Source organism: Citrus sinensis, chromosome 4 (assembly GCF_022201045.2).
Source record: "Citrus sinensis cultivar Valencia sweet orange chromosome 4, DVS_A1.0, whole genome shotgun sequence".
In the NCBI taxonomy this organism is placed as follows: domain Eukaryota; kingdom Viridiplantae; phylum Streptophyta; class Magnoliopsida; order Sapindales; family Rutaceae; genus Citrus; species Citrus sinensis.
Genome location: NC_068559.1, coordinates 8,629,757 through 8,773,935, shown reverse-complemented (window position 1 = coordinate 8,773,935; position 144,179 = coordinate 8,629,757). Strand labels below are relative to the sequence as shown.

Here is a 144,179-nt window from a genome sequence, read left to right as displayed (position 1 = left end):
GCCAAAGGACGCAGGCAATGGCAGTTATCGACACGTACTGCGATTCCAGAGGTTTCGGACTTGAAACCCACGAAGCAACAGTTATGGCATCCACAACGGAAGACCCTACTTAGTGATGAATGTGGGAGAGTGAGATTGAGCACCTAGGTAAGCTATAAAAGGGACTTTCAATGATGTAAAAAAGGTTAGACACTTAAACTAAAAAATTGACCTAAAAGAATTCTTGGGGCATTTCTATTTGAAACCTTGGGAAAATTCTAAGAGATTTCAACATTTTAGAAATTATTACAGAGCCATGAGATCAGTGGCAAAGGTTTTTCAAAGTAAGCCTAGATTGCTAACTTGGGCGTCGGAGGGTTTATGCCGGGAAAACCTCCGGCGTTCTCTGACTAGTTCTTGTGTGTGCAGGGGTTCACGAAGGAGAAGCGACAAGCCTTATAATCTTGCTCGTCTCAAAAGAGCAGCGTGAAGTTATCCTCAATTAACTACAAATTCAAGTGTTGAGGAGAGATTCTGGTCGCGAACGAGCAGACTCAAAATCTTGTATCAATAATACGTATTTTGATAACTTTTTATTGTCATCAACCTTTGATTACTATTAAATGACAAAGGTAATTAATCGTTATAATAAATGTCAAATAAAGATATTTGACACGAAAATACTTTACGCTTTTAAATTGTCAAATATACTTTTATTAATAGTTTAAAACTATTAAATATATTCTATTTTCTTGTAGTGGACCCATTGCCATCCCTACTTAAGAGACATTTATTGCTCTTGAATTGGTAATAGATAAAAAGACTGATAAAATTGCTTCTCTATACAATACAAGAAAAGATGATGAATAGATTTGTTCATCTTGATGGGTTTTCCATGAAGCTAAACCCCAATGAATCATCACCACTAGGGGCATCGACCTGCAAACTAATATTTGAGAGGTATGCCGCATATTTTGGATAATAACTATAACTCAAATAACAACTGGTAAAGAAAACAAAAATCTTGAAAGTGTAGAGACGTAGGGTGCGTTTGGGATTGAACTTGAAAACTATGTTAATACGTTTTTTCACTTATATCATAGAAAATCTATTATATCTTTAATAATTTTATCAAAATGATTATTTAAAATTTATATTTATTATAAATTATTAACTTTTGTTTCATAATTGTAACTTTTTTTCTGTAGCAGTTGTAATTTAAAAGTGATAGTACCTCAATTCCAAATAGGACCATAATCAATTAAATATTACCTATTAGCTCCAACCCACTCTAATAAATACATAAATTTATAACACAGAGAAACATAAATTGGTTTCTGTGGATGCCAATTGATCTTGAACTTGCATTCTACACGCTTGAAAATGCCATTATGCTTGAGAAAATGATTATTAATACTAACAATCCAACTCGACTGTGATCCTCTTGGGAGTCTGAGGATCGATGATCAGCTTAAAATAGTTGCTAGTGTCTGGAGAACGTCCCCAAATTTATTATATGTTTTTAGGACTCCCATCTTCTTGAATTTCAAATAATTAAACAAATTGTGGGCATTTGTCATCTTTTATAGCATCAACTTATCGGTTGAAGTCAATTTTCAACATCTAAGCTCTAACATTGCAATATGTTCAATATATTGACATAAATTTTGGTCACTACCAATATTGAGAGTTCAAAGAAGCAAATGAACCTTTGATGTATAAGCACTTTTGAAGGACATGGGCGGGTCACACCTATCGGGTCTTCCATCAACCGGAAGTAACTACGTACTACTTGGTAGTTACCAAGTCTTGAACACCTAGGGAGCAGTTATGTTTTTAAAAGGAGAAGGTAATATGAAGTTAATAATTTCATTATAAGAAACTTCCTTGGCTCTCTCCTTTTTTTATGACTATTTACACAAAGCAGAAGCAGAGACAGGACGATGATAGCCCTTTAGAATGGAATCATTTTAGCCTATTTTTTGTTCTTACGCTGTGACAAGAGGGGAGCTTTTGGCTTTGCCGTAATTGTGTTCCGATCAGAAAAATAGTAATTTAATTCTATAGACGATCATAATTTTGCTTCCTTTCGGTGTGCAAGTAAGTATATTAATTGTTGCAATTAATTTTAACCTGCCTATTATTTATCAACAGCCTCAAAGGTAGTAGAGCAGCGGCACAGAATCCTGCATGCATGCTCTGTACATACAGAATGTGCTAAGAAGACTAAAGTGCCTTCAGTAAACCCAAGGGGACAGAAAATGTTCACAAAGTTCTATGTTTACGTCAATGGGTATCAAACTGTTGAAGCAAACTTGGATCAATTCAGATCCAATCAACCCCAGAATCAATCTATTAATGATAAACTGTTAACCCTTAATCAATATTAGACAAACAGAAGCAAGAAAAGAAACAAATCGTGAAATAGAATTAAATATTAAACCCACAGCAATAATCAGATCCATAACACACGCAACAAAGACTCGACACAGACCAACTTTGTTCGTGAACAAAGAACAAGCTTCAGAATCTAGATTACAAGGTCCTTTTACAACGTTTACAACAAGCTTTTATATGCTCACAAATAGTAAAAAGCTTTTACAAAAAAATGATAGGTAAATAAATAGTAAAAGGTTTTACAAAGAAATGAACAAGCGATACAAATCACCCGCTATGCAGCTTTTTTAAGCCTCCGTCGTTTAAAGTCCAAGCCATTATAACTAGCTCCACGTCAGCAAGGAAATATCAGACTTTCGCGCAAAATGAAATTTAATCAAAATCGATCCAAAACGGTCATTTCTTTATTTATTATTAGGTTAATGCTGCTTCACTTTTTTTTTTAAAGATTTGATTATTTCATTTTTTAATTGATGATGATTACGATGATAATCAAAATAATAATAATCATACAAAAGATAATAATAAAATGATGATGACAATAATAATACTAAAAATAATAATAATAATAATGGGAAAATGAGATACCTTTATGATATTTTTTAAATAAGTCCAAATATCTCCCTCTGGTTATAATAATGTTAATTTCATTGATCATTTTACTAATATACTTTAATTTTATTGATCATTTTATTAATATACCTTTTGTTTTTATGTTAGCAATGGAGCGTAAATATTTTTTGGAATATCAATTAAGTAAAATGACTTATATACACCTGCTGACTTCGATGTAATACTACTGTTTTTGCACGATTTTCAAAAAAGTCCAAATCAGACTTGTTCGCGTTTTTCACTTGATCCTTCCGATTTTTTATTTTCTTTCTTGTATGGGAATCTGTCTTTAAAGTACTTGATTGCGTTCTTAATGTGTCTTTGAATCAAATTTCGATTTAGGATGTCTCCTTTAGTTTTTATTTGATTTTCAGGATATCCTTTTATTGAACATACTACTACTATACATAACCTTCAATATGTCATCTTTGTTGGAAAAATATGCTCTTAAAAAACATATGTGTTTATTTAATTGTAATAAATAATTTTTCTAATTAATAAAATAAATAAAGTATTTTATTCAAGTATCTTAATTACATTAATATTTTGAGTAAAATCCATTTAATTATATTAAATGTATTTATGTAATCACCCTGTAGATTCACAGAAAACATAAAAATAAGATATCTTATGATTAAATAAATTAAATTCGCAGTTGATAAATAAAGTTGAGCACTTTATTAAGGTATGACTGTAATAAATTTATTGAATGATTTGTCTTAATCATGTATGAATTTATTAATGTAGTACGGCTACATTGAATAAGATCACATATGAGATTTAATTAACTTTGTAATAACTGTCAGACTTATTAAATCTCATAGGCATTGATTTTACTGTAATCTTAATCTTGAGTTAGTTATGATTTCATGATTGTAATTGATATTCCATTTGAGTTGCAAATGGACACGACACACGCTTGTAATCAAGATTACCTGGTATCTTGGTGGAAGCAATTATGAGTATTGGAGTAATAGATTAACAATATAAAATTTATACAACAAATCTCTTGATGGGTTTTCGGCACTTGATCTTAGAATTTTCTGGTCAGAGTGTGTCAAAATATTTAATATGTTGAAAATGATCATTAGAGAAAACTAGTAAGTATCAAGGAACAAAATGTAATTAAATTAATTGGACAGTTGAGATATCGATTTAATTAACAATGTGGTACAAAAAAATATGCAGTAAAGAAATCAATGTGGCATGGGTCGAATTATTATTTGAAAACACTGTTCTAGATAGTATACAATTATGGAGGTCAATTCTAATATTTTAGTGGAGTAGATTTGAAATTAAATAATTGGTCTAGTTTAATTACAAGTCTAATTATTGTAGCCACTGTTGTGTGGACCCATATGATCCCCGAGTTAGCTCATTTAATTGACTGCACCGTTATTGGATTGATAAGTAAGATAACTAGTTATTTGGATTAAAAGCCTAAATATATTATTTAGTGAGAGGCTTCATTTAATATACTTGTGTGTAAGGGGCCTTGTGTTATTTTATAAGGTGGGCCCCTATAACACAAAAACAAGTAACGCCACTCTTGATGTTATTGTTTTTTAATTTAAATCAAATGTGATTTAATATAATTAAAAAATTAATAAATATAGAGCCTAGGGTTTCCATCAAATAAAGATATAAAAGAGTTTATTTTCTCTAAAAGAAAGTAGAACCCACATTATACAGATGAGAGAAAAAAAAAATTTCTCTCTAATTTTGAGAGGAATATTTTCTCTTACTAGTTGCTTTTAGCGGTGATAAAGGCTCCCACACATCAAGTGCAAATCAATCTTGAGTCATAACCTGGAAGATCATTGGTGGCGGATCGTGAACTAACAAGATTGATGGTGACGGATCGTGATCAAACCGGAGTGGTGGTGATGGATCGTGATCTGGAAGCCTAGATTAATTCAGTAAAAAAGTCAAGTCGGATTATCAAGGTATGATTTTCTAGATTACGAATTTCTATGTATTGTATGAGATCGGTCCTAAATTGTTTTATAGAAAAACCGATTTTTTAACCAACAAGATTCACTATTTTGTCCCTAACAGCATTGTCAACAGTAATGCAAGTAATTTTTAACTTATTAAGAGCTTATTTGGTATTACTTTTGAAAGGCTTAGGAGTGATTTTGAAAAGTTAAAATTAATTACAATAATCTAAAATTATCCTTATTAATTGGAATATAAATTAATTATTTTAAAGAGATTATTATTATTATTATTATTACTACTACTACCACTACTACTATTACTACTACTACTACTACCATTCTTATTATTAATATTTTATAAATTAATAATATACAATATTTATTTTACGTATCAATTATTATATATATACAACAAAAAATATTTTAAATACGTAGTTATAGATATGTAAATAAATTTTATTCAATATTATGTATAATTCAGTTATTTACATTTTTACAATAATTTAACAATAAGATTTATTAAACAAATATATACGACTTCTTTTAAAACTCACAACACTTTTTAAAATAAATTTTACTAAATATTTAACTGATTCTCTTCATAACTAATTATTTCTATAATACAACTAACAACAATTATTTTAAAAACTACGGCATTATCAGACTGGCTATAAATAGCTTTCTTTTGCCATCAAGGTAAAAAATAAAATTAATTAATAATTGAGAAATTAATGACAAATCAAACTAGGTAGTTTTCAACAAATTTTCGAAGATTAATTTCTAAGATATTTACATAACTGTATTACAACTAACTACGAAAAATATGCCCGTTCTAATCATTACACACACTTTACACTTTTACAATTGATGTGCCAATTATTCTTACAATCGATGTGCCAATTATTCTAAGTAAATTATTTAGTGAGGGGTTTTCTTACGATACCAAACATCACATCAACTTATTTACAAAGATAGTTATTTGAAAATTTGGACTAAAATAGATTACTAAGGAAGGAACCCAATAGTGACAAATTTTGAAGTAGAATTTTTTTTTTTCCTCTTAACTTTTCGCGCATGGTTGTCCCGTTGTGTAGATGAAAAGTCTTCTTTTTCATCAATCACCAAAGTCAAAGTGGAACAATGATTTTACGCGCATTTGAAAGTCCAAGTGGACAGTGGACCCGAGATCTTCACCACTTATTGATTATCCAAAACCAAACTCATTCTTGATTAGGCAATTATGATTATAATATACACTGATAATAAGACAAAATGTGGATAAAAAACAACATCAGTCTGTGTCAGTTTATTCACTTAATTGAAAATATTGTAAACTAGTATCGGTTTATCGTTGTTTCGTCACCTCTATGGCATTTCAAATATAATTGAAGAGTTGCACCGTTTGCATCCATCCAAAAATTTCTCATAACTCATTTTCTTTATTTTCTGTATTTGAATAATTAAAAATAATATAATATTGTTATAACTTCTCCATTACTGATAAGAATAACCTTAATGAAAGATCCACATAAAATCCGGGTACTTCAATCTTCTTTATAATTCCTTAAACTCCATTTTAAAGTCTCTTTTTACTCTTGTTCAGATACATTTTTATCTTTTATTTTATTTTATTTTATTTTTTCTCGATACTCACTTAATCTCTTACTCTTTGTTAAACAAACTCTTATAGTTATTATTATTTGTTTCTCATGAAAAAGGGTTCATTAATATCATATGCCTTCGCTTGCAGGATTATTTTCTTCTCAATTTAAAACTCTTAACATATAAATTTTAGAAACATATAGGGGTATATGATACATGCGCATCAAAAGTTGTCAAAAAAAATACATAATACACGTAGTGGCAGACTCAGAAATTTTATCTAGGGGGGACTTAGTAAAATACAATTAAAAAAAATTCACTAACAAATGTGTATATCAGTTGGCATGGGGCTGTTTTAACTTAATCAAGGTACTCGGTTCGAGATTTAAGAATGCAACTACGTTAAATATTTGTTGGGAGAATTTTACCGTCCTAATGATCCTACCTGGCTCGAATCTGAATTAATCGGACTCAATGTGATCTTTAAATATCAGATGATTTAGTATACCCAAAAAAAAAAATTCAAACAAAAACAAGTGCCAAATTATTGAACTTCATTGAATTAATAATTTTCAATACATTTACGACTATTCTCGACTCATTTTCAGTTTTTAAAGAATTACATACCATAATAATTTCATTGTCAACTTAATCAACAATTTCAAATTTTGTTGTTTTCATGCAATGACTTAAATTAGAATAATTATTTGAGGCAAAAAAAAAAGGTTACCATAAATAGTAAGAAATTTAGTTGATCAAATAACTCTATTTCAATTAGTCGTGTTTAATTCATATGAGAAAATCTTAACACTTCCTTTGTTTTTTATTCGAATGTGATAAAAAGACCGTGCAATTTTATTTTTGAAAGAGTGATGAAACCAGTTGGCTAATTAAAAAGCTAAAAACCAATGACTTTTTCCTTGATATTTTTAAAAATTTAAAATTATAAGATGACAATTATGTCAATCAATTAAATCATCACTTAAACACTCCTTTCAAGTCTAGTACATATATAACAAACTAAAAAATGAGCCAAACATATAAAATATTTTCAAAGGAAATTTTGAAAGTCTGGAAGAAACTTTAAATTTTTAAATGGACCAATTATAATATATTCAAATAAATTTCAAAACTCAGAAGGGGCTTCAGCCCCTCCTGGGTCTACACTAGGTCCGCCCATGAATACATGTGAATGTAAAGAACTTTTAGGGAAAAAAGTTGTTTATCTATTTATCGTGGATTTAATTAGACATAATTTTGTCTTTGCATGTAATTTTAATGAAGATTAAATCTGTAAAATACCAAAAGAGAATTTAATCACGAGGTTTTTTGAAGGGCTGTCAATATTCCAACTCATAATCAAAATAAACATAACCTAAATACCCTTTTTGCAGTTTAATCACAAAAATATTCACTCTAAATATTTGATCTTCCAAATTTTTTTATTCTGCCTCCCTTCCTGATCCAAACCAATCCAAGCCTGTAAAGAGTCAGGTTGAGTTGGGTTGATTCGGTCAATTTGATTAAAATTAATATTCTTTGAAACCGATAATAAAATAATGAAAAAAAATCCAATAATGTAAACTATGCATGCATGCATTGATTGTTGTAATAAAATACGATCAACTCAAAATTAGAAAGAAACTGGAATTAAAATTTTCATCTTTTAATTTCATGTGATTTTAGTACAATTACGAAAATAAACTTGAAAACTCAAAATCAAATCCAAATAAATTTCCCTTATCAGTTTATTTGACTATAATATAAATAAAATTAATTAAAACACAAATTTTAAAGTTATAAGTTAAAAGTTCATTGATCATTTTGTTTCTTAAAAGGCACAATAAATTATTTTAAAAACTGTAAAAAATAATTCACCATTTCGTGAGATTCCACCTCATATAAAGTTAATCTTTTCAAAAAAATTTTAGAATATGTATTTTACTCATATCAATTTTGTATGTCTAAGTGAATGAAGAAATATGTTATTCTAAAAAAAAAGAAATATGTTAAAAATAAATAAATAAATTATTAAACTATTAATTGTCAAAGGAATCTTCGTTTGTTCTTCCCGTGACTCATTCATCCCACTGCCACCGAACATACCTAGGAAGCGAGTCAACTGACAGAACAAGTGGATTACATCAGACAAGTCAATTGCAATAGGTCCAGTTAATTTACCAACCCCTGGGGTTCACTGCTGTTGAGAAAGCACCCAAAAAAGAAAATAATTGAAACGTTCATTTCGTGGAAATAGCTATTGATTGATTAAATTATCTTTTGCTTAACTACTAATTATTTCTTTAATCATTGTGATGTTACCTTTCACAAAAGAAAAAAAAAATCATTGTGGTGTTAGTTTCAAGATAAAATATGCTATAATACAATCATTATGGTTTTTATTCGATTACAATATTCTACTATGACTTAACTTTTTTTTAAAATAATTTTACTGATACTATAATTAAAAATCTATGGTGACCTGTGTTGATACAGTGGTTTGAAGTTCTAAAATCTGCTCCAACATTATAAAAGCATACTCCCAAATCATAAGAAAATTGTATATTAAAAGTTTGGTCCACTAAGAATTAGTAATCTATATAATGAAAAATTTTAGAATAATTTGATTTTTGCGGTTTCATGTCAATTATATGATAAATAAATAATACTATGATAATATACTTGTGTTTATGTTAAAAACCAAATATTTAAATAGTGATTATATAAAATTCAACTATATATGTTACACACACATTAATTGATTATATTATCGTTAACGTATTTTAATATTTTTCTTAAATAATTGGTTGTCAAAGACTTCATCAATTCTTTATATATATAAATAGTAGCAGAAAGTCTACCGTACAATTACTAATCCAGAAAAATTCTCTCAAACAAAAAAAAGTACTACGTACGTACCCCCCAGCCAAAATCATACTGCATTCCAACTCATCTCCCACAAACTTCTCAATTTCTAGGCTCTAGCTGTGATCTACTCGAGGCTTTTTGTAGCCGGCTTTGCTTACTTCTCCACACAGTTTTGACTAAATGTCAGTATAAATATATCTCACTTATCACATCTACAAAATCACAACGGGCTCTACAGTTTCTATTGCTACCTAGCTAATAATTTGAATTCATACAGTACATTAAAGATTATAATGGAGGGTGCTTTTGCAGTACTAGTACTTTTTGTTGCCATGGCTGTGACATCAGTTCATTGCCAAGCAGGGACTCGTGTTGGATTTTATTCAAGGTCATGTCCTCGAGCTGAGTCCATAGTTAGGTCTACGGTTCAGGCTCATTTCAGGTCTGATCCCACAATTGCTCCTGGGTTACTGAGGATGCATTTTCATGACTGTTTTGTCCACGGTTGTGATGCTTCCATTCTCACTAATGGCCCCAACACTGAGAAAACTGCACCACCCAATCGTCTGTTGAGAGGATATGATGTAATTGATGATGCCAAATCCCAGATTGAGGCTGCATGTCCTGGCATCGTCTCTTGCGCTGACATTCTTGCCCTCGCCGCCCGTGATTCTGTCGTCGTGGTAACAATAATTCTCCACTCTCATCATCATTATTGTTAATAGTTGCCTTAAATACTATTGTTGGGCTTTACTTATCCGCTTAAAATTTTAAGTCAAATAATTTTTGTAAACAATATCAGAGCCAAATTCTCAAGTTTGATTCACTTTACGTACAAACTAACATATTTTGTTGGACATGCATTGCAGACAAGAGGAATAAGTTGGCAAGTGCCCACAGGACGCAGAGATGGCAGGATATCATTGGCATCCGATACTGCCAATCTTCCAGGTTTCACCGAGTCTGTTGAAGCGCAAAAGCAAAAGTTTCTTGACAAGGGTTTGAACACTCAGGATCTTGTTACTCTTGTTGGTAAGCACCAAATCAAATTAACTCATTTATATAGTGATTATCAAGTGCGGGCACCCATAACTTATAAAGCATGGATTTGAACCGATGGACATTTTTCTACGACCTCATAGTTCAAATCCGTACTTTATAAGATAGAAGAACTAATAAATAAAAAATTCCTTTATGATCTGAGCTACTAAATTAAATTTATATGGATGATTGGTGGTTAAAAAATTTAACTTTTACCTCTATTTGTTACCAGGAGCACATACAATCGGTACTACAGCTTGCCAAATATTTAAGTACAGACTTTATAACTTCACTACAACAACAGCAACAGGAGCTGATCCAACCATAGACGCTACGTTCATTCCTCAACTCCGAGCACTCTGTCCGGAGAACGGTGACGGAGCAAGGCGCGTTGCACTTGACACCGGTAGCCCTAATAGATTCGACACGTCCTTCTTCTCGAATTTGAGAAACGGGCGGGGAGTGCTAGAGTCTGATCAGAAGCTATGGAGTGATGCTTCTACTAAAGCGGTCGTGCAAAGGTTCTTGGGTGTGAGAGGATTGCTAGGGCTGACCTTCAATGTGGAGTTTGGAAGATCCATGGTTAAAATGAGTAACATTGGCGTCAAGACTGGCACTGATGGTGAAATTCGCAAAATATGTTCCGCAATTAACTAAAAACTACGTAGTTCGGTAATTTAATCATTTGTCGTTGGCTTGTATTTAAAAAAAAAGTTTCATTTTCCGTTGAATAGATTTCAAGCTGGCTAGGTATATAGATTGACTTTTGCGGATTGGTGGAAATGTAATTTGATCTTTTGTGGAAATAATTAACTATTGCGCTGCTCTTTTTCTCTCATTGTGGCTTATGTATGAAGATGTTGTCTTCAATTTGAATTTGTGTAACTAACGTAATAATGAATGAAAGTAAAACGTACTGTTTGGGGGGAAAAGCAAAAAATTGCTTAAAGTTAAATGACAGAAAATAATTATTTGGCAGCGGAGAAAGTTAAATAAAATGAGCTGAATCTGAAATTGCAACTTTATTCAACGTGCTTCTAGAATAAATCTGTACATTTAACAAGTTAAACATACTCACACACACACACATACAAATGCAGCAACTCAGCTAATTTTAACAAAAAATTAATTAATCACAATTTGCTTAACAAACTATCACGCGTACAAACAGCCACATAACCATCTGGTACCAGCTGGAAGTACAAGTCATCAATTTGTAACTGACTGTAGAAACTGTTGTGATCCTTTGCTTTGTTGGTTACTTTGCTGACATTGTTGTGATTCTCTGTTATACTGCATAAGTAAGCTTCCTTAACATCCCCTCTCAAGCTTAAGGGTCTACTAACGAGATTGAGGTTGGACACGAGGTAGCTGAATTTTGGAAGTGACAAAAGCTTTTGTGAGGATGTCAACAACCTGACCACTAATTGCTGCCCAAGCACTTTATCTCCAATATAGTGAATGTCTAGTTCAATGGATTTGGATGAATGAAATTTGATTATCACTCCAAAGCATTGGTGTTGGCAGCTTAACAGTGTTGAGCTCAGAGAATAGAGATTCCAGCCATGAAATTTTAGAAACTTGCTGAGGGTAAAGCTCTCTACTCACTCTTAGCGCTGGACTTAGCTACTACAGCCTGACATTTAGTTATTATTAATATTAAATGCAATAAGCTCCAATAGACTTTCTATCATCAGCATCACATGCTCAATTAGCTTTTGAGTAACCAGTCAAACCTATAACTTCAAGCTCTCATTCCATCAAAACTATTCACACTAACTGGGGTGGAGAATTCAAAACCTTTTTTTCTTTACTTATTGCCTTTGGGATACATTTCAGACATCCTTGCTCATATATCCATCATCAAAATGGAAAATTGAGAGAAAATACAGACATATAGTTGACGATGGCTTAATCTTACTAGCACATGCACGTCTGCTTCTAAAGTTCTGGTAGAATGCATTCCACACTATTGTTTATTTGACAAATAGACTTTCCACTCTTGTTTGAATAACATTTCTCCATTTCAAAAGCTTTTTAAACAAAAACTAGGTTATTTGCTTCTTAAAACTTTTGCATGTGCTTGTTACCTTCTCTCAGACCATGTAATAGACATAAGTTTGATTTCAAAATTGGTAGACATATATTCATTGGTTACAGCTCTCATCATAGGGGTTATCAATGCCTTCATTCCTTAGGAATGGTTTAAATTTCAAATCATGTTAGCTTCTATGAACATTATTTTCCTTATGTCTTTTGTTTATATTTTTCTTCAATTTCTATAAATTATCAGTCATATTCATCTTGTGATTCTGTTTTAGAGTCATATGTTCCTTCTTTTGTTCATTTTCCAATTCCTTTGGCAACACCTCTAATAAATGTTTATGCCATCTAATAACCTAACACAAATCATCACTCTCTAATAAATTCAGTTTCTCATTACTCTTCTACTTTATCCTCACATCCTTCACAATCATATACTTTCCAATCACATACGCAATTAAACACCACATAATTCCCATCTCATCTACTACCTCAACCTCTACTTGCTGGTCATCTAATGGAGACTAGATCCAAAATAGGTAATTTTAAACCCGGAACCTATTTGTCAGTACTAATGTCATAGCCCTCAGAACTTACTTCAGTTCTTTGAGTGTTGTCAGATCCTATGCGGTTTAAAGCTATGTAAAAAGAGTTTCAAGCTCTTTAACTAATCAAACTTAGGATTTAGTCTTGCTTATTACTCTTGTCAAAATAGTTGGAAATAAAAGGGTTTTTAGAATCAAATACAACTCTGGTGGCTCTATTTCGAGATACAAAGTCATGCTTGTTGCCAAGAAGTTTTATCAAATCCATGGGGTTGATTACATTGAAATCTTTAATCCAGTGGTTAAAGCCTTAACAGTTATGGTGCGTTTACTTCATGAAAATGGGAATGGGCTGGGAATGGGAATAAGCTGGAATGAGAATGAGATTTCAATGTTTACTTGACAAAAATAAATGGGAATGAGAATGTGCTAGAGCGTCATTAATGTGTTTATTTGGCAAAATAAATGGGAATGAGAATCAATTTATCAAAATATCCATAGTATTAACAATTAATAAAAATAATTAATTTATCATTATTAACAATATTATCATTATTATTGCTGTTGTTGTTGTTGTTGTTGTTGTTGTTATTATTATTATTAAAATTAATATTATCATTATTAACATTTATTATTAATATTATTATTATTATATTTTATTAACTTTATTATTTTAGTTACTATTAATTATTGTTATTATTATATTTTATTAAGTTTATTATTTTAGTTATTATTAATTACTATTAATATTATCATTATTAACATTTATTATTATTATTAAATTTTATTAACTTTATTATTTTAGTTACTATTAATTATTGTTATTATTATTTTTATTAATATTATCATTATTAACATTCATTATTATTATTATTATTTTAATTAATATCATTTTTATAATAATAGTTATACATGTATCTAGAAAATGAAAATTACATTATTATTTTTATTATTAAATTTTATTATTTTAGTTATTATTAATTATTATTATTTTTATTTTTATTAATAATATAATAATAACAACAACAACAACAACAATAATGATAATATTGTTAATAATGATAAATTAATTATTTTTATTAATTATTATTTTTATCATTATTTTATTGTTAATAATGATAATAATAATAATAATAATAACTAAACTAATAAAGTTAATAAAATTTAATAATAATAATTATTATTATTATTAATGAAATTTAAAATAATAAAATTAATTGTGATTTGAATGAGGGTAATTTGGGAAATATGAAAAAAGTAGAGGGATACAAAAGTAAACATATATTCTATTCTCATTCCCTCATTTTCATAACCCCCACGGGAATGAGATTCCCATTTCTTATTTCCAAATTGTGTGGGACCCACACATTTTATTCTCATTCCCAAATTACATTTTGTCAAGTAAACACACTACTAGAAAAATAGGCTTTACTGACACTAAATTAGTGTCAGTAATTACTTTTCCTGACACTTGTTAATTGTGTCAGTAATGCTCCAGCCAGAACACACTGACACTAATTTTTAGTGTCAGCGATTTTTGTGTTAGTAATTCATGTCATTATGGTATCACTAAAATAATGACACGATAGCATTAGTATTTAATGATACTATTTAGATGTCAGTAATTTATGAGACTACAGTATCAAGAGCACACTGACTCAATAACTTCAAAAATTATTACTGTCATTTTAAACATTTAGTGTCAGTATTTAGTGATGTTATGATTCTTTTGGTTAATAGTATACTTTGATTTTAATTATATTTTCCTATTTGTTTTACAACTGAAAGAAAACTCAAAATATATTAAATATACAAAATCTCACAACACAATTGCATAAGAAACATCTCAAATACATCACTTAAATTCATATAATTCAACTACATCATTGTTTGGAAAAGAAAAATATAAGTACTAAATTAAGTCTTGACAAGCTCTTAACAACCAAGTACTAAGTTAAGATTCAACAAATATTAACCAACAGAAAGAAGCACATAATGTCATTGAACATCCACAAGCAGCTTCATTTTTCTTTTCCCACCTACAAGTACATAAAATCAATTAGTACACCACAAAAAATAATTCTTGGATTTTTGGGAGAAAAAACAATCAGGCCAATTTCAGTGTTCAAAGAGACTAACAAAGAATGGGGCAAAAACAATACATAGCTCTCTTAGTGCAAGCTAATTGTAATAGGTAGTATTGTGAAGAATATTTATCTGCTAAGAATTGAATTTGAGTGGATTTTCCTACAGATCTATAAACAACTAAACTTAAGAAGAATACAAAAATAAAAAATAAAAAATCCTAAGGATTAAGAAAGATAAATGGAGATTTATTAGTATACATCCAAAATTAGAAACTCATTAAACAATCCAGGGGTAAAAATTGAGGAATAAGAATATATGCTGCGTTTACTTTTTGGATTGGAGTGGGAATCTTTGGATTAGGAGTGTGGAGTGGGAGTGAGAGTAGGGTGTTTACTTAGACTAAATAAAAGTATGGATTGTCAATCAGAATCCTAATTATTTGTTTACTTTGTCTTGGATTGGGAATAAATTGATTTAAATTACAATTTTATCCTTATGTACAGAATTATAATTTGTAATTAAAAAATTAATAAAAAATATATTTGGAAAATAAAATAAATATTTTATTATATTTATAAATTAATAATAATTACTAATATTCTTAATTATGTAAATCATAATTTTTTATTAATTTTAATTTAAATTATGTGAATAAAAATTATTAATAATAGCAACACAAATGAAATATTATTATTGATAATATAGTACAAAATTAATATTTTTTTAGAATAAAATATTTATTATTATTAAATAATTAATTAATATTTATTAAAATTAATGTTTAATATTATTAATTTAAATATAATATTTATTTATTTTTATTTTATTAAATTTAATAAAATAAAAATGATATAATTATTATTTTTAATAAATATGATATTATTTATTTTATTAAATATTATTTATTTATTTTATTTTTATAAGGATAAAATGGGAAGAGGGGGGAGTGGGAATCCCACTCTCCACTCCAAAATTAAGTGGGACCCACGGATTCCCACTCCCACTCCCCCCTTTTTTAAGGTAAGTAAACACTGGAGTGGGAGGAATCCACACTCCACACTCCCACTCCAGAAAGTAAACACTACCATAGCGTATCTCAGGATAAGACCAAAGACATAATAACAGAAACATTTGAGGCAAACCACTACAAAGTTTTTACATAATAACCCAAAGCAAAGCAAACCATTATAAAATTTTTACATAATAACCTAGAAACAAAACAGACGAAAATTGGGCAAGTCCATATCCCAAACCTCTGTTAGGAAAAATGCGTTCAGCAGACTCATGGCTCCAACAATAGAAATTAACCCGCACACAATGAAACAAATTAATTGATATAAAAAACAGTCAAAGACAAAGCCAACTAAGAAGATTAACTAATTTGGAGATTGAATTACATAGTTATTTTTACAAAAATATAGCATAAGCCCATTGTACATCATAGTAAGCAACTGCAAAAATGCCTAGAGGCAAATTCATAAAGGAATAGTAGATAGAAGAAAAAAAAGACGAGGAAATAAACAGCATGAAACAAACAAATCACCTAACACATCATGGGAATTGACTTGTTAACGTTAAAGAGCAAAATAAAACTTGGCACCTTCATCCGAACAAGAACAGACGCTTACCCCTTACAGAGAATGGCTTAGGTTTTTCGTTAGAGTTTGAGGCTGATTTATAAGAATATGAAGAAGAAATGATTGTGGAAGTTTGATAGTGATCAAGGATTGAGTATTGGGCTTAAAATACAAATTGGCAGTGAGGGCTAGTTTTCGATCATAATGTTGAGAGACCACTAATCCCCAATACTTGTACCGTCTCATATAAAAATCCACATTTAATAAACATGAACTAAATCCAGTGTATTGAGTGTTATTATTTAATGGAACATAAAATCTCTGGGTCAAATAATTCTAAAGTTAAACCAACAATAATCCCAAAAGCTAAAGTTGATAAGAAAGGCCCAACAGTATACTTCTATCACACAAAATTTGAAGATAGAAAAAAGAAGGGCCTTTTTTTTTTTTAATTGAAACTGAAAAAAGATTCAGTATTAACAATTCAATAATTTTAACACTGAAAACTTGGTGTTTATATATCCGAATATAATTAAGCCAAAAATTTTAATTTATCACTAAATAGGAAAACAACTAAATAAGCTGCATAGTTTTATTTTCCAATAAATGCTTATAATATTTATACCTATCCTTCATTATTTATTTATTTTTTATAGGAAACAGAGAAATTAGTATTAATAAGAACAATAATTACAAAATGTCAAAAAGGAGTCCACAAAAAAAAGGCTATTGAAGTATCACACACCAAGAGAAGAATAAATAGAAAAATAGAAAACACTGAGGCATTCAAACCCTCAACAATAAACTCAACATATCAACTTTAAACAAATAGATTCTTGGCTGTTCTTAGTGACATTAAGAAACAAATCAAAAGAAGGAAACTCCCCAGAAGAACTATAATAAGTGAGAAGACATATTGTAATTCTATCATCAAAGAAAGATAAGCTTAATCATTTTTAATTTTTTTCTCAAATATCCAGTAGTACCTTAAGGTAATAGGACAAGATCGCTGAAGTTGTCATGAAGAGTGTAAAGCACTAAATAACAAAAATTATGCTAATAAATAAAACTCAATTTATTTTCTCCCTCAATCAATTGCTTTGAGCTTACTATGAATTCAACTATGAATTTGAGGAAAAAATATAGACCGCAGTTTGCCAACTTCTTGTTCATGAGATTCAGCCGCAGTAAATGCAAACCTCCATTTCTCGTCAAGCATTGTTAACCTCTACGACAAATTGAAGGTAAGAAGATGAACAAAATAAGTGTAATGTGCAGGAAAAAAAATGAAGTCTATGGGTACAACAACACTTCAAGATTTTTCAAGTTCTAGTTCATTTAAATAGACATTCCTTGAGCTTCAGCAGCAAAGAAAGTACATTATAGCAACAATTTCAATTCATTTCAATCTTTAGAATTTTTTATTTTAAAAAAATAAATTCCTTCAAACTAGTGAAAGGAAAATAAAAGTGTGTTTACAGAAGAAAAATTATGGAATGAATTAATGACCATGCAAGTGAGGAAACACATAAATTTCTGAATAAGAGCGAAACTAACCGTGCAAATGAACAAAGAAAATGTAAGTCTTCAAGTGCTACAACAAGCAAAACTACCTAAAAACAAGCATTTTCTTCTTGAATTAAAGACAAATCATGAACTTTGTGCAATCTCAAAACATTCAGACAAGCATGAACTTAGTTAATTCATATCATAGTCATTGTCTCTATTAAAAATCTTCCAACTGAAAAAAATAAAAAAAATAAACATGTTGGTTTCTATAACATAATTTCCTATCTTTACATGAAACAGAGCAATAAATAACACGTAATAATTATGAAATACACAGCCATTCAATCTATATAATATAGAAATATAGGAAAAAAAAGAAAAAAATTCAAATTACAATTAAATAAACAAAAAATAGATATGGAAAAGAAATCCCACCAAGACTGCACTACTGGGAGAATTTCTCAACATCTGCAACAACCCAGAAAATTAAAATTAACAAAAAACCCCAATAATCATAAGCTAAAATAAAACAAATCTATTAATTAATTTGACAAAGAAAATAAAATATTAAGCCATTACTAGCAGTTAAAGCCTTAATCAAGGCAACCTGTTTGCCCTTAAAGTCATTGAAAATCTCCTTCACAGGTCTACGTATAAGGTGTGGTATCCCTTCCATAGCAAGAAAATTAACTAATTTCTCAATAATTTTATTCAAATTCAAGAAAATGGGTTTTGAATATTGAACAAAAAAAAGAGAAATTTGACCATAAAAAGAAAAAAAATTGATGAAAGAAGCCTCGATTACGGTTTTGGTCCGTTTTTCAATTTGGGAAAAAAAAGGAAAAAGGGAATAAAAGCCTCACTTAGGGTTTTAGCTTTATATCATCTATTTGAGTTAAATGAACGAATTTGTGAATGGACAGAAAAAAAAGGAAAGAGATCGAGAAGAGAAAAAGGAAAGAGAAAGAGAAAGAGAAAGGCAAGAGACAGTTTTGGGTTTGAGTTTGGGTTAGAGATTTGTGTGTGTAAAAGATAGGGAGACGGGGACAATTGCTAAGTTTGGGATATGTTTTACTTTCGTTTTACATGTTTTAAATTCTTAATTTAGTACCTGCAGTGTCGAACCACTTGAACGGAAGTGACAGTGGCAACGGCGTGGGGGTGGGCGCAGCCGTGGGGGTTGGGCGCGGCCGTGGACGTGGGCGTTTGGGCCTTGTCATTCTGCATCTTTCACAATAGAGAAGAAGAAGTCAAGAAAGGCAAGGATATTACGCAGCAGCTGCGGCATGGGCTCTATTGCACAATGGAAAAGGGGAATTAGGGTTTGGTTTTTTATATGTTAATATTTTATATAACATTATAATTCTAACTCAATTTTATGGGGTCCAGTGGTTTGCAATCTAAACGTAAAAGTTTTGAGTTTTAGAAGTCGCAGGTTCGAGTTAAAATCAAAACAAATTTTAATGATTTTTTTTAGATCTCTGATGCTGAAGTATCAGTGATCTCTAATATTTAATTTACTGATACATTAGTATTAATAATTTGTGACATCTATTTGTTAAAAGCGGAAATGGTGCATAGTTAGGTAATTACTGACACTTTTTTCAAAGTGTTAGAAACAAAGTGTCAGTAAAAGTCATTTTTGTAGTAGTGACATGAGTTTCATTCTCATTCCTTCATTCTCATTTCTTGTTCCATGAAGTAAACACACCATTAGAGTAATACTCAGCTTGGTAGTGTTAAAACAATGGGTGATTAAGCAGGTGGATATCAACAATGCTTTTCTTAATGGCATATTAGTTGAAAACTATATATGGCACAACCTAACGCCTTTGTAGATCCTAGTACTAGAGCTCGGTTTAAAGGTTCAAACTTGCAATGCTCTCTCAATGGCACTTTTAGAATTCCAAACCAAATAGCTCTCTCTTCTACAAATGGACTAATGGCCATTTGGTTGTAATTTTGGATTGTGTAGATGATATAATAATCACTAGTTCTAGGTTAAAAGACTTTAGGGAACTTCATTATTTTCTGGGAATTGAAGTCAATAAGTCTGCAAATAGGTTTCACTTGTTATAAGCCCAATATAATGCTGATATTTTGGCCAAAAAAGACATGATCAACTGCAGGCCAGTGCGTACACCTAGGTCTACAAGCCATTTTCTCACTAATGACTCAAGTGATGTCATTGATAATGTGTCTTAACACAAACGTATTATAGCAGCCTTGTAATATGTCACACTTACAAGGCCTGAAATATCTTCTTAGTAAACAAGCTCAGTCAAGTTTTGTCCAGCCAAGAATTCAACACTAGGAAGCTTGCAAGAGGTTGTTAAGGCATTTGAAAGGCACCATACACTTTGGAGTGCAATTCTACACCAATGGAATTATGCAAATACATTGTTTCATGAACTCAGATTGGGCTTGTAATCGAGATGATAGGAAGTCAGTGGCTGATTTTACAATCTATCTAGGTCCCAACTTGGTTTCATGGTCATCCAAGAAGCAATCTGTAGTTTCTAGATCAAGCTCTAGCTCATGCTACTTCATAAGTTGTTTGGATACAATCTTTACTTGGTGAGTTACGCATCCAACTAAGTACAGTACCAATGATATGGTGTGACAATCTAATAGCCATTGTTTTAGCTTATTATCCAGTGTACCATGCTAAACTAAGCATGTTGAGCTGGATATACATTTGATCAAACATAAAGTTGCTGCCAAGAGAATATAAGTTTGCTTTGTGCCAAGTGAGGATCAGACAACTAGTATTCCAAATAAGCCTCTCACTTTCAAGCAATCTCATTACTTGCGTAGCAAGCTAGATGTTCATCTTGGACATTTCGGCTTAAGAGGGCTTGTTAGTGATTCAAGTGTTACAAACAAAGCAAAGCACACTGGTATCATGTGACTGGAGTAGAAAAGCTCACAGAGCTGACTTGGCAAAATTAAATACATAACTTGGCTGATATTAAGCAAAATGCTCGTATGTATAACTAATCAGCATCAATCATTTGGCTATATAAATATGTACATTGTATTCATTTTAGTTAGTTAATAAAAGAATATTCTACAAATTTCTACTCAGAACTTTCTCTCAATTTGCTTGTGTTTTCTTACTTCCCAAATAATATTGTTCAAGTTTCTTGCAGCAATTCTCAAAACTTACTCTCTTTTTTATTTGAACATGGTTGTTTTACCTTTAATTCCGGTCTCAATCGTACTGGGGACGGACCACTCATAATATGACCAGAGAGGAAAAAGACATAAAGATTTCATTTCCTTCATCAACAATCAATTAATTATGTTCCTCCACGATTTATCTTTTGACGATCTCAATTGCTTGAAATTTTGATATTCGTGGAACCATGAAATGCAAATAATATTTCATTGATAAATGCAAAAAAAAAAATGATGTTGAGGCTTTCTTATAGAGAAAGCAATAGAAAAAATTAATAACATAACTTCGTTTGGGAACAAATATAAGAAATCAGAGCCCTTATAATGTCACATTGATACTCCAAATTCTTAGTCTTTTGGCGAAGAGATGAAGCTCTTTTTGGTGCCACTTTCAATTGATTTCCTACAGATTCAGCCTCTTCGAAAGCAAGCGAAGCTTGAACTTGCAATGCAGGGTAGTTTCCAGATTCTAAGTGAGTACCAGCATTGTAAAGAGCATCGACAGCAAACTTATAATTTTCGAGACAAATCATGTACAAATGTTGCACTTCTGTGTCATTCTCGGTCTTGATGGATAAACTTACCTCTCCGTGGAGATCATTGGCATACTTTTTTGCCAATTCAATCGAACTTTGAGCAAGCTGGTAAATTTTTGTTGTGCCAATGTGGGTGCGATTTTTCAGATATCTCAAGCAAAAGGAAGGATTTTGGGTTTGTTTGCAAATATTTTTAAGTGCTTCGGTTGTCAAAATTATCTCTTGATCGTTATTGGGAGGAAAGATCTTCAATGGCATTGCATTCAATGCAAATGAAGTATCAACAAAAAGAAAAAACACAAGGAAAAGTGAAAAAAGGAAGGTGGAATTTTTCATAGATGAGGCCATTTTGATTTAATATGGTAATTGTATGATCACTTTGTGTGAAAAGCTTACTGTTGTTATTTAAGAAGAAATATGGTAACAGTTTCAAGCTTGTTTTTGTGAAACTGATATTTGCAACTAATTAAAACAATTAATTAAAGTTGAAAAAAATAAATATTACGTTATGAAGCTGATAAATAATATTTATTAGGTTGTGGTAAATAAAATGTTCCATTAAAGAAAAGTTTCGTGGTAAATTAATTGCTTGTCTGATAGGCAATGAAAGATGCACGGGTTTAATTTGCGATTTGAGAATTGATGGTTTTTTTTCTCTAAGTAGAATCTAATTGGCGGTTTTAATAAGAAAAAAAATTGAATATTTGTAAATGAATAGAGATGTATGAATTTGACATGACATAAGGAGATTTAAAGATTTTAAATTTCGAAGAGCGAAAAATATTACGTGAAGTTTACAAGTGCTCTTTCTGAGCTTTGAAATTGTCTAAGAATGATTGATTTTAATTTGTTAACCCATTTTATATTTTTCAATTTTTAAAAATAAAAAATTTACAATTATCATTTAATTAATTGATAAAATAATATTGAAAAATTAGATGTGTGAGTACCACTAATTAATTGATAAAATATTCTTGATCTTTTTGACCTAAAAATGTGTAATAATCATCTCAAATATTTTTCTTTTTTTATCAATCATACAATTACAATTTTCAAAAAATTTTGGTTGTTTAAATTAATTACCAAAATAATAGCCTAAACAAACTTTGAATAATAAAAAAAAATTATAATTAAAAAAATTATCGTTTAAAATTTTAATTATAAAAATTAACATCTTTTATTTTGAGATTTATTTGTTTTATTAAATTTAGAGGTATTCTTGTAATTATAATTTTTTATTTTTAAAAAGTTTGTAAGATATAAGTGTCTTTTAATTTATTTAAGGCAAAATAGTCATATTATCTAAATTCTTAGTGTTAAAATAGTTGATCGATACAAGTTTAGAAACAAAAGTGTTACAAAGATAATTTCTTTTATTTTAATTTGTTAACCTATTTTATATTTTGAATTTGAGCACAACTATTAGTACCTCTCTAACACCTTCTAAAATTTATTTGCTTTAATTACCACATTAAAATATTTGAAATAATATGAAATTTCTTATAACTCATTCTAAGTCATACATGATTGAATTGTGAAAACTTTTGGATTTACAAAAATAATATAAATTTCTTACTTTTTCTCTCTTGATTTGTCAAAAGGCATTCTTATTGTCGCTAGTTATATGTTATTTTCTCCTCAATTAAGTCGTTCATAAACTGTAAAATAGTTTACACAGTAGATATTTTGAACCTCTACGTGATTTATAAATTCATTTTAACTTCTATATTCAATACGAATAATGTTAGATTTTTGTTAGGTATCCTATACATATTCGGTTGTTCTTCACCCAGTTTCTGCTTTCCATTGGTGAATACAATTAAAAATAAATATTGGTTTGCTTTCACGCTTTCCATTGGGTGCTTCGTAGCCCATTTTAAATTATGCCGTACTTCCGCCTGGAGAAGGAATAAAAACTATTTCAACGTGTTCTTAATGTAAAAAGTAAATAAACTTATTTAATAAAAGAAAAAGAGTGTGTATGATGGATTATTAAAAATTGCTAAGAATAATGGGAAATGAATATAACAAGGAGTGAAGAATTTTTAGTAAAAGAAAAAATATCGGTGATTAACAAGTAGATTTAATTAATTTGGAGTGGTGCCAGTTGTTGAATAAATAGAGATAAAAAAAAACTATAATTATCGAAAGAAATTAAGAACACATTTTAAAGAGAACTCACGAAACACTCTTAAAACAAACCAAGACACAATGGCTAATTGTATTATTTGTTTTCTTATTTCTGTTGAGAATGTCAAATAAAACGGCATTGAAGAAAGCTTTCAAAGACATAATCCGCACTTGTCAAAGGGATGATCTGCACTTGTCAAAAACACGATCCGCGCCGAATGGATCAACACATTTCCTTTCGTATTCACATATGTAATTTTTGAAAAAATGTAGCTTCTGCATCTATAAATAACACTCAGTGTATAATGTTTTATTTAAGAAATGAAAACAAGTTTCTACATGGTATCAGAGCCATGAATACGCTCAAGTTTCTTTAAGTTTCGCTGCTCTGTTTGTAACAAAAACAGAGGAAACCAAATTCTTCCCACAACCATTTTTTCCACCATTTTTCTTCCTTAAAATCATTCCTACCATTACAAAAATCCATGCCGATAAAAAAACAAGCCACCCATACGTAAAAAACTTGAGTTTACAAATTTATCAACAATCCCATAAATTTTTCAAGAGAATGTTCCTCAAAAACCAAGAATACCATCAAATTTATCAGTTTCTAGTAAGCAAACTGTAAAAATTTTGCATTTAAACACAGTCCCACCAGCCACCAGAAATCACGGCCAACCAACACGCGCCAACCACGCGCTTCTGTCATCTTTCACTCGCTCTAGAGGTTGAAGAAGACTCCAACCGACATGTCTTTTTTTTTTCTCCAGAGTGCGGCAGTCTTAAAACGACATGTCATTTTGTATTACATTAAAACCAACATATCGTTGGTAAAGTAGAGACAAAACGATGTGACATTTAATCTCCAGAAGTACAGTAGTCTTAAAACGATATGTCGTTTCTATTCCATCAAAACCGACATATAGTTTCTTCACCTTAAAAAAAAAAAAGAATTCTTCCCCAACGTTAAAATAGAGGTATCCCTAAATCCACATATGAGCTTGACCTCTCTAGTAGAGTTAAATAACCTATGAGTCATTTTGTGTCTAACCATCGCTTGTCATAATCAAATTAGTCATTTGTAAATCAATTATCTACTGTATCTATTCCTAACAGTGTGCAGGAAGCCTTAAAAGACCCAAAGTGGAAAGCTGCTATGAATGACGAAATGAGATCTCTTTAAAAAAATCAAACATGGGAATTAGTTGATCTTCCACCAGGAAAGAAACCAATGGGTTGCCGATGGATCTACACTATAAAGTACAAAGCAGATGACTCTATTGAACGATACAAAGCAAGGCTCGTAGTTAAGGGTTACACCCAAACCTGCGGGATAGATTATACTGATATGTTTGCACCAATAGCAAAAATTAATACTATTCATATCTTATTATTATTAGCAATCAACTTGGATTGGCCAGTGCAACAGTTCGATGTAAAGAGTGTTTTCCTCCATGGAGACCTATCTAAAGAAATTTATATGGATCTACCACCAGGATGCAGTGGACCAGAACGACTCAATCAGAAAGTATACAAATTGAAGAAATCATTGTACGGGTTGAAGCAATCCCCAAGAGCATGGTTTGGGAAATTCACAAAGGATATGATTCTTTTTAGGTATAATCAAAGCAATTCAGATTATACCTTGTTCATTAAAAAACGACAAGGTAAAATTACTGCTCTTATTGTCTATGTGGATGATATGGTAGTTACAAGCAACGACGAGGAAGAAAGAGAGGCTCTTCAGAAGTACTTGTTAAGATAGTTTGAGATGGAGGATTTAGGAGCCTTAAAATACTTTCTTGGAATTGAGGTTTCTCGATCTAAGGGAGAAATATTCTTGTCTCAAAGGAAATATCCCTTAGATCTATTGCACGAAACGGGAATGATAGCTTGTCAGCCTATTGACACCCTAATAGAAGAAGGACTGAAGTTTTTTATTACCTCAGAACAAGTTCTAGCAGACAAATGAAGATATCAAAGGCTGATTGGAAGATTGATGTACTTATCCCATATAAGGCCAGATCTTGCTTATGCATTGAGTGTTGTAAGTCAGTTTATGCATAATCTCGGAGAACAACACATGAAAGCAGTAATGCGGATCCTGAGGTACCTGAAGTCAAATTCAGGAAAAAGAATCCTATTTTCCAAAAATGAAGATTACAACAACATAGAAGTTTATACTGATGCAAATTGGGCCGAGTCAGCTAGTGATAGAGGTGGCAAAAATACCCGCCTGGTCCGGACCCGGACCGTACCCGGGCATTGCGGGCCGGGTATGAAGCCGGGTCGGTCTTGGTCATCACTTGATAAACCCGGAACCCGGATTTTATTAAAAAAAATTATAAAATATATATTATTTTAAATATTTTATATTTATTTGACTTATTTATTATACATATATAAAGTTTTAAACACTTAAAATTTATATTTTCATGTCAAATTTTATTGAAATAAATTTAAAACTTATAAAATTACCAAAAAATAAAAAATATATACACATAAATATTAAAAAATATAAAATCCGGGTACCCGGATTAAACCCCGGTCCGGACCCGAACCCGGACCGGTTGCATCCGGGCAGGGTCCGGTCATGGCAATACCCGGACCCGGCCCGGGGTTTTGCCATCTCTAGCTAGTGATAGACGCTCTACCTCAGGATACTTTACCTTTGTGGGAGGCAACCTTGTCACATGGAGAAGCAAGAAACAACATGTTGTTGCCCGTTCGAGCGCTGAAGCAAGATAACGAGGCATGGCCCTTGGGGTATGTGAAGGGCTATGGATAAGCTTTATCTTAAATAATTTGGGCTATCAATCACAACAACCAATACAACTATATTGTGACAACAAAGCTGCATGAGATATTGCTCATAACCTAGTTCAACACGATCGAACAAAACATGTCGAGGTAGATAGATTTTTCATCAAGGAGAAATTAGATGAAAAAACCTTAGAACTACCGAAAATTTGATCAGAAGATCAACTTGCAGATATTTTAGCAAAGGCCATTTCAAGCAGAGCACTTACAAAATTCCTAGACAAGCTGGGTATGCAAGACATTTATGCACCAGCTTGAGGGGGAGTGTTGATAATGTCAAATAAAATGGCATTGAAGGAAGTTTTCAAAGGCATAATCCGCACTTGTCAAAGGGATGATTTGCACTTGTCAAAGACATGATCCGCGCCAAACGAATTGACACATTTCCTTCCGTATTCACATATGTAATCTTTGAAAAAATGTAGTCTCGACATCTATAAATAATGCTCAGTGTATAATGTTTTATTCAAGAAATGAAAACAAGTTTCTTCAATTTCTTCTCAGATAATTATACAAACAAGCACAACATGTATTTATAGTTTGGCAAATACATTTCAGGCCACACATTAAAAAAACAAAGAAAAAAATTACAATCATGCACAACATTGTCTTACACATATGCTTTCTATTGCCCACATTAAAAACCTATAGAGCTTACTTTTTTTTTTTTTTGGGCACACTCCATTATTTCCACTCACATTAAAAAAATTATATAGCTTATTACTTCACATGTTTGCACTCCATTATTGCAATGCAGTTTATCACAACCTAATTTAGAAGCTTCTCATGCTTGGACTTGGACTTCAAATTATTTCTAACACACTTGGATCTTGATATTGGGCTGGTGTTGTTTAATTTCAACACCCTCCCTCAACACCAGTGCCCGCTCTTTGACATTCTTTGCATGTAGCATGCTTCGATAAACTTTTGCAAGATGCCGATTCTTTCTCTCAACTACACCATTTTGTTGTGGTATGCTGGCACAAGTGTACTGATGACGTATTCGACATTCCCTTAGGTATTGAGAAAACCCGCATAAGCCCTATTCTCCCCCATTGTCTGTACGCAAGCAACAGATCTTCTCTCTCACTTCTCCTTCAGCTGACTTTCTGAACTCTTTAAACTTTTAGAATGTGTTAGATTTTTCTTTTATAAAGAAAACCCACACATGCCTAGAGAAATCATCAATAAATGTCGCTATGTGCTGCATACCGCTAATTGATTTTGACAGGCCCAAACATATAAGAGTGATAGCTCTAATGGTTCATTTGCTCTAAATTTTGATTCCTCATACAACAATGGGTGTGCTTTACCAGACTGGCACCCCGTACAAATCGTGTCTATTCGCACATCAACTTGAGGAAGCCCTTTCGGCATCAAGTTTTTTACCATCACACTTAACTAGGAATAACTAACATGACCTAACCGCATGTGCCATAGACTTACTATCTTATTTTTCCTTGTCTTGTCTACATATGCGGACTCTGCTGACATTATGTAAACTAACTCTAATCGTCACCCCTCTATTGTTGGTTTTTCTGAGATTTTGAGATCATGATACACGTACACATCTCGGGGCCTAAACAAGACATAGTGCCCCGATGATGTCAATTGAGCCATAGATAGCAAAATTTTCTCAATTCTTGGGACATGATAAATATCTTGAAGTAGCAACAGCTTAGAATTATATCGAGATGTAACTATTGTCTTACCGATGTGTGCTATTAGGAACCTTGAGTTGTCAGCTGTCACCAACACACGACTTCTCTTGTATTTGGAGAGGGTTTGCAACTTCTGTTTATCACTCGTCATATGATTTGAAAACTCGAGTCTACAATCCAATCATTCTTGTAGTCATTTTGTTTTGATCTTATTACAGTGAGAGCTAATTCCTCTTCCTCTATAGTGAATGCCGCTTCGGCATCCCAACCATCTTCATTATTCTCCTTAGGATTGGAAGTAGCAATATTACTCTTAGTAGGCTTTTTCTTAGACCAACAATCTTTTGCCATGTGACCCATCTTCTCACAATTTTAACACTTGCCATCAAACTTTTTATTATTACCGCAATTCCTCAAAGCTCCCCTTAAGTGACAGCCTCTTTTTCCTTGAGGACTTTTCACCTTATCACCATCCTTTTTAGATCCACTATCAGTGTGCTGCTTGAAGCTGCCTTTGCTTTTATTGGTGTAAAGCACTTCCTTTTCACTCTTCAGTAAGACTCCTCCTATTTGCTTTAGCCAGAGCTTCTTGACCTACAAATAATTTTTCAAACTCAATAAGTGATGGTTTTGTCGGCCATCCTTGTATAGTGATAAGAAACCCTCAGTATTCGGGTCTTAAACTATGGATAATCATTCTCTTTTTCCTCATATCCCTAAGAGCAGTTTGTTGGATCTAACTCTGAAATTTCACGGCGTAACGACTTCACCTTGTGAAAGTATTGAGTAATTGTCATGTCACATTGCGGTATCGATAGCAGCTCGTTATCCAAAAGTTCTAGCCTTGTATCATTCTAATTTGAAAAAAGTGTAACAAGAGTGTCCCATACTTCCTTTGGTGTTTTGGCATCCTGAAAGTGCTCCAGCATTCCTTCTTCAATTGTCGTCTTTAAAGCAAACATTGCTTTGCCAGCTTTAATCTTCCACTTTCACAAAATGCCATTGGCATCTTCCACCGTTGGTTTTGTAGCTTCACTACCATCAACAGCTTCCTAAAGGTCTTGACCTTGTAGGTAGGACTTTGTACACGTTGACCATGTGTTATAATTTTGGTTGTTGAGCTTCTTGATGCCTCCAACTACTTAAAGATCACCCATAATGTCGACAGAACTTCAGTTATACTGAATAAGCTTAATTAACAAACATTTAAAGTATTATACTTCTCACAATTCAAGATAGCTCTCCTAAGAATGATTTTGGACCGTCTTGCTCTGATACCAAATGTTGAATAAATAGAGTAAAGAAAAAAACTCTAATTATCCAAAGGAATTAAGAACACACTCTAAAGAAAATTCATGAAATACTCTTAAAATAAACCAAGACACAATGGCTAATTGTATTATTTGTTTTCTTATTTCTTCTCAGATAATTATACAAACAAGCACAAGGGGAATTTATAGTTTGACAAATACATTTCAGGCTACACTTTAAAAAAACAAAGAAAAATCACAACCATGCACAACATTGTCTTACACGTTTGCTTTCCATTACTACATTAAAAAACTATAGAACTTACTTTTTCTTTTTGGCATTCCATTATTTCCACTCACATTAAAAAAATTATATAACTTATTGCTTCAGACGTTTGCACTCCATTATTGTTATTTAGTTTATCACAACCTAATTTAGAAGCTTCTCATGCTTGGAATTGGACTTCAAATTATTTCTAACACACTTGGATCTTGATATTGGGCTGGTATTGTTTGATTTTTAATACCAGTAGCAACTCTTTGAAGTCTTATAGACTTTCTAAAGTCAAGCCAAATTTTCATGATTGATTGGGTAGGTGGAGCTTTTAGGCCGCAGATTTTGCAATGTTATATATATACAGTCTGCATATCTATGTTTGAAAACAAAGAGAATATAAATAATCCATCTAATAGTTTTACAACATTTAATTCTTACTCTTAATTACATCAATTTTGCAGTCTAACTCGTTAGATTCTCATAATTGGAAAATTGGTGTACGGCGTAAGACCAAAAATCGTCTATAATATTGGCCAAGAGGCAAAAACAAGCATTGAATTACTTCTCAATGCTTATAAAAATTTTAAGCAACTCAGTAGAAGGTGTTAGAAATTAATAACCTAAAAGAATTTTAGTTTGTTCGTTTGCACTCTAGTTGAACTAGATGATTATTTTTTTATTAGTTTTGCGAAAAAAGAAAAAGAAAGAAAGAAAAGAATATAAAACAAGATCATGCGGATCTTACAAGATGAACATGTTTAGATCAGACGATTAGCAACAACCTTGAAGATACTACAAAGATACAGAAAATTCCTATTCTTTTCTCGAAGAATTGAAAATTCTGCGGGTACATGTTTCAGTTTATTTCCTCAAGTTTTAGCCTCTTCTTCTGCAGAAACAATTTCGAATCTCTTTTGAGTAACCAATGCTGCACCATAAGCTTCACGAAGAGCATTAATTGCATTGTTAGAGTTTTGCATACAGACGAAGAATAATTCGTCTGTTGGCCAGAGACCCCCTTCTTTAATTTCTTCCAATATATTATTAGCCTTGTTATTTATCAAACCAAGTGTAATATTCATGAGCTGGCTTATGTCTGTCGTGTCAAAATGTGTGTGATTTTTTAAAGTTGTCAAGCAGAAATTTGAGTCTTCGGTTTGATTGCAAATGAGGTTGAGCAAATCAACGGTCACATTTTGATTTTTGGGAGGCGTAGGTGGCAAATTGAAAGTAACCGTTCTAAAACTGTGTGAAGGTGGTGGGAGGTTAAGAAATAGAATTACAACGAGGAAAATGAAAGAAGGTGGAGTTTCTTAGAGCTGAATCCATTGATTTTTATTTCATATGAGAGACTTTCTTTCTGATGTGTCTGTTGATATTTACTTGATGGTAGTATTATATAAGAAGAGTGGCTAACGGTTTAATAAACTTAAATTAATGCTGTTTTAGTGAAACTGATCAGAAATTAATTGGTATTAGATCACAAAAATGAATTGGGGAAGTTAATTTTATTAGAAAATTTATTAGTTATTAATATAAACTGTTGACATAAATATATCTTAAGAAAACTTTTACGAGAAATTGTATGGGTGGTGGGATTCGACTAATTGTTTAATTTACTTGTATTTGTTCTTACTAATTGATGTAGATTAGACTTAATATTCCTTGTCTTATATTTAGATTACTATTATTTTCATAGTTTTGATAGGATTATTAGTTCTGATCGTAGAATTTCCATGCGTTCGGTATTGTTTTCAAATCCCATTTTCTATTTTTTCAATTCAAAAAATGCTAAATATGTGTTCGGTAGATCATTTTTTAAAATATTTTTGAAAATGTAAAATTCATTCTACACTTTTAACAAATAAAATAAGAAAAATAACTTTTTCTTGTTTTCCACACAGTATTAAGTTTTAAAATGAACAATTTTCTTCCATCAACTCACAAAATAATAATAATACCAACAACATTATTATTATTACTATTATTATTTCAAAAAATCAATTTCCCCCACAATAATCTTTTCTTTTTATATACATTATAATATTTATGTTTTTATATATTAATTAAATCAAATGTGTAAAGTTTATCATTTTTCTTTAAACAAAAAAAATTAACGAGATCACCTAATTTATTCTTCAAATAAAATAATCAAACTGATTAAATCATAAAAATAATTATTCATTACTTAATTTTAAGTTTATGAAAATTATTCCAATGATAATTCTTTAAAATATTCCTACCGAATGTATTTTACTTTTTTTCATTTTCAAGATTAGTTTGGAAATTGATACCAAACACATTTTTAAATTTTAAAAATAAATTTGAAAATAACATTTTCATTCACATTTTTATTTCATAAAAACAGAATTTGGAAAACAATACCGAACAAAATTAGTTTCTTTTCTTTCTTTCTTTTTTTTGTTGAAATCATGTCAAATCAATGAGAATTTTGTTAACAAAAATAAAAAAAAAATGCTAAAGAAGGTAAATGTTGATAGAATGCTGACAAGAACAAGGGTGCGCCAAGTTTATTTTATCATCTTAATTCAAAATAATTGAAAATTTTAATAAAATAGGGTGAAACCTAGTACTGTTGTTTTCTTCGGCATTCTATCAGTTTTTTTTTTATATATTTTTTTTGTCTAATTATCATTGCTCATAGGAAAAAAAAAAAGAGCAAATCTAGTGTAAGGCATAAAGAGCGTTACCTTTCATCAAATATACTTAAAACAAAAAGAAAATCTTAAAACAAAGAGAAAAAAGAAAAACATGAATTACAACGCTTGAAAGAAAACGATAATCTGAGAATCATTCTCTTCGATATTTTCCTTAAAAAGTATATTTTTCGTGTTTATTCTATTCGAATATTTTAAGAGTGGAATTATTTGTATGTATAAAAGTATTCTTCAAATTAAGAAACTGAAAAGTAAATTTAAGACTTCATGTCATCTATACAACATGTAAATTTAAAGAAATTATAAAGTGTATTTACATTGAAAATTAAAAATAAACGTTAATTATTTTTTAAAATAGGAAATTACCAATCTTTCGCCTGCTAAAATTGACAAAAGTATAAAACTACTTGAAAATATTAAAACTTACTATTTTTCCACATTTTCGTTATTAGAGTTAGAATCTACAGGGAATATGAGCAATTTTTTCAATATATATATATATATTCTCAGGTCTAGACACTATTTTTTTTAATGCAGACACGCGATTAAGTTGTGCAGTTTAATAGAGCTAATTTAGTACATTGTATAGTTCTACGGTTTAATAGGGTTAAAAACTGACTCTAATTAAACCACACGGCTTAAAGGTGCGTCTGTTTGGAAAAAAATGAGAACACTCGCACTAGAAAACGAATATGTATACACATACACATTAGAGACTTTTTTTTTTTTTTAGTGTTGAAATTTATATCTTTTTGTCTGTTAGTGGAAAATTCACTTGATTAAAATGAAGATGTCCTCATTAGAGAATTATTATTATTATCATTATCCTCCTCCTCCCTCTTCCTCCTCTTCTAATGACAAAATCCTCATTTTAATTAAGTAAGAATACCGCTAAAATACATTTAAAAAAATAGATTTCGATATATTGAAAATTATATTATTTTGTTTGTTAATGCATTAAAAAAGTATATGTTATTTATTTGCTAATAGCATCCTCACATTATTTTAATGAGATTGTCCTCATTAGGAAATTTTTTTTCTTTTGTGTGTGTGTGCGCGTAATTTTCTTTTGTGAGAAAGGAGAAGAAAGAAATCAATACAAAATAGGGTAATTTTTAAAAACCTCCCATGAGGTTTAGACTTGTTGCAAGTAGATGGCGAGAATCCATTTATTTGTAAAATACCCCCTACCGTCAGTTAATTTTTACATTGACCGTTAGTTGACTGTGCAAAGACAATATTACCCTTAACAACAGTTTGTAAACTGACAATTAAAAAAAAATTGAAATTGTTGGCGCGAAAAGGACAAATCCTATTTTTTGACAATTTTATCCTTATCAATTCCAAAGATTTACAATATCATAGGTAATGATTATGACTATTTTACCCTCTTTAAATTATTAATATTTCCTTAAAGTTCCTACAAGAAAGATAAAATTAAAAAATTGAAAAAAAATAAAGAGGGTGTTGGTTTGTAACGGTCATAATGTGACACCCTCTTTATTTTTTTTCAAGTTTTTAATTTTATCTTTCTTGTAGGAACTTTAAGGAAATATCAATAATTTAAAAGGGGTAAAATAGTCATAATTCTTACCTATAATATTGTAAATCTTTGGAATTGACACGGATAAAATTGTAAAAAAATATGGTTTGTCCTTTTCGCGCTAACAATTTTAGTTTTTTTTAGTTGTATCAGACTACAAACTGTTGTTAAGGGCAATATTGTCTTTGCACAGTCAACTAACGGTCAATATAAAAATTAACTGACGGTAGATGATATTTTATAAATAAACAGATTCTCGCCATCTACTTGCAACAAGCCCAAACCTCAGGGGAGGCTTTTAAAAATTACCCATACAAAATAATAACCTCACTCGGGTGGGTCAAGTTTAGGAGAAATGCTTGTATATGATTATCTTGCCATGCTGAGCTGGTGAGACAGTACAATGATGCTCTGTCATGTGGCAGACAAATGAGTCTTAAAATGAAACCATCAATAGAATTTTCTATGGGACCCAATAAGTTTACTATAAAAATATTAGTGGGACTCGCTATTCTGCAATATGGTAAACCGTCGTTGAAAATTAGCGAGTGTATTAAAAAATAAAATAAAATTTTCATGTTAATAACCTCACTTGGGGCAGTCAAGTTTAGGAGAAATATTTGTATATGGCTGTCCGGGCATGTTGATGTGGTGAGACAATCGAATGGTGCTATGTCGTATGGTAGGGCACTAGGTCTTAAAATCGGACCATTAATAGACCCCTCCATAGGATTCAGTAAAATTTAATATAAAAATATTATTAGGATTCACTTTTCTGCCATATGGAAGGCACTGATTAGGGATGGCAAAATCCGGGTCTGGATCCGGGTTTAGGCTTTTCAGTTCCGGACCCGGATGGTAATTTGAAATACCGGACCCGGATGGTAATTTGAAATACCGGACCCGGATATAAACCCGGATATTTTTACTCCGGATCCGGTCCGGGTTCAACCCTGAAAAATCCGGGTTTCCGGATTCCAGGTTTAGAACCCCGGATGCTTGCTAAACAGATACGATTTTCTCTCTCTCTCTACTGTGAATTCCTCCTTACAACTTTAACCTATTGCCAACACCAATGGAAAATAATGCAAAATCAAATAACTAGAAATAAATTCAAAGGCAATAGAGCATACAAAATTCAATTTTCAAACATAATGATGACAAATTTTGCGATGATGATGACAAATTGGGCTTTGTGGGGTTAAGCCAAGAAAAGCCGAAAAGGGGAGGAATGGGTTTTGGTCTTCAAAATCACGTATGCTGTTCAAGCCATTGTTCTCATCTCCACTCTTGCTTTCTTCTTCCTTTGCTGCGGCTGCACTTCTAATCTCCTTTTCTTCTTCCTTTGGTGCTCTTTTTCCTTTGTTGTTTGGTTTTTTATTTTGTATTCTTTAATTAATTTTTTATTCTTTCTTCATCGATCTTCATCGCCTTTGATGATGATGAACATGAACACAGCAAAGTAGCGAAGCAATGGTGAGTGGCGACGATGATTTGATGAAGAGAATGGCTGAACGGAGAGAAAATGGTTTGGCTTGATGATGATTTGATGAAGAGAAGGGAGAGAGTGGAAATGTTTGGTAGCGGCGGTGAATTAGGGCAAGGCTAAATTTTTTTTTTAATTTTTCAATTTATATTAAATACAGATGTCCGGGTCCGGGTTCTGGATTTACGGGTTCACCCAAACCCAGAACCGGACCCGGATACATCCAGGTTGATAAAATTCAATCCGGATTCCGGATTTAATTTGTTTCGGTACGGGTTGAATCCGGACCGGATTTTCCGGGTTCGTCCGAGTCCGATCCGGGTCCGGGTTAAATTGTCATCCCTAGCGCTGATGAACAATCCTAGCATGAAACAACCCTACGGAAGTTTTTTCCCCAATTCAGGCTAAACTTTCCATATATGCCCTAGCTCGTACTTGAACATCTAAGGGATGTTTGGTTAACAGTAATCATGGTGGACAAATTATGTTGCAATAAAGTAGGATTTTTTTAACATTATTGGTGTTTTGATTAAACAGGAATTGGAATAATAAAATATACGGCACCATACGATTTCAATTCTAGATATCGATTTGGCAAGTGAATATTGTTAATAATTCCGATCTCGAATTCTAATTCTCCAATCCGGATTGTGTGTGTATATCATTTTTTTTTTTTGGTTTATAACTTATTTCTCATCATATATCATTCCAAGTGTAACGTTACTGTATGACTAAAATATGTGAGATATAAAACTGACTTTCCCATTTAGATCCAGCTTTTAAAAGGATCCTGGCTGTTATATTTGTTTACAAAATGAAACACTTAAAAGGCCAACAACGATGGTGCAGTTAAGGCCTTTTATTGTCGCTTTTTATGAATTTATTTTTGAAATTACCATACCACTCATTTGAGGCATTGTTGGAGCAGCTAAGCATGCGAACACGTATAAGTTACATTTATCATAATTGTCTATAAATGGTTAGTAGATTTAGACACTGTTCATCCCCGTATAGGATAAATAGTCCTGTAATGCTAGGATCTGGGGTTTACAAAACTCACAGATAAATCATGAACTCACTATATGAATAAACAATAAATGCTTCATTATAAGAAGATTATTTTGATATCAAGAAACAATTTTTTGAAATTAATTTTTTTTATTACTATATAGTTTAAATTGTGAGGCAACACTTGTGAGTGTTTAAGAAATGAGTTACAAAAAGGGAATGTAGAAAACGCGTAGAAATGACATGATAAATTTTGTCGATTTTCAAATTTAAATCTAGAATTTTAATTTTTTTCGTATTTTATCATCTGTTAATGTATAAGATATACGTAACCTTGTGAATAGCAAAAAACCACGTGAAATACATGGTATATATTTTGTCAACTTTTAAATTTTAATTTTAAATATCAGTATTTTCTTTTATCCATTTTTTTATTACATATCCAAACCCTAATATTTGACTAGGGAGAGCAATAAACATTTAAATTAAGTGAAAAAAAAAGTGGTTCACCCTCAGTGAGAGAGTTGTGTGACCTGTGTCTACATTGAGCCGTTGCTAGGTTCAACATAACGAAGAGAAGAGAGACAATACAATATAATCAAAGGAATTGTTAGTTGTTAAGGCAATTGACAGTCAACGGTTTGACAAGGGCAAATAGGTGGCTTTAGTTGAAAATGGGCTGGGCTTTACTCAAGCTGTTGAAAGCTACAGAGAGAAAGGAATTATTTTAAAGGAAGCCAAAACGAGAAGGGCAGATATTGGATTGGAAGATCCAGATAAATCAGAGGAAGATGTGAACTATATGGTGGTGGATCCAAAAAAGGGGCTAGTGGTGAGACCTGTATTCCAAGCCCACCGAGATCAATGAGTACCTTGAGTTAGAAATGTTGAGAATTGGGCCAGCCACGAATAGTTCGAATGTTAGTTGAATTGGTCTGTAGTAGGAAACCCTCTTTTATTTTCCTTATTGAAACATTATGTAGCAGAAGTAAATTAGAGAGTATTAAAGTGCAATTGGGCTATGATGGGTTGTTTGTTGTTGAAAGAATGGTTCGGAGTGGTGGGCTTGCGCTTTTATGGAAGGAAACGAATTCAGTTAGTCTTCTCAAGTTTTCTTCTAATTTTATCGATGCTGAGGTTAAAGTGCCGGAGCTAGGGAAGTGGAGGTTGACTGGTTTTTACGGCTACCCTGAGACTAGCCGGCGCTGGGAATCGTGGGATTTGCTCCGTTTTCTTTCTTCTTCATCCTCACTTCCATGGGTGTATATAGGTGATTTTAACGATTTACTGGTAGCAAATGAGAATAGGGGTAATATTGCGCAACCTAAATGGAAGCTGGTGGGATTTCAGAGCGCTATTGCATATTGTAACTTGGTTGATCTTGGCACTGATGGGTATCAGTATACTTGGGAGAGGGCTAGGGGAACTGATAAATGGGTTGAAGAAAGAATGGACATAGCCTTTGCTTTTGAGGAGTGGTTCCAGCGGTTTAACAGAGCGAAAGTATATAGCTTAGAATCTTCTTGTTCTGATCACCTTCCTATCCTTTTGGATCTTAATCCAATCCAACCTGTGCTGAGACATACACGTTTTCGATTTAAAAATACTTGGTTGCGTGAGGCTGATTGTGGTGATGTTATTTAGGATAGCTGGCTCTCTTCTGCTGGAAAATCTATTCAGAATAAAATTATGGCGTGTGGGTTTGCTTTATTAGAGTAGGAAGGGCATTTAGCCTGAGATTTTTGTAAATGACTCCTAGAGTGTAAAAACTATATGGCTGATTTGCGGGGTCGTCGAGATAGCGAGGGTGTGGCTGAATTCACGAAGGCTAGAAATCGGTACAACGAGCTACTGAATAGCCATGAGGCATTTTGGAAACAACGGGCAAAGTCTCTTTGGCTAAAAGAAGGGGACCAGAATACTTGATACTTTCATGCGTTGGCCTCAACGCGGAAAAAACAGAACTTTCATGCGTTAGCCTCAGCAATGTTCTATATAAGATTATTTCTAAAATGTTAGCTAACCGCATGAAATTAGTTCTTGATTTGATTATTTCAGATTCTCAAAGCGCCTTTATTCCGGGTCGAGCCATCACTGACAAGGTAATCATTTCAGTTGAAATCATTCACTTTTTAAAGCGAAAGAGGCAAGGAAAATATAGAGTAATTGCTTTGAAAATTGATATGTGTAAGGCATATGACAGGATTGAGTGGAGCTTTCTTCAAGCTATGATGATCAAATTGGGGTTTGATGTGAAGTGGGTGGAGTTAATTATGCGTTGTGTTTCTACTGTCCAGTATAATGTACTCCGTGAAGGTAAGGTGATTGGGCCGATTATTCCTTGCAGAGGTCTTCGCCAAGAGGATCCACTATCCCCGTATTTATTTATCCTTTGTGCAGAAGGTTTAAGCTCTTTAATTCGAAGGAAAAAAAGAGATGGTTTGCTTCCTGGAGTCAAAATTACGAGAGGGGCTCTGACGGTATCTCACCTGTTTTTTGCAGATGATAACTTCTTCTTCTTTCGAGCAAATATCAACGAAGCCTCCTTGATAAAGCACTTGCTGGCTGTGTATTGTCAAGCCTTTGGCCAAGTGGTTAACTTCAATAAGTCTTCAATTTCATTTAGTGCTAATGTGTTGGATGGTGTAATTCGACAAGTATGTGATACTCTTATGGTTACTGACACCACTAATCATGGAGCTTATCATGGCCTACCATCTTACATTGGCAGGAAAAAAAAAAGAAAGTCTTCAGCTATATTCGGGATAAGCTCTGGCAAAGACTTCAAGGGTGGAGTTCGCGGATGCTCTCTCGGGCTAGTAAAGAGATTTTACAAAAGACAGTGGCTCTTGATATGCCTAATTATGCTATGAGTATATACTTGTTGCCAAAAGAATTGTGTAGAGAATTAGAAGTGATGATGAACTCCTTCTGGTGGCGTAGCAATCACAGTGGATGGAAAGGGATTAATTGGGTTAAATGGGAATATTTGTGTAAACCTAAAGGATGTGGTGGCATTGGCTTTAAACAGTTGCATTCATTTAACATTGCGATGCTAGGAAAACAGCTGTGGAGATTACTAACATGTCTTGATTCTCTTATGGCCAAAATTCTCAAAGCTCGGTACTATCCTCGAAATTCTGTTATTCAAGCATCTTTGGGTCACAACCCCAGCTATGTGTGGCGTTCCATTTAAGCTGCAAAGGCTGTGGTGAGGAAAGGGAGTAAAGTGCAAGTTGGCAGTGGACATACATTTTCCATCAGTAAGGATCCTTGGCTTTCAGATCACACGGATGGATTTGTTTCTTTTAATCTTAATGAGGAGCTTGCTATAGAATTAGTGAGTAGTTTAATGTTGCCGAACCAACGAGTATGAGATTATGATGTGGTTTCGGACATTTTCAACTCAAGAGACAAAGCATTAATTCTGCAGATTCCTCTTAGTTCCTGCCGAGATGAAGATGTGTGGTATTGGTTGGCTGACTCTTAAGGTTGTTATTCAGTTCGCAGCTGTTATAAACTTTTAACTTCTACTACCCCTGATTCCTTTGCGGGTGTATGGTGAAAGCTGTGGAAATTGAATGTGCTGAATAAAGTTAAGAATTTCATCTGGAGAGCTGCGATGTGCTGCTTACTACAACTAATTTGAATTCTAAAAGGGTGGATATTCCCTCTACTTGTGTTGTATGTAATGCTCATGAGGAGACAGTTACACATGCTTTGATCGAGTGCAGCTTTGCTAAGTCTTGCTGGGTCTCTTCCCCTGTGGGCTTTGTTGGCCATTGTTCTTCTTTCTTGGGGTGGCTGGATCACATCTTTACGCGTTGTGATAACGATGAGTGCAATGTTGCTATAATGCTTTGCTGGAGAATTTGGATAAATTGCAATAACAGAGTATGGAATAACAAGACTTGCTCAGCTTATCAAGTACTTTACTCAACTAGGTAGCTACTTTATCAGTGGCAGGCAGCAAAGAAGCAACTATATGATGTGAATGATGATGTTCACGGGCCAGTTCATGGGGCATTGGGAGAAGCGTAAGTTTGGATGGGTTAAGTGTAATGTGGACGCGGCTGTTTTTGCTTCTCAGGGAAGGATTGGGTTTGGTTGTGTGCTTCGCAATTTAGAAGGTTGTTTTTTCGCAGCTAGGTGTGCTGGTATGGCAGGAAGTTTTGGAGCACGGGAGGCAGAAGCACTTGGCATCCGTGAAGCTCTCAGTTGGATTAAAGAGATGTAGTTTCCTTGTGTTATTTTATAAATGAATTGTTTACAATTGTTCTGAGCTTTGGCTGAGGAGTTTGCAGGTCCAAATGGGTTTGGATTAATTATCGAAGATTGTCGGGCTCTTATCAAATCTATAAGAGAAGTGCAATTCTCATTTGTGCGTCGGTTTATGAACTTTGCTGCTTACTCTATTGCAAGAGCAGCAAGTTCTTTGTCAGGTCCCCAGGAGTGGAATATCGTTCCACTTCTGTGGTTATTGAATAATCTGTAATTCCTTTTGTTTAATGAAAGTTCTTCAATTTCAAAAAAAAAAAAAAAAACTCACGCGGCTCCCTAATCATTTTTGTGTAATAGGATGGCTTCTGTAATTCATTGCAAATAATCCTAAATCTTAGTTAAGTTTATTTTAATTTTAAGGAAAATTCTATATCTATATCTATATACATATATATAAAGTTGGGACTTGAGGCAGTGATGTGACATCACCATTTCTCATCTTTGTATATTCTCTATTATCTAATAAATAGATAAATTTTTTTTTAGATTTGGCTTTTCATCTTCTCATAATTAATTTGATTGTTATTACACAATAACAATTATGTAAAGATTTTAATGAGGCATATTCTTTGTAATGAACATCCAAGGGGGAGTGTTATGAATTTATTAAAATAAATGTAAATGTTCATAACATATATCTCTTAGTTTCCTCACTATCTCCCATTAGCAACATTTAGCTTCCCTATAACTCCCATTATCTCACAAGGAATTATGATCCATAATTTTTCGTTAATTTCATGGAGTGATTATGTAACTATAAAAGGAGAGCTCATCTTTTTGTTTTGTACACATACAATTGGAATGAATAAAATCACTCTATAATATATTCTCTCATTTTATTGTTTATCTTGCGTTGCTTCTTTATTTGTATTGCTGGCTAATAGCTTTTTTTATTTTTTATAAGACTGCCTCACCTTAAAAAAAAATCAATTCATATTTTTTATTAGTTCCATCAAGTGTAAAGTAAAAAAAATGATAATACTAAATTATTTTTTCAAAGCCGCATGAAGCGCGGTTCTATTTTTTAGTTTATATTATATATAAGAGACATGTCATGGGAACTAAGTATTAGCACGTGACATCACGTGATTCTGCTTTCAGATGGTTCAAAATTTATCATTTTCTACTTTTGTTTGGTAATTAATGCATGTAATTATATGTGTCATAGTATACACTTTATTTTATTGTATTTAACAGTTGGTGCTTGGCTAATGACTTACTTTGAATTTGAGAGATAATGTAAGCATTGTAGATGTGGAAGTTGAAGGATGAAAAAGTGGCTATTTAGAAAGTGCTCATTACCATGAGAGTTTAAAACTTATTTTGTGATATGTAGTTGATTTTTAGATGATTTTTTGGACTTTAGTATGTTGTTTATTGTCTATCAATTTATAAACTCAAGGTTATTGCTATAGTAGTGTTGTATTACTATTACATCATTTTTATTGAATAATGAATATATAGGATAAAACCATACAAAACTAAATTGATGTGGTTAGGTTCAGTTCATTTCCATAGCTTGGTTTGTATTTGGTTCACAAATTCATGGACCATTTGCTTTCAGTTTGGTTCAGTTCAGACTTTGAATTGAACCAAACCTAATAGCGCCCACCTCTTACAAAGCGATGGCCGTGGCCACCGCATCAAAACAAACCAAAAATTAAAAAAAAAAGTTTAAAAAAGAGGCTAGTTTAGGATTGGGGATGGGCTGACGCGACCAGGTCTAGCCCTAACCAGTCAATAGTTGACAATTGGCTTTGACTTCGACCTAAATTTTTTAAAGAGTAATTTTAAGTGCAACTTTAAATTCAAATATTAGTACTTTTATATATTTTTTGAAATGAATTAATTGAAGCAGCATATCACCAATTTAACCTCTCTTGTGGAAAATAATTTCAGAATACGAACAATTATATGTACATAATTTTATGTAAATATTGATTGTCCCGAGTGAAAGTCCATTTTTTTGCATAATTGCTTGTGCACCTATGGCAATAAACACGTGATCATTAATCAGTTTTATATATAGACAATAAATTAGCCTAAAAGAAGATTTTTTATTTGACATATTTTTATTGTTAGTGTTTAATTATTATACCAAGACATCACTTATAAGTTAATATATTGTCCAAAGATGAAATATTAATGGAGTGTCCAATATTTTGAGATGGCGTTTACTTTTATTTAATTTCATTTTTTTATAGACTTATATGAGCTTATATTGTTTGTTTGTTGTTCTCTACTTTATTTGTGACTCTTGTTAATATTACTGTCAATATCAATTTTATTCCTATGCTAAATTGCTCTAACTTTAAGTCATGGCAAGAGAACCTCTTGATATTTCTCGTAGCCATGGATCTCAACCTTGCATTAAGGGTTGATTGTTTCCCATCTTTAACGGACGAAAGTATTCTTAATGACAAGAGGAATATAAAATGGTGGGAGAAATCAAATCACATGTATATGATGATCATGAAAAAGTTATTTTGAAAGCATCCAGGAGCTCTATGCTTGGAAAGATAACTTTGGGTAAGCAGACATTGAAAAGAGATTTATCACGAATGAAGGGCTAAAATAGGTACATTATTGACCAGTTTAATTTCAATGAAGTATATGATCAACGACAATATCAAAGAGTACATCATAAGGATGTCTCATCTTGCTTCTAAAATGAGAGCACTTAAGCTTAAACTCTCTGAGGACTTGATAGTGCATCTAGCTTTGATATCCTTATTGATACAGTTTAACCAGCTTAAGATGAGCTACAACTGTCAGAAAAAGATTTCTTTTTGAATGAGCTCATATCACATTGTAGCTACAAAGAAGATAGGTTGAAAAAAGATAAGATAGAAAGTGCCACCTGGCTTGGACCTCTTAGAACAATGACAAGGGCAGGAAAAAGAAAAAGAATAAGGAAGCTGCATATATAGCACCTCAAAACAAACAACGAGAGAAATTAAGAGATATGAAAGATATTGATAGTTTCTTTTGTGGGACTGAAGGGCATAAGAAGAATCATTGCATCTACTATGATGCATGTTGTGCTAAGAAGAGTATGCTATTTAGTTTGGTTTGTTCTAAGGTTAACTTAAATTCAGTACCTAAACACACATGGCAGATAGATTCCAGTGTAACTACTCACATTAGTATGTCTATGCAGGGTTGCCTGAGGTGCCAAAAACCATCTGGTGGTAAAAGATACATCTCTCTAGGAAATGACAAGATGGTTGAAGTTAAAGCAATTAGGCAAATTTAGATTATTATTAAATATTGGATCTTATTTGGATATTAATGAAACCTTTATAATACTATCTTTTAGAAGGAACTTGATTTCTATTCGTACTTTGGACTTGATTTCTATTCCTACTTTGGACAAATCTAATTTTTCTTTTTTATTTGGGAATAGAAAATTTGCTTTATTTCATGATTCAAAATTGGTTAGTTCCGACTATTCGTGAGGTTATAATGATATTTATTTCATTGGTAAAATTTCTTCAATTCATGAATCCCTACAACCCAACACATTAGGCATAAAGAAAAAATTAATCAATGAGACTTGTCATAGGCAAAATTCTCTACTCTTTAGATTTTATAGATTTTGATTTTTGTGTTGGCTATATAAAGGGAAAACATACCAATAAAAAAGTGATTTGAATCCAGTAGGACTTCAAATGTCTTTAAACTCATACATGTGGATATTTTTGAGCCTTTCCATGTAGCTTCTTTAAAGAGTAAACAATATTTTATGATGTCCATAAATTTTTTTTCTAGATATGGTTGCATATATCTCCTCTATGAAAAATCACATTCATTTGACTTGTTCTTCCACTGTAGGGTCCACTAAGCTTTCGCTACAGTCCAGAGTTGCCACTTGTTGGCGTGCAAAATTTTAAGGCTAAAGTTAAGAACTGACTTAGCAAAATCATCAAAAGAACTAAATTTAAAAATTCAAAACAATTTCTTTTGTTGGACAAATTTTGACAGATATGGCCCAGCAAAATAAGTTTTAACCACACACCAAATACAAACTTTGATTCCTGATTCAATCAAAAGAATGGAAATAGTTATTCCTTTTATTGTTCATTTGAATACAATAACAAGTATTTCATTTTTTGGTTTTCACGTCAAATTCAAATAAATCGTTTTTTTATGGTATGGTTCGCACCCTTTCTACGGTTCAGCGGTATGGGTCATTAGAACAAAAAAAGGCCCGGCTGGGTACTGACCAGGCCAGGCCGTGGAAGTGGAAATAAAAAAGGCCCCGTTGAACGAAATTAAAGAGATATTTGTTTCTTTATTGTTTTCTATTTTATCTCTTTCAAATGCTTTCTTTATTTTAAATTTCTAGAAATGATAGAAATGAAATTGCTAATAAAAGTTATATCTATTTATATAATAAAATATAAAAGACAAAAAAAAAGAAGAAACTCTATAAGCTATATTTTCTACGAGCTATATAATCAATTTACTCTCTATATTCTCTTCTACATTCTCTTCGTCAAATTTGACCATGATGGTGAATATTATAGCATAGATGATAGTTCCCATAAACAAAATCTAGGATCATTTGTGAAGTTCTTAGAGGAATGCTGTATCATCCTATAGTATACTGTGGGTGTCATGTTATTAAATGATATTTAGTTTTAGTAGGAGTTTGTAATTTTAGATGCTCTTAAATTACATGACTCTCACTATAAAAAAACTAGCAATAGATGACTACTACTTTATGAAAAAAATCATTTTATAACCTAAGTATGATAAAGTCATGATAGAATTTTTGTATGTCAGACTATTAATGATGTACTTGTGATAAAATATTTATCCATCAATAGTTTATGATATGCATATGATAAAAATTAACTCAGTCACAAACATTGTGATAGAAATTTGATATTGACAATGTAACATTTTTTTAAATGATTTTTTTAAAAAAATATAAAACGAAATGTTGTGTTTCAAGCAAATTTAAACAAAAACAAAAATCTTCTAAGTCCTAAATTGAGACTCAACACTCTATACTCGTCGTCACTCTCACTCTAACACAACATTTAAACCACAGCCTAAATACTCATGGTCACTCTCAATCAATTAGCCACTACCACTACCTAAACCTTAGTTGATGGACTGTTTCCTACTCTTAGTTTTCTAAACACATCGATCACTACCACCATAGATCAAACGGAAAAACAATACCTAAGTCATAGACCTATTGATTGAACTCAAGCTAACTACCATAACTACCAATGGGGATGGCGATGTCATGTGAACTGGCCACCCCTTGAGGTCGTCATGCAAACCAAAGGATTGTAGCATTAAAACTTTAATTCCAGGTTTTGTTCTTTTTTTTTTTATCTAATTTTGTTTAAGGCTCCAAATGGTTGAGCGAAATTTTGTATTTTGGAGAGTTTTGTAGTGAGTGACTAACTGAATGACTGGTTGAGATGATGGGTTTGGTTAAGAAGTTACATTAGATGATAGAGATAAAGAGAGAATTTTGTTTTATTTTTTATTTTTCTAAATATGTGATTTGTAAATGTTGAATTTAATGGATCTAGAGATGGAGAAAGAAAGTTGAGACTATGTAAGACAACTGATGAGGTTGCTCTGTGTCTGTATTTGTGACTTTGTTTATGAGGAGGTGGGGGGTAAGATAGTTGCCACCCATGCTTCCTTATTTTTGTATAAATGTGGAAACTTACATAAAAAGAAAATGCAAAACAAAAGTAGTCATCTATATTTCATCTTTTTATTTGACAAGCAAACTTTTGCCTGGGCAAGGCAAGAACAATAGTAAAGATTTGTGATTTGTTATTATCATAGCTTGAAATGAGGCTGTCTGGTTATACTTTTGATGGTTATAATTACATTTCATTACCTCACAAACCAACTTCTACTTTTTAGATTTTCTTTCTTGTTTATAGAGTTACCGTTTTTATTGTTTCATATTGTATTTCAATGATATGGATTTATATATTCATAAATGTTATCTTGATTTGTATCTTATGAACATGTTGCTTAGGCAGAGATTATCTTTTTTTGCGAAAAAAAGAGATGTGGGGCAACAATGATTTTCATTATGTTATAATAAAGTAATAATAACATGTGCATGTGAGGCAATCAAGTTTGTCACATATGTTCCTAAATATGTTTATATGAATTCTTTAAGCGAAGTAATTTGTTATTATCAATTGTTGATATGCTTTTTTGGAATTTTTGTTTCAGTTTTGGATTATTTTCTTCCATTTCTTTCAAATCCACGCTTTGCTGCTAAGTTCCAAGTTTTCTAAGCTTTTTGTGCATGCAATTAATACCAAGGGATTTTAATTGTTTAATATGCATTTACAGACAATAAACTTAGTAAATTAACCCAAATGCCTTTACGGTTTGTTTATGTTTATTGTTTTGGATATTTGAGTTAGTCTTGTTTAAATGTTTTTTATTTGTTTTTGTATTGCACTGTTGATTGCTTTTTTAATATGCATGTATTGGCTAGTATGTGAGGCCGACATATTTTGATCTTTTTTTTTTGTCCACGGGTGTCTAAGTCAATATTAATTTTTTATTTTTTTTTATGAAAGAACAAATTAGAAAACTAAGAAATTCTCATTTCATGTTTGCCCTCTTTTATGTGTCAATGTCAACACTCATTGAAACAAAAATGGATAATTCTTGGATTGATTATAGTAGAATGTCACTTGAGTATGAAAAAGGGGTTGTCAAATTGTGAACTTTGCTATTGAAAATGTCAAAATTGCTAACCTCATTAGATGTTCGTGTTATAAATTTAAGAATTTAGCATTTTGCACACCTAAAATTGTAACCAAGCATCTGTATTGGCATGATTGAATACAGTCTTACAAAACTTGGAAGTGGCATGGGAAAGATGGCCATACCATGCCATCTTATAATGCAGATGATCCATTCGAGTCAATAGACTTCAACTATAGTAATATAATGGATATGGTCAATGATGCTTACAAGGATTGTGATGGACATCCTAAGGCGTTTAGAAAACTATTAGAACAAGCCGAGAAACTTGTGTTTCTAGGATTTACAAAATTCACTGAGCTACTTTGGTGAAGTTGTTCAATATAAAGGGTAAATTTAGATGGTCTAATAGTAGTTTTGCTGCACTGTTCAGTTTTTTAAAAGAATTGTTCCTTAAAAAAATGAAATTCTAGAGTTTATATATCAAGCTAAAAAAATAATTTCTCCTTTAGGCTTAGAGTATATGAAAGTACATGCTTGCTTAAATGACTATATAGAAAAAGTATGAAGGGCTTTCTGAATGTCTTACTTGTGGTTTGTCTATATGGAAGAAAAAGGATGGTAGTATTGACAAATATAGGTTAGGTATTCTGACGAAAGTTTTCTGGTACTTTCCTCCCATTCCTAGATTTAGGCGTATGTTTCACTCATTGCAAACTACCAAGGATTTGACTCGGCATGAGGGTAGTTAGTAGATGAGAAATTGCCTACCTTTGCATCGAATCTTAGAATTCTCCATCTTGCCTTATCGGTTAATAGAATCGATCCATATAGCTCTTTTAGTAGTACATACAGTTGTTGGCCGGTTGTTCTTACAACATGCAATCATCCGCTGTGGCTATGTATGAAATGGAAGTTTATGATGCGGTCATTATTGATTTTTAGTCCCCGACAACCGGGCAATGACATTGATAAAATTATAATTACAAAAATTTAACATGATATTTTTTAAATTAAATTATATTTATAATTAACATATTAGATTTGAAATTTATTTATTTTATTAAATTTAGGAGTATTTCTGTAATTATATTTTTTTAATTTTTTTAAAATTATACAGAATAAAAATCATCTTTTAATTCATTTAGGGTAAAATGGTGATTTTCTAGTGTCTACGTAATTTATTAATACAAACTTAAAAATAAAGGTGGTGCAAAAAATATGTCAAAATTTTGAGGTGGTTAGATGTACATATGACAAAAAAAGATGGTGTAGAAATAATTTCCTTTATCTTTTACAAAAAATTCCGCTCACTGTAGGTTTTGACAATGACCAAATTCACCTGCAATTCTAATTTAAAATCACAAATATTAAAAATTTTTAATAACACATAAAAGCATGAATTATATAATTCAAGTTATAATTTTATAACAATAGCTAAAAAAATCCTCATATAATACTCAATTCTAGATTTTATCAATATAAATAAAAAAAATTAAAATTGCAACATTAAAACAAATTTACAAACTATATTAATCTAACTCAAAATATTTCTATTGTAAACAAACTCATCATTATTAAGATCAATGTCTTGCTCCATCTTTTAGTCAATATATAAGTATTATCAACAATATTAACAAGTAAATTTTATACAACTATCGTTAATAACTAATTAAACAAATAAAACAGCTTTAATATGTAATCAATAGGTTCAAATCATTAAAGCAAAACAAAAAAAATCAATCAAATTAAAATAAAATATTGGTAATATTAAAATTGAAAATTATAAAATTTCTACCTATTAAAAGCTTATTCTATCTATTCTTAACACACACACACATGTTGTAGTGAGATAGGTTAGATTTAGGAATTTAAAACTTTAGCTTACATAATTTTATGACTAAATTTTCTGATATAATTTTTATGATTAAATTTAAAATATAAATAATTAAAATAAAGAATGCAAGTTGGTGGATACACGTGCTAGTATTCAACATATTGTTTTCTCCACACAAAGCTCACATGCAACCCATAGTGGGTTTAAGTTTGAAATAATAAACTAGCCTGAAACTCGCAAAATTACTCGCAACGGGCTGGCTAGCAAGTAATTTTGTCATCTCTAAATATACCAGAGAAAATCACACCATTTATGCCATAAAAGTGGCTTAATTCTACTAATATGATATCATACTTGGTAATTCTACTAATATGACAATTTCTCAAGGGAAAATTTTAAATATCCTCAAAAAGAGTATATTAATTTACTCTCCATTTTTTTACCTAGCCATCACTTTATCTAAAATTACACGGCCTTTTATCTTATTCTTATGACACTTATACTCATACTCTATTTATACTTAACTATGGTCATGTAATTTTCTAGTTACTTGACTATTACCCAACAAGTAATTAGAAAGTTACTCAACTGTTGCCTGATTTTTACTTGACCAAAATCGAGCAATTTTTCAAATACTCTATATTTTTCAACTTGCAATGATCATGGCCAAATAATTATTCAGTTACTTGGCTATTACTTGATTTGTCGATGAATGTAGTTGGATATATTTTTAACTGTCCGACCTTTACTCGACCATACTTGACGAATAATTTTTATATGGGCTATGACAATTAAAAACATAATATTAAGACCCATGAAATTGATTTTTTAAGAAACCAAAATAAATATTAGAAAAGTCTAACCTATATGATCACCTTCACTTTATTACATAGAAAAAAAATAAAGCCTAAACATTGAGAAAGTGAGTGGAAAATTTTGGAGTCGAAATGAAAATTGTGGAACTTGAATTCACAAATGATGTTATTTCAGTCTTTGTTTAGGGAATTTGTCATAAAAGTGAATAAACGGATGGGAGGGCATATAATTATAAATTATGCACATTTGTAGCATATATAAACAATAAACACTTTAAGAACAACATTTCCAAACAACTCAGATGTGTAGTGATAATAAATCCTAGTTATGTATAGATACAAAACGTGAAAATTGTTTTGTTGCTCTTATTTTTGCTGAAGCAACTAATAACTCACTGTTATCGCTTTCTAGTAGTAATTAAACTCTACTTTACCTTCTAACTTATATTCTCCAATGTTAGATAAAACAAGGTGTTCAATAAAATGCACACTTGGTCGACATATAATGTCTCAATGAACAGTCCTTCATCAAGCATTGCCATTGAGGGGAATGAGTTAATCAGTCTGTGATATGGCATGACCATTCAAATGATTGAGGACATGGTATATAACTCAACTGTTGATATCCTTAAGGATATAAGCTCAAACATGAACATATGATCACATACTCTAGTGCATAAATTTCTCATTTATTAAAACATAATTTTAATTCAACTACAATTGATTGTTATTACAGTACTACTACAATATTAGAGAATTAACTAATTAACAAAATCAACGGCATCCTTCCCTGGCCAATGGTAGGTATAGTAAATGTGAGCTTTACTATGCTTGTCGATTAGTCAGGGACTCTTTACTTGTAAGCAATCAATCTTCACTATTAGGAGATGGTGCAGGATTAAAATGTGAAGCATTTAGATTAGAATTATTGACCAATACTAGTGATTGAAATAAACATGCTTTCATTGACAAGCAAAGCCAAAATGATGAAATCGAGACACTTGGACATTTTTGAATTTCAGATAAGGACAATGCAAGTTGCTAGTTCCTCCTAAGATTTCTCATTTCCCCTTCTTAATGATTAATTCTATTATTTGGAATATTCGAGGGATTAATAAGGCCCACACGGTTCATAGGTTGCGAAAACAGATTCGAATGCATTGGGTATTACTAGTTTGTATTTTAGAGCCGTTTTAGGAAACCTATTAAATGGCTTCTACTAGGATTCATCTGAGGATGGAAAGCATCGTCTCTTCTTAGTCTTGGAAGGTTTGGGTGTTCTTGTCTTCCCCATTTTTAATGGAGGTGATTTAAGATGCGAGTCTGGTGATTTATGGCCAGATTAGTTATCCGTTTTTCCCCAATCTTGTTTTGATTTCTAATGTCTATGTTAGTTATTCTATTCATGTGTGGGAGGATTTATAGGACGCTATTGTGGCATTTGCTGACACTCATAATAATCCTTTGATGGTTAAAAGTGATTTTAACATTCAGTCAGTGTTGGAGTTTTTTATGGTCATGTACAACCTTAGGCTACTTTGAATGCATGTAACCTGGCTTTATTAGATTATGGTTTGGAGGATGTTCGCTTTATTGGCAAGTACTTTCTCTTAGACTAATAAGAATAATCGGACGCTCCTTAACAGGGTGGTGTGTAACGCGCTTTGGTCTAGTTTAGTTTTGGCTTTTGAAGTTTCTCAACTAAACACCACTGCTTCCGATCATTATCTGTTGTTGTGGCCTGCAATAGGGAATCAGCCTGAAGATTGGCTAGGTTTAAGTTTATTCATGCTTAGCTTAAGTACTCTGGTTCTCTCGAAGTGGTTAGACGGTCTTAGTCTGCTCTAACAGTGGGTTATAGGATGTTGGCTTTTCAACAGAACCTTCTTTGCCTAAAGCTTTGCTTAAAAACTCAAAATAAAAATTGTTTTAGTAATGTTTTCCAATAGGTTAAAATGGTTGAAGAATATGTGGCACAGAAAAAGAGGCAATATGAATTAGTGTTTAGTGAGTGTGAAAAGCGGATGTCAATACTCCTTTTTTTCATGTGATGATCCAAATGAAGCATTAGTTGTTCTATGTTCATTGCATCCAGGATGCTTCTTTGTTGTCGCTTTCTGAGCCTTCTACAGTTGCTAATTATGTCGTACAATTTTTTCAAGGGTTTTTAGCCGATGGTGGCAGCTGGTTTCAATTAACTTATTTTAGTTTTATTCTTTTTTTGTTACAAAGGAGGATGATCTAGGCTTTACGCAGGGTGCCTGACATAGAAGATGTTTGCCAAGTGGTTTTTTATTCACCCTAGCAATGCTCTCAGTCTTGATGGTTCTTAGAGGTGGCAAAAATACCCGCCTGGTCCGGACCCGGACCGTACCCGGGTGTTGCGGGCCGGGTAATACCCGGCCCGGGTATGAAGCCGGGTCGGTCTTGGGCATCACTTGATAAACCCGGAACCCAGATTTTATTAAAAAAAATTATAAAATATATATTATTTTAAATATTTTATATTTATTTGACTTATTTATTATACATATATAAAGTTTTAAACACTTAAAGTTTATATTTTCATGTCAAATTTTATTGAAATAAATTTAAAACTTATAAAATTATCAAAAAATAAAAAATATATACACATAAAATATTAAAAAATATAAAATCCAGGTACCCGGATTAAAACCCAACCCGGACCCGAACCCGGACCGGTTGCATCCGGGCAGGGTCCGGTCATGGCAATACCCGGACCCGGCCCGGGGTTTTGCCATCTCTAATGGTTCTTGTAGCAAACTTTATTAGATGTATTGGGATATCATTGGGACTTATAAGACCGCTACGGTTTTGGATTATTTTATGCTATGCCTAAGGCCTTTTAAAGTGCTTTATTGGTTTTTTTTGCCTAAGAAAGACTCCCGTGTTACTTGGGAAGATTTTTGGCACTACTTTATAATGTAATGTAAGTAATAATGTACTAACTAAGTTGTTAGTTTTGAGATTTTTTGCTCTACTTCCTCATCTTATATTGCCAAACTAGAATGAATTTTTTCTTAGTTTGGGGTTGTATGATATCGTCTTGTTAGTTTAGGGGCTAGTTTTTTGTGTAAACCACCGTACTGAGGTAGTAATATAGTTTTTAAGCTGGATATGGTTAAGGCTTATAATAGGATGTCCTGTCCTTATTTCTTCAGATGCTCTAATGCTTTGGATTTTCTAATCGTTGGGTGTCTTTAATTAGGCGAGCGATTTTATTATTGGTGTTGTTTTTATTTTAAAGATTAGACCACTTATAATCCCAGTATATTTTCTTGAGGTACACTATAATCGCTCCTATAAATATTTCCCTTTTGAGTTTTGTGGATGACTTTGTTATCCTTGTGAATGGGAGTTGATGTAGTCTTAAGTGCCTTATGACCATTTTGCACCATTATGACGCTATTTTGATTCAGCTTATCAGTTGGGCCAAGAGCAGCTTTTATGTAAGTGTTGGGCCTTAACTTCTCATTAGGCTATAGTTCAGTCTGTGATTGGCTTTTAGTAACAGTAGTTTCTTTTTACTTATCTGAGTTGCCCGATGTTTGTGGGTTGCATGAAGATTCAATATTTTGATAATATGGTTGTTCTCAAGTCAAGGATTGGATCTTAAAGTGCGAATCGACTACTTTCTTTTAGTGATAAATTTGTGCTTATTCAACACGTGCTTTCTCCCATGCCTTTTGATCTTTTCCATGTTCTTTGGCTGCCTCTTGCAGTTATCTCACTTCTCGATTAGTTTTTCACTAGATTCTTATGAGATACGAATTCTAGGTGACATATTCACTAGTGTAGATGGCCATTTGTTTGCTTTCCTTTGGTGGTTGGTGGTTTGGGGGTTCATTCTTTTTCTGATATAGTTGATGCTTGTGAGCTGAAGCTTTAGTGGTGGTTTCGAGATCAATATTCTATTAATCCTAGCATCCAGGAATGGTTCGGCTCCGATATACTACTTCTCCACTTTAAATATTTTTATGCTTTATTCGTTATAGTACTGAGCTTCATCTACATTAGCTAGTTAGATTTAGTGGTAATAGTTTTTTGTATGAATGTTGATTTAGCTTTATGTCTCTTTCTTTTACAACTTTACTGTTCATTCTATGGTACTTGTGTCCTATTTTTGGAATAATGTTGTTTAGGATAGGGCAAGCCTTTTATTAGTCTTCATTTTTTATATTGGCCGGATATGCTTCATTGGACTTTATCTAAGGATAGTGACATTTATCTATGCGGTCAACTTAGAAGATTGTTCGCGAATCTTGGACCTTGACTGAGGTGACATATCCTTTCAGTGTCTAGTTTTTCTTTTAATACGTGGGTTTTTTTGCCACGGATGACATTTATTCTTGAGGGGCATCTACATGGTTTCTCAGTGTCATTGCAGTTGGGTTGTTGAGACTGTCAGGCATTCATTTTTGGATTACCTATTGGTTAATAGATCTGGCAACAGTTTTTTTTTTTATAACTTCAATTTTTTCTTCTCCCTATGCTTTGCTTGTTCATTAGCGATGATGCGTCCATTCTTCTTAACATGTTTGAGTCCTCATTCCATGCTTCATTATATACAGATCTGGAGGGCTCAAAATGATTTCAAGTTCAATTTTTTTGCCTTTCATACGGATGTTATTGCTTTTCAGGTGGATTCTGAAATTAGACTCGCTCGCTATACTTTTAGCTTTAAACCTTCTCAATTGAGGGGAGTTTTTTATACTTAGATTACGAATGGTTTGTAAATTATTCTGCCTCTTTATAAGCTGGTTTATTGGGTTTTTTAGTTGTAGCCACCGCATAAGAAGGTGAAGTTGAGTAAGGATACTTGTTCTCGAGGCAATCCTGGCATGTTTGTTGCTAGTAGTTTTATACGCGACCACTGAATAGTGATGTTAACTACTTTTGGTTCTTTGTCTGGACACCAACCTATTATGTTTGCTGAATTGATGGCTAGAGGGTTTGGATATTGCTACTCAATTTGGATTTTTTGTCTTAAGATGGAGTCTAATAAGCAACTATGGTTTCTTGGGTTATTTTTCATGGCTCCATACAATGGGATTTTGCTTATCTCCTTGGTAGGATTCGATCATAATCAGGCATGTCTTTCAGGAGGCTACATATTTTTCTTGTTGGAACAAGAAAATCTTTGGTCAAAATCATCACTTATAATGTAGGAACATTCATGTTGTATCACCAAGAATCAATTAATGAATTATGCGGAAGCGTACCTGAATCAATAATACTGAATTGCTCTCCAAGGATATGTGGTTAGCCTTCCAGATCTACACGTTCTTCTAGAGAATCCCTTAAGTTTTTTACTGCTCTCTCTCTGATGATGGGATGCCAATAAAGAATAAAAAGATACGTGTAACCTGGGGACCATAACCACTTAGATAGACAATTTGTTTCTGTTGCCATTAAGTATTCCTAATTTTGCCCATCATAGAATTAGAATATCATTTAATCTCTACACATTAAAAGCTCACACCCTATTAGATACATTAAAGCTCATAATACTGAAAACCTTAATAGATCACTTTTAATTGGGCTTAACCTTATAAGACAGTCTACAATATATAATTTTGAACATATAAACCCAATGTTAGATTAAGGATCCAATAATATTGGATTAAAAAATCCAACATTGCTAATTTCATGGCCAACTCGGCCTGTACTCATCAGACTCGTCAACGTTTTCTTAGCATTATGAACCTTTCAGGTGGTTTCTATGGCATTCTTCAATTGGATGCTCTTTGGATCCCATATGTTCAACATTGATTTCACCTTAATTGGGTTTTTTTAGGGAACTTTCCGCTATATTACTTGTTAATCATACTTTTGTTAGGAGGTTTTGGTTTATATCCTCCGCTTTTTGTTTTTTTTAACTAATTTATATAACAAGTAGGTACGAGCAGGCCTAAACCCCCGGCTTCTTGGTGGTTTTGAAAAAAAAAAACTTAACTAGAATTAAAAGAGATGTGTAACCAAAATAGATATATATATATATATATATATATAACTCCACAATAGAGTGTTCCATAAAATTAATATGTATTTTTTTCTATTTTAATTTTTAAGGTTAAATTGGTAATTAAATTTTTCTTTTTTTTAGTATCCAAAAAAAGAAATATTGTTGTAAGAGAGTAATATTATAAAACTAAGCAAAAAGGAATAAAAAGTGAGAACAAATGTGTCAACAATTTAATGATAGAGATGTTTTAAGGTATTTTTGAAATTATAGGGACTAAATAAGAATTAACCTCAAAATATAAATGACTAAATGAGCTTTTAGCCTTTTTATATATTGATTTTAATAATTGTTTGGAATATGATTGCAGTTGCAACATACAACTAATTAATTTAAATTTTTTTAATTTAGTTCTTTTGATTAGTTAATTTATTCCATTTTTTCTCTGTAATTTATTTCAATCCTCAATCCATTTTTTGTACTATATAAACCTCCAATATGATTAGATAGAATTTTAATAATGTACATTCTACGAAGTGATTCTGATGTTTTTTTAAAAAAAATTAAAATTTCATCTCTAATTTTTTTCCTTGTTGGTAAGGATCACAAAAATGAATAATTTGATTTTCATTGAGTTTTAAAAAAGAATTACAAGATAAAATATATTTTAGCACTTGCTGTTGTGGTTTCCCCATCTTTTCATGTAAAAGAGTTGTTTCATGGCTTTTTCAGTTTTTTAGTTTTTCTTCACCATATAGTTCGCTTTAGCACTTTGTCCTTCACAACTAAAGACCCACGATAAAATTTTTATAGATCATTTTTTTTTATTAATGTCAGCAATAGAATGAGTGATTTTAAGTAAAATTGAGAATTGTTATCACCTACAAAATTAACTTTTCACCTTCCTTGATTTCTTAGATCTTATGTGCAAGTCAACCACTTTTAGTTTTTTTAGTTCCCATTAGTTATAGTTGTTCTATAATAAACATTTTGATCTAGCTACACAACCTTTCTTTTTATTTTTTTAATTAAATCTATTTTGAAACTTTGATCTTTCTTACATGTTCAACCACTGCCTGTCACACTCTATTAGAATTATTAAGCCATTTAGAGGGAGAGAAAATGAAGAGAAAATAAATAAGAAGAAATCTAGATTAATTTGGAAATCTTATTAAATATGAATCTAGCTTATAAATTGAATTGATAACAGCTCTATTTATAGATGCTTATAGTTGCAACTAGTTTCAATATAATAACAGAATCTGAACAAATTCAATCTTTCTAGCAAATTACAAATTACCGGCTATTATTTAGTTACACCAAATACTCTAAACTACATCAGATACTGTAAGCTAGTTACTCTTATTCTTACCATTTGTACACCCGAAAATCATCATCATTTGATTAGTCTTCTTCAATTTGTTTAACAACTGCATTAAGCTTGTAAAACCAGCATATCATAATATCTCAACATCCCCAACAAGCGCAACCTGGCAAAACAAGGTTAAGCTTGGTGCATAAGTGATGAAAAAGACGATAAGATAAAGTCTTAGTGAGAATGTCAGCTATTTTGACTGAGCTCGGAACATAGCACGCTTGAAGACTCTGATTAGCAACTTTTTCCCTTAGAAAATGAACATTAAGATCAATATGCTCAGTACATGATGAAACTTAGGATTGCTGGATAAAGCAATTGCACTTTGGTTGTCGCCCTAAAGAATAAGGGTTGAAGTAAGGGAAATACGAAGTTCAGTTAGTAAGGATTTGATCGATAAAACCTCAAAAGTAGCCATTGCTAGGGTGTTGTACTCTTATTTAGTACTGGACCTAGAGAACATTGCTTACTTCTTAGAACACCATGAAACCAGATTGGGACCAAAGAAAACACAATATCCAACTATAGACCTTGTTGTCATCTCTGTACCCAATCTGTATCACTAAAGCAATCAATGTGCAATATACTATAATTATAGAATTGTAAGCCCATATGTAAAACACCCCTTAGATATATAAGGATTCTTTTACATGTCTGCCAATGATTGATGGTTGGAGCAACTAAGAACTTAATTTATTCACTAAAAACCTACTCCGACCTAGTTAACATTGCACATTGCTTTTACACAAAGTAACAAAATCAAAAGGCATAACATTAGTTTTTGTGAAAGGAATACTTTCGGTCATAGAAGTTGAGGGAGTACAAATAGTGCTTTTACACAAAGCAACATAATCTTGTATTTGGTCTGTGAAAAATAGAGACCAAACTTGTTTTTAGCAACTTGAATTCCAAAGAAGTTGTTAAACTCTCCAAGGTCTTTGAGAGCAAAAGTTGACTGAACTTGAGAGATAAGCTACTTTATCAAATGTGAACTTTAGCTTGTCACAATGATATCATCTATATACGCAAAACAAGCAAGAGATGGCCATGAAACCTTTTAAAAAAGAGAGAAGTGTCTAACTTTGAGTTTTCAAAGCATGTTGAAGTGTCAAGATTTGTTTGAGTCTGTCAAACCAAACTTTGGGGGCCTATTAAAGGCCATACAATGCCTCTCGAAGCTTGCATACATGATTAGACATAGATTGATTCATAAAGTTCTCTTGTTGATGCATATAAACTTCTTCTGTTAGATAACCATTAAGAAAAACATTGTTAATGTCAACTAGCATTAAGGGCCATTGATTCATAATAGCTAAGCTAAAAATGACTTATTGTGGAGGCCTTAACAACTGGACTAAAATCTTATTATAGTCAATTCCTTAAGTTTGATAGAATTTTTTTTGCTACTAGTCTAGCCTTATACCTAGGAACACCGCCATTAGGGTCATATTTGATTCTGAAGACCCACTTGTTGCCTACTACTTTAATAGAGTGCGTATGTTGAACTAGGGTTCAAGTGTGATTGTCCAGCAATGCTTGAAATTCTATTTTCATGGCTTGAAACCATTGAGGATCAGCCAAGGCTTCTGACATTAAATAAGGTTCAGTTTATTTGGGTGAACAAATTGTTATATGGTGTTAGGGATTGAGACAAATTGTTATATGGTGTTAGGGATTGAGTTGGTATTTCAAATTACCAAAATCCCATATTGTTTAGATAAGAGAGCTTTAGTTAGTTTATCTATAGAAACCAAATATGGTATAGTAATAAGCTCATAAAGAGGAGGCTCATGCGCACGAAACCAAACCCAAAAGAGGACCTCATTCTGGCAATCTATTAATTAAGCCCTCGTGCCCAATAACTCTTATATAGGGGGACCCCCCTGCAAAGTGCCATGTATGTGCACGGGGTTGGCCACTTTTTATGGCTTTATAGTTTACTTTAATTATTTTTAATTTGATTTATATTGAGAATTTGATTCCTAATCAAATTAGGATTTATTTTAATTCCTTGTATAATTATAATTTGTATTTACAAAGGCTAGAGAGTATCTATATAAAAAGCCAATTGCACCATACAATTGTTATCTTAAAAATTGCTTCGCTCTCTTTTCTGTGTTGTTTTCGATCTTCTTTGTCGTTATTAGTTTTGTTGTTCTAAACTATGGTGTTGAATGCAGGTTCGCAATAGGAGTTATTGTATCCTAGAGATCAAACCGCCTTTGATCGTCTTTCTTGCACCGAGATATTGTATCTTAAGGCGCAAAATTTGGTATTAAGGACAGTGCTCACGCACGCCTTGATTGTCTCGTTGAATCTGTCCAATTTTTGCTGGTTTACTATCATTGTTTTTCTAACAATCTTCAAATCAATTCATGAGTGATCTTCCACCCCCATCGGTTGTTGCTGATCTTCGATCTTCGTTGATTGCTGGGCTTCCTACCCTCACAGCCTCTGCACTACTTGATCTTTCTTCTTTTGTCGTTATCGACACCAAAAGCTTGTCGAATACCGCAATTATCTTTCTACTTATGACTGTAAAATTGATCACCATTTGCTGCAGCAAAGCTAACTTGTGTTAGTACATGATACCCTTTAGGTATGTAGTCACCATGAATAATTGAAGAAACAATTCCAGTATCAATTAATGTAGTGAGAGCAATCTACTTACTGTCTGATAGTTGGTGGATGACCTTAACATATGGTTTGAATGTTGGTGCTTACTGAATTATGAGATCAATAATGTTCTTCAAAGAACGTAAGGAATTTTTCATCATCTGAAGATTCTTCTGACTTATCTGATTCAATTGTTGCATCAAACTCTTAAGATTGCAAGTCAATTGTGAGTAATGCCTGATTAGGATCGTCAGACCATGTGTAGTAGTCATCATCAAATTCTTGATCTTCAATTAACTGGAGTAATTTAGTTGGGATCCGCTTCTTGGATTTGTATTGCTTTGCATAATATCCTTTTTTTCCATAAATAAAACACTTGTCTAACTTTCTTTGGAACTTCCGTCTTTTCACAAAGCGGTACTTCTTGCTTTTATTTAGTTTCTAGGCCTTCTTTTTCTTGTTGTGGATCTTTTTGGAATAAGAACATGAGTTGCCTCAGTCATGGCATCCAAATTTGTTGGGTTTGTCATTACAATATTTAGATAGAGAGATTTTCTCTATCTGCTTCATGTGCTTCTTGAGATCTTGGTTCCTGCAATGATTCTGGATCAGTTCAGTAGCCATTTGATACAGTTATGCCAATCCAAAGTTTGTTAAATCTATAATGGCTTCAACTTTGAACTTGGTTTCAAGTATTTCTGTTACTGGTCCTGGCATGTTGAGGAAAAATGTTCAATGAATTGTGTATGTGGGCTTTTGGAAGAGAAAGTAAAGTCTTTCTTACTCCATGTAATACTCTTCAAGCTATTAGACATCACAACACTTATTCTGAAGGAATTGTTTTTCCATCAGTTGTACTTCTCTTGCTCTAATACTCGTGAAATCCAGTGTAAGATTATTTAGGACAGCACCACAAGGATCATCTTGACTCAACATATGTTCTCTTTGGGCTAGCGTTAAAATTTTGGACCACCATCTTCTCAAAAATCCAGTAAAACACGCTATTAGTCTCTGCATGGCAGCTTATTTAGATAGTTATGGTGCCCGTTGACATTCTCCTTCATACCAAGCCATCATTTGTAGGCTTGATAATATCAATATTCCAGAAAGTTTTGGCCATAGGAACGTGTGAGATTTGCACTCGTGTTTCCCATTCTTGGCCTTATTCCTCTTGTATGCCCTCTGGCTGTTCTTGCTAAGGCTTTTTTTCTTGAGGGTCTGCTGATGAAGTTACTCCTGAGTGTTGGCCTGCTTTAAATATAGATGGCCGGGAGAATCTCCTCCTTGTGTCCACATATGTTGGATTAGCAAGGAAATAGGGTCTTCCTTCCATCATGATTGATCTTCTAGAGGAATGAGAGAATTCAATTGTTCGGCTAGATCTAAATGAACTATCTGAATCTTCAGTTTCCTATTTTGTAGCCATAACTGGCCATGGTTGTACTTGTGGCATCTCACAGCTTTCTCCAGAATGCTTTGGTGTTGTTATCAATGGAGCTCTCTTCCCATACATGAGCTGGTTTGGAAGGCTTGTCATTTTTCCAGGACTTTTCTTTTTGTTGTTGCCTTTTATAGTACTCTTGATAGCATCGTAAAGTCCTCATTCTTTCTTTATCATTGTCTGCTCATGTCTTTGCAAACATTGTTATCTTTGTGGGTTGGTTATGCCATTCTGATAGTTGTTTTCTTGTGAATCTCTAGGCTTTTTGAGTCTTCTTGATCTGCTTTTGTATCTCTTGTACTTGGATTGCCAGTTACGATTGTTGAGCAATAATTTCTTCTAATGCTTTATTTTGTTCTGAAGCATTGATATTGCTCCAATTAATAGCCTTTTTTATGGGTCTGAATTCTGTTGGATCTGCTTTCTGGATTATCCATTTTACAGCAGCATAATCATCAGATACTCTCCTCAGAGACTCTTCTCTAGTTTATGGAACATTGATTACACCAATAAATCTGGCTGAACAGGATCTCCGTGGCATGTGCGAGTAGGACATCGGATGCCATCATTCAATCTGGCATCTTTTACATGGATATACTGGCTTGGCTTCCTTAGGAAGGGAAACTGATATTCTACCATCTTTTAGCCTGTCTACATTTAGCGTTTCATGGACTTGCAAGGGCTTATTGTTATGCTCATATTCATTTATCAATTGTGGCATGCTCAATTGGTTTTGTTTGAAAGTTTTGGGTTGAATGATTCTTCCTTCTCCAGTAGCAAATCTGGTGATAGGAATGTTATTATGGCTCATAGAAAACATGTGGGTTTAGACTTTGTAGGTCATCGTATGGTAAACTGCAAGGGCTAATTCATCTTATTTCATAGTTAATCTATTTATTCGGACTAAGACTTTTATGATTTCTGGGAGATTGGTTTGTGTAGGACTAGGGTAAAGTTTGGTTCTACTTGGACAACTACATGCCCTTGATTGAGTCCCACCCCAACTGTTGAAATCAAAGCTTTTTCAAAAGTTTGCCATCTTATATCAAGAATGGTAAGAAAACAAGTGACTCATAGACTTGCAAGGGCTTATTGTTTTGTTCATATTCATTTATCCATTATAGTGGAAAGCTTAAGGGCATCATCAATCTATATCAGAAAAAATTCTGATATAGGTTTGTACACTTCATCCACTTTATGTTGAAATTTTGATGGAGCATTCTTTAGTCCAAATAGCATTTTTTTTCTTCACTTATAACTCTTCAAGAGAAGACCTACTACTTGGAATAGACTTCTTGAGTCTCATTGCTCCATTCACTTTCTATCCATAAGGATTTGGTTATACACTTACTAGTCTCGTCGATCAACAACCCCATTCTTTTATGATTCCATGGGTTGAGCAACGATCCAGTTTTGGAAGGGATGATAAGAGGAAAATCTAAAAATCTTTAGTCCAGAACTTTGAAATCCAGCACAAAGAACTCCTACAGTGTTATGCAGACATTCCATATAAGTTATGGTCTAAAGAAAAATACTTTGTCTCACTCCCATATAAGGAAGGATGGACTATGCCTCATCAGACAGCTTCTCTTCGAGAGATGCCTCATGATAGTCTAGCCATTCTTCTCCAGACTGTGCCCACCATGCTAAGTCTTCTTCTAGTTATTTTCATCAATAACATGATAGAAGTCTAAATTAGGTTGGAAATATATACATATATATCAACTTCCCTTTGCATCAATAGCAAGGATTAACTCTATATAGAGTTACATCACTTCACTTAATTGTTTATCCTTATTTTTTTTATCATTTAAAAATAATAATGATATATTAATACAAAATGTGTATCTTAGTTAATGTGGTATTATCTAATAAGCTCAAGTAATAATTAATTATAAGATTTGTCATTTTCAATTTAAACAGTTAATTTCTGTTGGTGTCACCTAAGTTTGGATATAAAATTTATATCTCTAAAGTATATCAACATTACTCTAGTGAAAAATATGAACAAATAAATAAATAAATAGACAAAATAGACAGTGCGTTGAAGGGTAATTTAGACTTTTCGTATAAATTTAGGCTACATTTCAGATTTCATTCCGATTCAAATTTTATGTCCAAAAGAAACCAAAGCCAGAACGAGATAGCATTCGTTCACAAAAGAAAAACAAACATGTCGGGGTTGACTGTAGCGAGGCTCCAACTCTTTCATTATCCGTCTTCCACCGTTAGAACCACCGTTATTTCATCAAAACTCCATCACTCTTTCCCCTCGTCCAATCGCTATCGTCCACGTACCCTCCACAATTTCAGCACAAGCGGGATTGCGCAAAGTTCTTCTTCTTCTTCGATAGTTGGGGATCTTCTTGACTATCTCAACGAATCTTGGACTCCATTCCACGCTACCGGTGTGTTGCACTAAAACGCTGTCGTTTTTTCGTCAATCTAACTGAATTTTAATGATGTCTTTGTAATTTATTTGATTTGCTTCCTTTTGCAGCTGAAGCGAAACGATTGCTAATCGATGCCGGATTTGAATTGTTGAATGAGAATGATGAGTGGGAGCTTAAGCCTGGTGGAGGATACTTCTTTACTAGGAACATGTCTTGTTTGGTTGCTTTCGCTGTTGGACAAAAGTAATTAAGATGCTTTAAAGTGTTTTTTATGTGAAAGCTCTGAAAGTGCTTCCTTGAAAAGTGCTTTCTAACTAGCATTTAGAATGATTACGTTATCCATTGTGTCTCCAGAAAGTACTCCTCCATGTGATATATTTTTTATTTTGATTAAGCACTTCTTTTTTGTGATATAGCTCGCGAGAGATGCTATCTTCAAAAGCGCTTTCTAATGCTTTTACGTAAACTGCTTTCAAGTTTTTTTTTATAGGACATGTTTTGAAGTGATTTATACCAAAGCACTCCCAAACGCACTTTGAATCTGTTTTTCACTGTGGGTAAGTGTTTATATGTTTTAATGGTACTTTCTCTTCTTTTGTGCAGGTATAGTGTCGGTAATGGTTTTCACATTATTGCGGCACACACTGATAGCCCGTGTCTCAAACTTAAACCAAAGTCTGCGTCATCAAAATCTGGTTATTTGATGGTGAATGTACAGACTTATGGAGGTGGTTTATGGCATACATGGTTTGATAGGGACTTAACTGTTGCAGGAAGGGTTATAGTGAGAGGTAGTGATGGTTCGTTTTTGCACAAGCTTGTCAAAGTTAAAAGACCTTTACTAAGAGTACCCACATTGGCTATTCATCTTGACCGGTGAGTTGCTGCTCCCTAATCTTCATAGAAACTACACTTTGAGCATTACATGTTGATTTCAATTGATATCTCTGTTTTTCAGTTGGCTGCAATTAATTCTTCTAACAGTTTGTTGCTGCTTCCTTATTTTTCATAGAAATTATATTTTGAGCATTATATATTGATTTCAATTTATATGTATCAATGAGTTGGTTGGCTGCAATCAATTCTTTAAGATTCATTCAATGTACAATATATAAAAATAATAGAGAGAAAATGAATTTTTCTGTTGATAGTTGTGTTATAGTTGTTGTGACCATTTCCTCGACCTTGGTTGGCTGCAATCAATTGTTTAAGATTAATTCAATATAAAATGAACAAAATAGAAAATAATAAGATTTTCTATCCATAGAGGATGGTTAAGTTTCTTCTGTTCAGCAGTGAGGAAGATACAAAATAGTAAAGAAGTGAAGAGAATGATCAAATTACTGGGTGAACTTGGTTTTGGAAGTTTGAGACATCTTGTCAGGAGTTGGTGAAATGACTTACCAACTCATGTTCAAATTTACTACTTTTCTGTCGTGCCATATTCTATCATTGTAGTTCAGAACTTGATTCATTAAATGGGTTTATGTTTGTACATGGAGTTTATGTTAGGCTTGCCAATGATCTTAAACAACTTTGGATCTGTTTCGGTATTAGAACCTAGGTAGCTTCTAGAGGAGCTACAGGGAGTGTTTATTCTTTGATCAATACTCCTGTTGGATTTACTATTGGGATTTTATAATGCATTTGTAGTTTAATATTTTTATAATTGGCGATTCTGCTATTGGTGTTGGTACAGCACTACAACTTTATGATATCCAGTGAAAGTTTTTTGCTTTCATCTCATGGACTGGTATTCATACACTCGTTTATGTAAGTAAGTTGTTTCTATTTTGGTTGTTTAGCACAGTACTGTGAACAAGGATGGATTCAAACCAAATCTGGAGACTCAGCTAATCCCACTACTTGCAACCAAATCAGAGGAAACATCTGTAGAGCCAAAAGAGAAAAGCAGTACATCATCTTCTAAAGTTACTCACCATCCACAGCTTATGCAGGTATCCTTTTAAATGTTTTACTGTCATATAGGAAGTAAAGTGAGTAATAATGATAAGATAGTGGAGGATAGATCTTTAGGTGGTTGAAATTGAGCTTTCCCTTTCAGTTTTACTTTTTTGGTGCATCTATGATAGGAAACAGAGGCAGCTAATGGTGATAAGTTATAGTTGAAACTTTTTTGACAAAACTATTGACTTTTTAGTAATTGAATATCCTATGGTATCTAAAATGCAATCATGAAGATTCTTCAGACAATTAAGATGGATTTATTTTTTGTGTGCATGAGCACCTGTCTTTAAATGATCTCAAACATTCAATCTATTTCCTGTTATTTTTAAACCTATACAATTGGACCTTCGAGATCAGTGTTTTTATTCTGTACGGATCTGTAAAATGTACTGATGTCTTGATGGTAGACTGGTGTTATGAGTTTTCTATTGGATATCAAAGATTTTCTCCAATTGTAATTATTAGCCGAACTACTTGTTTGATCCATTGCTGTTGCTTATCTGAAATTGGATGCTATTGGTGATACAGTTGGGGTATTGGTTTAAAATTTATTTGCTACATCTATTTTTAGATTTTGTCGCAAGAGCTGGGTTGTGGCACCGATGACATAGCGAGTATTGAGCTGAATATTTGTGATACCCAACCTAGCTGCCTTGGAGGCGCAAACAATGAATTCATATTTTCTGGAAGACTAGACAATCTTGCTTCAAGTTATTGTGGTTTGAGAGCTCTGATTGATTCATGTGTGTCACCTAGCAACTTATCAAGTGAACATGCTATTCGGATGGTTGCTTTATTTGACAATGAAGAGGTAAATTTGTTTCCACAATTTGTAACCATGCATAAAATAGAGCATTTTTCGTTCCTTGGATGCTTATTCAGAGAATGTTCTATCTTTCTGCTTATTCTTCTGAAAAAAATAGTCTAGATAATTAGATATTAAATATGTAGATGCTTCAGGATTATCCTCAGTCTATGAAGCATCTATGCTTGACATGATTTTGATCAAGGCAAGTTTGTAATTTTAGAAACTATTAATTGTAAGAGCGATCAAGCATTAATGTTATTTCCTTTGCTGCTTTGTCCTTTGGAGATTATTGTTATGTGTTCCAGCTAGATAGAAGGTTGAAATATATGTTCTAAACAGTTTCCGCACATTTATAGTAGTTATCTTAACGGTAACAGAAGATGAATGGTTGACTGGCCACTAGTTTTTTTCTTGGGAAAGTCATTATCATTCTTAAGTTGGGTGATAAAGCAGATGTTTGTTTCTGCTCTTGCATTGATTCAAGTTCTATTCGGCATTGTTTCTATTGTTAATGTTGAAAATCTTTTATATGCAGCTTCCCTATGTGGATTGGCTGGTATACGAAAGTTATTTCTGAATTTTAACTCCTATTGCACAGGTGGGCTCAGATTCATATCAAGGAGCTGGTGCACCAACAATGTTTCAAGCTATAAGACGCATTGTTGGTTCCTTAGCTCATGAGCATGTTAGTGAGACATCTTTTGAGTGCACAATTCGCCAGTCTTTTCTTGGTAAGCTTTAAGGCACATTTTGATTATGGTGTACTTGGATCTATAATTTATCTATTCTCATTAGTGTTGTAATATTACTTACATCAATTGTTTCTTTGATTTTTTGCTTAGAAATTAAATTTTTTTACTACTTCTACTAAATATCTCTGCTTCTTCTGTGATATTAACTTTCATTTGTTTGTCTTTTATTATTCTAATTTTAAGATACCGCATTTTTCCTTTTTTACTGAAGTACAACCGGATATGAACATAAATTATAACACAGATACCTGGTGCTAAACATTCAGACATCCAAACCTGGAATATGTTCCATGTTAATGCTCGTTTACATGTCAATTCTGCAATTTCTTAATCAACATGACCATTAATCCTTTTTTCTGTGGCGTTGTCTATGTGTAGTATCTGCTGACATGGCCCATGGAGTTCACCCAAATTTCAGTGAGAAGCATGAAGAACACCATCGGCCAGAAATGCAAAAAGGTCTTGTCATCAAGCACAATGCAAATCAGCGTTATGCTACTAGTGGGGTGACAGCTTTTCTTTTTAAAGAGATAGCAAAACTCCATAACCTTCCAACTCAGGTAACAGCCATTTTTGAGTCATTATAGCAAGGAGTAGGAAAATAAATTCAGTTTAATTGCTTGCTTTCACCAGTTTTCGACATAATTATGAAAAATCTTCTTTTAGGCACCTTATCACTACACAACAAAAAAAGTACCATTTTTCAAAATTATACGGTCTCATCACAATGATTCGTGGTCCATCGTCAAACAGTTGTTCGTGAAAAATGAATTCTGACCTTTGTGATGTGCCTTTATTTAAAAAATAATAATAATTGAGCCCTTGAAAGCTAATGCAATAATCAAATTTGAAGTTAACCCAACTAATACATACAACTAGTGGTTTCCAAGTGACGTAGCTCTAGTTTCATCATTGAGCTTAAACAGTTATTTGTGAAAAATGAATTCTGACCTTTGTGATGTGCTTCCTCCCCCCCCCCCCCCCCCTTCTTTTTCTCTTTTTTAATTTTTATTAATTGAGCCCCGGGGTTCTTGGAGGTTAACCCAACTAATACATACCAAGTAACCTGGCTCTAGTTTCATCATTGAGCCATCCTAATGTATTTTAATCTTATACTCTTGGTCTAAATTTTGAGATAAAAGTTGTTACCAGCTGTTTAAAATTCAAATTTATGCTCTGAAGAGTGTTTGTAGTAGATTACATTGGAGTTATGCTACTAAGATAATTGACTGATATTCATGCTAACCATTTTCAAATACATTCAATTGTCTGAGAACGAAAAGAAGGCTTGAAGGTATTATTATCCATCCTTGACAAGGGATTATATATGTCTTAACAGGCATAAACAGTTTACATTTTGTAGTCAACTCTTTGGTGGTTTAACATTTCTGCACTTGAGTTGACAGAAATTTTAACCAAATTGTGTGGATGCTCAGTCATGATCATTGGTTAGGTCCTAAAGTCTGGACTAATCTATTTATAGAACTAGTGTACTAACCAATTGGATTTTTAGTTCGTATGCTATGAGCATATGAAGTTGATATATCTATTTTCACCATATGTTAGACACACACTATTGATAAAGATGTCTCTTATTGATAAACATAAACAATATAAAACAACTTGAAATATCAATGGTTTGCAAATCAAACTTTCCCTTCATGTGGAAAGAAATTTTTATAGTGTTATTGGACTGTAATATATGATACCTGTTTACACATTGTACATTTGTATTTTATAGCTTTTTATGTTGAAATATTTACTGCAGACTACATAACTTCCAAAATCTATACTTTTGTGTAGGAATTCGTTGTAAGAAATGACATGGGATGTGGATCCACAATAGGGCCCATACTTGCCTCTGGGGTTGGCATCCGTACTGTTGATTGTGGCATTGCTCAGCTTTCAATGCACAGGTATCTAAATTTTAATTACTTTGTCACTGATGCAGGGTTGGATGGAGTAACCAATCTACATAATTGTTCATGAGGTGACAAAATTTGCTGGGGTTTGGTCCAATCAACCTTTAGCATTTTTATGCTAAATAGAGAGACTAATAATATGTTAACTTCAGTTTTGCCACTTAAAAAGCAAGATTTTAAAATTAGTAAAAGCTGAAACTGTTCATACACATCGTGTGTAACCTATCTGTGACATAATAAGTAGGGTTTAATAAATTTATTCACTGCAACCTAGTCACATAATGGCCGTGTCTTACTGTCTTATTTGATAAACACGGGAGCAGACAAATCATGTTCCTTAGTGGCTTATATTTCATTGACTTGGGAGTCCAGCACTTTGTAACGATCTGTAATAATATAGAATCCAATCAGTATCTTTGCTAACAAAACAATTTGTTGAGTTGCATTTTTTATTAGAACCATGATATGAAATGAAGCAAATTGCTATTTCTGTATCTATTTTTGTTGATTCTAGCTGACTGCTACTCTGAAGAATCTTTTAGTGTTCATAAAGCTAATGAATTTATCTCTTAATTCAACACTGCTATCTTTGTCTTCTATTTTTCTTCTTCTAAAGACAGACTTTTGCATTCTTGATTTGCAGCGTGAGAGAGATTTGTGGAACAGAGGATATAGACATTGCTTACAGACATTTCAAAGCTTTTTACGAAAGTTTTTCCAGCATAGACAAGAAGCTAATTGTGGATTTTTAATAAGTTTTTAATTGTGGTCATTTGGAATTAGTAATATTTTTCTTCATCATACTATCTATAGTTTAGAAATACATTGTGGAACAGAGGATATAGACATTGGTTACAGACATTTCAAAGCTTTTTACAAAAGTTTTTCCAGCATAGACAAGAAGCTAATTGTGGATTTTTATTAAGTTTTTAATTGTGGTCATTTGGAATTAGTAATATTTTTCTTCATCATACTCTCTATAGTTTAGAAATACATTGTTGATCCTGAAAATGAAAATTTTTTTACCCAACATATGGATATTGGCTAAATTGAGAGGTTTGAAAAATCAGAAGTATCAATTTGATCAAGTTTTTCCTGAATCCATAGAATTTGAGGAGGAAGTGGAGCTAACATTCCGATCTGAGTTATGGTTTGATTTTGAATACCCTTTTGATAGTTTTTGCTTTAGCTCAGACAACAAAGCCTGATTCTCCTGGTTGAGCTGTTGAGCCTTCCTTCGCAGTTTCTCGTTTTCTTGAATTATGTAGCAGTTCTGCAGGTATAGCTGTGTGTTTAGCTTGTCCATACTCACCTGAAATCACACAGAGTATGTAGAGTTACCATTAAGAAGCTATATGATATTGTACCACAAAAGCTTATTAAGAGCCTTGAAACTGTAGGACTGAAATTTAGGATGACATGATGCTCTAGTTTCATGTTTAAAACAGAAGAAATACAAACCTTGAGTCCTCGGTGAAGAGGATTCAAAAGTGAAAGCACAGCTTGTGAAAGAAAGGCAGAAGTGAAAAAAGCACTTTGAGATATATAAATAGTCTTGAAAGCAATACATGTACAAATCTATCTTGTCTGCCTTTTTTCAAGTTGAGGAACTTGATTATAGAAGCACCTTTTAACCGTCTGAGAGTAGAGGAAGAGCTGGGTAATGATTAGAACACCAAAAGGGGAGCCTTTTTTAATGAAGTTGTTAGAGCATTGCACGTAAAAGCACTTAATTAAAGGGAGATGCTTAGGCCACAAGACGATTGTTATTTGCTAGCAGTACCAGATGGAGCAAGAGAGTGCTGCATGTGTTGGTGGGTTAAGATATGTTGGATGTTGTTCATGTGATGGCAGTCTGGCAGCAATGCAACGGGACAGAAGGGTTATTTCTGAAATTTCAAAACTCACATGAGTTCTTCATCACTTAGTATTTATGGGAAAAGAAAAATACAAAATTTCAAGGAAAAAAAAATTTGGTTAATTTAAAAGAAAAAAATGCCTATCAAGTCCAAGACCTTTTGTAACCTTTAAAACGCTTTGTGATGTAATATTGAGTGATACCTATCTAGAATAGCTTCCAAGTAGACTTACTGAAATGTTGAAAACATTTCTTAATTATTTGAAGTTGCTTGAATTACCCATTCAGGATAAGAGATCCAACAATTTGTCAAGATTTACCATTTCTGTAAATGCAGTAAAATAATATTTTGAAATTTTATTATGCCAATGGTTAGTAAGTTTGAGTTCGTGTCAATAAAATATATAGCATTATTTATTTCCTCTCTAATTTAAATTTGACCTTTTTAAATCTAATCGAAATTTAGATAAAATTAGAACATTTATCCGGTTTGTCCACCTTGATGAACAATTTTACTGATGAACACACACAACTCCAGAACATATCCAACATTTGCCCCGACTTGTCTCCCTTGGCAAAAGAATTCCAAACCGAAACTCGCTTTGACCACCCGACGGACACTCCCTGGACTTTTCATATCAGATGCTTTTGGCTTTAGAAATTCTGACACGGTAATCCTTATAGGACAAAATCATAAAAATAAAAAATCCGCCACAAGATATTTACAAAGAGGTCTGGCTAATTTCTTCAAATAAATTTTAGGACATTAATCAAAAGATTTGTCAAATTACATTTGTTCTGGCAAAGCATAAAGACGGGAAGCAACTGATCTTTTATCGAAGAGGGGCGTAGCAGCAAGCACACCAAAGCTCCAACAAGCCAAATAAAAATTGCCAGCTCTCAGAGAAAAATTCATCAACTTTTCCTGCTCGCCCCGATTCATGCTGTAGAAAAGGTGGAACGGTGTATTTACTGGTTTGATCATATCTTAAATCTAAGCAAAACTTGTAGACAATATAAAGAAAGATGAGGCTATGTTGTCAAAGAGACTTACCTTCATTAGAAAACAGTGCATATGTAACCAGCTACCACACTCGATCTATTCGTTATCATCCGAGGCAAACAGAAGCTCTCAGCTCGTCCAGTCAATGGATCTCTAAAAGATTGAGCTTCTTATCCTTTTCATCAAGGATAAAGCTCCAAGTGAGACCGAGGATGGTGGAATGGAATGATTACTCGATGTCTATTTGAAAAATTCTCGTTCCTGTCCACCTCGGCTCTCTATGCCTGCACTCCTGCCAACTGACATATCCGTGCATCAGTATACCAGCCCATAATATTTGAAGCTCGAGTTCCAGCTGGCAGGGTGCAGGCATGGCCCAAGCCCCTCACCGGGGCCGGGCTAATCCAAAACTCGTGTCAGGTTGCTGTTGAGACTGCACAGGCACAACATAAAATGGATAGTCAAGCAAAAGCAGGAAAAAGACCGCTACTAAGATATGAATTCAATATTACAAATGAGAACTGCAGACATCAATCAATTTGGTTTCATTAAAAAGAACATTAAACTAGCAGCTCCACACTCGTCATCTTTTCATTGATTTGTCCCAGCCGTTGAAGCCATAGTTTGTCTATAACTTTATTTCATTAGAGGAGACGATAGATATTTTTAACAAGTATATCTCTTCTGGGTCATCTGACACACTAAATCAGGCCTAAAACATCAGCCAACTGATACCAAGATCTGGCTGGTGAGGGGCAAAATTATGGAAGCTGAACTTACACTAGAGATTGAGGATTAGCTATATGCTATATGCATCATCCAGGAAAAAGACGTGTATGAAAAATGATCAAATATATATAGCCAACCAAATTGTACCGTGGAAAAGATGCCATCTAGCACACTTGCAATTGCAGAAAGGTTTTCACAGAGGTCAGGTAGAGAGAAAATCATAATCAAATCTTCCAACATCAGTTACCATGTAAACTGGGACAGGTAACAGAATGTAGTACAAAAGCGTAGCAAAAGTAGTTTAGTCAGTAAACAATAAACCATATATCTTATTTAATTTCTGAGTCTACACCATATGATGATCAATAAAATGTAAGCTGCTAATAATTTCTTATGACCATAGACTTTCTTATGACTACTCAACCCATCCACCAGATCTTCCACAGCATTGCTCATGCACCATGAAAGAACATGAAAATGTGATTCCCATTAAATTTATTCCAAAAAATGAAAGAGCAAGTATTCCAATTCATTTGAGGTAGCATGTATCTAAAAGAAATAAGGTTTCGACAGTGGGAAAGAAACTATTTGGAGCTTTCTAACGAAAACTAGAAAAGTAGAATTAAAAGACTTTTCATACCTGTGAAAAAGGTTGGTGAACATGTTCATGAGAATGAATAAAAGGCATTCCAGGATGCTGACAAGGATACTGGGAGGAATGCATGTATATGGCAGCCGTGGAGTGCGCACCAACATGATTTGGATTAAATGGAGGCATCATTGTTTCTGGATGACCATATCTAAGTCCTCTGGGGGCTGAAGGTGCAGCCCATGGCCCAGGAAGATGTTGAGGAAGAGGATGAGGATGGTGCTCATTAGAAATCTGAGGCCTATGAGTTGATCCAAGTTGCGGGAATTCAGTGTTATAGTTCAAAGCAGGGGCGTACATAGGTTGTATGGAGTATGGTCCGCCATTGAACCCAAACCCAGGGTCAAATCTTTGCGCATACCTGAGAGGTAAGAAGGAAAAACACAATTGTCTTAGCTAAGCAGTCCACAAGAGCATAGTTGTCAAATCTGTCAATGAAACAGTTAAAATCCTAGAACAGAAACCAGTCCAGCGTTATGTATTATTTTATTAAATTTATAACATCCTTGCTACCTAAAGAATTTTCATCCGTACTCATTATTCTCTGTTATTATAAAACTTAATTTCCATACATATTGTCGGGCAATGCATACAATCAACTGCAAATTGTTTTGAAATCATAAAGCTTTCATCTCCTGGTCAAAGTTGAGTTGCTCAATCAAAATATTTAAAAGAGAAATCGCATTATCAAAGTCTAATTAATTAAAACTTAATAATCAAACAAGACTCAACCACGAGCAAATGAAGAGTCTATAAAATCAAGTGCAATGAAGAAGATGCTGCAGAACATGACGGAAAGCTGTGCACGGCAAAATAGGCGAAACCATGCTTACAACATTGGACAGTTTCAGACCATTTACATGTCGGGAGCCCAGACCTGATTAGTAGAACCTTATATACCATTCAAAAAGCCAAATATCCAGTAGAAGAAAAAAGGAAAATAAAGAGCTGAAAGCACAAAAACAAAAAATAGTTAAGGTTACATTTTGAACTAGCAGACCAAATAATAAGACTACTCACTATCAGGTGTGAACAGAAACCATCTAATGAAAAGGAAAACTTTCCTAGTCATTTATATAGCAATTAACTAATAGCAATTTGAATGAGAAAGAGAAAGCCAGAAACCAGCAATAAGGAAAAAGTTTAACCTCATTGTTCAACCAGGATATAACCATCATCTCCCTCCCAAAAGCAGAAATTCAACCACATCACATACAAACTTAATAACTCCTGCAAAAGGCCCAAGACCCGAATACATCAAAAAAAGCAAAATAAAATGCCCAAATTACCTATCATAGCTCCTGTCATAATCAGGGTCCTTGCGGTCAACTTCACGGTCTCGAAATATGGCGACCCTATTGTTTGGTTTATACCTACCCACTGGCTCCTTTTCCATCCTATTTCTTGCTGACCTACTGCTACTAGAAGAAGAATCAATCAGACCCCTTCCAGAATTAATATCAGGAACACTGGAAATAGGTTTCTCTTCCATCTTCAACACTCCCACCGGACCCACTCCCAATGGACCATCCTGCAACTTTGGCTCAGCTTCTGGTTTTCTAGTGTCACCCCCGCTAACATTATTAGAATTAAATATCCGTGCACGAGCCCTATTATATTCTTCTTTTCTTTCCTCCACACTTTTGGAGCTATTTGCCTTTGAAGAATTTGAATTTGAATTGCTCAAAATCTGGGATTTCTTTTGTGGCCTCTGTTTAATTGCAACCTTGACAGCACCACTGTCCTCAGAGGGCAAATTTACAGGGATGTCTGCCAAGCGAATTGGAGGGAGCCTACACTCAGAAGTCTTCCTAACAATGATTCTGGAACCAGAACCGTCAGGTAAATTATTGTCCAACAAAACCATTGACTGCAGTGAGTAATGTTGTGCCACACGGTGTGCAGCCAAGCGCAAATATGAAGTAGGCAACTGCTGAAACTCAAATTGCTGCTGAGTGGGATCACGAATGAACTTTTCAACATCTTGCTCCATCCGCAGAACTGAACAAAAGAGATTTGGACCATTATTGTTAATAGAAGATGAGTTATACAACCAACAATAATATTTGAAGGATCTGAACACATTTTTGCTCATCTTTCAAAACCATACATGCACAACAGATTCAAGCTCAGTTACATTCTAATAACTGCACAGTTAGAAATTCAAAAACTCATTAATCTCTGATTAGGTGCTGCCGCATTATTGAATGCTTCAAAACTATATTGAGAAAAATACAAACTGTGTAAGTATTTAGAGAATGTGCAAGTATCCAAACAGGCTGAAAACCAAGATAAAGCTCATAAGCCGAAATATCATCAGCTGCATGAGGAACTTGCAGTAACTTATAATAAAAAATGAACAATCTAACAGATAACATCTGAAAATACTATGCACCCTCTCAACAACAGTGCAAAACCAAGAAGCGAAAAACTCGTTCACAACTTTCAATTTCGCCAACTAAGCTTTTCAAACATGGTCCATGATTTATAAGATACTATGTATGTCAATCTCTGCAAACACAGAGTGTAACCTCTATAAATTCACTAATTTCAGTCATTGCACAGTTCTCCTAATAAGCTTTCACTCTCTACATGATTCTGCAATACACAGATTAGTGTAACAAAATCTTCCTCTTCTCTGAGTCCCAGTCCTTACCGAGATTCTATCTTTCCCAGTCACAAGATTAGAAAGTCTTTATGTTATCAATTTTCTACAACTCATTTTCCCCGGCCATCTACACCCATCATGAACGCATGAAAATCATTAATTAGTCATAGTAACATTTTCATTTCCTGAACATAGCTATTACCAATGCAAGTCGCTGTCAAAACTTTGTAGCGGGAAATATCATTATAACTTCATTATCATCAACATCACAATGATGATGTATCATTAATACAATGCACAATAGTACAGTAATCCGTAAACAACTAAATAAGCATAAGAAATTCATATGTCCAAACAGAACAAACACACAGGAAAAAACCTAAAGACAAACTTACTGGAAAGTCGTTCGCGAGGGTTTTGGATAGCTTCGCGAAGGAACTGATCGACCTGATTGATAACATCCTCGGAGAATTTATTATCAGCTGCAGAGGCGGAAGCAGCACCAGCAGAAGAAGCAGCGTCGGTGAGGTCGTCGAGCTGGTGAGGGTTCGAATCAGAAGAGAGACCCAATCGGCTCATGGTGGCGTCCAAATCGGCGACCTCCCATGACTCCGGGGCTCCGAGATCGTCCGCCGCAGAGCCCTCCATGAATCGAGTCTCGAGAGGAGGGAATCAAGAGAGAGCGGAGAAATTAGGGTTTTCGAATCGTGCGAGAACGAGAACGAGAACGAGGAGGCGGAGAGAGAGAAAGGGATAATGATCATCAAAGAAAGTGAGAGGAGGAGGAGGAGAAGGAGGAAGGATGGGGAAAACGGCGTGTCGTTTTGGAGATGGAATTCATAGGGGGAGAGCGAGGACCGAATCGATCTAATTCTAATCTAGAGAGAGAGAGCAGAGATAGACACAGAGAGATAGGGTTTGACGATGGTGGACGTGGTAAGGGTGCTACGGGAAGTGTGGCTTGGGGCCGAGAGGCTGGGAAAGTTAGCGTATACGATTCTTTGCCACGTGGCGTTGGGAATTAGTGGGGTTCTTTTGTCCCTCCGTCCGGGGCGATGATTTTCAGATTTTGTGTGATTGCTTACAGCATGTGCGAACACACTACGTAAGTTTTGTAATTTTGCTTTTATCCGCCACAGTTAGCCTAAATATACTTTTTAGGTCCTATTTTGAAATTACTGAATTTAAACAGTTTATTTCACTAGTTTTAATAAAATAATATTTGGTAAAATTCATTAGAAATTATTTATTGCATAAGTTTTTTTATTTTTACAATAACTTTTAGAAGTGAGTAAGGGGCTGCTTTTTTGTTAGCAACTTAATAAATAAGTCACCATACTTTTTTAAAGTTCTTATTATAACATTAATATTTAAGTTATTTTTCATCTGCCCCCACATGTTTCAACAAAAGTTGACGCCCACTCTAATGTTTCAACACCATCACGACGCCCTCTAATTAGCAACTTTGGCCATTAGTTTTGACAGTAAAAGTGTAAAAGTAAGATTTGACGCAAATGATTGAGGAGAAAAATATAAAAAAGACAAAATGCACTATTTAAAAGGGTAAAAGTGAGGATTGACCCAAACGACTAGCAAAAAATAAAAAAAGGAAAGGAAAGGAAAGGAAAAATGCAATGTTAACATAGATTGACGAGAATAGTGATGTTATAAATCATTGCACTCATGTACTGTTATAACATTGCAACTCTGCAATTTTAGCTGAGATTAAACAAAAAAGTATGGGTTTTTGGAGGGAATAGCACATATTTAGAGGATAATTTCCCTCCATGATACTAATCCTTCACTTATCATAGCTCTTTTTTGATAAGCCATGTCGTATAGAGTGTATAGAATGAATATGTTGTCATTTGTGGTGAGTGAGTGTGAGATAACTCTCTCTATCTACGATGCTAAAGATATTGAGGTGGGTTCCTTTAGTTTTGAATAATTTTATTTTGCTCTTATTTTTAAGTAATTTCAACATGAAATTGAATGTCCAATTTCTTTGCATGTTGAGTTTTAGGCATTTTAGTCATAGGTTTCATGCTATTGATGTTTTTCTCACTACTAATTTTTTGAATTTTTTTTCATGTTCTTTGCATGTCTATTTGTGTTTTTAATTATTTCTTATATCACATTCATGCCCTTCATTTACATAGTTACTTCCCATTTTCTTTCGTAATTGTTTATACCTTTGCTCTGCTCTATCAATGGATGTTTAGAAAATTATTAGACACGATTGAGTATTTTGGGTTAAATTAGTTGTTCATCAGTTTTATTCTCAATTATAAATGAGTTAGTGTCACTTATTTAGTTATTCATGTTGTTTTTATGCCATAAGTGTTTGATTGTTGGAAAAAGTGTTGACTATTGTTTCTGATACTTTATTTTGCGCATCATTTCATTATTTTATGGTGGAAAAAATGGTTGATGATCAACCAACAACATTTCTATTTCATTTATGGGCCAAAGACATTTTATAAGTGAAGTTGACCCAGATAAAATGAGCACAATTATTCTTGTGAACAAAGTAATGAAACTAGTGTATAAGAGAGAGATGATTTGGATGAGAAATTCAAGCTAACTGTTACACAATCATGGGACAATCTGTTGATTAAGATCCTTAGTAATGATGATCTATTCAAATTGTAATCATTGTATAACCATGAGGGCCTCTCTCTCATGGATCTTGAACTGGAGATAATGTCATTGCCTGTTAATTTAGTAAGAAGATCACTTACAATCAGGTAGATGAAAACACTACCACTATTAACCTAAAACCTTACTACCAAATCCTTCTTCAAATGGCAACGAAACATCACCCATATTATAATTAAACCTCTTTCAAATGCTATAATGATGAGGCTAGTGCACTTAACTCATCACAATCCCAAACTAAGCAAGCCCTCATCCCTAGAAGTGATGCCAACAAGAAAATTAGAGTGTTAAATGCTAAGGCATGTAATTCGTCATTGTATGAAGACTTTTTGGACACTTACTTCATATCACCATCTTACTACGAAAAATCAAGCCCTTGTAACAGCAATGAAACTAATCAAATAATGGTTGATTTGGCTATAAATGAAGAAAATGAGCAACATTTTCATACTTCCTCTATGCAGTAGAGACAAACCTCATTTAATTCTAAATTCTTATCCTCATTGCTACATAAAAAATCACCTCTACATGTTTTCATAAACAATGATGAAATATTAATATCCCAACTACAAATGCATCCTAACCAAACACTCCAAAACTTAAATCACAGGTTTGCCAAATAACTAATCTCAATACTAGTCAACCATAAAAACATAATTTCAAACACAGAGATGAATACATAGACTCACCATTTTGCGGCAATGACTCTGATAATAGTGTCTATAGCCTTTCTGCTAGTGATGATAATGATGTCTATAACCAACCCACTGAACTTGGCCAGAATACAAATGAGCCTAAAGTGTTTCAATCTGATGATGACGATGCTGATGAGCTGTTATCATGTTATTCTAGTGATGAAAATTAATTTGATACCTGTTTTGGTGAAGATGGTGATAGAGTGATAGACCAAATGGTTTATGAAATTAGCGCCAATATTTATATTCCTGTAGATGATCTTCTTGTGGAGTTCTTTATGGGGCAATACCTTAAAAATTACAGAGCTGTTGTTAAAATTTTATTGTTAAATAAAGATGTAAGAGATCGAAATAACACTTTAATGATGTGTTTACTAGGAATAGGTTGGAATCGGAATAGGCTAGAATGGGAATGAGAATGGGAAATAGGAATCAGAATAAGTTGTTTATTTAAGCTGTCGGAATCGGAATCGGAATTGGAATCGGAATCGGAATGAACTCAATTCCCATTTATGTGTTTACTTTACTCTGCAATTGGAATGGATTGTTTCAAATTACTAAAATACCTCTTGTTGCTTATAATGATAAAATAGATTAAGGATAATAATAATAATAAAATTAATAAAATATTATTATTATTCATAATAAATAAATTAATTATAAAATAATAATAATAATTTATAGTAATATATTATTGTTCTTTGTTAAAAAAATAATTATTATTTTATTATTTTTAATAAAAATAATATTAAACTACTAATAATAATAAGAACAATTATAATATTTTTTATTGATATATATTACTATTATTAATTATATAATTGATTTTTTTATTATTAATAATGAATCATAATAACAATATTTTTGTTGTTGTTGTTGTTATTATTATTATTATTGATTAATTTTTTATTTTTTATTATTATTATTATAAAATTTGTATGGTCCAAAATCAACAAATGACAACTTTTCCAGTAAATTGCCATCCGTCCAATTTTGCATTAGTGATAAGCTAATAACTTGAAACTAAAATAATAATAAGTAAACATAAAATGCATATTTAAATCCAAAATAATTCTTAACACAACATATGTTCCACCAACATAAGATTAATTAAGTCACATAAAGTCCCACCAACATAAGATTAATTAAGTCACATAAAGTCCCACCAACATAAAAATCCAAAATAAATCACATAAAGTCTCACCAACATAAAATGCATATTTAGATCCAAAATAATTCTTACAACAACATATGTTCCACCAACATAAGATTAATTAAGCCACATAAAGTCTCACTACATAGTTAAATAAGTCACATAGTTATAAGTTTTAAATCCCAAAAGCAGCACAAATATAGAGCTTTAACATCATAACTAACATTGGACTACACCTCACGACAAAGCATTTGCAACACATATCATTTCTTGAGGTGATCGGGTAAGGTAAAGAACACACAGAGCAAATCATGTTTCGAGGCGAACATACTAGTGGCGTCATATATTTCCTCATCAGCCAAGCCTTTAATTTTGCTCATTTCTCCATATAACATACTTTGTAAATCAGCTATTTCCTATCGCTAGAAAGTGTAGTAATCAAACCATCTATCTTAAGGACCATTGTTGCCACCGAGTCAGCCATTGTCCCAATCCTTGAGCACATGTGATCAAATAATTTATCTTTATTCTTCATTTTCCTTCACCTATTCCCTGAACTACTTGGAGCATAATCAACTTGTTGATGAGAAGTAGCATTTGGTTGAGGAGTGTATGACATATCATCATTAAAATCCTCCATAATCGGCTCATTATTTGATTCACCTCCGAAATAGACATTATTTGACTCAACTCCTAAATTGACACTAACGTTGTCATTTAATCGAACTTCTTCCTCATCATCATCTGCATTCCCAGCATTAGTCCCAGTTGCCCGATCTCGGCCATAAATCTCACCAAATACATAATAATGTAGAAATGATTTATTTAATAAACCAGCTGCATCTTTTCGTTTTTGTTAAAAAAAAATGTATAAGTAACATAAATTAAGAAGTATAAATTACACTATAAAATTTAAAACTTTACCTTAACATACTCATCAAAAACATCCCTTTTACACATTATCATCATCTTGTCATTATCCCACCCAAAACCGCTAAGAGATAACATATCACTCATGACACAATATTTTTGCTTCAACCATTTCACTCTAGATTCAATGTGAGGAGAAGCTTTCAAACCACAACCGGCAATTTTGCTTCAAGCTTGTTTTCTAATTGTTGTAAGTACCCATTCTTAAAACCACAATCCGACCTCCACATAGGATTTTGACTCAATTCAAACTAGGGGTGGGTATGAGTTGGTTTGAATTGGGTTTTAAGTCAACCCAAACCAAAGCATAAAAGTTTGGGTTCAACCCAAACCAACCCATTTTGGTTTGAATTTTATTATCAAAATATTTTTTATTTTGATCAATATAATTATATAATAATTATTAATGATTAAATTGATACTAAAATAAGAAAAAAAAATTATAGTGGATAAAAATTATAAATAATAAATATTACAATAAATTAATCCTTAAATTAAAGAATACTAGAAAATTAAAATAAAGTTTAATCACAAAAATTATTAATTTTCAATAAATAAGAACGTAAACTCTAATAATAAACTTCCACAAACATGATACCAACAGGTAAATTCAAAGAAAGAAAGAAAGAAACCAACTTATGTGAGTGCCATTTAGTTAAAATAATAAAATTTCTTTAACTAAAAAAAATGTATCCTTTGACTTATAATTATTGAGATGACAATTTTCTATCAAATGGTGTTTTTTTTTCAATAGGTTGATTGCCAATAAATTTTAGGATGGAGGATCAATGTCAATAAATCCCATCAAAATAAAAAACGGAGTATTATTTATGCTACAGTATTAATATAGCACACAAAATGTTAATTTTATTTATAATAAGATTTATAATTTCTGTCACAACAATATTTTACCAGTGAAATATCATTTCTCATAATTATTAATTATTTCCTTCCAATGGGCTAGGTAACTATACCCTCAAAAACCATCTCATCATTATTACTATAATTTTCCTTAATTTAAATACGAAAACAACAATATAGATTTGGTGTTTTTCTTATTACTGTTAGAAACATAAAAGCGGTAATTACGTAAGTATAATATGAATTCATAAATTAAAAGAAAAGATTTCATTTCATCAAACACTAATTTCATCTCATTTAATTATTTACAATAGCATTTATTTAATTCATATTTGTTTTTACATGTTACTTTCCTTTTCTAACTGTTAACAATTAATCACGCTGTAAACAATTTAATAATGACCTTTCACTTATTTGTTTTTGTTTTCATTTATTTCATTTGACAAGTTTGAGTGTTGGAGTTTGGTTCCTAGCCCATGGGTAAACCATACCCAACCCATAATGAAGTGGTTTTTTATATAAAACCCACATTTAACCAATTTTCATAATTTACCCAACCCAAACCATTTAATTTAGTTTGGGTTTGGGTAAACCCATGGGTTGTGGGTTTATGCCCACCCCTAATTCCAACAAGAAGTCAACTAATGCATTATCCTCAACAGTTGTCCAAAAATGTTTGTTCATGCCCCAACCTCTAGGAGCTGGAGTGGAAAGAGAACTCATTCTATATGTCCAAATATAATATGAACAGTCAAACAACAATACAATTTTCAATATAAAGGAACAATACAATATCGAAATTTTAAAAACAATACAATATCCAATCTAAAAAAAAATAATACAATATGTAATAACAAAGCACAATATAATATCTACTGTCAAATAAATAAAACAATATCCAGACTCAAAGAACAATACAATATTCAAACTCAAACAATATAACATCCAATGCCAACAAATAATATAACAATAAATGTAAAATAATATTACAACTCCATGACAAACAACTCGAATTCCGCAAAGTCCTTCACAAACTCTTCATGCTTGTCTACTTGCGTGCCACGTGTTTCACATCTCTTGGGCCATATTTTGTCTCCATAAAGTCCACTCATTAGAGGGCTCAATGGTATTAATAATCTCTGAGTCAGTGTCAATACCCGGAGGTGGCTCATTATCCATTTCTATTTCCATATCATCGAAAGGCATTTCTTTTCTAATGAAATTATTTAGCATACAACAAACAAATATTGTACGCCTTTTGTTTTTACATCATAAAAGGTAGGACTTCGTAGTATAGCCCATCTCTTTTTCAACAATCCAAAACATCGCTTAATCACATTTCAAGCACTTGAGTGCTTCATATTAAACAACTCTTCTGGGGTAATAGGTTGGTGTCCATCCCTAAAGTCACTCAAATGGTAACGTTGCCCTAAAAATGGTGAAAGAAAACCCATCCCATTAATATATCCACCATCAATCAAGTAATAATAACCTATTAAAAAAATAAAATACAATTACAAAAGTCATCATAATTTAATCAATCTTAAAATTTAAACATAATGATAGTTAGATGTATTACCATGCGGAACTTTTAGACCATTTTTTTCTAGACACAGCATCTTTTAAAATCTGCATATCATGACTTGAACCTTTCCATCCCAATAACACATAAATAAATTGCATATCTTGCGAACAAACTCCCAAGACATTTGTTGTAATGATTTCGTTTTTCCTAGTTCTATATCTTGGTTTATCAGCCTCTGGAATGTGAACCTTTATATATGTACCATCTAATGCTCCCAATCAATTCTACATTACTAATAGGAAAAAAATTTAAATTAATTAGGAAGAGATTTTTTTGAAGTTATTATACACAAGTGTATAATTAAAAGCAATATCTATTATAATACTATACGTACCTTAAACCATTTCCATTTTGAGTTCATTGAATTCTCCAACATTGGCTCATGTTTTTTCTAAAATTCCTTTTGGCATATAATCATTACCTTTAAACACTCATGAAAATATTTACTAATTGTTCATCCAGATCTTTTAAAATTGAACTTAATCACTCGATTCTTTGTATGGTGTGCTAAAATATTCAAAAACATTGCAAGCATTTCCTCGGGTGACAATTTCCTACTACCTACGAAACCCCCTTTCTCACGAAGTAGCTTGCATAATTTGTAAAAAGTTTGTCTATCCATTCTTAATTGTGACAAACACTTCACATCACTTTCATAAATCAATTCATACAAAACATTCATTTGTTGGGAAAGTCTATAGGATGACCTCGAAATCAATCCTTGTTCATCACGTAACCGAAGTTGGGCACACATAGCAGAGTATAGAGCCATAATCATTTGCAACATCATCACCAAATTTTGTATAATTATAACGACTCTCTTTTTTCTAGCTAATAATAGAGTCGTTCTAATATGTTTAATTACAAACAAACACAATCATATTAATTAACTCTATCAAATATATGTAAGCTCAAAACCAATATATGTAAGCTCAAAATTTAGCTGCAGCCACCATTCATCACATAACAAAAAATTAATCATCAAAATAGTCATTAATCAAGCATAGGATAAAATTCTATAGTTAATTTTTTTTGTTTGTGAATTAATCAAGGATAGCTCAAAATTTAATTCTATATTTAATTAATCTAAACATAATTTAATCAACTAAGTCTCAGACAAACATATTAATAAATTTTTGTTTTCGGTAGATATCAATTTTGCTCATATTAATCTTCAATTCATGCTACAATTTTTGTGTTAAAAAAATTATTTAATAAAAATGATGAAGAATGGAATGGGCTGAGCTCACTGATACCTGTAGCGGTGATGATAGTGACTGGAAGCTTCCGGTCGGCGGTGAACGATAGGCAAAGACAAGCGGCGAAGCTCAAAACCGGCAATGACAGAACCCACAACGAGATCAACGACCATGAGCCGGCGATTTAAGAGCCAACGACAGGGACCAATTGTAATGACGATGGGCAGTGATTTAGAACCGACGACGACGGGGTGTGCTTTTAGAACCGATGAGTGACCGACCACGATCAGGCTATGGCATCCAGCTTCGAAGAAAAAAAGAACGGGTTCTAAAGATTTTACCTTTTTTCTAATTTTCAGTATTTATATTTTTTATTTAAATGAGGGTAGTTTATGAATATTTGAATATGATTGGGGGTAAAATGGGAATTCCCGGGAATGGGAGATTGATTTCCACCTCCCCTAATGGGAATCAATCTCCAATTCTCCAGTCCCAAATAGTTGTGGACCCTACTATTATGATTCTGATTCCGATTCCTGCTTCATTTTTGCGATGTAAACGCCGTCAATCATTTCGATTCCGGATTTCGATTCCTCAATCCGAGAAGTAAACGCATCACAAAAGAATTAGAATCACAATTAGGTGTTCATGGTTGGTTGTCCTTGGTATTTGCATGTTTCTAGGACTAGATTTGGAGATACATTTATGGTTAAGTCTTATTACAATGTGCATACTTATCAGAGATTGTGAAAGAACCCATACTACACTGCCCAATTTGTAATATCTCAATCTCATAATACAATACTTCTAAATCCTAAAACCAATAGTACCTTTATTTTAAGTGAGCTTGATAAGATGTATAGTTGCAGAGTTGATAAACAGAAGGTTTATAGGGCCAAGAACATTGCTCTACAACCTAGTAGGGCTGATTATGAGTCAAGCTATGGGGTCATAAGGTCATATGCACATATCATTTTGGACATAATGCCAAATCCATTGGCAATAGTTTATGTGATTAGATTACACGGAAGTCATCCTAAAACCCACTTTGATATATGCATCTTTTCCTCTCTAGCACTTAGAGAGCATTTTAAAAGGGGTTGTAGACCATTTATTAGCATTAACAAATGCAATTTGAAAGGGTCATACAAAGAGATTTTTTTATCAACAGTTAGTATAAATGCTAACATTGAAATTTATCATATTGTTATCGGTGTATATAGTGTGGAGAGCACAAATACATGGACTTAGTTTTTGGGACATTGAAGGAGTATATTAAGGATTCAAGGAAATTGACATTCATATGTGATAGATAAAAGCAGGGTTGGGCAGAACTGAACTGAAATTGAAAAATTCGGTTCGGTTCATTTTTTTGGTCTTAATTCGATTTTTTTTAAGCTAAAAAACCGAATGTGTAAATACCAAATTGAGCCATTCGGTTTGTTTCGATTTTTGGATAAAAAATTATAAAGCTTAAATTGAACCGATATCATGGCATTTTTATAATCTCACGATTACATGTATATACATATGTTTGCACCGCTTTCAAGACTTGCTTTCACCCCATTGCCTGCACAACCCAAACCCTAAGTCCCATCTTTGCAACTAAGTGCCTGTTTGGTATGGCTTATTTAAGAGCCATAAGTGCTTATTTAATTGTATAAGCACTTTTTAAAAAATTTTATGGTGTTTGGTTTTTTTTTTAGTAGAGTTTTTTTAGCTTAAATAAGCTAATTTACCTCTACTAGAAAAAGCCCAAAATTTGAGCTTTTAGGAGTAGAGGTTATAAAGCTTTTCTAAAAATATATAATATAAAAAATATCACACAGTTTAATGGTTCAAAAGTACTTTTTTTATTGACAACCAAACATTGAATGACTTTTTGTCCAAAAGCTCTATTTTGTATAAGCTCTACTGCTATAAGCTCTACTGTTATAAGCTCTATTTAATAAGCTGTACCAAACGGAGCCTAAATCCAATTCTGCTAGTGGTCGGTGTTGCCAAATCTTTGCCGTTTCACGACCTTTGCTTCTTCATTGCCAAATCTTTGACGCCAAATCTTCAAACAACTGCTTCTAAATCTTCATCCATTTCTAATTGCGCCAAATCTTTATCTCCACTCTCCAATTTGCTGCTGTTGTCTATCGTTGTCATATTTTTAAATGAATATACCTACATACATACATACATATGTATATACATATATATATACATGTACATATGTATATACATATGTATATATATATACATATACATGTACATGTATATGTATATATATATATATATATAGCTTGCTCTATTTCTTTTTTTTTCTTAAATAGATCCTTTTTTTTAGGAAATGACTCTTTTCTAATTTCATGTTTACCATATTTTATTATTATTATATTAAATTATTAATAGTATTTGATTTATTAGTTGTGTGTGGGTATGCTACAGTGCTTTTTTCATTTCGGGTGTTACATAGTTGTTGAAGGTGAATTTCGTGCGATTCTGCTAGGTGATAAAGGTTGAAGATGAAGTGGAAAGATAGCTCTTTATAAAAATTTAGTATGGCCTGATGTTTAGGAGATGTTTGCATATAGAAATTCTGTTACGACCTAATATTTTTTGTAAACTTTTCAAAAAGGTCTTCAATCGAAAGTTAATAGGGTAAAATATCATTGTGGTCCTTAAACTTTTGTAAATTTTATTATGGCACGAAAGCTTATTTTACCTTATATACAATCTCGGCCAAAAGTTTTGATATTACAAATAGGGACTATGATTATGAAAATTCTTCATTTTAGTCCAAAATCGTTGTCTTTTTTTAGCAAATACAAATTTGTAAATTATTCTTTTTTACTATAAATTTATTATAGTAGGCCTTATGTGTAGGATGGAAGAAAATAACAATGATGTAAAAGAGATTGTGCAAGATGATTTTAAGAATAGTGTGTTAACATATATGTTTCCATAATGTTGATTTTGATGATAACAAACAAAATTAAGAATGATTAATCTTTTAAGCTCAAATTAATTTTTATACTTTTTAAATAAACCATTATTTTCACATTATAAAGGTTTTATATTTGATGGAAAAATGATTTTATGTTATTAGATTGTTTTTCAAGATATGGACTAAAATGAAAGAATTTTATAATCCTTGATTTTAATAAATGTTGTTTTCAATTTCGGATTTGAACCTATTTGAAACTATTTAAATATTTTAGGCCATACTATAATTTCACATATTTTGGGCTATATCATAATTTTAAAAAGTTTTGGGATTAACAAAGTATTACTTATAAATTCTAAAATTAGACCTATTTGTAAAGTTTCATAACGTTTTGGGCCATATTACAGTTATATAAAGTTTTGGGGTCAAACTATAAATTTAAAAATAATTCACTGTAGTAGTTACTGTAGCAAGCGACTAACCGGATGTGACAAGCGGCTAGCCGGATATTGAGCAGAAACTCTCCGGATGGAAAGCGGCTATCCGAATTTGGTAAGTGGCTATCCGGATGTTGGGCAGTGAGCTTCTGGAGTATAAACGGATATTCAGATATCGTAAGTGGCATGCCGGTTGTTTTAAAATTTAAATTTTTGCCTTAACGATAACATACAAGCGGCTAACCGAATTCCATAAACGGTAAGCCGGTTATCACCAAAATGTGCATAACGGTTAGTTTTTGAGTTCAAACTATATAAACTCAAATCCAATTCATTTTTGGTAATTTTCACAAGCATAAACAAGTGCACACAACTTATATTGAGCTTCAAATTCGAAAATCATCATAGATTAAATCTTCATTAAGCTATCATTTGTATATCCACTCTTAAAGAAAGTTTCATTGTTGTAATTTTTATTTCTCATCAAATTGTGGGTGTACAAGTGTGAGAAACACTTGGGGTGAAGAGATTGGGGAGATAATCTCTTGATTGTAAAGGTTCATTGACACCTTGGAAGTCAATTGTAAAAACTTCAAGCCTTGGGAGGCTTGGATAGTGAAATCCTTAAGCGGGTGAGCTTGGAGGCGTGGACATAGGCGGGGATTGCCGAACCACGTAAAAATCCTTGTGTTTGTTTTCTCTTCCCTTACTCTTTTAATATTGTGCATGATTGAATTTATTGTTTTCAATTTGATTAAGGCAATAGATTAAATTGTTGTGTGGTTTGCTTAGCTTAAATTTTAAAATCCCAATTCACCCCCCTCTTGGGTTGCCTAGTTAGTATTTCATGGTGTTCGAAACGAAGAAAAGAGGTAGGCATTTGAGATTACACGTTTAGGAATTGTTTTCAAAGCTACATTGAAGAAAAAATAAATGAAGTGTAACTATTGTAAGGAGCATGTATGTGAAAGTGTTAAAGGAATTACCGGCTTGAGAACTCATTTGGAAAAAATGTGTCCTGTGTATAAAAAAGTAAAGCCCAAAGTGGATGAAAATTAATGTTCTTTAACTTCTGAAAAGGGTGTTGGTAATGCTAAGCTTGTTTCTGTAGGTTTTAGTAAGGAGGCTTGTAGAACGGCACTTGTAAAGATGATTATTAAAGATGAGTTGCCCTTTATATTTATGGAGGCTAAGGGGTTTTTGGAGTTTATGACTATATGCTGTCTAAAGTTTGATGTGCCCTTGCAGAGGACAATTTCAAGAGATATTCTTCCATTATATGAGAATGAGAATAAGATATTGAAAAGTATGTTTAGCACAAATCAACAAAGGGTATATATCACTGCAGATAATTAGATTTTAATTCAAATGTGTAATTACATGGTGATAACAGTGAGAATACTTAGTTTGCACATATTTCTAATCATAAAAGAGAGGTCATTGGGAAGCACATTGAGAAGTGTATGATCGATTGGGAAATTGAAAGCTTGTTCATGATTACTATAGACAATGTAAGTGCTAATGAAAAAACAGTCAATTATTTGAAGAAAAAGTTAGGAAATTGGAGTTGGGATTCGTTAGTTTTAAATGGTCTGTATTTGCATGTGAGATGTTCAGCACACAAAATAAATTTGATTGTGAATGATAGTTTGGATGTGGTGAAGATATCAATAGATAATATTCGTAATACAGTGAAATATGTTAGATCTTCCCTATTGAGGTTACAAAAATTCAAAGCTTGTGTTAATGCGGAAAAAATCTCATATAATGGGTTTATGGTGTTAGATGTGCTGACTAGATGGAATTCAAAATTCTTGATGTTAACATCCATGAATAGTGTTAAAAATTGTATGTTTATTAAGGGGTAAAATGTTATTTTGTGCTTATAACATAATTTACATTTGTAATTATGTAACATATTATAAATTTCTAATTATTTTTTTAATATTTGATTTTGTGTATTTTGTGTGTTTATTAGGTAAAAATAATAATTTCACACAATTTGAGGTTCCAAACAAATGTATGGATGTCAAATTTGGATTCCAGAAGTCTGAGAAATTAGGTCATTGTCAAGGAGGATTTTCTCCTTTTGTTGTAAATTTATAAGATTTTTACCACGGTAAATGTGATAATTATAAAATTATAAGTTTTTACTTTGTTAAATATTGTAATTGTTAGTGGAATGTGTTAGATGTACTTGAATGGATTAAGATGTAATTAGCTTTATTTATTTAGTGGGACAAATGTATAGTTAAGATGTAATTAGTTTTATTTATTTGTGTGGTGTGGATTAATCATGTATCAGTATAACGGGGGGGGGGGGGGGGGCACTTCTCCACACTTTTCTTTCTCTTCGTTCCTCTTAAATTCTTTTTATCATCTCTCTTTGTAATATATTTTTAATAAATAAAATTAGTTTTATTTTCTATTTTTAAATACTTTTTTATTATTTTTAAATTTTAATAATTTCCTTTATTTCAAATATGTTTAGTTAAATAGTAATAGTTAAAGGAAAGTGAAACTCTTTGTAAAAAAAAAATACGATTTAATCAAATTTTATTTTTAACTATAAAAATTAAATTATTTTCCATCTAATTTTATCCATATTTTATATTTTGAAATTTTGATTTATTGTAGATAAACATGGGGTTTGGCACAATGAATTCTTAACATCTTAGTATAAAGTATGGTAAAATGATATTTTGACTTATTGTAGACAAGTTAAATTTTGGCACACTAAGTACTTAATCCATAATAAAATTATTGGGAAAATAATTTAATTTATACAATTAATCATTTGGGTAATAGAATAAATATAAAAGAATTTATTAAATTGTATTTATTACTAAGAGTGGATCCATGACCCTAACTAATTTAATTTTATAGTTTTTCTCAAATTAAATTACATATATTTAAATTTTATGTTCATTTTTAGGTAAACTTAAATAAACAAATTAAATCATTTCTCTGTGGACTGACCTCAAACTCACCGAGATATAATATAACTAGACACTCTTATACTTGGGAGTAAATTAAACACTTTTAGGTCGTGTCAATCCATGTTGAAATTTGAAAAAACATTGGATAGATTGAAAGATGAAGATGGATATTATACTAATTGGTTCAGAGCTAATGGAGTGGATGAGAACGAGAATGAAAAAAAAGGTGGGGCCACAATGGAAGATGGTTGGGACAATGCAAGAAGGTTAGTCAAACTTTTATCAATCTTTTATTATGTGACATTGAAATTTAGTAGTTCTAAGAATGTGATTACAAATAATTATTTGAATGAGATGTGAAAAGTTCAAATTCATTTGAATTTTCTTAATGATAGTGATGATGTTTTGTTAAGTTACATGGTCAAAGCTGTGATAACAAAGTTGGTCAAATATTGAGGTGATAATTTAGAGGAGGTCATCGTGTTATTGATGTTAACAGCATTACATGATCATCAATGTAAAATGGACTTTATTACATGATGTTTTAGTAGTTTGTATGAAACCAAGAAGGTTGAGGAGTTGTGTAATAGCCTTAAAGAGTTATTGACGCTTTATCAAAGCTATTATTTTGGTGATCTAAATAGTGCTATTAAGACTAGTTGTATAATTCAGACTAGTGGGATTAATGAGTGTGCTGGTTATAATTCTCTTGATTATTTTGCACAATATCAAAATATGAAAGCAAGTACATAAAATGGATTAGGTGGGCAAAATAAGGTTAAAAGATACTTGTCAGATAAAATGGAGATGATAAATGACAACTTTGATATTTTGAATTGGTAGAATTTGAATTGGCATAGGTATCCAATTTTATCTTAGATTGCCAAAGATATTTTGGTAATTCCAGCTTTCACTGTTGCTTCAAGGTTTTCACTTAAAATTGGCTTCAGTTAACTTTCTTCAGAAATCGTATAATTGAGCCAACTGAGAAAGAAACTAAATTTTATGAAGTTATTGAAGTAGGTAATAACATGATTTTGTTAACTTTTAATAATTTTTATGTAGTCTTCAAGAATATAAATAATGATTTTCATACATCTTTTTTTTTTCTTTGTAGAAATTGTGAGGCCAATGCTAGCACAACAAGTACAAGCAGTGAAGGACTAATTGGCGATTGAGTGATGTTTCAATAATAGGTATCATTCATATGAATTTGATATATTATTTTTATAGTTATATTTATATTTACTTTATTCATTTTAATTTTATTTGTGTAGATTTAAGTTGGGAAGTATGGATATTGGAAGTTATTAAAGTTGAAGAAGTTGGTGGAAAAAGGGAGCAAAGTAATGTAATTTCTTATGGCTGATTTTTAATTTTTATCTTGTAATAGTTTCTTATGGTTATGGATGTTGCCTAGATGTTTTTGGGTATTTTACGGTCTTTTATTTTGTTTTGTGCTATTGTTGGAATTTTTTATTTTTATGTTTTCATGGACTTTTGTTAGGAATTATATTAACTTAATTTGGCGATGATGATGAATCATTTGGTAGTGGTACCAGTAGATGATGATATATTTCGATGAAAGTAGTAGTATCTAATTAATTGATGAAATCGTAGATAATACATGTCTTGAATATATTGTACAGGTACTGAAAATAAAGAAATTATTGAACAACGTTTAAAATAGAAAATAAACCAAAAAACTGAATCAAGAACTGAACAGAAATTAGAATTGAGAAATGAACCATTAAAATGAATTGAAAAACCAATTGCTTAAATAAAATTGTTAAGAGAACTAAAACTGAACCAAAATTGAGAATCGAAACAAAATCAAAATCAAACTGAATCAACCTTTTAGTTTCGGTTCGATTTTTATTTCTTTAAATGTCTAACGGCTTTTTTTATTTTTCAACCTGAACCAAATTGAAAATTTTAGTTTATTTTGAAACCAAATCGATGCCCACCGTTAGACAAAAAAGGTATTTAAATGTCTTAAGACTTGAGTTTCTTAATACGAATGTAAGGTACTGTACTAGACATATCTTAGTAAATCTAAAGTAGGGATGGCAGTGGAGTGGGGTGAAGGTGGGGAGGCCTACCCCATTCCCCACTCCATTAAAAATCTCGCCTCTATTCCCCACCCCATCTCTCAATAAATTTAATGGGATCGGGACAGAGAATCCCCATGTAGGGAATGATTTCTTCATTCTCACCATATTCTTTATTTACTTATTTAATAGTACGTATGGACAAATGATTTCAGTAAATTAAAAATTAGAGACTTAAATAAAATCATTACTGCATTATAAAGTATTTAAATTATTTAAAAAATCTCCAAAAAGTTGAAACAATATCTTGAAATAATATCAAAATTAAAAAAATATTTGAAGAGAGCAGCACCTTGAGAGAGGAAAGAAAACATAACAATAGAATTATAATGTAGGGTTTTCTTTTATTTATAATATAATTGCATTAGTTAAAAAAAATTATCAACCAGCATTGTAATTAATAAAACAAAAAATTATTAAACAAAAATTAAAAAGTATTCATATATAACGGGGATTGGAGTGGGGACTACAAAACTAAACCCTATCCTATTAAAATTTGGGGATTATTTTTTCCCTATTACCCGCCTCATTCCCCAAAAATTATTCAAAATTTACCCTATTTGGGGCGGGGGCCAATGGGGATCTAAAGCCATGGAAAATTATGTCATCCCTAATCTAAAGGCAAAACATCCAAAACTTGACTTTAAAAGAGATTCTAAGAAGCTTCAAGGATTGTTACTGTAACTGACTTTGGAAAGGGAATGGAAAAAGTGAGAGCTGTAGATTCTGTTTGTTGTGAGACTCTTAAAAGAATTCATCTTAAAAGAATCATCTAAGATTTCACTGTCTGATCATTATATAAATAATGTGACTGAATTGAATCATTCAATGCATGGCTTTAGGATGTAGAGGAAACCGTATTTATTGACCTTGTTAAAACTCTATAAAAAAGAAGATGATGAAAAGAATAATAAATAAAAAGAGAAATGTTGAGGCATGGGACTCTAAATTCCAAGGAGAGTCTACGAAAGGATGTAAAAGAACCTGCAACTATCAAGAGGTTGTGCTATCATGCCAGCAAATGAGTGGATGTATGAAGTTAATGCCATGGCAGAACATACATAGTTGATCTGAAGCATCATTCGTATGATTGTTGTCTTGTAAGAATTCAATGGATATCCATGTGTTCATGTTATGCTTTATATTATTAACTGTCAAAAGAGGCTAGAAGATTTTGTGAGTCCGTGTTTTAAGAAAAAGGCATATACACCTCAAATGTTACTCTACAATGATCCAACCAATTCTAGATAAAGCAAATTGGTCTGAAGTTTATGGCAATGAAGTACTGCCACTATTGGTGTGGAGACCTCTTGGAAGGCCAAAAATGAATAGAAGAAGGAATCTTGATGAGATACCCCTAGAGAAAAGGAGATACAATATGTGCTACTAATGTCATTGTCTATTTAGACACAATAAGAGAACTTATCCTATAAATCGTACTAATGTTAATAAAAAGACAAGACATTAGAAGGAAATTTACTTTAAATTCATTTATTTAGCTTTCTATAACTAATGCTTATTGTTGATGTTTTGATGTTAATCCGATTTTTTTTCTTTACATATAGAATAATGTGAAAGCCTATAATGATGTAAGAGCATCGGAGGCTAACTTTGGTAACATATGTGTTAAACTTATTTATTTCTATAAATTTTTGGTAAGATTATATTATGACTTAGTTATAACCTTAAATGCTTATAATAGAAACTTTAACCTCAAATACTGATAATAGAGGCTTTGCTGTGAACTTTGAAGCCATTATGTGAAGATCTTCTAAGTTGTAATTGTTTGAAATATGCAGAACCACAAAAAAGAAATATTGCAAAGGATCACAATAATCCAAGAGCCAAAAGACCAACCAATCAACCTCATTTTTAGAATGTCAATGTACCTTAATAGACAATGTATTGCTAACAACAACTTTACCGTCAGAGCATTGGAAGGGTGTTCACTCATAAAACCATATTGGTAGTTCCAGTAGCAATGTTAGGATGCCTGAATCAAGTGACACTTGGATAGGGGTGCAAGGAAAAACAATCATGCAAGATTGTGGAGCACTTTATAGCAGAAATATAGTAGTGAACAACTAGGCACAAAGAAGGGCATTGGACAAAAGGAAAGCGTCAACCTTCCCGTAATATTAATGTATGTCTAAAGTATTTTTTGCAGTAAGGAATCACACAAGTTGCAAGCATTGATAACACTTATATAAGTAAATAGTGGAAGTATATAGAAAATTTAACATCTTTTGGAATGAGGCAATAGACCTTATATATCTTTTTGTATTAAAGTAAGTAATAAATGATAGTGTTACTTATTTGTTTTATTGTAGTTTTTTTAGGCCTTATAGGTAATATTAGTGTAAAATAAGTGCATAGACACTATATATAGGCATATTATGGTCTGAATTAGAGTTAAGCTTAGAGTGTTTTGCCATTTTGAAAGTTTTTGAGTGGCCGACATAGATAGGCTAAGTAAATAACCAACACTTATCCCTTTTTTTTAAAAAAAAAAAATCATTGTAACAATTTAGCTTGTATCAAAACTGTTAGATATGTTGTCAATGATATTAATATTATTTCAAGTAAGTTTATCTAATTTATTATTGGCTTGTAGTGTATATATGTTAAATTAACTTTGATACATATGTGTAATATCAAAAATACTTCTGAAACATAAAAATTGACTTACTTCATATTACAAACAAAGACATATTACATTGTACTTGAAGGAGACTTTTAAGTTGTAGCTATTTATTGTAGCACATGTGCATGCTTCACCTACTTGCTTGTAAGCTAAATGTGGGTAATTGTCAAGGAAACAACAAGCTGCTTGATTTCTTTAAACCATATGCATGCTTTATCTATGTACTTGTCATGCACGCTTAGAGGCGGTGGCATAAAATAAAGAATTGAAGCCGCTCTCACCATTTTTCATAAATTAAACCAAAATAGAGCAAAACAAAGAGAAGAAAAAGAAAGAAATCGAAAAAAACATATATAAAAAAGAGGGAAGAAAGGAAGAAAAAAGAGAAGCCAAAAGTGAGGAAAGAGAGAAAAAAAAAGGAAAAGAGAAAAAGAATTAAGAAGCCAAGAGCCAAAAAAAACTTAAAAAGAGGAACTAAGAGGGAATGTTACAAGAAATAAAATTGGGTAGTTAGATTTATATTCAGTGAATTAGTGAGTAACAGATTTTAAAAATTTGAATAATTATGATTTAGTTCACGTCATACGTATAAGTTTCTATATCAATTCTAACAGTTAATTTTTAAGCCCTGTATTTTAGGACCAAAAAATAAAAAAACTCACAGGAGTCCCAACGAATCTCGAAGTGAAACAAGATCCATAAGTGGATATTGTTGTTGTTGTTGTTGTTATTATTATTATTTTGTGAAACATTTATGTTTAATGGTATGATTTAATATCATGTTATGATTAAATGTACATATATTATATGTTTCATTGAGTCATGAGATTTGATTGCCAATCAACATATGTATACCTTGTCTATAGGCTCTGTGCATGCGTATTAAGAATTATGTTACTTTATCTGTGCAATGTAATTAAATTTCACTGGGTTTTGAGAGGTTTTCTCCCCGCTCTACTCCTGCGATGATGATCCCGGAGAGTATTAAGCGTTATTTCCCCTAGATTTTTTATTTGGTGTAGTTTTTGTCATATATGTATATATGATTTTATGTTTCCTTCTGTAATATGTTCACTATGGAGTTATGTCGTATGATTATGTATAAGCACTAGTGCATCACTTTATTTTTATTTATATAATTATATTCACTGACTAAACTGCAAGCTCATTATTTTCCTATTTATTCTATTTCTCCTAGGTTTTTGTAGGATTTCATGTAGTTCGGTTTAATCAATTAAGGTTGGGTCACAACACACACATTGCTAGATAATTTACATTTTGAGCACGTTTATGTTCGTATGTAAATATTTAAGATATATGTGTATATAGTGAGATATGAACTATACAAAGTTTGAATAAGTTTTCAGATAAGACATATGTTATTCTATGTTTATAATAGAGGCCTAAGGACATTTTTATATATTCATGAATTAAGTTTATGTCATAAGTTTTAAATATCGGACTGTATGATTCACCTTAGATCGAACATATGAGTTAGAGTGGGTCGAGTCGTGTCACTTATTCATATATAAGTACTAATTTTGTTCACCTTATACACAAGGACATAGAACATAACTAGAAGGAAGATTACGATCATGTTGATACATCTCTTTGGTGTCGTTGATCATGCTTTCAATTCCATTGAATCTGCCACCAAATTGAGCTCCGACATTCTCTTCAATGCCCAAGTCATGTTCATCATATAGAACAAAAATATCTTGTTTTTGTAGTATCTCATGGGCTTCATTTTTTGTTGGTGACCACCATTAGAAAAATGTGCATCTGTTAGTAAAACATTTGTAGAATAGCCTATATGGATTGTCTTTTGCGATGGAGATTAGGATTATCGCCTTACACAATAGTAACACTTTTTGTTATAGAAGTTAATGACACCACCATTCATACCCACGACATCTGGAATGTCATTACTCTTGGATGCATTTTGGATTGTCATCACTATTTGCACTTTGATTGCCATGACTGCTAGACATAAAAGATGAACTAGGCATTGTTTTGTTGGCTTTGAACTCATGGTTTAAAGGTTGGGTGTTTGCTTCAGTCAAAAGTTGTGATTGATAAAATAAAGAAGAGACATGAGATGTCCTTTAATGTTCTTCTGTCGTTAGGGGTTTTATATGGTGGCTAAGTTTTTTTTTTCACTATTATGTTATAGTTGTTATCATCAGTCTTTGCAATACTCTCAAGTGCAATAAATATGCAATGTGGCTAAACGAAGTAAGGAAAATATCGCAATTTTCTTCACACTTGCATGTAAATAAGCAAAAATTAAAGGGCATTTAAGTCCATAAAACTGTGTAAATAGCACCAGTTGATTTCTTCCCGATACAATGTTTTGAATTTTAAATGCCTTAGTTTCAAATTAAGGCAAACAAGTCTCTTTACTTAGTTATCTAAGTCTTCATCAAAGATAATGGTTGAATTTGTTGATTAGGGGGCGTGATGATGGTTATTGAAACATTAGGGCATGCTGTCACGGGGTGATAGTTTTGCACAGCAAGTTCCCATGCGGCACTTGAGCGACCTTAGCGTGTGAGTTGCCAAGTAAGCCTAGATTACTCCCTAAACAAGCCAAGCACACAGACTTGGAGAAAATGTTAAAGGAAGTAAGAGTGGAATGGCCAAAGATGATTGTATTACACTTTGAATAATTACAAGAGTGTTTGTACAAGAGAGCTTGAGAGCTAGTGTGCTAGGTGTGTTGTGTGGGTGTGTTGGTGTGTTGGTGGTGATGAGAATGATGGATGCTCACCCCTATTTATAGGGGGTGGAATGTCTAATTCTAGAGAATTCTATTACAAGTGGCAAAATGCTTGGGAACTCAAGTGGTGAGTCCTAGAAAGTTCTAGTGAAGGGGTAATATGTAGAGAGTTATAGACTTTGGGCCTTGGTGGGGGATTTGCTAAGTGCACCCCAACTAGTTAGTTGTCTTGGTGGCCCAATTGCTAAGTTAACCCCCACTTCTGAGTGTATCCACCTTGAGCGCCAAGCGAGCCCGTGACAATCCTCCCCCACCTATGTTCGCGGCGTCCTCGTCGCGTTGTTGTGCTTGTAGAGCTGAACATGTTCCGCGAATTGCCATATATCGTCTTTGCGCTCCCATGTTGCTTCGCTCTCGGGGAGGTTCTTCCATTTCACCAAGTACTCGTAGTAAGCTGGTATGCCCTGTCTTTGAATTACTCGATCCGCAAGAATGTACTCCATGTCCTTGTCAATAGCGGTGACAACGGCGGTTGGGGCACGTCTTGACTTGCCTCGGCTTGGATCTCCCTCGTCTCCGTGGTATGGCTTGAGCAAGCTCACGTGGATGACCGGGTGGATCTTGAGTCTTGGTGGAAGTTGGAGTTGGTAGGAGACCTTGCCCACGCGTCGAACTACTTCAAAAGGCCCTTCATATCGTCTCACTAACCTTTTGTGGACTTTCCGCAACGTCTTGAACTGTTGGGGTAGGAGCTTCACCATCACTTGGTCGCCTTCCTTGTACTCGACGTGGCGTCTCCTTGAGTCAACCCACTTTTTCATTCTCCGAGCGGCCCTGTCGAGATATGCTCACGTGATATCCGCTTCTTCATGCCATTCGCGAGCGAGTTTGTGGGCTGCTGGGCTCTTTCCTTCATAGGTCGAGGCTATGGCGTTCGGCGTCGTCGGCTGAAATCCCATGATGATCTCGAATGGACTCTTGCCCGTAGCCTCGCTCCGTTGTAGGTTGTATGAGAATTGGGCAACGTCCAGCAACTTCGCCCAATCTCGCTGGTGAGCGCTCACATAATGCCTAAGATACATCTCGAGTAGGCTATTGATGCGCTCGGTTTGTCCATCCGTTTGCGGATGAAAGCTTATTGAGAACTTGAAGTCGGTTCCCAACATCTTGAAGAGCTCCGTCCAAAAGCGTCCGGTGAAGCGTGGATCTCGATCGCTCACAATGCTTTTTGAAACTCCCTAAAGTTTGATGATGTGCTTGACAAATAGGCGGGCAGCCTCATCTGCTTTGCAACCGGTCGGTGCGGCGATGAAAGTCGCATACTTGCTATAGCGGTCGACTACCACCATGATACTTTCGCACCCCTCGGATTTGGGTAAGGCCGAGATAAAGTCCATGGTGACACTCTCCCATGGTCTTGATGCCGTTGGTAAAGGCTCTAATAGTCCTGCCGGAAGTTGGCGATCCGCCTTGTCTTGTTGGCACACGAGACATGTCCCCATGTAGGCCTCGATGTCATCCCTCATGTGTGGCCAAAAGTAGGAGGCTTGGACGAGTGCGGTTGTGCGCTCTACTCCGGGATGGCCAGCCCACTTCAAATCATGGCACTCCTTGATCACCTCTCGTCGCAAATTTCCCACCCTGGTACAAATAGTCGGTCTCCCTTGGTGAGGAGGATGCCTTCCTCTTGCCAAAATCGTCTCGTCTTCCCTTCAAGCACCTTTTCCAACAAATCTTTCGCCAATGGATCTTGTTGAAGGCCTTCCTTGATGCGCATGACGAGATCGGACTTTGGCTGGCTCGTGCTAAGTGTAGCCAACTCCGCTTTGCGACTTAGAGCATCCGCAACAACGTTGGCTTTTCCGGGCTTGTACTTGAGCCTATAATCAAATTCTGCAAGAAAGTCTTGCCACCTAGCTTGCTTGGCGCTCAACTTCTTTTGTGTTTGGAAGTAGCTCGTGGCTACGTTGTCCATCAAGATCACGAAGTGTGAGCCAAGCAAGTAGTGTCGCCACACTCGCAGGCAATGGACAATGGTTGTCATCTCCTTCTCTTGCACGGTGTAGCGGCGTTCCGTGTCGTTGAGCTTCCGGCTCTCGAATGCTATGGGGTGACCTTCTTACATGAGTACTCCGCTTATGGCAAAGTCGGAGGCATCAGTTTGAACCTCAAATGGCTTTGTATGGTCTGGAAGTGCGAGGACAGGCTGTTCGGAGATAGCCTTCTTCAATTCCCTGAAAGCGCGTTGGCATTCTTTGGACCAATGCCACGTGCGATTCTTCTTCAGCAGCTCGGTCAAGGGTGCCGCTTTGGCCGAATACCCTTTGATGAAGCGGCAGTAATAGTTCACCAACCCAAGGAAAGACCGGAGTTCGGGTACATTGGTAGGAGGTTGCCACTCAAGTATAGCCTTTACTTTTGAGTCCTCCATCATAAGTTTCCCGTCCGCTATCTTGTGGCCAAGAAACTCCACCTCTCGTTGGGCAAATGAGCACTTCTCCAGCTTGAGGTAGAGTTCATTGTTGCGTAGTACTTGGAGAACTTGTCGTAAGTGTTGGGCATGTTCCGCAAGTGTGGTGCTGTACACCACAATGTCGTCCAAGTACACCACAACAAAGCGGTCGAGAAACGGTTGGAGGACTTTGTTCATGAGAGTGCAGAATGTCGCTAGTGCATTGGTGAGACCAAACGACATAACAAGAAATTCAAAAGAGCTATACCTGGTCACGCACGTCGTCTTTGGTTCGTCACCCTTGGCGATGCGCACTTGGTAGTATCCGGACCGTAGGTCGAGCTTGGTGAAGTACCGCGCGCTGCCGAATTAATCGAACAAGTCCGCAATCAAGGGGATCGGATACTTGTTCTTGATTGTAATCTTGTTGAGCGCCCGATAGTCGATGCATATGCGTAGAGATCCATCCTTCTTCTTTTGAAAAAGCACCAGTGCACCGAACAAGGCCTTGGAAGGGCGGATGTAGCCCGCATCAAGTAAGTCTTTGAGTTGCCTCCGCAACTCTTCTAACTCGGGTGGCGCCATGCGGTAAGGCGCTAAAGCTGGCGGCTTCGCGCCTTGCTTTAGCTCAATCTCATGTTCCACCTCTCGACTTGGTGGGAGCTTCTTCGGGAGCTTTGGAGGCATGACGTCCTTGAACTCGTCAAGGACGGCTTAGATGAGTGGAGGAGGTTGGCTTGGCAAGTCTTCTCGACCTTCTTCATTATTCACCTCCCGGATGGAAACCAAGAAGCTAGGATCCTTCCGAAAAGCCTTTTTGAACTGCATGGCGGAGAGCGCCTTGTCCACGGTCTTCAAGCGCTCGGCTGGAACCATGCACGCCATACTCCCATCGAGGATGCTCAGAGAGTTCGTGGCCGGCAGTGGAAACGCATGGACTCGGTCGAAGAACTCCATGCCGAGGACCATCTTGAAGTCGTCCATGGGCACGATCGAGAAGTCGAGCTTTCCGCTCCACGTTCCAAGAGTAACGCGCACTCCTTGTGCGGTGTCCGCAATGGGCTTGGCGGGTGAGATTACCGCTTTCATTGTGCCTCCGTCCTTTGTCACCTTTAGGCCTAGGCGCTTAGCCTCTTCTTCCAAGATGAAGTTGTGGGTGGCTCCGGTGTCGAGCAATACCCGAACAGCTTGCCCATTAACTGTAGCGTTCACATACATGAGCCCTTTCCTCATGGCTGTGGGCGGATGGCTTTCAAGCGCTCCAAGGCGTTTGAGGGAACCCACTCTAGGTTGGGGTTCTTCCGGTGTCGATGGAGAGTCGCCCTTGACCTGAGCGGCAAGGGTGCTAAGCGACTTTTTCTCTGGACAGTCGCGCACCCAATGAGGGCCATTGCAAATGAAACATGGGCTTCGAGGCTTTGGTGGCTGCTATTTTTCTGTCTTACCTTGCCCGCTCTTGCCACTTGGAGGCTTTTTCTGTCCCCATTCCTTGCGATTGTGGCCTTTGTCCTTTCGGCCCTCTCCCCCACCTTTGCCATGGCTAGGCCTCTTGTCTTTGGGCTGGGCGGAGTAATCGGAGAGTGATTCCGCAATGGCAATGGCGTTGTCGAGAGTTTGCACGCCATGCCTATCAAGCTCCGTCTTGGCCCAATCTTTAAGGCCGTCTTGAAAGTAGAAGAGAGAGTCCTTATCGGACATGTCAGAAATCTCAAGCATAAGGGTGGTGAAGTCGTTGATGTAATCGCGGACGCTACCCGTTTGCTTAAGCCGACGTAACCGCGCTCGTGCTTCCTTCTCCGCATTGCTTGGGGCAAAATGGTTGCGAAGTTCCTGCTGAAATTCAACCCATGTGCTGATGGCGCAAATGCCCTTGCCCATCTCATCGTGTTTCCGCCGCCACCATAGTTGCGCGGAGCCTCGGAGGAATGTAGGCGCGGTGCCTACCTTTGACGCATCATCTCGGACACCCATCGCGTCGAAATATTGTTCTAGCCCAAACAGGAAGTTATCCACCACAATGGCGTTGCGTGCACCATCATAAGTATCCGGCTTAGGCACGTCAATGCGGCACGCATCACTTGAGCTTGCGGGAACCGCAGCCGGGCTAGGCGTGAGAGTGCGCTTGTGCCAAGCCCAATCCGAGCGGACCTCGTCAACCTCCGCACGGACTGCATGCAACTCATTTTGCACAAAGGTACACAGGTTGAGCAGCTCATCATGGAACGCTCGAAACTCCCCTCGGAGAGAGTCGGCTTGGTCTTGCATGAGGGCTTTGGTGGCTACCGTGAATTCGCCATATTCACCCTCAAGGCCATCAACTCGCTCCTCTAATGTATCAAGGGTGTCTTGGACAGCGGCCATTGACGTTTCAAGCGTGGCAACACGAGGTTCCAATGCATCCATAGAAGGGGCTTTGGACTTACCTCGGGACTTTGGCTGTCCGCGTCCTCCCTCCTCGCGGCCACGAGCTTGCTCCTGTACCTCCGCACCGAGTGCACCCTCTTGCAATGTGCTGGAAGGATTGGCCATTGTCTATGAGCTAGTTTGCGTGTGGGTGCAAACCGTAGCTCTGATACCATTTGTCACGGGGTGATAGTTTTGCGCAGCAAGTTCCCGTGCGGCACTTGAGCGACCTTAGCGTGTGAGTCACCAAGTAAGCCTAGATGACTCCCTAAACAAGCCAAGCACACACACTTGGAGAAAATGTTAAGGGAAGTAAGAGTAGAATGGCCAAAGATGATTGTATTACACTTTGAATGATTACAAGAGTGTTTGTACAAGAGAGCTTGAGAGCTAGTGTGCTAGGTGTGTTGTTTGGGTGTGTTGGTGGTAATGAGAATGATGGATGCTCACCCCTATTTATAGGGGGTGGAATGCCTAATTCTAGAGAATTCTATTACAAGTGACAAAATGCTTGGGGACCCAAGTGGTGAGTCCTAGAAAGTTCTAGTGAAGGGGTAATATGTAGAGAGTTCTAAACTTTGGGCCTTGGTGGGGGATTTGCTAAGTGCACCCCAGCTAGTTAGTTGTCTTGGTGGCCCAATTTCTAAGTTAACCCCCACTTCTAAGTGTATCCACCTTGAGTGCCAAGTGAGCCCGTGACATTGCGCCAACTTTTATTTAAACATGTGGTGGCTCAAAAAAATTAACCCTTAATATTTTAACAAAATGACAATTATACATTAATTGTCCATAAACCCTAATATCCAATTTAAAGTTATGTATATTTTGGTCATTATATAATAAAACACTAATTTCATAATAAATTTACCAAACACATGTGCTTTATTTTTTAAATTTACAATAATTGTACCAACATAATTTTCCAAACATTAAGCTTTTTCCTTTTTAGTCAGTAGCTTATTTCATTCACACGATAGAAACAGCTCATTTTATCAACTACTAAATCTCAAATTAGTCCTTAATCTATATGGTTTCTACATTCCAAAATATGAATATGTGACATATGACTTCCTAATTAAACATCCATGCATACATTTCTTTCACTCCCTCTATTATTGAGCATTGCTTTAGTGCATGTTAAATGTATTCTTTGGATAAATAGAATTCAGACCTAAATCATTTGTACTGCAGGAGAAGTTTTTGTAGTTAAGTACCCACTTCAAACATACAAATATGCCCTTTAAATTTGCGTAATCATAATATAATGACTCGCTCAAGAGAACACTACAATAAGAGAATGTGTTGATTCACGATTAAGATATGTTACTATCTAAAAGTCGAGGCTAGGCCCCAAGGCTCAGTTTAACATATAAGGTACGTATTTCAAAGTAGACCTAAGCCACTGTACTGGGGCAACTACTGTGGGTCTTGGTTTGGAAGGTATGGATTTACTAAAGTGAGGTTTAATTCATATAGAACCTTTGGCTAAGCCCTTGGGACACTTTAACCCACAAGAAAATACCTTGTGATACGAGTTAGTGGAGAACCAATCATTCTAAGAAGTAGGTCTTATTTAAAACATAATTTCTAAATCATATACATACATTGTTGATTCACATGCATCAAATATTTATTTTATTTATTTTTAAATTAAAAGTCAGAAAATAAGTGGATAATTAGTGGCTAAAGGGGCTCACCTTAACGAGCGTGCATCACAATTGATTGTATAAATTTAACAATATGAAATGTATGCTCACCAAAGGATTTAATGCATAGACAAATCATACATAAGATTAAATGTAAGCATGCATACAAGTAAATGCATTTACTTCTACACGTGGCGTTTTGGTCAGTAGAAATGGTTGAAATTGAAGCCAACATTCCAACTATAAAAGGGGCTCGCATCGAAGAGTAAAGGCATCTATTTTTTTTCTTTCTACGTTAAGTAATCTAAGAGAGAACTAAAGTAAATTTAAAGCATTTTCGAAACCTACTTTTCTCTAAAAAATCATTTTTAATTCTATTTGAAAATGTTTACCATAAAAAAATAAATTTTCATTATTCTTCCAAAAATATTTTCGAGAATTTTTTTTTAGAATTCTTCCAAATTCATTTCAACAAAAGTTTCCTGAAATAATCTCTAACACATTTCTATATTCATTTTCCAAAAACATTCAATTTTCTCACACTTTCCCTAATAATATTTTCTAGGCTATAACTATCCTAGAGCATTAGTATTAAATTATCAGTTCTCTATTATTCACTGGCATACTTCACTCCCACACCACAATTCACCATAGATGACATAATCAAGGTTGTAACAGGAGTTTATTTAGACCATACCAATTCCTAAATGCACTTTTGGCCACTACTCTATAGATTACATAATAGAATCAAGCGGATAGTAGACCATTAAATCCAAATTTACAATTAAGCCCAACTTTATTTAATTAAGAAGAATCGATCTTTGTGACATGTAACTTAATAAAATTATCATCCCAAATAAGATATGGACAAGAACTTGCTCAAAAGAAAATTACAACTTGAGAATAAGAGTCAGTTTGGGAATGCTGTAACTTTTAAAATAATTATTGTTAGATGTGTTGTAAAAATAATCAATTGTGAAAAAAATCAGTTAAGTATTTCGTAAATTTTATTTTCAGAAGTACTGTGAGTTTTGAAAACAGTTATGGACGTTTGGTAAGTTTTATTGTTAATATGCTAAGAGAAAACATATGACTAAAATGTACATAATGTATGATCAAATTCACTTATACATATAAAAACATATACATATAATATTTTTAATTGTGTATTATAATAATTTTTACTAAAAATAAAATTTATAATATATTGATTTTATTTTTTATTTTTTATTTTTTATCTTAAAAATTTGATAATTAAATTTATAATATAGTGAAACAAATTTAATAATAATTCAACCAACAAATTGATATTAATAAATTTATATTGATGAATTATAATAAAAATTTATTAAAACATTGATTTTGTTTCCAATTTAAATAAGGATAATTTTGTGTTTAGGTAACAATTTTAAGTATATTTATGAAATTGTATTAAAGCACAAAATTAATTCTCAAAATCAGAATTTAAAATCTACTCCTTCTTTACTTTTCAAAATCAGCTGTACGAGAAATTGATTTTGACAAAAGTGATTTTTTTTTTTTACCAAACACTAAAATTAACTTTTAAATTTTTAAAATTACTTTTAAGCTTCCCAAAAGTAATCTCAAATGGGCCCTATGTAGATTCAAGATAAAGTTGTATAAAATATTTTAGTAAGAAAGAAGATTACATATTGAGCTAATTAAAAAAATCTTTTTCTAATTTATAATTTTTTTTGTTTTGGCTGTTTAATTGATTTTGCTCCATCAAAAAATACATGTGATACTGTTTGCGGAAGATGATTGGCAAACTGAGATTTTTTAGTGCTTTTTCGGTATTTCACTTTTTCCAAGTACACATGCTGATTGAACCCGGCTGCTTACTTGTTATTTTGGACTGTCGGTATTTTTTAACTCTTGTAGAATAACGTGGCAACTTCTCCGCTAGGCGGCACACTTTTTTCGTACCACCGCCGCGGTTGATTTCTATTTTAACAACACCTTCCAGCAAACAACAACAATCACAAGAGAAGAGAGCTTTCTTCAAGCTGAAGCATGAGGGGACTGGGACGGCTATTGCAGCGAGGTCTTTCTTCACACCGGCAGAGGCCGGGTTTCCCCAAACAAAACGACGCCGTAGTTTATGCGTATTCCAGAACGCTGTCGTATTTGTCAAACCCGATCACTTCTCAAAATTCCACGTTACTAAAATCTATTCCTCTCTCTTCTTCTGTACAATCCGGAAAATGGAATCTTTTTCGAGGTAAGTTTATTGTTTTCTTGCTTTCATTTTCAATTAATTGTTTGTCGATTCAATAAATCCATGTATTGTCGTCAAACGCGGCATTTTATTACTGTTACTTTTCATTTGTATTTAATATTGTAGGCTATTTTTTTGGTTTATTGCTATTTAAAAATATCCTTAGAAACGATTGCTAATTTTGCATGAGGGGCATTTTTTTTTTTTTTAAAAAAAAGGAAAAATTAGTTTCTTTGCTTATCCTCTAGAACAATATGATTCTTTTTTTATGTTTAATTCAATAGGAGTTGATATGTTAATAGTAGAGTTGTGAAAATGTTTATGAAATTGATGGTGCTATTATTGTACAGTGCAGAGGAGGACAATGTTTATACAAACGCAGCCAACACCAAATCCTTCGTCTCTTATGTTTTATCCAGGGAAGCCTGTTATGGAAGTTGGGAGTGCAGATTTCCCGAATGCTCGCGCAGCAATGAACTCTCCATTGGCAAAATCCCTTTACGGGGTTGATGGTAAGCTTGCTTATATATATGTTTGTGTTGTAATTTTTGGGATTTTGTAATTTTCGGGATTATGAAAGCCTTTTATTTTTTGTGGATATAAAGGTTTAGTACTGATGTCCGCATATTTCAACCAATTGGTGTGAATTAATTATTTGATATCTGGTTCCTGTTGTTGCTTAAGATTCATGCGTTATTTTCCCCCTTTGTTGAGAAATCTTAGTATAAGGTTGTCATAGATGAGTATTTTCAAAATAAAAATACAGATTTGTAGAACTTCAATAACAACTGCACAAATGTGAAATGTAAGAGCATAAGATGGTTTGCCTATGTGATTAATTTTGTGAGTTTGTTCCACCTACAACTATAATAAAGAGAGCGATAACTTAATTTTCATAGTATCAATTGTCTTGTCAACTTATCTGCAAGTATTTTAAGGCGATCTACTTTTGTCTTGGAGATTTATAAATGACCTGGGCAACCCCTTGTTAATAGGTATTGCATCTGCTTATTCCCAGTGTTCTAATCTGTTTTTGTTTTATGTGCTATGTTGGATGTGTAACAGAAGTTTGTAAGAAATGAAATCTATAAATTGTTTAACTCACTTCAAATAAGCAGTCAATTGTAGCTACCATGGGATCATCTTGATGGAGAGAGCTAGGATATAGGATTTATGATGATGAGTGTAGGCTGTAAAATGAGCCATATATGGTGTAAGCCTTGATCATTGATGCAACAAATAAGAAAGTCCACTACAATAATGAGTTAAGAGCACATAACTGAAAAACATAATATTGTATATAAAAAGTGTTGACTTGAAAAAGTGTAAGCAACTAATGTGTAATCGCAACATAATAATGCGTAATAGTAACATGTAAATAGCGATAAATGGGTAAAAGGAGTATCTTTCAATAAAAGAGTATTAAAAGCATTTGATAATTACATGAAAGTTGAGTGAGTGTGCTAGTAATTTTTGTTATCACCATTTTCTTTTTTCTTTTTTCTTAACTTTCTATGTTTATGTATATTTTTTGATAAGTGAAATACGTAGATTTCAACCTGTTATAATTGAATGGAATGATCAATTTAGGGGTATGGTAAATAATTTTTCTTTCTTTTTCATACAGGTATTACTCGGGTTTTCTTTGGTTCAGATTTCATCACTGTGACAAAATCAGAGGATACTTCTTGGGATTTACTCAAACCTGAAATTTTTGCTGCAATTATGGACTTTTATTCGTCAGGGCAACCACTTTTTCTAGACTCAGAAACTGCAGCAGCCAAAGACACAGCTATTAATGAGGTATGTTTCCAAACTTAATCTATTGGAATTTTTGAATTGTTATAATCAGCTTGTGAACACAATGTTATGTTATTTTTATGCCTTACTCTTTCCTCGTTATGAACACATATATTATATATTTTAGTTTGAGTATTACTTCAACTGTGGAGGATGTGTTTATTTGGATTTGAAATTGAAGATATAGTTCTTTGTGGCTTCATTGACCCAAAGTTATTTGATTGAGAGCTTCTTTCTCTGATTTACAATTTGTAAATATAGCGAAATTTTGATTCATTGCCTCATTGAACTAACATGCTGATCAAGAGTCCATTTTCTCTTAGAGACATTTTTAACAAGGCTTTGTCAGCACTTATTTTTCATTTTCATTTTGTTTTGTCAAAAGAGAAAACCTGGGGTGAAATTTTGTTACTTGAACACAAAAATATATCTGCATTAAGAATCATAGGTGGTCCAAAGGGTTTTGGTAATCAAAGGACTAACATGCATGTATACTAACATCTCAGATGTTGTAGCATTTCTTTTTATTTTTGGTACATAAATAAACAAGGTTTCCTAAGTTTGCTACACTAGCCCCAGACTGCCTCTCCTTTGATTAGTGGGCCAAAGCCTACCTCAAATACCACCTGACTCGTTCAGTGTTGAAGGGCAAGATGGTAAATTTAGTGCATATTTTTTCCCTAATATCATGTTTGTTTTGCATTTGACGATGCATATTGCCCGAAGTAGGAGGCATGTCAACATGAACATTATGTTGACATTTCTATGAACCCTCTCTGAAGTTCTTATGTAAGTGAATTTTCTTGTTATTAATTTGTCAAAATATTTGGAACATTATTTATCAGATGACATTCTTTGCACGTCCTGATCTCCTATGAACTATATAATAGAAATCTTTTTGATCTGGTTTATTTGTCACATATCCTGGATGAAACTTAGTTAATAATTGCAGCAGTTCTAGGGAACTCAAAGCTAAATGCGCATATTGATGTTTTCACTTTTAAAATCCTAACCTTTTTCAACCATTTCACTTAAATTTGATTGTTCATCTCTCTTTTATGTTACCATCGTTAGTATTTGGTGATGCAGGATGACTCAGAAACTGTTGCAATGATCAAAGAACTCCTCGAGACCCGTATTCGGCCAGCTGTGCAAGATGACGGTGGGGACATTGAGTACAGAGGATTTGATCCGTAGGTTTTCCCTTCATATGGTTAAATACCATTCGGAATTAAACTGAATGTGTTTGTTTCATCTTGTCTCTTAGCTCTAATTAAAGATTATGTGTCTGCTTTCCGTAGGGAAACAGGAACAGTCAAATTAAGAATGCAAGGTGCATGTAGTGGCTGCCCGAGCTCGTCCGTCACATTAAAATCTGGCATTGAGAATATGCTTATGCACTATGTTCCTGAGGTAATATTCTTCGTTCATTTAAACTGGGATGGGTTTTGAGTTATAGCTGGTTCTAAAATAGGGATGATTTGGTATACTTTCGTATAGCACAAATAGTTCCAGTTTTTGTTTTCTTAGTGGACAGCTGGTCCACTATCGGTTTTAAATCTTCTTCATTAATGCATTTATGAGTTTCTTATAAAAAAGGGGTAATATTTAAGTACCCTTGATTTTTTTAAAAAATTTATTTTTTAATTTTGGATAAATAACTACCATTGATTTAAATCACCGTGTCTAGTGTATTTATCATCCCAAATTTGTGATTTTCTGTGGTTGATTTGGAAAAGTTGAAGTTTGGTTTAAGCAATCTACTGATACTAAACAATAAATGGTTTTCCATCGTCTCTAGTATCCCTGAATAAGAATTTATATGTTGAATAATTTTTTGAGTTTCAGCATATAATTTCTTTATTGCTTGGTCTGTCTATCTATCTCCATTGATGTCTTGCTTGTTTTTCCTTAGCAAGCCATTTCTGTAGACCAAGCTGCACCCACAAGCTTTTCATTGGTTGGTTGAACTGCTAATGAAATCTAATTCTTTGCCTTCTCATATTTCTTTGTGAATTTTCTGCATACACAGGTCAAAAGTGTGGAGCAAGAATTAGATGCTGAAGACGAGGTTGCAACATTAGCAGGCCAGATGGAGTAGTTGTGTCTTTTATTTTTACTTCCTTGCTTACCATGCACAGATGAATCTGTGGATGAAAAGAGCTGGTGGTATGCCTTTCTGTACAGGAACAAATAATGTTTGTGCAATAATGAAGTTTATTTATATTACTGTATTTTATTATGTTCCTGTAAGCTAATTGCAATCAATCACATAGCATAGAGATGTAGTGGTACGGTCACTTGCAGGAAAGTTGGCTGGCTTATTTTTATTTGTTTATCTCTTTGTATCACACATGGCTATTAAATTTTGGATCTGGAACTTGTCTTTGAATTTTCTCCAGATCATTGATATGAATAAAGGTTTATTTGATGAATTGATGGTTGCAAGTACCGGATCTGTTATTCTTAGTAATTACTTTGTTTCACTGTTAGCATGATTGTATAGATCTTCTCTTATCTATCGATTGATGGAAGTCAGCTGTTGTTGCCCATGTTGTCAAAAGAATTATTTGGTTGTGACAATGTGGGTTTTATCATAGAATCAGATCAGTGATTAATCTCTTTACATCGTGTGTGGCTTCTGCTTTCGTTGCTTGCATTTTCCTACCCTATATGATATTTGCCAAAAGGCACACCTAGGAATGAGCTCTGTTGGCACAACTTGATCTATCTTAGTGACTAGTGAGTTTACCAGGCTGGCTGCCAAACAGGTAACATAGCTTTTGCATCTGTCATACAGTGATCAAGCTTGGCCAATTCTGCTTGCTTTTATCCGCTTACCCAGTTTTTGCTCATTTATTTGCTGAGATAACTTTTCTATCTGCATTGTTTCTTGCTTATCAAAGAGGGAAAATTTGAGTCTTCTAAGAACCTCCATATTATTGGTATTTATTTAGCTTTACAAGTCTGTTAGACTGTTGCCCCTTGTACATAATACTGTTATGCCAATGATTTTTGTTATAAAAAAAATTATTATGTAGAGTATGACATTGTAGATATGTTGTGAGATACCAAAATAACATTTATATTTTAAGAATAGAATTTGAACCAGATTGGCATAGCATTTTCTCTAGGGTAATGTATATCTGCTACTCATAACAGAAAAGCTTGAACGGCTTGAAGCTGACACAAAATTGAGGCGGTTGATAATCAATTTAATGTTTTGTTTTTTGTATTCTGTTGTACACCCAAGTTGCAAGACTGAGCAAAGCTTTTGCTTGTGGTGTGCAGGACCAATTGCCACTTGTTGTGCCTTATTTTTTTGAAAATCAAGTCAATTTGGATGGCTATTGCTTTGCTTGCTTGGTTCTTGATTCTTGATTCTTTTCAACTCTATCTATGTATAATACGATTCTGGAATTTGGTTACATTATTTTGCGTATTGACATTGAACTCAAGGTTGCCATCAATTTGTAGCTGCAGATTAGTTCAGTTGGTAAAATTTCTTGATTATTAAGAGGTGTAGGTTTGAACTTTACTCATATGAATAGAAATAGAAAAGAAGTAACTCACTATTCATTTTATATAAATTTTATCATTCTCCTATGCTGCTTTTACAGCTGTTAGTGCTGCTTTATGCACAAAAATGGTTAAAAGTTAAAATAAATAAAAAAAGGGAAAAAACTGTCAAAGCTAAAGTGGTGGGGGATAATTTGTTAGATCCAGTTGCAGTTATAAATATGGCCTTAAAAACATTTTTCAATTCCCCACTTGCTTCATTTTATGCAGCCGGCAGCCTTTAGTCGCTTCCCCTTTTTAATGATTTAAAATCGTTTAAGTGAATTCGGAAAACCATCACATCGTACTTGTATTTAACGTTGCATGGATTGAATTGCTTATGTTATTTTTTTTTTTTTTTTTGACGAATAATTGCTTATGTTATTTAGTATTGACGTGTGAGCTTGCAATAGACGGGGAAATGACAGTGACGTCTAGGGACGGCAAAATTCGGGTCTGGGTTCGGGTTTATCCTTTCCGGTTCTGGATCCGGACGTTATGTCCTTTCTCCTGGATCTAGATCAAAATCTGGTTTTTTCCATCCGGGTCCGGTCCGGGTTCAATCCAAAAAAATCTGGGTTTTGACCCCAGACCAATAAATCAATTTCTACGAGAAATTTGAATCCTCGAAATTTCTACGAGAAATCCTCCCATGGACACAAGCGAGAAATTTGAATTAATTATAAGGCAAACTCAAATCCAAACAAAAAAAGTCATGTAAACATATTGGTTGAAAAAAAAAAGACAAAAAGGTCGCTTTAGTAGTCAATTGGAGGTTGTAAAGAAACAGAACGAAATGATATTCCAATTTGGGGAAAAGCTTGGGTTTGATTTTGATACGACTGTGAATGAACTGTATTTTGCTTTGAAAATTCATTTTGGGGCTCGAATTTGTACTTGCCAACTAATGCACATCCTCCTGCAAGCATGCGACGCTGGTGTTCACGGCAGCCCATGGTGATGGTGAAGGTGAGCTGTCACAGCTCAAAAAAGACTGCCGATGATGATGAATAGACGATCTGCCAAGCTGCAAGCATGCAAAGGCGGTGAACCAAACGAGTTGCGACGGTGGGGAACCCAAGCTTGCGACATTGGAGAAACCGATCTTGCGACAGTGGCAATCCCGGCCGATGGTTGTTTGACTTTGGCACTTTGCTGCGGCAGCGGCAGGCGGCATAGCTTCAATGTGTTTGTGTGATTGTGTCTGTGAGTAGAAAGATAGAATTAGAATTAGGGTTTTTTTTGTTTATGCTTGTATTTATATTAACTAATAAATATAATTAAAAATAATATTAAAAAAATATCCGGATTCGAGTTTCGGATATACGGGTTATCCCAAACCCAGATCCGGATCCGGATACATCCGGGTTATTAACATCCATTCTGAATCTGAATTTTTTTGCACTCTGATATGATACGGGTTCAATCCGCCCCGGATTATCCGGGTTCGGGTCGAGTCCAGGTTATTTTACTATCTCTAGTGACGTCCCATGATTTGGTGAAAATGATCATGAAAACGTTTATATATTTCAGAAATGACTACATAGCTCTTTTAAAATCAATATCGTCATTATCATCATCAATGTCATTAATAACAAAATGGTTTAGGTTTGTTATTCAAGAATTTGTTCAAAAATATTGTAATGAAAGGAACAAAAGATTTTGTTACTAGGCATTTGACCAAATATGAGCATTCGGCTCCTAAGGAATCTATCACTAAAATATTCATAGAGGGGGATACAACTAGACAGGTGAAAAGGATTTTTTGTAAGATTATTTTCTTTTGGTATAATAATCTTTTAAAAAAAATAATGAATGTGATCTATGACTGTTATGCCAAACTATAAGATGTATCTTTTTTCCAAATAATTCAAGGGTTGAGTTCGAAGTTGTTCTCTAGGGTGGCCAAGTTCAAACTTTAGGTACTAATAGATGATTGATTTTAGATGATTCTTCATCTATAATTTTGGTGTGGTCGTAGAAACTTGAGAATTTTGCTTGTAACCGTAACAAATTTGATTTGGGGTGACTGTTACAAATAAAAAAATAATATGAATAAGTAATTGACAAAATAAAAAATAAAGAGCTGGATCTAAACTTTATTAAATTTTTAAAAGACTATTTGCTATTTTGTCAAAATAAGAAAGCAATTAGCAAAATAAAGATCAAACAATTGGGTCATTTTGATTTTATTTTACAAAACCTAAAATTACATTTTCATCTTGTATATAAAGTTTACAAATTACTTGTGTGGAGACCAAGTTATTATTTTATATCTAATTTTTAATTTTTTAAAAAAATTTTAAACATTTTTTAAAGTCTGCAGTTGACATGGCCCTCTGGCGTTAAGCCCTCTCTGCGCCTGCAATAATTATTATAATTTTGTCAACGAAAATTCGTATGCATAACGTGATATCGAATCACGATTCATGCCTTGTAATGACTCCAAAAAGTGGGCTGAATCATCATCTTGCACTAGAGAAGTGGCACCAGCACAAGCAACGTAATCCTAAGCACAAGTCCAACGAATGCCCGCACGCGCATTTCTATTCCCATGCACAAGCACAAACCACCATAACTACTCCTGCTTGTACATATATACATTTATATATACACATACCGTGTTGCCATCAACACTAGTCGAAGAGTAACAAACCAAGCAATCATTATCCACATGTCCTTGTAGTATCACTTAGTGTTTTTGTTAGTATAGTGACAGCTAGGTAGCAATGGCTTCTGGTTTTTGGGAGCTGAGGCCGCTTCTGCATTTGCTGTTGCCTCTTTGTGTTCATTGGGTTGCTGAGGCGATGACTGTTTCTGTTCTTGTTGATGTTGTTACTAATGCTTTGTGTCCTGGCCAACCTACTTGTTCTGAGGCTATTTACATCAGTGGCCTTCAACAAACGGTAAATAATAATTCTTCTTTTTATTCTCTTTTTATGCTTTAGATTTTATTAGTTTTGGGATTTGAGCTGTTTTGCTTTTTGGGTTTGTGGGAAAGAAGGATTAGAATAAAGGAGCTGTCTAGATTTTTGTTTTGGTCTCTAACAGGTTTGCGGGAATTTTGTATTTCTTAATTTTCCGGGGTTTTCTTGGAACCAAACAAGGCGTCTTGTTTCAGATAGGTAAGAAAAGTAAAAACCTTTACGTAGCAAAAGCTGTTATAACAATTTGTTGATTGGAGATTTGTTAATAGAATCGGAATGTTATTTTTAAGAGTTAATTGGTGACTTGGAACCAACTAAGTGTCAGTTCAATGAAAAGAACTCATTAACATTTGGAAGTTAATTTCTGAGAACATTGCAAGTAATGCTAATAGATTTGAGAAGGTACTTTTGATTTGTCCAATTTTTTATATTCAACCATGTTAGCTTCACCAGTTTTGGTTTTTGTCAAATCCATGTTCCAGGATCTGCAGAAAGCAGACAAAAAAGGTTTACTTACTTGATTACAGGCATGGATGAATCTCAAACAGCAATAGCCAATAAGCACTCTGCATATCTAGAATTGAAACATCTTCAAAAGGATTTGTTTAAAATGATTATTATGACATCTTTACTTGTACGATTTTCTGCATATCTAGAAAAAGATTTGATTAAAGATGGTTCATGGTTGGATGTCAACGCGACATTATTCTATATTCGGGTTTCTATGTAGTTGATAAGGAATTAGGAACCAGCAAAATCCACAGATGATATATTCTGAGAATTTAATTTGAGCTTTTATGCTATTTCCAATTTGTTTTCTCAGTAGATTTTCCAAACTCTGCCAATGGAACATGATCTAAGATATCCATCTTGCGCCATTCTACAGTGCTGAGTAGCAAGGGCATGCATTTTAGTTCTTGGGGTTCATTGAAGCTGCAGTTCTTCCAAGTTATGCCTAGAAAAGAAATGGATAGATACATTGGTGTTTATGCTGAAGTGAGTTTATTTAGTTTGATAATAAATTAGTGCTATAGAGGGAACCTTAGATGAGTAGATACAATAGCTTTTGATAAGTGAAGCATGCAATTTCATTCATGTATGGGTCCCAATAGATGCCAAATTCTTGGTTTGCTAAAATTTTTTTTAGTTCAACTTGTTAAGTTGCCAGAACTTTTCCTTTTGTTTGTTCTATTTCCTAAAGAGTGGAAAATGGAAAGGATAATAAAGTGGTTCAAGGACCACTAAATTCAAGGACCACTAAATTTTCACATCCTAATTCCATTTTAGCTTTCCTTTACATCTTATTGAAAATTCCAAGTTGGATTATAACCATAAAGGTGATGGTGGTCTGTTTTAAATTTTATTTTTTCTTTCAAAATCAAGCATTATGTCTAATGCTGGTTCCATTAAACTTTATGGTTATTTAACTAGTTTAGATTTGGAGTGCCTGTAAATTTCTCATATTCTGCTAACATTATGATGATCTTGGATAATCTTATGAACGTAAAAGACAGACAGAATCTACGCTGTGTGAATTTGAGAATTACCCGAGATCCATTGGCAATTGAGGGAGTTTAATAAGGTGGTTCCTGAAGTATTTTGACAAACTCTAGTACACGTGACAAGTTTTCTGAGTCTTTTCAGAGCTTCAAGAAAGCAAGAGAATTGATGTTGGATTAGATATTCATGTTCATGACTTCAAATAACTTACATGGAACTTGTGATGATGATAAACTGTGATTATATATTCATATCTCATTTTATTTTAAAAGTTATATTTTCTTCTGTTTGCAGGTTGTTGGAGTTTTCAAGATGGTGGTACTGCCACTTCTCGGTCAGCTTGCAGATGAATATGGGCGTAAACCGCTGCTACTTATTACTGTCTCCACCACTATTGTTCCTTTCAGTAAGTTACAGATGAAAACATCTTTAGGAAACACTAAACACATACATAAAGCTATGAGAACTTTTCTTACTACTTCAATAACATGAAAATAAAAGTTAAAAGGAAGTCCAGGGCTGCCCTATTGTTTTGTTTCAAGAGGTGATGATTGGTTGAAACCGGTTAATTGCCAGTATTTTGCTACCTCAACAATATATGAATATCAACTATTGTGATGTTTTTCACTAAACTTTTCCCAAAACTAAATGTCAATTTTCCTGTTTACAGACCAATGAAATTGTTAATCATGTCTGTTCACTGAATCTTACCATAATTGCTCAAGTATAGGAATCAAAGCTGAAATATGAGTCTCTGAATAATGTCTACAATGCAATCTCTGCTACAATATTTTGCAGTGAATTAATGGTACAATCAAAATTGTGCCGTATATGTACAATTTTCTCTTTGTTTTGACTCTGTATTTTTTCAGCTTTGCTTGCTTTCAATCAGTCCCAAGAATTTGTGTATGCCTACTATGTGCTTCGAACAATATCATATATAATAAGCCAAGGGAGTATTTTCTGCATTGCTGTTGCTTATGCGGTAAGAATCGTTCTTCATTATTAAAATTCATGGACACGGAGTTTTAGGTATCAATTTTGCTTTCCTCGGTCAGGCAGATGTTGTCAATGAGAACAAAAGGGCTACAGCATTTAGTTGGATTACAGGTCTTTTTTCTGCTTCACACGTCTTAGGGAATGTATTGGCACGTTTTCTTCCTGAGAAATACATTTTTCCGGTATGTTGCTGCAGTAAGTTTGGTATTAGACTCATACTTTAATGTTCTATGCTCTCTTTTGTTGCTTTAATCTCCATTCTTATAATTTCTAATCGATTTCAAGAATGATTCTGTTTCAGGTTTCAATAGCTCTCCTGATCTTTGTTCCAGTTTATATGCAATTCTTTCTGGTGGAGACAGTTGAATCAGCTCCAAGGAAAGACCAAGAATCATCTGGCTTAAAGAAGGCAGTTAATGTTCTTGATAGACGCTACAAATCAATGCGAGATGCTGCCTTAATGGTTGTTAGCAGGTACTCCTACATTTTTGTTATAATTTTTATTTCAATCAATTTACATATTTTTCTTCATATAAATTACTAAGCTGCTTAAAGTTGCTTTTTCCACATTCTGGCTAATGAGCTCAACTCTTTTTTTTTTTTTCTTTCCCAGTCCAACACTTAGGGGCATTTCTTTTGTTTCCTTTTTCTATAAGTTAGGAATGTCCGGCATCAGTGCAGTCTTACTAGTAAGTTCCCTATACTACAAACTGCTCTGATTGTCCTTGTTATTATCTTAATCAATTCAGTAGGAAACTGATATGGAAACATCGTAGATCAGGGATAATTGAACAGATATTTGCTGATCTGAATGACATGCGAAAGGAAGAATGAGAGACTAATGTTTTCACAGTTCACAATACAAGTTTCGAGCCAAATAAATCGGAAAAAAATAAATAAAATTGAACTTCCACATTTTGGAGACATTATAGTCGCCTGAGCTGTTAGGCATTAGCATTGATGATAGGCAAAAATTATTAGGCTGCACAAACCAGAAGCAATTTGAAAGCAACTAGTGCATAACTAAAACACCAGCGTTTGTGTGTGTTCTATCTGCATCACTGCATGTATACAACCCATTTCTTTGTTAATCTTATCAACTTATTTTCTGTTAAACTTAAATGTTTTGATGCATTATAATATTACTTCTGCAGTTCTATTTGAAGGCAGTTTTTGGTTTCAATAAGAATCAATTTTCAGAAATCCTTATGATGGTGGGAATAGGTTCAATTGTTTCACAGGTATGAAGTACAAGTAATATGATTTTACTTTATTTTTAATTTATAATAGACATTCAGTTACGAAAATCCAAATTAAGAAACAAGTGAAGCGTCCATTTTTTAGCACAAAATGGATCCTCAAAATTTTCTCTGGCTTTTTACTAGATTTTGGTGCTTCCTCTACTCAATCCATTTGTTGGTGAGAAAGTGATACTGTGCGTAGCTTTGCTTGCATCAATAGTTTATGTAAGTCTCCTCACTCTACCACCAACCGGGAAGCAAGATAAAAGGAATTGGGAGATCTGATAATTTTCTTTTTATATGCAGGCATTGTTCTATGGCTTGGCATGGGCTTCATGGGTATGTACTTACATTTACCTCAATATTCTATAGCTTTTTTTTCTCTCCTTGGAAGTATAATACTTGTCAATTAGAATAATGAGAGAGAGAATTGTAGTTGAGATGACGTGTTGAATGGTACCAGGAACTTGTCTAAGGCCTCTAATTTTCACTTGTTTCTCATTCATTGTCATCTTTTTCCAGCAAACTTGGTAGTTTCGACATAAAAGGCTTTCTACTCACCAGTATCTCATATCTAGAGATTTTGATTTCTATGTTATTGACCAATGTATAGAAAAGATCATTCGTGCTTATGAGCAATGGTTAAATAGAGAGAAACTAATTAAAAGAAAAAATGATGATGGAGTTTCATTAACGGGAATTCATCATTCTGCTATGCAGGTGCCATACCTCAGTGCCGCATTTGGTGTCATTTATGTACTTGTGAAACCTTCTGTATGTAATATTACCCTTGGATTTCTATATATATGGAAAATATTACTAACGCATATAACTAAGTAATTCCCAAAACTCAGTTTTAACAATTCATCTTTGCCATCAAATTTTCAATCTGCAGACTTATGCTATTATTTCAAAAGCTTCAGGCTTGAACAATCAGGTTGGCAGAACTACTGTGCTACTTGATAAAGTGCTAAACATTTTCAATGCTCAAGCTGGGAATTTAGGGAAGTGGAGCTAAGTAGTGATTCTGATAAAATTCCACTTCTTTGGATTTTCAGTTCACATATCATAAACTCTCTGCGATACCTGTTATATATGCATGTTGATTACAGGGAAAGGCACAGGGATTTATTGCTGGTGTGAAATCCATATCTAGTTTGTTATCTCCTCTTGCCATGAGTCCACTGACATGTAAGTTTTAATTATCTTCTCATTGCTTTAAACTTTTAGAACCTCTTGAAATCATATTTGCTTATTTCTGAATTCGCATATTATCAGCATGGTTCCTGTCAACTGATGCCCCCTTCAACTGTAAGGGCTTCAGTATCATTGTCGCATCTATCTGCTTGGTAATCTTTAACCTTCTCCCAGCTTTCTCATAGTTTTCGAACTCTTTCCTGCTTCTCCTTCTTGTTAACAATAAAAATTCTGCTTTTCTCAGATGGTCTCTTTGTGCTGTGCTTGCATGCTTGATACAGAAGAAAACTCAACCAATGACGAAAGGGGAGATCTTGAAGAACCACTTATAAGCCACACTTGATTGTATCACCCGGCTAGTTATTAGTAGGTTGTAAAATAGCCTTGTGAGATGAAAGTTGTAAATATTCAGGCTTTTCATCAGTCGAGGGTTGTAAACTTGTAATATATGAGTGCAAATAAAGTTTTGGCACTGCAAACAGTCTGTATTAGGAAACTATGTTCATACTAAAAATTTTAATGGCCTCAGCACTCCCAAATTTATTTAAAGAGGGAACAATATCTTGGATTAGTTACATACAAAAACGACACCCTCTACATAAATGCATTGTAAGTTTGTAACTATGAAATCAGAATTTTACCGGTTTTGACTATGTGATGATGTCTAGATTATAGGATATGGTAATTATAAGATAAAAATTAAATTATATAATAAAAAAAGTCATATGAAATTAATTAGTAAAAGATAACTTAATTTAATTCCATTTGTATTTTTTTACCATTTAACATGATAATTAGTCTAAAGTCCCCAACAACATGGTGGGTTACTAATAACATGAAATTGGTAGCAACTGACCCAAGTTCAAGTCTTCAAAGAAATAAGAAAAAAACAAAAATTATTTGAGTTTGATCCACCTTTTATCTTAAAGAAAAAGAGGTCTAAAATATCCGAAAGTCATCGTTAATTTTAATTATGTCGCTGCAAATTAAAAAAAAATCAAACAAAACATACAGACTCTAATTTTTTTATTTAAAAAATAATTTGATAAATATTTTTCGAAACCCCAAAGCAAGCGAGAGAGCATTAGCTTCTCCCCTAGAAAATATCAAAACAAGCAGATTAGATTAGATTTTGCTCTCTTACGAATACATGAAGTGAAAAATTAAACAAACGAACGAAAAAGCCATGGAAACTCTCTCTTTCTCAGCCATTAACATCTCTCCAAACCTCTCAATAAAACACCACAAAACCCAACTGCAAAATTCATTAACAAGCTCAAACTTCTCCATTTTACAGCATAACAAGAGTTGCTTAACTTCATTATCTTCATCTTGTTTTTGCATTTCATTACCAAGAACAAGAGCAAGTGCCACTTCGTCGACAACAACAACTTTATCTTCCACCAAGACTGAAAATTGCCATTGGATGGTGCTTATGGAGAGAGCTCCACGTGGGGTTAATACTAAGCCCGAAATCATTGATTACTATGTCAAGACTCTTAAAAGAGTTTTGGGCAAGTGGGCATTTTTTTGTTTTGTTTTTTGTTTTTGTCAATGTTAGTGTTTGTTTTCTTGGTTTTTGAGTCTGAATATTGTTTTATGCAGTGAAAAGGATGCTCAAATGTGTATATATGATGCTTCTTGTGATACCCATTTCGGGTTTTGCTGTAATGTTGATGAAGAAACTTCTCGTGAGCTTGCTCGTATGTGATTTCTTCGCTCTGCTATTACTTATTTGGTTATCTGGTTTTAATGTCGCTAGGCAATGTTTTTTAAGTTCTTTGTTGGTGATTTTGCAATTTGTGCTACTGATTTATTATTTTAAGTTAGAGTCATTAGTTATGAGGTGTGTAAGTTTGTATCCAACAATATATTGGATCTGATTCTTTCTGTTTAATTGAGATTTCACAATTAGATTGAATTTTGATTTTTACATTCATTTATTTGCTGTAGGCTTGCCTGGTGTCTTGACTGTAAGGCCTGACCCAGATTATAATTCCGTGAAAAAAAATTATAGTTGTTCAGATATTCAGATGAGCAATCCACGGAGCTCTCAAATTGGAACTACTCTACTATTTCCTTTGGGAGCTACAAAACACTGGCTTGTCCGAATGGACAAGCCAGGGGTTGGTGTTGTCACAAAAGCACAAATGGTTGACCGTTATGCTCAAATTCTAACCAAGGTTTTGGGAAAGTAAGTAAATATGTTTGAGCATTGACACGAGTCATTATCATCTCCTCGTTTCTCTTCATCATGAAGCCAGTGTGAATTTATGCAGTGAGAAGGATGCGCAAATGTGTATATATCATGTTTCGTGGCAATCAAACTATGGGTTCTGCTGTGAACTTGATGATGAATGTGCCCAGGAACTCGCTGGTAAGTGTATGCTCTTTTGTCTTCAACCCACATTGTTTTTATGAGCATGTTATTTGCAGCCTGAGCACTGCTGATCCCTCGAAATGCAGGTGTACCTGGTGTTTTGTCTGTCCAGCCAGATGAGAATTTTGGTTCAGAGAATAAGGATTACGGAGGTGTGTCCCCTTCTTTATCCCCTTCTTTATCTTGTATAATCTTTCATTGCATATATTCTTTTCCCTGGTCCTTACTTGCTTAACTCTTCCCCTCAGCTGAATATGAAGATTTATGCATCTGATCTCATGAATCATTCAAAATTTTAATTAATTTGTTCTCAGTGTCTTTCCATTTTCTGATTATTATGCCTTATTGACATTTCACAGCAAAAGCATATGATAGTGCTGCTACTATATCTAGCTTTTTATATGCATTTTATTGCCAAAATTCATGAAAGATCATCCTGTTTATCAGTGTATTCAATACGATGCACTTGGTATTCTCCATGAGTAATTTGCTTTCTCAAATAGAGCATATAAGGATAATAGTTTCATGAGACTAGGTGGTCTTTCAAGGAGGGGTTGCACCTTTTGTGATCTCAGCATGTTCAGTCATATAATCAGTTGCAGGAAGGTAGGCTAGGATCTGTTGGCAGTTTGAGCATTTTACTTTGTGATCAGACGAATGGGGTGTGGCTAGAGCTTTTCATATGTCACACGATAGATGTTTGATAAGGATATTATGTAACATTGGCAATACTTGAGTTTGTTGTAGAGCTAGGTTGTGCAACACTTATGCAGATCCAATAGAATAAGAATTAGAATATGCTGTCAATCCATTTCAAAACAACCTCCTATTCAATAGGCTTTCTAAACACTACCTTCTTACAGGAACAACCCGAGGTGATATGATAAAACCAAAATTGCATCATAATCCCTGATGTCCAAAGAAACAAGTAAACCCCGATTCCTGTTCAACCATAAAAGTATCATAATTTCAGAACGGACGCTCGACTAACAAGGATTCTCTCATTAGCATAGCTACTATAAAACTACAGTCTAGGAGATTTATTGCGATTGGAATACACTGCTAAAGCAGAGTAGACAAGCAATTTGTAGACTCTGGGTTGATAAAGATTTGGACGCATCAACTAAAAGTATAGATGTTGTAACATCTGGAAGAGTTTAGGGATCCTGCCAGGTCACAGAAACCAATCTCTGATGAGTTTGAGGTTGTCTGGGATTTTTCTTGTTTTAAATAAGAAATCTGGGATTTGTCTGCCGCTGCTAGCCTTGGGTGCTAGCTTGAGCCTTATGACTCATCCTACACTTCCATGTGACCACCATGAACTACAGTGGATATTTTCTCTTAACATCATGCATATATCAAACAATATAAACCCCACTCAACCCACCCTTTTAATAGGCTTCCACCTCCTACATTGGATAACCATACAACTGCTTGATAGCTTCTTAAAAGTTGAATCTACCAATCATCTTTGTCCTTTAAAACTGCTTACAGTTGACTGCTTAATTGATCTTTACTTTAAGTCCTGTATCATGTTAGACCTTCTGCATGCTTTAACAAGAAGATGACTCACAAGTTTTTCCGGTGCTCCGCTATTGAGTTGATGTTTGTTAATATTTTCTTGGATGTTTCTACAAATGAGCAGTTACTATTATAGTTGGGTATTTATCAATATTAATCTGTTTTCTATGAAAGTATTAATTGTTTGATTAATGGCATTTTTTTTTCAGGAAATAATTTACAAAATTCTATGGTCCCATCAGATTCTTCAGAATCTAGTCCAACACAAATCAAGACTAAGAAGCTTTTTGTAACTGGTATGGCACTAGTTAATATTCTGAGTGTCAAATGCTTATTTCATCACGATTTTATAATGATATTTTGCTTGGGAAATTAGGGATTCAATGACCCACTAGCATTAAATAATGCAAATCATTTCAAGAAGAAGCAAAGGAATATGTTCCATTTGATTTTGTTCCTATTTCTCCCAACATTTACCTAACTGCAGTTTAATGCTTCCTTGCTTTCTACCTTATATTTGTAATTGATCAACTTATACTATGATTTTCTCTTTTGTCAAAGCCTAGCGCGTTCTTCCCTCTAGTTCATTCTACCTTTTTCCTTATAGCTGTTTTGGGCATAGATTATTCTTTTTTCTCGTTTCTTCTCATTGGTAACAAAATTGCTTGGAAATCTTTGATTCCTGTTAACAGGCCTTTCATTTTATACATCTGAGAAAACCTTACGTGCGGCATTTGAAGGCTTTGGCAAGCTTGTTGAAGGTATTTCTTTAGTTTGAAATTAAAAATTTTAAATTGCATCCATTATACCCTATTTCTGACTGAAGTCATGCTCTTGCTATCAAAACCACTTGTCTACAGTTAAAATTATAATGGACAAGATTTCGAAAAGGTCCAAAGGTTATGCGTTTATCGAGTACACCACCGAAGAGGCAGCTAGTGCTGCTCTCAAAGAGATGAATGGCAAGGTAAGTACTGTGTGAACACAAGTCTTTAATCATTTTCACCCAGATCTTTTTGATTTGTGAAGATAAACTGATTAATGTTCTTAGTTAGAGAATGATTAGCCCGTCATCTTCTCCCTTTTCTGATAACTTTTTTGCAGATTATCAATGGCTGGATGATAGTTGTTGATGTTGCAAAGACTACACCGAAGTATAGCAGGGGCCGCCCCAGATAGGCAGTCTGAATAGAAGAGAGAGCTCCCACTCCCCTATCTGTGTGCGTTCCTGCTACTTCGTGATTGAAGCATGATTAGTCTATCAGTTGCACAATCCTGTATAAAATCTCTATCTGGCCTTTGGTAAATCTCTTTCTAGCACTGTAAATCTCTTTCCGGCCATCGACAAGACGATAACGATGAATCGAGAATCTTTGCTAGACAAGATGTGGGTAGTACAGACCTGGGCTAATGTAGGTAGGCATGGTTGCATGCATGGCTAGAGCCTGAGGGGAAAAGAACTGCAGAAGGCATATACATTTTGAGATGATCATTAATGTAATATCAATTTGATGTAACAACTTATTGACCTTTCTACCTGTTCCAACGGCAAGATCATCTTTAGATTGAAAAAATAATTTCATTAAAAAAAATTAACAAAATAATGTTAGGTGAATGTATGCACGATTGCCACCATTTCAAAGAAATGAATTTTCAATCCGAGTTGAAGCAAAGTACTTATGCTACATTGATTCATTTATTTTTGTTTGTTCTAAAAGTTAAATTGCAGTATAACCTAAAAATCTTTATTAATCAAGTAAAAGTACCAGCGAATTAATCTATTAGTTTTTTTAGTGGTTTTCTAGAATTGTTGTAATTTACAAATCTACGCCAATTAGTGACATCTGCCATAATTATAAAAATTAGAAAAATTCTATAACGCCGTAATTAAAATCACGGCATTAATATTTAATACCGTAGTTACTGTATATCATTAGATTAGATCAGTGGTCAAAAATAATTATAATATATTAAATTTTTTTTAGAAGTAAAATTTAACCGGTTCTAAATATATTAAAAAATAGATTCCCCTTGTAGTAAAAATAAAAATTACAAAAGGAAAAAGCAATTCCTAATTAACCATCGCGAAAGAGAAAGGCAAAAAGTAATAGAGACCAGCTCCAATGCGATTTGGGTGGGCGATTCAAGAGGCTAAGAGTTTGAATTGTACTTGTCTCAACAACTTTTAGATTTTTCTTTTGTGTAATCACAATATGACCTTATTGAGTAATTGAACACAATGGCAAGATTCTTCTTTCTAGATATACGATTCGGCATCGACGATTGAAGAGGCTAAGAGCTTGAATGCAATTCAGACCGCTCTTGATAATTTACAATACCAGCTTGAGGTTTTGCAAGTAAGACTTTTTTTTACCATTTTTTGGTTTTTTAAGTGGGGGCTTTTGTAATTTTTGCATAATGTTCGTCTGTTCTGGTTGTGGTTTGTTTTGTTTCCGAGAAAATTGAGGGAGAAAGATGACAACTTTCAGTTTTATCACAAGTAACTTGGCTAATTGTATTGGTCATGGAAGTATTAGATTGGTCATGGAAGTATTGCGAACGAGTTGTTCCATGTACATAATTTAATCAAATTGTTATCTGATAACAAGATGATTGTTCATGGCAAGCTCCTCTCCTTTAAAATAGGTTAGGCAAAGTAAGTCGTCATCATATGGAAGTTTGCAATAGACTTTAAAATGAGCCAGTCTTTGTTTAATGAAATATTTAGTATAGTAAAATTTGCTAGATGAAATAAATGAAAAAAATTAAAAGGGATATTATTGATTTGCTAAATTAATTTAATGACATAATTTCAGTAAAATTCAAAGTTCGAACTCATTCATTTATAATTATTTATCTTGCTCTTCATTTTCTTTAATTCCTTTGTTCTTCATTTGAGTTTCATACGCCACAATGCCTCATTAGGTTGCTGAACAAGATGAATAATTGGATAACTATGCATGACAGGATCAAAGAATTTCAAGAAATTAATTATTAAGGCCTGCTAATTAAATGCTAGAGTTTTGCATTGCATTAGGTGCATATCACCATTTACAATTTCTACTCTCTCCTCCTAAACCAGAGTTTCATTGTGCCAGATCATTTGGTCTTTTCTAGATTATTGTGTAATCACAATATGACCTTCAAATTATTTTTTTATGTTAGGCTTTGAGGTTGAAGGCTTCTAGAATTTTCTTAGAGGGGATTACAGATGATCTGGTTATCAATCCTTGGACTGAGGTGATGGCTATTGAAAGACATGGATTGAAAAAAATTATTTACAGAGCCGATACATAAAAAAAAAAAAAAAAACTAGACTCTGTTTCCTTCATAGTCACTCTCCTCATTTGATCTTTCCTTTTCTAAGTTTTGCTTTAACAATTGCCAATAATGGAAACATTCTTTTGCTTTTGCTTTCTAAGCCGCTTAAGAACTTAATCTCCTCATTTGATCTTTCCTTTTCTAAGTTTTGCTTTAACAATTGCCAATAATGGAAACATTCTTTTGCTTTTGCTTTCTAAGCCGCTTAAGAACTTAATATTCCCTTTTGGGAAATTTTTAAGTTGTTTAAAAAAGAAAATTACAGATTGGGTGTTTCTTGTGACAGTACACGTGATTTGGACTTGTTCAATAGACGTGTAAAATTATGCTATCACTAGGGCAAGTCTAGAATTTTGATTGAAGTAATTTTTATGGAACAATACTACAATTTAATTTTATAACTTAAAATGTAAAAGTTGAAGCTTATAATGATATAACTTGTTACATATATAAGGTTACAATATGATGTTTTAAGTCATTAAGATCATAATTTTACATATGTTTTTAGGTCTATGTAAAATATTATTGAGGATCTTAAATTTTATGAATTAAGTTGTAAATATAATGCACCCCCACATTTTATATGGTAGTAGTGATATACATATTTTGAAACCATCGCGTGGCTATATATTAGATAGCTAGAAAAGCTAGATAGTAGCCAAGTAAAGATCTCAAGTTAAGGGAAGAGTCTATGTACCCTTTAAATCATTATTGTGACATATAATATATAACAAATCAACCGATCAATTGTTATATTAGACTTCTCAGGATCCAACCGATCTCTCTAAGCTTTCTTGATATTTTCTCTCACTTCCTTCTTTGCTGAAGCTTTTTCTTTCTTGTTGAAGCCTTGAAACCATGGCCTAACTATTAGAGATAAGGCCGAATTATTTCATGAGTCTCACAAGAATAATCTTCCATCGAAGAAAGTGACAACAAAGTTGACGCTTAAAAGAATTTGAAGAAGAAAATGTAGAGCCCGAAAGCCTACAGGCGTTAAGAGTATGTTCTCTTTACATCTCTTTCTTGCTTATTTTTTTTTTCCTATTATGTTTCATGGCTTCTATTAGTTGTTGCAATTATAATTGCAATTTTACAAATAATTAGAAGCAATTTCGAATCCCCAGTTACTTGGCCAATTAATCAATTATCTTACCAGTAGTTGTGTCAGTTACATAGATGTTTGTGTAATAAACAGTTTGTGTTGTGCAATTTAATGTTCATTTCCAATTCAAGTTGTTTTGGTCTCTTATTTGTTCAGTAGGAACTTACTTTTCTTCTGCATTGTTGAGCAAGATAAAAGTCAAAGATGTACTAGAACATTTTCTAAAGTTAGAGTTTTATTTCATTTGGCATGTCAATAAATTGGATGTGTATAGAAAGCCTTTGAAATTGGCCATATGTTTGGTGAAATGACTTGCTGAGATAGTGTAATAGTAAGATTCATCTTTCTCTTATTGTTTTATTCTCTTTGGTTGGTTTGTAATGAGGGTGGTTTCATTTGTATTGTTCAGATCAACAGGTCTCTTGCATGCTCAGCAATTAAGGATTTGACGGGCCGATGATCAATCACCTTGATATATGCGCATGCCGATTAGTAGATTCAGATTTTGCATACTGATTTTGATTATGTTATTCTTTCGGTGAATGACTTATTCTTTTCTCTTTTGCTCAATATGATTTTGTTTCTATATTTTAATAGAAATTATTAAAATATCTATGTTTAGTTAGACCTTTTTTTTGGAGGAACTTTTGTTGCCCAACTTAAAATTCACAAATGAAGGTATTTCAGTCTTTACGGAAATGAATTTTTGAATTAAGTAAAAAAAAAATGAAGAGGGTGTAATATATTTCGAAATTAGCCACTTTTGTAGCATGTATAATGGTCACGGCAAGAAACAGTTGTTGAACAACTCCAGAATGGTGATTAGAAAATTGGGTTTTGTGTTATTATGATCCATTTAACCTAAAATCATTTGAAGAGAAATATACGGTGTGAGAATTACTACAGTATGAGCACCAAAAAGACAATTGCGGATGAAACGTGACGATTTATAATTAGCTACAATACGAAAGAGACGACTAAGGAATGAAGGTTTTATATTGGTATGGTAGACTTGAAATCCAATGCACTTATTACATTGTCAAACTAGAATGTTATTAACACACACACACAGATATACATATGTGCACCTATATATACAATTGAAATATATATAGAGCCACAACTGCCTTGTCTAAAAAAAATGTATACAAATTGATGTCGCATGAGAAAGTTGGTTGTATAAAACTAACATGAACTCACATAATTAAAAAAAAAAAGTCACTTTTCAGCTAATGTCTTTATGCCACATAAGTTTATCTACATTAGTTTGTATAAAGCTATTTATGGCTTTATCATTATTGATTTTGAAAATAACATTTTAACATTTTATCTCAAATGATGAGACATTTTTCCACATATTGGACTCTTTTCAAATTCATTAGTCAAATGAGATTACAAAATGATAAAATAAAGTCAATAGCTATTTAATATAACCAAATGAATTAGGTGACATCAGTTTATTGAAAACAAGTACATACAAGAGTTTGTACGATATGATTTTTTTTTCCTCAATCCATCATATATTTATGTTCTTTTGCTATATGTCCAAATTCAAAAAAAAAAAAATAGAATGATCCATACTTACTTTGAAAAAATTAAAATTAAAATTAAGAAGCTAACATATATACAAGGAAAAAAAATACCTGGCTCAAATTTTGACCCAAACCGAATTTTCAAACATTGACATGAATTTAAAGGTCACGAGTTGGGCTCTGGCCTAAATTTACAGCCCGATTAAATTTGGGTCAAGGTTCGGGCCCTACATGCCCCAACCCAACCCTAAAACTTTGAAAAGAAAATTATGTTTACGTTTATTATTTATAAAATTATATAATTAAGAACTTTGAGTAATTTTTATGTTTCTTTTACTTTAAAAAAATTCTAAAGCTTTTAAAAGTTTTATATATGGGGAAGCTGTTTCCTTTCTAAAAAAATTAAATTAATTAAAAATTAAAAAACTTTAAAAAAATATGGTTGGCATCAAGCTTTCCGACCTGAAATTCATACAACTAGGCTTTTTTTGGCTTGGACCTTTTAAAGCCCGAGCCTGAAGCAACCCACTGCCATCCTTATGAACATACTATAGATCTATTATGAATTCATCAGTCAAATTGATACTCACTCTGAATGAGTTACTATCATTTAAATCTCATACAATCTAAACTAGTAAAATACACAAAAAAGTTTTCAAAGACTTCCAAAAGAATGCCAATAGTCTAACTCTCTAATTTATTTCACATAGGATATAGGTCGGGTCAACTAAGCTAAGCCAATGTCAAAAAAAGAAGCGAATCAATGTTAGAGCAGTCAATTGGTCTTCAAAATTGTGAGAATTACAAAACTTTGAAAAATGACATAAAACTCATAAATTAACATTAACTGTAAATTAAACAAAGAAACTGTAATCCACACATAGGATAGCTTGACAGAAAAATAAGTAAATTAATGTTAGAGTTGAAAATTGGTCTTCAGAATTGGAAACAATACAAAAACTTAAACAAAACAACATAAATCTCATAAATTCACATTAAGTATGAAATGAAACTAAAAAATTGTAAATCATACATAGGAAAAAAAATTGACGGAATAAGAGGTAAATTAATGTTGTAGTAAATTGGTCTTCAGACTTGTAAGAATTACAAAAGCCTAGAAACATGACATAAAACTCGTAAACTGACATTAAATGTGAAATGAAACAAAACAGTTATAAACTACACATGGGACATGTAAATTGATGGAAGAATTCGTAAATTCATATTGGTATGGTAAATTGATCTTCAGACTTGTAAGAATTATAGAAACCTAGAAACATGACATAAACTCGTAAATTGACATTAAGTGTGAAATAAAATAAAAAATACGTAAAACGCACATAAAACTAGTAAATTGATGGAAAATAGAGTAAATTAATGTTGGAGTTGGAAATTACAAGAAGAAATTGTAAACAAAACAAAAACTTAGAAAAATAATACATAACTTGTAAATTGACATTAAGTGTGAAATAAAATAAAAAATACAGAAACCAGACATAAAACTAGTAAATTGATGGAAAAGAGAGCCAATTAATGTTGGAGTTGTAAATTACAAGAAGAAATTGCAAACAAAACAAAAATTTTAAAAATGACATAAAATTTGTAAATTGACATTAAGTGTGAAATGAAATAAAAAATTTATAAATCACACAAAAACTAGTAAATTGATGGGAAAATGGGTAAATTAATATTAGAGTTGTAAATTGCAAGAAGAACTTTTAAACAAAACAAAAATTTAGAAAAATGACATATAAATTGTAAATTGACATTAAGGTGGCGTTTGTTTTTTTGTCTGAAATCTAAATAGACCTGAATTAGTCTGAATTCTGAATAGGTTTGAATGTTTGAATCTGAATAATATGTTTATTTTTTCATCTGAATCTCGAAAAATAAGGATTAAGTTGTTTGTTTTTTTCAACTTAAAAAGCTGAAAATATGTACTTTTACATTCGTATCCTTATTAAATTTAAATTTCAAATAAATAATATATTAAATACCACAATATTTTAACATTTATAAGTAAAACTATATTCAAGTGAATACATAATTATTTTGGAATTTTAATATATAAACATCATAAATTTTAAATTTTATCATATATAATATAAGAAATAAAAAAACAGAGATATTTTTATGTGGGGTAAATATCTATGGGTGAGTTTTGGGATAAACATGAAAAATAAATTATAAACCAGGGATATTTTTTACATTAGTAAGTAATTGACTTAATTCATATTTCTCCATTAAGTAAAAAGCCAAAAAAATTAGCTTATTTTATTAAGTCAAAATTATCTAAAAAATCTCATTAAGTTATAAAAATAAACATCTCTAATTAACTTAATTAATTAAGTTAAATCACTTTAAGTCATTAAGTTAAAAAACAAACAACACCTAAGTGTGAAATGAAACAAAAAATGTGCAAATCACAAATAAAACTAGTAAATTAATGAAAAAAGAGGTAAATTAATGATGGAGTTGTAAATTAGAAGAAAAAAGTGTAAACAAAACAAAAATTTAGAAAAATGACATAAAATTTGTAAATTGACATTAAGTGTGAAATGAAACAAAAAATACGTAAACCATACATAAAACTAGTAAATTGATGGAAAAATAGGTAAATTAATATTGAAGTTATAAATTGCGAGAAGAGCTTGTAAACAAAACAAAAACTTAAAAAAAATAACATAAAACTTGTAAATTGACATTAAGTGTGAAATGAAACAAGAAATTTATAAACTATATATAAAACTAGTAAATTGATAGAAAAAAATGGTAAATTAATGTTGGAGTTGTAAATTGTAAGAAGAACTTGTAAACAAAACAAAAACATAGAAAAATGACATAGAACTTGTAAATTGACATTAAGTGTGAAATTAAACAAAAAAATTTTAAACCACACATAAAACTAGTAAATTGATGGAAACATGGGTAAATTGATGTTGGAGTTGTAAATTGTAAGAAGAACTTGTAAATAAAACAAAAACTTATAAAAATAACATTAAACTTATAAATTGACATTAAGTGTGAAATGAAACAAAAAATGTGTAAATCACACATAGAACAAGTAAATTGATGGAAAAAGAGGTAAATTAATGATGGAGTTGTAAATTAGAAGAAAAAAGTATAAACAAAACAAAAACTTAGAAAAATGGCATAAAACTTGTAAATTGACATTAAGTGTGAAATGAAACAAAAAATTTGTAAATCACACATAAAACTAGTAAATTGATGGGAAAATGAGTAAATTATTGTTGCAGTTGTAAATTATAAGAAGAACTTGTAAATAAACAAAAACTTAGAAAAATGACATAAAACTTGTAAATTGACATTAAGTGTGAAATGAAACAAAAAATGTGTAAATCACACATAGAACGAGTAAATTGATGGAAAAATAAGTAAATTAATGATAGAGTTGTAAATTAGAAGAAAAAAGTGTAAACAAAACAAAAACTTAGAAAAATGACATAAAACTTGTCAATTGACATTAAGTGTGAAATGAAACAAAAAATTTGTAAACCACATATAAAACTGGTAAATTGATGGAAAAATGGGTAAATTAATGTTGGAGTTGTAAATTGTAAGAAGAACTTGTAAATAAAACAAAAACTTAGAAAAATGGCATAAAAGTTGTAAATTGACATTAAGCGTGAAATGAAACAAAAAATTTATAAACTACATATAAAACTAGTAAATTGATGGACAAATTGGTAAATTAATGTTTGAACTGTAAATTGTAAGAAAAACTTATAAACAAAATAAAAACTTATAATTGTTGCATAAAACTTGTAAATTACACATAAGATTAGTAAATGTAACTTGGAATTTGAACAAAAGAGAATAATTACCTGCTATTTAGGTAACATGTTGTCTATTTATTTAGAATTAATGGTAGAAATTTTTTATTCAAATCTAATGGTCCGCGTCTATTACGGCATCAGTGCCGTAAATTTAATTACGATATTATAGAATGACCCATAAAATTAATATTGAATCTTGTCGATCAACATAAAATAAATCCCAATCAGGTCTTAAGTGCGGTAGGTTGAAGTTGATCTTTTACACGAAGGCCTGGACAGAGGTTCAAGAAAAAAAATGTTGGGTCAAGTTTGGTCCTCTATTTTTCTTAAATAATTGAATTTAAACTTATAAACTAAAATCTAAAAAAAAATCAAATCCCTAAATCTAAATAAAATGATGATAAAAAAATCTAAAATTAGAATATTAAACTCTCTTTTAAGCCTTGATTAATTAAGAGAGTTATCAAATTAGGCAATCCAATACAAAAAAATTGGATCTATAAGATTTTATTTACTTCATTTTCTTTATTTATTAATTTAATTAGAGATATTTAACTTTTTTAATTCAATATTGATTATAATAATTTGTTGATTATTAACTCTTTATAAGTTTATAACAATTTAAAGTATAATTAAAAAGATAAGGAAGTCGGGATTGAATATATCTATTTTCCCTAACATGGGCTTGGGAATGGCCTTAGAAAAGCTTGATCAGACCCATCAATTTGCCATCCCCAAAAGTCCACTTGTGCGAGAGAAAAAATAAAAGCCTGTTTACTCTACATTCGAAGTCTTATGATTGGATTAAAATCCTCTCTTAATATGAGTTTTTTAAAATTTTGTACAACCTGTACTTGAGTGGCAATGTATAATTAAGATTTAACTACTTCTTCATTTTTATTTATTAACCATCAATTACTTGAGTGAATTTTAGTAAAGAGAAGATCAAATAGTTTGAGAATCTTGATCGGGTAATTTTTAAAAACCTCCCCTGAGGTTTAGGCTTGTTGCAAGTAGATGACGAGAATTGATTTATTTGTAAAAAACCCCCTACCGTCAGTTAAGTTTAACATTGACCGTTAGTTGACCGTGCAAAGACAATATTACCCTCAACAATAGTTTGTAAACGAAAATAACTAAAAAAAAACCAAAATTATTAGTGCAAAAAGCACAAACCCTATTTTTTGACAATTTTATCCTTGTCAATTCTAAAAATTTACAATATCATAGGTAAAGATTATGACTATTTCATTTTTAAATTTTTAATTTTATCTTTCTTGTAGGAATTTTAAGGAAATATCAATAATTTAAAGAGGATTTTTTAATTTTTTAATTTTAATTTTTTATAAGAACTTTAAGAAAATATCAATAATTTAAAAAGTGTAAAATAGCTAATAATTTTGATTTTTTTTTAGTTATTTTCGTTTATAAACTATTGTTAAGGGTAATATTGTCTTTGCACGGTCAACTAACGGTCAATGTTAAACTTAACTGACGGTAGGGGGTTTTTTACAAATAAATCAATTCTCGCCATCTACTTGCAACAAGCCCAAACCTCAGGGGAGGTTTTTAAAAATTACCCAATCTTGATCCCTTATGGTATTATGGTCACTTTATTTTATGTATCAAGAAAATATCATCTTATTTTCATCTTGTTTCTATATTTTTAGTTACTTTTTAAATAACTGAATTCTTTATATTTTTTGAAAAAAACATGGATAATTTTCAAAATTTAAAAACTTAATTTATAAATTTATTGATTTTGAGAAACAGTAATGATACTGCACAAAGAGATTGTATTCTTATATAAAAAGAAAAAAAGAAACAAAGAGATTGTATATTAATGTTTGTATAATCTGTGAGGCTGTATTATTACCACCGTTTTTTTTTTCAAAATAAATATAACTTATATAAATTAAAAATCATTTTTTTTAATGATTTAGTTGTTGCTTGTTCAACAATTAGGAGATTATTAGCTACTACTTTTGGATTAACTGTAATTTTCATATAATGTAACTTAAGAATTGCCAAGTGTGAAAGTTTGTAATCAATTAAAACTCTATTTTAATTCTTTCAAAACTTCCTACCGCCTAAGTTTTATTTCGGAACGCCAACTTTTTAATCCTTCTGTAACTACAGTTAGTAAATTTCTTCAATATTAAACTTTTTAACCTCTCTAAGCAAGTAATTGATGCCGTGATTCATAAAACAAAATGACTCAAAGAGTGATGTTATGCTTATTTAGTTGAGATACTTAATTTATATCTCAACTGATGTGTCACCAATAAAAATTTCCTATTTAAATTAAAAATAATAAAACTTAATTATTATCTATTACTTGAATCCATTAGACAGTGAAATATCATTATTTGTCACATCAATTAGAGTAGATACCAAATATCTCATAGCTATTATTTAGCTATTATTGTTTCCTTAAATCGGTTATTCAATTGTCATGAATGTTACATGCATAGGCTGTATTCACACATGCAAGGATCTGGCATATAATTATTTAATTAATAATAATGATAATCATGACTATAAGTAGCAACTTGTATTACGCTTGCACGTACATCTCTTAGCTAGTGCTACAAACAAACTTGTCTCTTTTGGTAACCCTTTCCAATGGCGCAAAGAACACTTTTCACATCTTTGCTCATCTTTTTGTGTCTTATATTGTTTACAGGTTCGAGTCCTTCTCTCTATTTTCTCCCTAGACGTCGAACTAATCTTCTCTCTTATTTATATAATCATGGTTGATATATATATATATATATATATTTTTTAAAATAATTGCCTTGCAGAAGCCCATGCACTGATCATCGGAGGAAAACTGCAGCTACATAGGCATGATCATCATAGTCGTCGTCGTCATCATCATGAACACAGCTCTGATCTGAAGCTTTTTGTATTCGGAGACTCGTATGCTGATACCGGCAACTGCAGAAATAGTGTCCCCGGACCGTATGGCATTACTTTTCCCGGTAAACCGGCCGGTCGCTTTTCTGATGGCCGTGTCTTGACTGACTATATAGGTAGGTTCTCTCTCCAACTAATGAAATTTTGCATTTAATTACTCTTATATTTTTTTCTTATAACTACCATTATTGAAAGCTAGCTAGCAGTTTGTTCAGAAGTAGTTCAGATTATTGAGAGTTTGCTTTTGCTTAATTACGTTAGTTTTGATTCATTTTCATTTTTATCTAATAGTATTTACGAATAGGCTTATGTTTTGCTGAAAATAAAGATGTTCATGAGAGGAATGAGGACAGCAGATTGTAAACTATAAGTTGGATACAAAAATAGAGTTGAAAATGATCATGATTAGGAAATGTGAAGGAAAATGGGAAATTACATAACGAAAGGTAAAACTAAATCTTTTCTTTTTCTTAAAAATATATATAAAAGTAAATTAAACCCATTTCCATTTGATAAGATTGATTTAAATTTATCTAATAAATAGAGTTGAATTCAATGTTGATTTGAATTGTGCGTATTATGCTGAACGAATTTTTTTTAAAGAAATATATTGAACCCATTTCTTGATTTAACAGTTAATCATTTTCTTTTTCATACAGCTCCATATTTGGGCACAAAATCTCCCGTAAGTTACAAAAATTGGAGAAAATCAGGGAAGAGATCACAGCTAAAATATGGCATGAACTTTGCACATGGTGGAACAGGTGTCTTCAACACATTGGTGGATGAACCAAACATGACTACGCAAGTCAAGTTTTTTCAACAGCTACTGGAAGAAAAAGTCTTCACCAAACACGACCTTAATTCTTCCGTGGCTCTAGTATCTCTTGCAGGCAATGACTACGCCACTTATCTTGTCAAAAATAATTCAGATTTACAGGTAATATATTAATGCAAGTTGGTGAACTAATAGAGCAGTGCGTGTATTGTTGTCTTGAGGTAGGTAATCTATTGTTAATTATTGCTTAAGTGGCTGGGTAAAAGTAATTTATAAGTGTAATCTAGTCAGGGGCAGACCCAGAACTTTATATTACCCCGGGCTAAATTAAAAATTTTATATTTTGGAGTGAACATAAACATTTATAAGTAAAAAAAGTACATCAAATAAGGGGATACAAAAAACCCTATAAATATGTACTTTAAATAAAAATAAGTATATAAAAAGACTAGAAAACAAAAGATAATTTAAATATAAAAATATTATTTTTTAATTATGGAATATAACATTGCAACATATATTAACATCTAATTATATAAGAATTAATAAATCAATTAAGAATTTCAAGTTTGAATAAATCAATACATGTAATTATAATCAATTAAAATATTACAAATAGAACTTTGTGTTTGAAAAGTACTTAATTACCAAGCTTAAATAAATTAAACTATTAAAATTTATTCATCTTTTTAAATTATAAAAATATTAGTTGTCAAAAGTTTCAATAATAAACTAAACTCTAACCTAGTAAAAAGGTATTTGTGCGCCATTATTTCTTAGCCAGACACTCTGAGTCACTTTAAAAAATCAGATCAAAATACTCAAATTTTGTTTTCTAACTTATCCTCTTAGTTAATGTAACTAATAAATAAAATCTCAACATTCACATAAAAATTTTATTATATATCTTTTTAGTATTTTTAATACTAGTGACAATGTTATATTACATTAACATATTTTTTTAAATTAAAATTTTAAAAACAAATTAAAGTAGTAATAACATTTTAGACCCCTAATGTTTTCATTCTATTCAATAAGTATATAATTTAATCATTTTATAAAATAAGCCACTAATAAAAAAATATAATTGAATTAGGGATTATTTAAAAATAAAGTAAAACTCTATTGTTTTATGAAATTTGATGAAAACACAAAAGCAACTGAATTAAGGACTTATATAAAAATAAAGTAAAAACTCTATTCTTATATAGCATTAATCTAAAGACATGGGGTTTAAATGATTTTTTCTGGACTAGACAGGCTGTAGGTCCGCCACTGAATCTAGGTAGTGTTTACTTTCTGGAGTGGGAGTGTGGAGTGTGGAGTGTGGAGTGTGGATTCCTCTCACTCCAGTGTTTACTTACCTTAAAAAAGAGGGGAGTGGAAGTGAGAATCCGTGGATCCCACCCAATTTTGGAGTGTGGAGTGGGATTCCCACTCCCATTCCACTCCCCCTCTTCCCATTTTATCCTTATAATTTAAATAAATAAATAATATTTAATAAAAGAAATAATATCATATTTAATAAAATAAATAATATCATATTTAATAAAATAAATAATATCATATTTATTAAAAATAATAATTATATCATATTTATTTTATTAAATTTAATAAAATAAAAATAAATAAATATTATATTTAAATTAATAATATTAAACATTAATTTTAATAAATATTAATTATTTATTTATTAAATAATAATAAATATTTTATTCTAAAAAATATTAATTTTGTACTATATTATCAATATTAATATTTCATTTGTGTTGCTATTATTATTAATTTTTATTCACATAATTTAAATTTAAATTAATAAAAAATTATGATTTACATAATTAAGAATATTAGTAATTATTATTAATTTATAAATATAATAAAATATTTATTTTATTTTCCAAATATATATTTTATTAATTTTTTAATTACAAATTATAATTCTGTACATAAGGATAAAATTGTAATTTAAAATAATTTACTTCCAATCCAAGACAAAGTAAACAAATAATTAGGATTCTGATTGACAATCCATACTTTCATTTAGTCTAAGTAAACACCCTACTCTCACTCCCACTCCACACTCCTAATCCAAGGATTCCCACTCCTCAGGATTCCTACTCCAATCCAAAATGTAAACGCAGCACTAGTGAAGAGCTCTGGATTCTACTCAATAGGTTGATTTAGCTCAATAAATAAATAACAATTCACACGTGTAATGTCTAGGGTAAAAATTTGAAAAAGACGTATGTGAGACTAAGTTAAGGCACTATCAAGGCACTAATAGATTAGTTCGTGTATTGTTGTCTTGAGGTAGGTAATCTATTGTTAATTATTGCTTAAGTGGCTGGGTAAAAGTAATTTATAAGTGTAATCTAGTGAAGAGCTCTGGATTCTACTCAATAGGTTGATTTAACTCAATAAACAAATAACAATTCACACGTGTAATGTCTAGGGTAAAAATTTGAAAAAGACGTATGTGAGACTTAAGTTAAGGCACTATCAAGGGGACTCAATTAATTTTGGGCTTTAGGCGAATTGTTTCAATAAAACTTTTTTAAAAATTTTATAAAAATTCATTTATTTAAAATCAATTTTCCTAACTTTATGAGATGCAAAATTATTGATCAAATTTTTATATTTTAATTTCGCTAGTATATTTTTCTCAATAAATAACATAGCTAATCCATTAAATCTTTCTTGTGACATGATTAATTTTAAATAAATTTTTAGCAATTTTAATTTTGAAAAACTTCTTTCTATGGAAGCAACTGTTACTGGTATCGTTAATAATATTCTATAAGAAACAAATGCATTTGGAAAAGATTCAATTTTTTCAAATAATTAAGTACATCAAGTGGGGTATTTTTTTCACTTTGAAAAAGTTCTTTTAAAATTCTTAACTTTGAAAACAAATCTAAACCATCTATATCAGAAAGCGTATCATGTTTTAAAGCATTTTCAAGATTAACGCAATAAGTTTTTAAAACATCATCACTTAACAATTGTAATGGATAATAATAAGTTAACAATTATTTGGCTTTTATAGAGTTTTAAATGAAATAATGTTAATTAGAGATTTAATAGGAATAAATAGGATAAATTGTTAATCCTAACATTAAAAAGAGATTTTGTAGGGATTTGATTATTTATTTATGAAAAAATTATTATAAAATAATAATAATATATATAAATAAAAAATTTACTAGCTATAATTTTGAAAAAAAATTTGGGGTCTTTTTATGTTGTGGGGCCCTAGACAGCTGACTAAATTATCTAAGGAAAGAGCCGCTATTGGCCACTATCTCAATATATATCTCATCATTGTGGTATGTTCAACCAATTAAGAAATAGACCTACCTAACCATAGTTCTATGATGAGTTCCGTAAAATTTTTATTTTTAGTTAGTAATTTTATGACATTAAAGTGGATGATCCCACTATGATCTCCACTTTCAGACCCACTACATTCGCCAAAATGATTTATAACTTTTAATTGGTTGGCACAACACATATGATGCACTCGATCTACAAAAGTGCTTCTCATAAAAAGTTTGAATCCAATTTTACAGAACATTGATGTTGCATCATGTATGTATAGGGTTTTCCAGGGTTAACAAAATCTATAATTGGACAACTAGCAATGAACCTGAAGCTTATTCTTGACTTGGGAGTGCCAAAGATAGCAGTTACTTCTATGGAGCCAATGGGATGCTTGCCTCAGTTATCAGCCGTCTCTTCATATGAAAATTGCAGTGAAAGCTTGAATTCAGCCTCCAAGTTTCACAACCAGCTATTGGAGCAAGAAATATTGCAAAATTTCAACAATGAGAGCAAGAGGCCCGTCATTTTTACTCTTGATCTCTATGGCGCTTTCATGTCTGCATTAATGAAGAAAGAAAACCATTCAGGTAACTAATAAGCGTTAGTCGTTCATTATGTGTCTGAAAGTTTTACATTTTCCCCATATTCTTTTAACAGCTTTATAAGACTAGCATTTTAACTTTATCATCTTGGCATGTACCCTCTGAAATTTTAATTTTTGTTTTGTTTGTTAAGTGACTGACCTAGAGATAAAGATTCAGTGTTGATCTAAGTTTTTCACTAATCTTTTAAAAATGTGTGATTGGTGGTAATTACTTATCATATAAGAATACGTAGGTAATTACTTTTCAATCATACGTTACTATCAATGCATGCATGAAAAATATCACATATACAAAGATAAGTACAAAAAAATTCAATATTGCATCCAAATTTCAAATGTACATGCCTTTCTTGTAATGCATATGCATATCCATATGGGTTATTCATATAACCCACATTTTTTTTTACCTAACGCAGGAAATGTGAAGTTAAAGACCTCATTGCAGCCATGTTGTGCGGGTGTCAGCAAAGATTATTTATGTGGGAATGTAGATAAGAGTGGCAAGAAGAGATACATTGTTTGCGAAAACCCTAAGTTGTCATTCTTTTGGGACAACATACACCCTTCCCAGAATGGCTGGCATGCTGTTTTTTCTGAACTTCAATCTTCCCTCCGAATCATCCGCGAATAGGGTTTTGAATTAATAAAAGATTTTTGAGAACATATTATGGGTGGTTTATGGTGTGTGGCTGTATGTTGATTAAGTATATACTTTTTGAATTAATAAAAGCTTTTAGATTTCTTGATTTTTTTAAAAAGTTTTTAATTCTAAAATGTTCCAGGGATATAAAACAAACCTTTTTGAACTTCGAATTATCAAATACCAGTATCCGCTTGAAATTATTTTATCAATTGAAGCGGATATTGTTTTATCAATTGAACTGATTAACATATACTAATTAAAAAATTCACATTAGAACCAGTATAAAATTAAAAAAAAATTGAAAACATTAATTAAAAATAAAATATATTTGTAAACTTAATATCTATACATGTGTCCCATAGAAGAGTACAATATGTAACAGATAATTTGGATAGAAAGAAATGTAATTCTTAGTTCTTTTTTTTAATCTTAAATCAACTATGAAATATGTTAAGATGGAGCTGTAGACATAGATGTATCAGAATTTGTAAATATATTAAGATTCGTGTGTATCTATGACTATTTCCATGTCATGCCTCTTTTATTTCACCCTTGTAATAAAATTGCAAAAAACGAGCAACTTTTTTCTACAGGAAATAAAAAAACTAAAAACTCTTCTCATAATTCTTGTGCATTTCATCAAAGATTGTGATTTAAATAATTATAGCTACAAAGTATTTTGCTAAAGTTGCCATGCACTTCACCCACTCTGCCAAGCTCCAAATTAAACGTATATACGCCGTAAAAGACCGAAATAATTAGGCTTTATGATCTATCTTTAGTATATTATTTTTTAAATTCTTATTGTTTGAGGTCAAGGATTCGAGTTTTTCCACATGTAAGGCAAATATTTATGTATTTTTTGCATTGTAGATTTTTTAATGGCTTCTAACTTCAATATATCGAGATAGGTA

The 144,179-nt window shown here is 32.8% G+C and overlaps 11 protein-coding genes and 2 long non-coding RNA genes across 18 annotated transcripts; 9 read left to right on the top strand and 4 right to left on the bottom strand.

Annotated features, from left to right (window-relative positions):
* Positions 1-838: 838 nt before the first annotated feature.
* On the top strand, positions 839-11,275 carry LOC102624908 (peroxidase N1-like). The gene is made up of 4 exons (XM_006485165.3): positions 839-939; positions 9,586-10,081; positions 10,268-10,430; positions 10,672-11,275. The coding sequence occupies exons 1-4, from the start codon at positions 839-841 to the stop codon at positions 11,094-11,096; spliced, it is 1,185 nt and encodes a 394-aa protein (XP_006485228.2). The 3' UTR covers positions 11,097-11,275.
* Positions 11,276-21,653: 10,378 nt separating this feature from the next.
* LOC127901846 (pectinesterase inhibitor) lies at positions 21,654-22,265 on the bottom strand. The gene has a single exon (XM_052439864.1). The coding sequence runs from the start codon at positions 22,263-22,265 to the stop codon at positions 21,654-21,656; it is 612 nt and encodes a 203-aa protein (XP_052295824.1).
* A 6,117-nt stretch (positions 22,266-28,382) lies between these two features.
* Positions 28,383-29,490, bottom strand: LOC127901845 (uncharacterized). Its single transcript, XM_052439863.1, has 4 exons — positions 29,419-29,490; positions 28,991-29,122; positions 28,745-28,888; positions 28,383-28,661 (listed from the first exon to the last, which is right to left on the bottom strand). The coding sequence occupies exons 1-4, from the start codon at positions 29,488-29,490 to the stop codon at positions 28,383-28,385; spliced, it is 627 nt and encodes a 208-aa protein (XP_052295823.1).
* A 9,053-nt stretch (positions 29,491-38,543) lies between these two features.
* LOC107177830 (uncharacterized) lies at positions 38,544-39,966 on the top strand. Its single transcript, XM_015532311.1, has 4 exons — positions 38,544-38,636; positions 38,829-38,872; positions 38,974-39,427; positions 39,502-39,966. Exons 1-4 carry the CDS (start codon positions 38,544-38,546, stop codon positions 39,964-39,966), a joined length of 1,056 nt encoding a protein of 351 aa, XP_015387797.1.
* Positions 39,967-40,767: 801 nt separating this feature from the next.
* LOC107177831 (uncharacterized) lies at positions 40,768-41,265 on the top strand. Its single transcript, XM_015532312.3, has 2 exons — positions 40,768-40,987; positions 41,075-41,265. Exons 1-2 carry the CDS (start codon positions 40,768-40,770, stop codon positions 41,263-41,265), a joined length of 411 nt encoding a protein of 136 aa, XP_015387798.3.
* Positions 41,266-63,950: 22,685 nt separating this feature from the next.
* Positions 63,951-70,621, top strand: LOC102619132 (probable aspartyl aminopeptidase). The gene is made up of 9 exons (XM_006485150.4): positions 63,951-64,234; positions 64,327-64,462; positions 64,823-65,095; positions 66,030-66,177; positions 66,759-66,998; positions 67,594-67,726; positions 68,126-68,307; positions 69,551-69,663; positions 70,313-70,621. The coding sequence occupies exons 1-9, from the start codon at positions 64,000-64,002 to the stop codon at positions 70,419-70,421; spliced, it is 1,569 nt and encodes a 522-aa protein (XP_006485213.1). The 5' UTR covers positions 63,951-63,999; the 3' UTR covers positions 70,422-70,621.
* On the bottom strand, positions 69,920-71,513 carry LOC127901756 (uncharacterized). The gene is made up of 3 exons (XR_008054021.1): positions 71,131-71,513; positions 70,836-70,981; positions 69,920-70,055 (listed from the first exon to the last, which is right to left on the bottom strand). It is a non-coding gene; the product is annotated as an uncharacterized LOC127901756 (long non-coding RNA).
* A 692-nt stretch (positions 71,514-72,205) lies between these two features.
* LOC102619616 (uncharacterized) lies at positions 72,206-77,546 on the bottom strand. Of its 2 annotated transcripts, XM_006485152.4 has the most exons (5): positions 76,912-77,538; positions 75,198-75,909; positions 73,900-74,269; positions 72,582-72,963; positions 72,206-72,471 (listed from the first exon to the last, which is right to left on the bottom strand). In XM_006485152.4, exons 1-4 carry the CDS (start codon positions 77,162-77,164, stop codon positions 72,916-72,918), a joined length of 1,383 nt encoding a protein of 460 aa, XP_006485215.1. In that variant the 5' UTR covers positions 77,165-77,538; the 3' UTR covers positions 72,206-72,471; positions 72,582-72,915. The 2 variants fall into 2 exon arrangements, with proteins under 2 accessions (XP_006485215.1, XP_052295272.1); XM_052439312.1 differs by lacking the exons at positions 72,206-72,471; positions 72,582-72,963 and adding an exon at positions 72,964-73,514 and having other exon boundaries at positions 76,912-77,546.
* Positions 77,547-107,833: 30,287 nt separating this feature from the next.
* On the top strand, positions 107,834-112,357 carry LOC102619913 (nifU-like protein 4, mitochondrial). 2 transcript variants are annotated; one of them, XM_025101651.2, is made up of 6 exons: positions 107,834-108,125; positions 108,473-108,634; positions 109,750-109,925; positions 110,997-111,115; positions 111,224-111,335; positions 111,955-112,357. In XM_025101651.2, exons 1-6 carry the CDS (start codon positions 107,918-107,920, stop codon positions 112,021-112,023), a joined length of 846 nt encoding a protein of 281 aa, XP_024957419.1. In that variant the 5' UTR covers positions 107,834-107,917; the 3' UTR covers positions 112,024-112,357. The 2 variants fall into 2 exon arrangements, with proteins under 2 accessions (XP_024957419.1, XP_006485216.1); XM_006485153.4 differs by having other exon boundaries at positions 107,848-108,125; positions 111,012-111,115.
* Positions 112,358-115,909: 3,552 nt separating this feature from the next.
* LOC102620188 (uncharacterized) lies at positions 115,910-122,219 on the top strand. 3 transcript variants are annotated; one of them, XM_006485154.4, is made up of 14 exons: positions 115,911-116,386; positions 118,202-118,313; positions 118,780-118,892; positions 118,966-119,088; positions 119,208-119,380; positions 119,520-119,595; positions 120,061-120,147; positions 120,292-120,372; positions 120,454-120,486; positions 120,868-120,921; positions 121,043-121,084; positions 121,260-121,338; positions 121,426-121,496; positions 121,589-122,219. In XM_006485154.4, the coding sequence occupies exons 1-14, from the start codon at positions 116,210-116,212 to the stop codon at positions 121,685-121,687; spliced, it is 1,320 nt and encodes a 439-aa protein (XP_006485217.1). In that variant the 5' UTR covers positions 115,911-116,209; the 3' UTR covers positions 121,688-122,219. The 3 variants fall into 3 exon arrangements, with proteins under 3 accessions (XP_024957417.1, XP_006485217.1, XP_006485218.1); XM_006485155.4 differs by lacking the exon at positions 115,911-116,386 and adding an exon at positions 117,699-117,989; XM_025101649.2 differs by lacking the exon at positions 120,868-120,921 and having other exon boundaries at positions 115,910-116,386.
* Positions 122,220-122,390: 171 nt separating this feature from the next.
* Positions 122,391-126,921, top strand: LOC102620843 (organelle RRM domain-containing protein 1, chloroplastic). 2 transcript variants are annotated; one of them, XM_006485157.4, is made up of 9 exons: positions 122,391-122,862; positions 122,950-123,047; positions 123,298-123,538; positions 123,624-123,721; positions 123,811-123,876; positions 125,455-125,541; positions 125,938-126,006; positions 126,106-126,212; positions 126,350-126,921. In XM_006485157.4, exons 1-9 carry the CDS (start codon positions 122,531-122,533, stop codon positions 126,422-126,424), a joined length of 1,173 nt encoding a protein of 390 aa, XP_006485220.1. In that variant the 5' UTR covers positions 122,391-122,530; the 3' UTR covers positions 126,425-126,921. The 2 variants fall into 2 exon arrangements, with proteins under 2 accessions (XP_006485220.1, XP_006485221.1); XM_006485158.4 differs by having other exon boundaries at positions 122,710-122,858.
* Positions 126,922-127,320: 399 nt separating this feature from the next.
* LOC107177836 (uncharacterized) lies at positions 127,321-130,315 on the top strand. The gene is made up of 3 exons (XR_001508778.3): positions 127,321-127,602; positions 129,415-129,568; positions 130,081-130,315. It is a non-coding gene; the product is annotated as an uncharacterized LOC107177836 (long non-coding RNA).
* Positions 130,316-137,588: 7,273 nt separating this feature from the next.
* On the top strand, positions 137,589-143,306 carry LOC102625750 (GDSL esterase/lipase At5g03610-like). The gene is made up of 5 exons (XM_006485167.3): positions 137,589-137,686; positions 137,805-138,035; positions 138,579-138,859; positions 142,296-142,605; positions 143,039-143,306. The coding sequence occupies exons 1-5, from the start codon at positions 137,626-137,628 to the stop codon at positions 143,251-143,253; spliced, it is 1,098 nt and encodes a 365-aa protein (XP_006485230.1). The 5' UTR covers positions 137,589-137,625; the 3' UTR covers positions 143,254-143,306.
* Positions 143,307-144,179: the final 873 nt, after the last annotated feature.

Excerpts from the sequence above, each read along its gene's own strand:
- LOC102619132 (XM_006485150.4), top strand. The coding sequence starts at position 64,000 with ATGTCGGGGTTGACTGTAGCGAGGCTCCAACTCTTTCATTATCCGTCT. Across the intron at positions 64,235-64,326 it reads GACTCCATTCCACGCTACCG|CTGAAGCGAAACGATTGCTA; the intron begins GTGTGTTGCACT and ends TTCCTTTTGCAG. Across the intron at positions 68,308-69,550 it reads TCCATAACCTTCCAACTCAG|GAATTCGTTGTAAGAAATGA; the intron begins GTAACAGCCATT and ends ACTTTTGTGTAG.
- LOC102625750 (XM_006485167.3), top strand. The coding sequence starts at position 137,626 with ATGGCGCAAAGAACACTTTTCACATCTTTGCTCATCTTTTTGTGTCTT. Across the intron at positions 137,687-137,804 it reads GTGTCTTATATTGTTTACAG|AAGCCCATGCACTGATCATC; the intron begins GTTCGAGTCCTT and ends ATTGCCTTGCAG. Across the intron at positions 142,606-143,038 it reads GAAGAAAGAAAACCATTCAG|GAAATGTGAAGTTAAAGACC; the intron begins GTAACTAATAAG and ends TACCTAACGCAG.
- LOC107177830 (XM_015532311.1), top strand. The coding sequence starts at position 38,544 with ATGGCTGATTTGCGGGGTCGTCGAGATAGCGAGGGTGTGGCTGAATTC. Across the intron at positions 38,637-38,828 it reads AGCTACTGAATAGCCATGAG|ATTCTCAAAGCGCCTTTATT; the intron begins GCATTTTGGAAA and ends TGATTATTTCAG. Across the intron at positions 38,873-38,973 it reads GTCGAGCCATCACTGACAAG|GATTGAGTGGAGCTTTCTTC; the intron begins GTAATCATTTCA and ends GGCATATGACAG.
- LOC102620843 (XM_006485157.4), top strand. The coding sequence starts at position 122,531 with ATGGAAACTCTCTCTTTCTCAGCCATTAACATCTCTCCAAACCTCTCA. Across the intron at positions 123,722-123,810 it reads ATGTGCCCAGGAACTCGCTG|GTGTACCTGGTGTTTTGTCT; the intron begins GTAAGTGTATGC and ends CTCGAAATGCAG. Across the intron at positions 126,007-126,105 it reads CTTTGGCAAGCTTGTTGAAG|TTAAAATTATAATGGACAAG; the intron begins GTATTTCTTTAG and ends ACTTGTCTACAG.
- LOC102619913 (XM_025101651.2), top strand. The coding sequence starts at position 107,918 with ATGAGGGGACTGGGACGGCTATTGCAGCGAGGTCTTTCTTCACACCGG. Across the intron at positions 108,126-108,472 it reads AAAATGGAATCTTTTTCGAG|TGCAGAGGAGGACAATGTTT; the intron begins GTAAGTTTATTG and ends ATTATTGTACAG. Across the intron at positions 111,116-111,223 it reads GAGTACAGAGGATTTGATCC|GGAAACAGGAACAGTCAAAT; the intron begins GTAGGTTTTCCC and ends TGCTTTCCGTAG.
- LOC102624908 (XM_006485165.3), top strand. The coding sequence starts at position 839 with ATGATGAATAGATTTGTTCATCTTGATGGGTTTTCCATGAAGCTAAAC. Across the intron at positions 940-9,585 it reads TGCAAACTAATATTTGAGAG|TATAAATATATCTCACTTAT; the intron begins GTATGCCGCATA and ends ACTAAATGTCAG. Across the intron at positions 10,082-10,267 it reads CCCGTGATTCTGTCGTCGTG|ACAAGAGGAATAAGTTGGCA; the intron begins GTAACAATAATT and ends CATGCATTGCAG.
- LOC127901845 (XM_052439863.1), bottom strand. The coding sequence starts at position 29,490 with ATGTTTGCTTTAAAGACGACAATTGAAGAAGGAATGCTGGAGCACTTT. Across the intron at positions 29,123-29,418 it reads ATGCCAAAACACCAAAGGAA|GTCAAGAAGCTCTGGCTAAA; the intron begins GTATGGGACACT and ends AATTATTTGTAG. Across the intron at positions 28,662-28,744 it reads AAGAGGAATTAGCTCTCACT|AAGTTGCAAACCCTCTCCAA; the intron begins GTAATAAGATCA and ends AGTGATAAACAG.
- LOC102619616 (XM_006485152.4), bottom strand. The coding sequence starts at position 77,164 with ATGGAGGGCTCTGCGGCGGACGATCTCGGAGCCCCGGAGTCATGGGAG. Across the intron at positions 74,270-75,197 it reads TATGACAGGAGCTATGATAG|GTATGCGCAAAGATTTGACC; the intron begins GTAATTTGGGCA and ends CTTACCTCTCAG. Across the intron at positions 72,964-73,899 it reads TTCACCAACCTTTTTCACAG|TCTCAACAGCAACCTGACAC; the intron begins GTATGAAAAGTC and ends GTGCCTGTGCAG.
- LOC102620188 (XM_006485154.4), top strand. The coding sequence starts at position 116,210 with ATGGCTTCTGGTTTTTGGGAGCTGAGGCCGCTTCTGCATTTGCTGTTG. Across the intron at positions 119,381-119,519 it reads GCCTTAATGGTTGTTAGCAG|TCCAACACTTAGGGGCATTT; the intron begins GTACTCCTACAT and ends TTTCTTTCCCAG. Across the intron at positions 121,497-121,588 it reads TTGTCGCATCTATCTGCTTG|ATGGTCTCTTTGTGCTGTGC; the intron begins GTAATCTTTAAC and ends TGCTTTTCTCAG.
- LOC127901846 (XM_052439864.1), bottom strand. The coding sequence starts at position 22,265 with ATGGCCTCATCTATGAAAAATTCCACCTTCCTTTTTTCACTTTTCCTT.
- LOC107177831 (XM_015532312.3), top strand. The coding sequence starts at position 40,768 with ATGATGTTCACGGGCCAGTTCATGGGGCATTGGGAGAAGCGTAAGTTT. Across the intron at positions 40,988-41,074 it reads TGGCATCCGTGAAGCTCTCA|GTCCAAATGGGTTTGGATTA; the intron begins GTTGGATTAAAG and ends AGGAGTTTGCAG.